This window comes from Calypte anna, chromosome 10 (assembly GCF_003957555.1).
Source record: "Calypte anna isolate BGI_N300 chromosome 10, bCalAnn1_v1.p, whole genome shotgun sequence".
Taxonomy (NCBI): Eukaryota; Metazoa; Chordata; class Aves; order Apodiformes; family Trochilidae; genus Calypte; species Calypte anna.
This window is the reverse complement of record NC_044256.1, coordinates 8,887,163-9,031,341: the sequence shown is the minus strand read 5'-3', so window position 1 is coordinate 9,031,341 and position 144,179 is coordinate 8,887,163. Positions and strand designations below refer to the sequence as shown.

Genomic DNA, 144,179 nt, shown 5'->3' with positions numbered 1-144,179 from the left:
AATAGGTTGTTCCCATGAGTGGGAATGGAAAAATTCATTTTGACAAGTGTCCATCTCAAGTCCTCCTTCAATTTTCAGCTTATTTTAGTTCAATAGAATCAAAATAGCTCATCACCAAAGGGCAAAGGGAGGTTTTCCTACTCTGTTCTGCCCTACTCAGGATGTAATGTATGTGACACTGAAATGGTGGCTGTGCACACAGGGTGTGTACAGGTGACCTGGCCATTGGCTTCATCTTGCAGTGCTTCACCTACAAAGCTAAGGACAACCTGCACACAGAATTTCCTGAATGAAATCTTTATCAAACAAGGCCACACATTTGGGCTTGGAAGTAGTAACAGCTGTAATGAAGTGAATGTTATTAAGAAAGGAAATAACGAATTGGGAAGTATTTGAAGTTCTGACCTTTCACCCCTAGCACTATGATTCAAACTAACCCTGAAGACCTGACTGTGATCTATCAATGATTTCTGGGTTAGATCTCCAATAGTTAATTTGTTTCACACTGGGTGAAGTTGCTTGATATGGTTTAGAAACTAAGCTATTAGTACTGGCACATTACCAATTTGTGCAAAATCAGGCACACAAGCTTGCCACTGAATAAAACAGTGATACATATTACAAGATTCTGAAAACAGCAAATTGAAAAACAGATTTAAATTTGGAAAATGAACTATTCCTTTTCTCTCAGTTGAAAAATCTGGAGAGAATAAGAAACAGTATTACTGGACATATGCTATTAAAATTAAAATAAGACCTGCTGAATTTACAGATGCTGGACACTTCCAGGGCCACTTTATTATGTCTTTTTAAAATATTGTTTTATTAGAGATTCATTTCATCAGTTAGAAGGGTGACATTACTCAGTATTAATAAAACATAGCAGACACCTGAGGATGTACATAAAATATTATTTCATTTTAAATTAGGTATGTTTTCATAGATAATAAAGAATATTCCCCCTGACTGGGGAAAAGCCCTAAGGATCTGGAGGTTATGAAAGGATCATTCAGTGATGTTATAAAATTGCAGCAGCATGGTTATATTAAAGGGACATGCACTAAGTAATACATTTTCCCTTCCTTCTTAGTAATTGTAAAAGAGTTATGCACCAGAGCTTTATTCATGCAGTTCACTTGATCTGAACATTTAAACCAACAGATTTTCTGTCTTGATTTTTCTCCAGTGTTAGTGTCAGGTAAATATTTAAAATTTTCTTTGGCTATACTCTACTAAATTCATAAAAGATCTAAATTCAGTAGCAATGATGATAGGATTATAAATGTCTTTTAACAGCAGTTTCTCCTTCTAGCCTGTTGTTTGCGAACACCCCTGAGTTTGGTTTTTTGTTTTGTTTTGTTTTTTTTTTTACACTTGGACAACCTTAATTCTTCAGGGAAAGATGCAGAGTTTAATAAGAGAAGCAAGCCAACTGCTGCTCCTGAGGTTTGCATGCAGATGGAACTGCCTTGCACCCTCTGTGCTGGCTCAGAGGCAGAAGATACTCTTTTTTTTTTTTTTTTTTTTTTTTTGAAGCCCTACCAGCAGGACATAATCCCTTCTCACCATTAGCACAGACACAAGAGGCAGTAGGACTCCAAGTGCCACTGCTGTGAACTCCTCGTGTAGCAGCATCCAGGATGCAATATCACATTTTAAAAGAGAATAAGTTGGGTTTTCTTTTAAATGTCACAGTTTTCAAGATAAAATATCAGGTTAAGGGATGTTATTGCACACTTACATTTAACAAATATCCACACAGCTGAGTGCACAGTGCACAACAGCTAGGAACAGAGTGTTAAAGTACACAAGTGTATCTGGCTTTCCTACTGTTTTAGGGGTTGCTACAAGGAAAGAGGGTGAGAGGCTGGAAGGCCAAAATTGCTACACAGGCACAGATTTTGGCCAAAGGCTCATGGATCTGCAAGTTAACACTGTGGAAATAAACACAAATATTAAGATTGTCCAACAAGGGGCCATTAAGGTGAACAAGGGAAAACTCAAAGGAAAGGGGAGAATACAAGTAATTTTGATTCTTAAGGTTTTTTACTAGCTAATATCAAAATAAAGATTATCATAACAATGCCAAATTTGGATCTAAATTGAGGTAGCACTAAGAATCTCTAATAATTGAACTTGCTTTCCTGAGGTCTACTTACAGGTGTTCTGTAGAGATGGTTTGGAACATGCTCCTGAATTCCCATTTGCTGTTTGAAATAAAAAGGCATGAGAGAACCTCCCCTTTTCAAGTATGGATGCAAACATGAAGCTTCTTATTGCAACAGAATAAAAGCCAATTGCTGCACACAGCTCCAGAAAGATTTATCTATGAAAATTGGGACAGAAATTGTGAGCCTAGCCACTTACAGAAGAGCAATCACAGGAGTCCAAGGAGTAAGAGAGGCTAGAGAAAATTTGCATTAAGTGCTTCCCTAAACCGATGACAAAGCACTGGAACAGCATCTTGCTGTAGATTCAGAAAAGGACTAAAAACCTCTCCATTTTGTGCTGCTGCTCTGCTCTAAAGTGCTGATGATTACCATTGCCTCCTGTAGGCTGAAGCAGCATGAACTTCATCTGACATTCTGAGCTAGTTTTCTAAGTCAATATTATCATTGAATGGGACCCATTGATCAACGCAGTGAAGCAGTAAAAAAAAATGGATTCCAGCTTGAGGAAAAATTCACTTGGGAAGCTGCAAGCCTGGCTTGGCAAAGCTGAATCCTTTGTGCTTTGACTGGGTTATACCTGCAGCCCACACAGCCAAATAAACTCCAGGCAATTGTAGCCTACATTTAGCAGCATGCTGCTGTTAAATTAGTTTCCATACCAAGATTTCACTTAGTAAGGACAGCAGATGAAGCCTGACCTGGCTTGAGAAGACTGAGCCAATGACATGTTTAGTACAGTTACGTGACCAAACAAAATCCTACTTAATTACAGCTTTGCCACAAGCTTGACTTTCTAATGAAAGGTTGGTTGTAGCATTACTGTTTCCCTAATCTCTCTTGCCTTTTGGTTTATCACACTTTAATGAAAAAGAATGACAGATGAGAGGAAAAGAGAGGAAAGGGTGTGAAGCAAAGGATGGGACTACATCCCAGCTGTTCCAGCAGACCTCTCAGTGGTAGAAGTACCTACCTTCTAAAACAAGAGCTGCTCTTTGTAACAACTGTCTAGATCTGCCTCCCAGACAACACTGTAAAGCTTTTTATCATACCTTTATGGTACACAGATGGCTTGTTCCTTCAAGCACCGGGGAAAAAGGTCTATAATAAATCATCACACAGGGCTCCTTTAAGGTGAGTGTGTGATAAGTAGTGAAATAATGCTGAATTCTGGATAATGTCAGCAAGCTGGGAAACAGAGACAAGCTACATAGCTCAAATTATTGTGTCTCCTTCTGTAACCAAAAGCTCACTATAATTTATTAGTAACATGGATATTTCTTTTTATTGTTTTCCTGCTGCAACTATCTTTGAGGATGACTACTAATGACCAAAAACTCTTGTAAGGTGCAGCTATTTTTTTATATCCCACTCAAAGTCACTATGGGCCATTTATTATCAGTTAATCAAAGGAACTTCTCCAAATCTCATGTAATTTTATCCCTAACTATAAAAACAATGTGTTATAGTTTCAACTTTCATTTGACTTTGCTACACAGCAGAGGGAGAGTTCAAGTATTATCAAGCAGTAGATCCCCAGCTATAACCCCAAAACTTAGTTTTTAAACAGCAGACACTAGACCAGGAGCTATACCTGTGTATTCAATATGATTATTTCTATCAAGTCTCTCCTTCAAGACCATAACAATTTTCTATTTCTATTCTAGCCCAGAAGTAGAAATATTCATAAAGAAGTTGTTTTTTTAAGATTATATCACATTAAAGTTATACCTTTGGAAACACACAAAATCCAACCAAAATTTCCAACAATTCCCACTGTTTTAAAGAAATTGCCCCCAGAATCAAGTGGCTACTCAGCTGAGTATGTTCTAGATTCCTCTTCAGATGTTTTTTAGTACTGCAATAACTGCAGTAACAATCTCCACAGAGGGAATAGTGGTATTCACATCCACAGGCTATTTAACCATTGCCAATATTAGATAAATGACAGGGTGTTGTTCTTGCTGCTGTGGAAGATCCCGAACCCTGTGTAAGGGGCCCAAGTCCCACCGCCCGGTTTGGCTTCAAGTCAAAGTGCTGCTGCACTGACTTCACCCAGAAAAATATTTAAAGCACACATTTCAATTTTGGGCACTTTATTCAAATCTGAAGTCAACTCATGACAGAAACACCCCAGAAGATTGATACGGTTTGAAGCATGTTATGTATGGCTTTGCTGTTCAACTTGCAAGTAATTTGTAAAGCAGGTCTGTCCTGACTATGAAACATTGTATCAGTGTGATTGGAATCAATAGTTCCTGCACTGTCATTTGTCACATATTTACAAGCCTGAAAAATAGTTCATTTTGTCCCGATCCTATAACTCAAAAGATTGAACCTGAACCCTGGAGGGATCTTCGAGTGCAACACATTCATTACTGGTCACCAGTCTTTGGTGATTCTATGATCATCACTGCACCAGGAAGGGAACACGGCTTCAAATTAAAACAGGGGTGCTCCCATATGTGTTCTCTGCTTAAATATATTTAAAACCTGGTGCTAAGTTGTATCTGTACTGATTTATTGTAGTTAATTTAAAAACAAAAAAAATCCTTACTTCTATGTAATTTACATTTCAGTTTTAATTGCCCTTTTTAGTGGAGCTTACAGAACTTATGTCTCAGCATTCTAACACATTCCAGCTGTCACAACCATGGGGGCAGACTGAGACACGGAAGAATAAAATTCATTTATATTTTCTCTTCTCTTCAAACCAACTTGTGAAAGAAAATTAGTTTAAAACCTTCTTTCTTGAAAGATTTTTACTAACTGTCCTCCTAATGCTTCACTCTGAAAGCCCAGCAGCTGAACTTCCAATTAACTCTCCAATACAAAAAAATCTTTTATAACCTGAAAACAGACCACAGGCCAAGTTAGCAATTCATTGCCAGGAGTTAACACTCCTCCACTGGAACAAACTTAGATACACTTTCACAGACCATCTCTACAGTCTGCGAGTGCCAGGATCTCTGCACTGGAACTCTGAACAGGAGGCAGAAGTCCTGCACCCATCTCAGGTTAAAAAGTGAAGCCCAATGCTCTCCAGAGCTGTCTCGTCCACTGCAGTTCTGCCTGGGAATCACTCAGCCCCTCTTTAGCCCTCAGAACAGAAGTAATCAGCAAATGATGCCCCTTGTAGCAGGGGGCACAGCTTCCCCCAAGCTCCCACATTTATCTAGCTAAATCAGCATCCAGCACAGAGGAAGCAGAACTCGTTTCCTCTCGTACTCTCACACAGCATATTTGGCAAAATATTTCTATTTGACAAAAAACAAAAATCAGCCAAAAAACTCTTAGCATGGTCAGTTACATGAATACCAAGGTTATCAAAGTATGAAAGGGAACACTGAGAATGTGTGCTCTGTCACTGGCTGTACATATGGTCTTCACATGCACATATGGCTTAGGGTGAAAACCCTCCACTGCTATGTAGTTTTCTGGTAAACCACATTTTCTGATAAAATGCTGACTACTTTTAAAGCATTAGATGAGATTTAGTAACTTGAGCATAATCCAGCAAGGTAAAGTGTCACCTATATCTAGACATAATGCAGAGTATTAGCTCTCATATCAGATCTAAAATACAAGTCCAGCTCTTTATATCCCAAAGAATGCAACCAAAGGAATATTTTCAGCCAAAAATTCTCTAAAAATTATTATTTTTGCAAATTAAAAAAGCAGTAGAGTCACTTCACAGGGTATGTAGCTTAAGACTTTGCAAGAACCTCAATTACAATAATTGTCTTTCTCAGCTAACATGTCACACAAACATACAAATAGATAATACCTGAAGAAGCTGGATTAACAGAACCAAAGATACAATTTTAGGAGAAAATTCTTTGTCACTTCCCTTCTAGCACATGACTGAGTCTACAAAAATGGAGCAACATTTCAAACAGTGTCTCAGGGGAAAATAACCTCAGATCAGCACTGTGAGTCAGGACTCAGTCACTGATGGAGCCCTGCTCACTTAGGTCACACCAGGGAAGAAATCAGCCCTCTGTTTTCCAGGTTGTAACTGTTAGAATACACTGATAACTGCAGTACTTTTTAAACATTGCCCTAAAAAGGTTTGTGAATTCAGTTGTAACAAGCACCCTGGTTTTCAATTTTTATTTGTTGTAATCAAGAGATATATAAGGCTGCATTGTGTTTCTGCAGTATGCTAGATCCCTGTAGTAGTATTTTGATTGGGGAAGAAAAAAAAAAAAAAAAACAAAAACACAAACAGAAGTTTCCACCTGAAAGCTAGGCTAGACAAACAAGAGGACAACAGCCTTGACTGCTCACACAATTTTCATCGTCTTTGCATTTTTAAAGTACAAAAAGACTCTTTAGGGATGAGGGTAGGGGAGCTGAGCAAAAGTAAAGGAGTCGGAAGAAATAAGCTTATGGCTAGAAAAAGAGTGGAAAGAAGCCAGCCTTGGGCCCTTAACTAGGGCAGACTATCCAGCCCTGGAAAGTAGGAGATGAAAAGAAAGCATTTGGATAACAGGGTTTGCCCTTTTATTCCCCTTTTCCTCCCATGAGGTATGGGGAGAACATATCCACCTCTTTCCTCCTACCTCAGCATTTCACCCTGAATCAACATTGTTTATTATCTCAGCAAAATACCTCTCTCCATCAGACCTCAATATTTTTCATACAATAACCCAAAATTTACTTCATCCCCAGCCCTGCAATGAGGTTTTCCCCTTTTCCACTTCTTGGCAACATTGCCAGACCAATGCCAGCACAACACTGGCACAAACTCCTTTCCACTTCCCTCACAGTATTTACCAGCTCACTACTTGCACTTACCTTTTCCTCTTGCCTTTACAGTCTTGGTGGGTATTGTATGAAATTCTTCTTGCCATACAACTTATACCTCTCTCCTTCAGGCTTTTTATTTCCAAGCACATCTGCTTTCCCACCCACCTCTCTCTAAACTTCAGAAAATTTTTCTCACTGCCTCTTCTATTTTTTTGGTCAAATTTCAAAGAAGCTTCTCTTAGCACATACACACAACCCTGGACATCTATGGTTTGAACCTTCTCCTTTTGCTTTCTTCAGAAGTTACAGATTAGGTCCCAGAAAAAACGTGGTATGACTGTGACCTAATATTATTTTCAACACCTCTCAGATGCATCTATGACATTCTATGTCAGTAGGTAAAAGGAAATCCTTATATTTCTTTTAATTCCTCAAAATTTCTGCCATACTTTTGTATTTAACACTGATTTTTTCAAAAACATTTTAATTCCTTTTTATTACAGCTGAAGTAAGAATGGCATGCCAGGACAGTACCTATTTGTTATTTAAAAAGCAGATGACCTAGGTTTATCTTTCAAATTTGATTTTATGAAGCCTTAGGTGACCAAGTAGTACCCTGCAGGCCACAGAGTGCTTCTCAATACTGTTGAACAAGTGGTAGATATATAATTAATATATTCAGAGCTTATAGGTCATGGGAAGAAAAGAGGTTAGATAAAGGGCATCTACAGAGCTAGGTATTTGTCAAAATTGATTTTACCCTTGCAATTATTTACAGGGCCCAAAATATAACCAAGCAGTCCTTACTGGGCCTGCTTCCATGCCCCTTGAAACCCCATGTGTGCATATGCTTTTTGTATTGCCTGTCATTTGTCAGAAACATTAATAGGGTTTAGAGCCTGTAAGCTTTTCTTAATCATCACTCGTGTTAATCTGCACACTTCCTAATTCTTCATCTGTTACTCTTAGACATCTGATGCAGTTTAAGTAAATCTCCACCATCTTCATTTGTAAAACCAGATGCAAAACAGTTAATATCTCTGGTGTTTAATATCTTCACCCTTAATCTGTACGATAGCATCAGCTCCTAAGAAGATAAGGGTTTTTTAATATTTGTCTACTGACTTTACAGCAAACGAGAATTCTAGAAACAGGTGAAATGCCTCACTTTAATTATACCCCACTGCTTCTGAACTTCCTAGCCTTTGCTTTCCATGAACATTCAAGAAAGCAAAACAAAGAAATCAAAGCACAAGAATGGTACTGAGGCTAGAAATGTGGTAACCAAGTCCCGTTCCTTATATCTTCACTACATTCCCTGAATTTTAAAATTGTGTGATCAGCTGCTTGCCGCTTTTTATCATGGAGTTGCACACTCCTTCAGTCCAGGGGGATTTGATTATATGAACCAAAAGAGAGCCAAGCACTCGCAGCACCCAAGAGGTCTCTTACCTGTCTCAACTGCTCTCTTCAGACAGCCCAGCAGGTACCACACCACTCCGAGTTTCAAGTGTCCTTACGCAGACTGCCATGGAAAGGCATAAGATGCCTTTTATCTGTCCTCTTTTGTCAGTGCAGCTCCTTGAAGTATTTCTTATTCTGTCCCACAGTCATTATGGCCACTATTACAAGCTCATAAGTTACATAGAAAGAGCTCTGTGTGCCTGGCAGAGGAGACAAGAGGCTGCTGCTCACTTCAGTCCTGATGGCCTCGCAGGGAGATGAATAGCCCAGGCCACCATGGGGCCCCACTGCCTGTCAGGAGCGAGCCAGAAAAGCTGAGCTTGCCCAGCTCCTCAGCTTCTTCACACAAGGGCACCCCTGCCCTCCTCCTGCTCCTGGAAAACCACAGAGGCAGGATCCACACAGCTACAGCAGCAGATCGGTAGCACAAGGCTGCACACACAAGTCACTCTTCCATGACACAAACCAGCTCCCCGAGGCCGCCATCAGCTACACTGTGACAACGCCTTCGCCTTCACACAGGACACAAAACCTCCCTCACACCTCTGCTGCAGCCCCCTGACAGGGCTCCTCCTTGTAGCTGCCTCCCAGGTGTTGTGGGGAGCCTGACGAGGCACCTCTGTTCGCACTTCTTAACAACTTCTGCAGAACCAGGTGCTTCTGCAAAGCCCCAGTGCCACCTGAGGGAAAGAAGAGGTTTCAGTCAGCGGTGATGTTGGGAGTTTCCCCTTGCAGTTCAGGCAGGATTTGATGCTGTCCTTACATAATCTTTCTCAAAACCAGGAGCCAGAGCAAGCCCACCTGGCCCTGCAGTTTGGATTTGGAGAAACTGTTCCTCCTCCACATCCTGAGGTGATTTGAGGCGCGGCAGGCACCAGGTCAACGTGATTGACTGCAGTAAATTTTGTCCCCCTCAGGCAAGGCTGTGGGAAGGAGGCAGCTGGAGACTGAGGGGCAAGGCAGGCAGGGATGGGCAGGCTGGGGCTGGGCGGGAACCCTGCGGAGCTGAGGCAGGGCCAGGGTGATGAGGAGACGCAGGGCTGGGCTGGTAAGGGCATGGAGAGGCCCCAGGTAGGGCTGGTTTGTGCCAGCCATGCCTGATTGTGACCTGCTGTGCCCAAACCCCCATTCCCAGGCAGCTTGCAGGGCTTCGTGGCGTGTTCTGGGGTGTCCATGGGCCTTGGTTGTGTTTATGCATGTTTGTGAAATGCACCAAGAAAACATGTCAGCTGTCTCTTAGATGTAGACATTTTATCAAGCTAACACAGATCACTCACCAGGGAAATCTTTTCGTATGTGTAATATTGACAATATAATCATCTAACTTTAAAAATAATCTTTAAAAAATCTTTCTTAAGAAAAACCAACAATGAAATGTAGAAGAGTGTTAATGGGGGAGCTCCAGCTGCACCTACAGGGGAGGCCACTCAGCATTCAGCAAGCTGATGTCTGCTGCCTTGTCTCAGTGAGGCATACTTTATCTTGTACATAGCTATCATGATATAAAATTTTATTTTCCACCTTTCTTGAATGTATGATTTCTTTAAAGCCACCACTTGTCATCATTATGGGACAATATCAGTAACTTTGCAAAACTTTTATAAAAGACACTGAAGATGGCTGCAAATGTTCTCTTTGCACATTCAGAAACAATTTCCTTTTTCATAGTCTTGTTTGGCATCACTCAATAGTAAACTAAGCAAGTAGAAAAGAACATTAGATTTGTCTGAAATTGCCAAGAAACATGGAGGATCTTAACATGAGAAGTAGTCTAATGAGAGATTTACACATACAAACACATGCCCCCTTATAAAAGTATGTCATCAAGTCTTGACACAGGAAAGGAAATATTAATGCTGTTGGTTACAAATATCTCCCCAATCTTATTACAGACATAGAACTCACCAACTAATTATTTTCTTCATTGTCTTTTCACTAATTTTCATGAAATGCCTTTTCACTAATGTATGGTCTGGTGTTTTGTACAGGAGATGCTTGCACTGGAGGAACAGCTCAGCAATGATCTCTCATGGCACAGTTGTACCTGCATGGAACTTCATTTAATGGAGAAGTAGAGCTATCACATAATTAATCAAATCACAAACAGCTGACAGGTCTTAACAATGGCAATCATATAGCCAGACATCCAGAGAGTCAACACCCCCAAGCAAGCTAACACCAACCTGTGAGTAAGATGTATTACTTACATTAGTGCTTTTTCTCAGTGTGAACCATTTTATTTTAGTAGCTCTAACCACGATTTCCCATTCTTCATATCTGTGGAAGATTATACAGAATATTAAATTATAGCAGAAGCAGTGCACTGCTGTCCCCTTCCCCCATTCAGTCTCAGAGGAAAAGGAGGTTTTTACTAAGCTAGGAGGATGGAAGGAGGTTGTGACCACTCCTTCATCAGTCCACAGCTGTCCTTCCTGACTTTAGATTCTGGTCACAAGCAGCCCCTCAAGGGTGCCAGCAAGGGGTATTTTTTTTTTTTTACTTACTGAACCTCCATTATTTTCTTGTGACCACAGTGATAAAGCAGTGATCACTGTCATCATGGTGTAATTACAAATGGCATGATACCTGCTATGGTATGTCTACTATTTCCAGAGGCAGAGAAAGGGATTTCTTGAGATGACTAGATAGTCTAAAACTGGTCAGGTATTTTTTCTTTCCCTGCAACATCAATAAAGCCAAAACCAATAGGACCCAAAAGCTAAATGTTGCAATGTGTTTCAATTGAATATCATGTTTTAATGAGTAAAGGTCATTTGCAGTAACAAAGACCAATGTGCTTGAGATTGCATACTTGCATAGATATGGAGCTGTGGTCAAGGGACTTTGTCACAGTGCCAAATGTTAAGCTTAAGGTTTGAGAAAATGCAAGGACAGCTTCAAGGCTCCATCCACCCAAGGGCAGAATATGCTATGAAGCTCTCAGTTCAGCCAGCCTGCAGAGGAGTGGTATCTGCTGAACTATGAGGAGCTTTTCTACATTTTTCTGCCTTCCAGACAAGACCAAGTATCATGGCAAAGCCTCACACTATCTATTGCATGAGCACTTAACAAATTCCTAATCGCTGCTTGTAAAATGTGGATTTAGAGAATACAGGAAGTCCTATGGAGGGATCATTCTCGGGTTTTTTTGGTAGCAGAAGAGGACATGACTTGTTGTATGAACCTCAGGATTCAGAAACCAATTTTTTTTTTCAAATGTAGTAAACCAGAGGGAAAAAAACAACAACAGAGAACACAGCAAACAGCAGTGTACTCCACGGCAAGAACACATTATATGGAGGAGACCATAACACCTTGCAAAGCAAAACAGGTATGCCACCTCCTGATCATCAGTTAGCCACACAAACAAAATGTGTAAGACAGGTGATAAACTTGAACCAACACAGTGCTGATCACTGACAGAAAAGTGGAAAGATGAGCTTGCCACAGAGAGGGCACAGGAAAGAATTTCACAGGTTGTTTTTGAGACTGGCACATATAAAATCTCATTCAACTTATATTTCCTTTTAGTAAAACTGAGTTTTCCAGAGCTTAAACAGCTAGTTCTCGGGAAGATTTTTGATAACAAAAGCCCTCCAAAGGAAGTAAGCATTAAACAGAAGAAGATATAAAGAAAAAGAGGTTCATGCTAAGTTCCATTACAGGAGCTGAATGAAAGCTGAGCAAAGTTTTGTCAGCTATAAGAATGACTCCTAATATTTTGGCCATCATTCTTGTATTAATGTTATTTAAACATTATTAAGTTGCAACTTGAAGCAGGAAAAAAAATAACTCCCTGTGTTATGTAGGTTTATTAATTCCAAGACCACAGGACTAAGTTGTGACAGAGCCAGCATTTGCATTAAAGCTTGCTTAGCTCTCAGGCAATGGCTTTTTCTCAAGATTGTGTTTCTAATGCCAGTGAAGGAAGCAAACTTGATACTTACCTTCCTGCTTCCCTCTGCTTTGCAGCCTTCTTTGGGAGTCTGCATTTCCCATGTACTCAGATCACTTGCACAGTAGCTTGCATTTTGTACAGTGGGGAGAGATTCAAACTCTTTTTACAGTGCTGGCAGTCTGTTAGTCAAATTGCCTGTTTGAGTCAGAACATTTGGAAATGGTCTGTCTGCTGCTGATGGGACACTCTTTTCCTCATACCTAGGTCAATGATGAAGGTGAGACAGATCTTTGGTTTGTAAAGTTAGTAATGTGAAAGAAGCCTTAGATACAGTTTGTGGATCTGCACTACTGGGGTGCTCATTAATAACACATTATTAGGTTTCTCCTTAGGAAACAACATAGGGGAGAGGTGAGGTATGTCTTTCCCTCCATGATGTCTATCTTCCCCTTAAACTGCATTTAACATTCTCTAAACACATTCAAAGGGTTCTAGCACTCCTGTTTATACACGGTTCCCCACTTTAATATTTGTCACTTGACTATTCACAGTGGGGATTTTGGTACAAATAGTGATGCTAAACAACACACGTGTTTTAATAGAAACACCCGGTCCCAACAGAGTTGCAGCTAGGAAACTGCAGAGGGCATGTTAACTGAATTTTTATAAGCACATATCTCAGCTGAACAAAAAATACAAGGTCAGTTATCTACTGTTTCTGAATGTCCTCAGACTTCAAGTTAACCACTTAATGTGCGAATCACAAATAAAGTTTCAACATCTGTATGCACCATGGATATGTGTGTCAGACTTCAGCACAATGATACACAGCCAGCTACATCTTTCCACATAAAAGCAGACTAAATGTTCTAACGAAAATATTCTTTTCACCCAAAATGTGTGAAGCATGTAATGAATTTATAACAATTTCAGCAAAGTAATTGGAAAGGATTTTTATTATTAAATAAAATGTTAAAAAATCTGAAAACCAAATACTTCAGTTTAGATCAAAAAAGTGGCAAAAGCCTGCAAATCTCCTGAATAAAAAAATGCCTCCACATTTTCACTGAAAAAATATCCAAACTAGTACATCTTTTTTATCCCAATTCTGGTTTTGTTGTCTCCAATCTGCAGTGATGTAACGCTTCAGTGTACTAGCTCAGTCCTGAGCCTCTCCTAATGGGAACTGCCAAATATGCCAAATAGTGGCAATTACATGATGGCTTTGTGATGTGGACCATTGCCCATTAGAGACTCATCTTTGACAACCAACTGATTTACCTTAGGACCTGAGGATGGATTATACAGAGCTTCCAAATACAAAGGTCTCTGCTGTTAACACAGTTTAACTGCTACTATAAACATAAATACAGGCTTAAAATTGGTTATATCTTCTTAGGGTTGAAATACAGGATATAAAATATCTTGGATAGCGTGACCACTGTCTTATATTTGCAAAAAATCCCAAACGACCTTTAATGTAAAAATTTTTGTTTTAATTAGTATTCAATAGAAAATTAATAAATATTAAATGGGCAAGATATTTACTACTTGCCCTCCTTATTCACCTTGTTATTAAAATTATAGACTTACATTTTCTTCCCAATTGCAAAACTCCTGAATGTCCCAGAACTCAGCCATGGGCTGATAGACCTCAGAGAATACACCCTGGTTTTCCTAGTTGTCGCATATATTTAATTTAATTACAATTAATGAGTTACAATTTGCCCTAAGGGAAAACTAGCTTTTGTTGACAAAGAGGTGTTTAGTGAATGGCATTCAAATTCATGACCTAGACCTCAAATTAACAGGCTGTCCATTAAGAATGCATGAGTAGCTTTAAAGACTGCATTTATCTGTCATGGTCCTTTAAGTTCTTTGTGATGTCTTAAAAAAAGACAATCAAAACTGAACTATACCATAAAAAAAAATTCAAATATTGCTTTTGATGTTATATTTTAACTGCAAAATATTGCTGAATTTTACTGGGTTATAGTCCATAAAGAGACCACAATGAATTAAGGCCCTCCAGTTAAACACCATTCTGCCTCTAATGCAGCACACCTACATACCAATGACACTTTCCTTCATGCAAGACAGAAGATACCAGGACTCCAATGCAGTATATTACCTGATAGACTCTTCTCTGTTAGCTAGACAGCAGTGAATAATGTATTTGGAAGAGGAAGCACAGGCTTGACTGTGATAAAGGTAAGTTGAATTTCACAGCTAAGTTAAGAAAACAAACTAACATATCTTTTGAAAAGTTAATTCTAAATATTGGACCAAAAACTATTTCCAGATCTATTTTTAAAGATGTTAACAGAGTATAAAAGTTAAGAATATCAGTTCCAAAAGAAATGGGAATAGTTTTTTTATGACATTTCAGAAATCTCTATGATCAAGTAACAGTGTCCAAGAGTCATTTTATGTTGCAGTGAAAGATACAACCTAGTTGTGAGAATTCAGCTTTCATTTAGCTAACCAGAGACTGTGTTATCCACATATTATTTTCTTATTTCACTACATAATCTGCAGGATCATATTCAGCCTACAGAAAGAGAGGACAGCTGCAAGTACCCCAGGCCTTTATAAATGACTGTGCAAAACATTTTGGATTAAAATGTTATAACCACTAAATTAAGGTTATTAAAATGTAGATTTATATGGCTTAGCAGTAAAGGCAAAATCAGTGCAAAATAGCCAGTTTGTGCCATTGTTTTTATCCTTCTAACCAATGTCTAGGGCTGGTGTATAAACTGTCAAATTTCTCATAAACACATATGTGTTTCCAAGTCTTTTTAGAAGTATCAGCTAATTAACTTGGCCTATTCATTGGTTTCTCATGGCAACAATTTCTGACAGGTTTCTGCTTCATTCTGCGTCTTATGCCTCAGTCAAATATATTATTAATATATAAAAATAAGAATCATCCTTAACACAATACAAACAACTATGTAGATTCAAGCTGCTAATTTACTATGACAAATTAAAATTTCAAAGACTTGCTGAATTCTTCTGGTTTTATCTGAATTTCCCTAATTTTCCCAGGCCCTATGAGTGAGGTTCTCTATTCTTTGATTGTTTGAAAACTAGAATGTTAAATGCTGCCAGCATCAAAGGCCTGCAGGGAGCAACCATGGAGCATTATTACCACAGGTAGGGAGCACCCCTTTCCTGCAGCACACTACAAAATTGCCACAAGAACAGAACATACCTGGTTGAACTAAAGATAGCGTTGCTTTTTGTCACTTCTCTTTCAAAGGATTCCAAATAAGGAAATATTCAAGTGTTCAACATAAGGTATTTTTGCCCTGATATTTATCCATAAAATCCATAATTTTCCTTTACTCTAAATTTACTGTAAGCTATCAGCATTAACTATAAATTAGTTATTGGTCTTAAGATCAGGCTAATTGTGGATGACAGTGAGAATCCAAAAACTTAGACACCATAAAAAATATGACAAAATCTAAACCCTTAATAGCAGAATAGAGATCTTCTATCAATATGTAGATCCACAAGTACTTTGTAAAGCCTCTGTGAATGGTAAGCAATGATGTTGCAGAAAAATTTAATTATTATCAACCTGGGCTAACTGGTGAGAGCCAGGCAAGAAAACAGAGCAAATTGGGATGCACAACATCCAGGAATTTATGTTCAGCAAACTCTGATACCACAGACATGTCAAATCTTTCCCACTTTTGTTAATTAAAGATTACATCAGTTTTTACTAGCTTGCTAAAATATATTTCTTGATTTAAATTCTTTGGAGTATTTGGTAAAGAAGGTCTAAGGAACAAATATCCACCAGCTGTCTCATATTTCCTACATAATCTTACTTGAGTACTGCGAATGCAGAAGGCAGTTCAGAAATTTTTCAGTGGGAATTTAAAAATCTGTAAAAGTGCATTTTGGTCTAAGCTCACACACATACAACACCAGATTCTATACTGGAGAACCATTCCAAGAAAGCTCAGGTTAACTGTTCTCTCAAGATATCCAGTAAGAATCTCTGAGTGTCTGAATGGGAGCCCTCTGCTATTTAGATAGCAAGAGATAAGATTTCTTCTTTAAATATTAGCTGTCAAACTGTGTTATGTCTTATTATGTTTCGTCAGATTGGCATTCTGCATGATGAGGCTTAACAGCACATGCTGATAATGCACAAATAGTGTAACATAATTTAGGAATAAAATTAAAGGGCAGTAGACTATTTTCAGCTCGGATACACACCAATATTTTGAGAGAGAACACAATTCAACCACAACAGGAAATGTAATTCATGTTCACAAAACTGGCAAGTTCTTCTTTTCACCAGGTAGCTAGATTAGAACAGCAGCTGTGCAGACTGCAATGGGGTTTGTGAGTATTCTCAGTCATCATAATATTTGCACAATGCTTTCATGGAATGTATGTTTTGTAGTTCCCAGAAGAAAAAACTGCCATTTGAGAAGTATTCTTTAGGTTACATGTTTTGGATGAGTATATAAGGGACATGTGTTCTGTGTCTGGTACAAATAGCATCAGCTTGAAAAGAGGCAAAGGGTAGTTTCTGAACTCTTCAGACAGCCTTCAAACAAGAATAAAGGTTAGCAACCTACTGAGAAATTTCTACCTTTTGAAAAAAAAAAAAAAGACTGCTGATTTTTAGAGGTTACTCAGGTTTGCAGTCAAATTCTCTCACATAAACTTGGGTTCCAGAGTTTGAAGAATTCAGTTGGATTCAATTTTCAGTACACTGCTTCCATGCAAAGTTTTATTTTTACCTGATTTTGATTGCTAATGTATTAATGCCAGATAATTTTTTATCTCCCTCCCTTTCTCCTCTAAACCTCAATTACATGTTGAATTCCAAAAGATGAATATTTGTGCATGGCTGGGAATTAAAATGCTGACCTTCGGTAGAATAGGATTTTTTTCCCCTCAGTATTTTTCTGACTATCTGCTCTGTACCTGACAAATGAGGCTGTGAGGACCCTCCATATTCTGTTTGGGGTCTATTGGCTGAGGAACTCTTGGTCATCCTACCTGCCTGACATCTAGGATCATGATGAATTGTCTCCAACTCTAGCCTCAGATTGTTTTTTAACATTTAATTTAGTTTCTTCCTGTGCTTGGATGAACATGGCCATGTTATGGATTTCTGCTCTAATGTACACCAGCAGGTTGGAAGAACAAGCCTCAGCAAGCTGTGGAAATAAGAGAGGCTGGATCAATAGTCAAGGTCATGACCCTGGCTCTGATTTTGTACACTGTCCTGAGATTTTCCCCCCTTAAAAGCCTCTGACTGCTTCTAATGTGGATCCAAGTGCATATCGAGAAAGAAATTCTTAACAATAACCCCCCAAAAGGATAGATGTAGCTGGATCCTCTTACCCTCTGCATCTTACATACAGAGCTGACAAGGAATGTGTCTCTCTGCATTTGGTCTTTAAAAAGAACTTATTTTAATTGTTTCCGCAGGCAACCTTTTTGATAAAGACATAGGACATGGTATTTTTTGTCATCTGGTCTGTAAAAACATTAATTAATTCATTCAGAAAGTAATTCAGACACTACTAGAGACAATTTCAGATATATATAAACAGCAATATCTCATTTTAATGAAGATGTGTAATTGTTATATAAGCTAAAGAGTAAAAAAATATTCATTTGAAAAGCATACATTAATTGTAGCAAAACATGCTGCCATAAAGTGCTGTGATAAAGAAACTAAGATGCTAAGTCATTTGTTGAGACTGCTTTTGTGCTGCAGATAGAGCTTTGATTCTTCAAACATTCGACTGTAATGCAACAAGGCACATTTCTGAATGGGTAGTAATTTTCCACTGCAGGACACAGTCATGCTGAGATTTAGTGCTTAAAAAAAAAAAAAAAAAAAAAAAAACAAGAAAGAAGGAAAAAAAAAAGAAAAAAGATTGCAAAGGTATTTAATGTATCAAAACACCCCCTTCAATCATTGATACAGATAAATTGTCATATCTGTTAAAACCCAGCCCACAACAATGTGCAGTCAATACAATAAACAATCCAGTCTCCAGTAGAGATGAGCAAGAGTTTCTCACATAAAGAAGCATCCTTTGTGTTCTTTTTGCAAAAGAGTGAAAAAAAATAATCACTTTTCACTTAGCCCTTGTTTCTGACTTTCACTTAGAACAAAAAGCTGTATATTGCAACAGAAGGAGAGAGCTGAAGGTCAGTCAAGAAATTCAGTTTGTTGCATGCCACTTTCTCGATCTAAATCTGATCTGCATGCTCAGCAGTGGGAAGGCTGCAGAGAACTGAAGTATTAAAAGATAAAGAAAGCATTGCTTACAAAGGTTTCCCATAATAGCTGAAAATTGTTACATGTAAAATTGGCCTCCTAATCAAGGGAACAGGAATTTGTGGTGTTTAACATGGTAAAAATCAGGAGTTTGCACAATGTGAGAAGGAGGAAGATAAGTGAGCTTTATGAATTGACACAGTAAGGTTGTCCAGATGTATTTAGGTGTCTCCAGGGAACTTCAGTCAATGCAAATTAGATGTGTAGTGGTTTTGAAAAATCTCACTCTATGTCTATTGCATGCTGAGGTGCCAAATCACTCCTAATAATAGTCACTGAGCCCTGTCACACCATAAAAAGGAAAGGTAGAGGACCTGCTCTACCTTTGGAATTGTCCTTTTGGTTCCAACCTCCAGTGATGAATTCAGATATTTCTCTTCTATATGATGAGGACTAAGCAATCCATGTACCTACATACCTGATGGTAGGACCACTACTCATATTGCTTAAGCTGTATTTTGATGTTTTACTGGCCCAAAATAAACCATCTCTATCTGCAATCTGTAGGAAAAATATGCAATAATATTTCACCAGACCTGATTCTACAGAATCATGAGATATGGTTGGATGAAATGTCTGAGGAGAAAAAGAGAGGATCCAGTTAAAAAAATAATGAAAGAAATAAAGCCTTATTCTTACAAAAGGCACCAAAACAAATTCTGACAGATCAGCTTTTTTAATATAAAAAATCTTCATGTTATTAGATTTACATGATAAAAGTGTAAGTTTTATTAATATATCTATTTATTATTAATCTTCACATATAATGCAAATCTTCACTTAAGAATGCAGATACTTTGAGGAAAGCAACAAGCAAATGCTAAGGATGACAAGGGTAAATATTATAGAACAGATACTACACTTAATCTTAGCCAAAAGGCCAAGAAGCAGTTTTTATTTTCCTTTATGCAGTTAGCATAGGATGTGAACTGGAGCACTGGAAATCAGCAATTCCACAAATACTTTTTGCATTAGTATGCAGCAAATTGGTTTTTATGTTTCCAGAATGTCAGTTTCCAACACTTTCAATTCAATTTTCTGAGGGTGCATTTGTCCTGTTTTGGCTATGAATACCAGCTATTTATATCACAGTCATGTTCAGAGAAACAATACCTTTTGTAGAACATTTGCTAATTGAAATTTTGTTCCTGTAAAGGCTGTTGGAATTTCACCAGACAAATATGCCATCTAGATGACTTGAGGTGGTAAATTTGGGCTGAATTAGGAATAACCAATAATTTCCCTATTTAATAAGGTACATATTAATCAGATTCTTTTTTTAAAAAACCATCTGCCTGCTGAGTGAAATTGGGTAGTACCAGTGCTCCAAAAAACCCTGGAGAGCTGCAATTTGACAGCTACATTACCTGTCTGTGGAGAAAAAAACTTTTCAGAAGTTGTTTCATGTACAAACACTCTGTTAAAGAGCCTGAGTCCAGCTGGATCACAAACATGTTTATTGACTTCCAGACACAAGGTGGTACAGGTTGAATTCTCAGTCCTATGTGTGAGAGCTCACTCACTGAACAGAATTGCTCAGGTGCAAGTGATGGTAGAACCTGGTTTACTCAGCACTGAAAACCATTTCACAGTGCTTCATGCTGTCCCAAAATAGTTTTGCATGTACATGACAAGAAAAGATGCTGTGGGAGTCTCCCTGTAAAAATGTGGGGAATAAGAGAACTGGGAGCTTTGACCACGCATACCCATGGAGCCCTAAGATTTCCAAGCATCTCTAGCACTTGTCTACTCTTCCTCAGGTCGATTTCTGCATCCCAACAGTCCCTGTCTGCCCCCTTTTGCCATCTCATTTCCCATCATCCACCTCTAGCTGTAATGAATGATTGCTCCCAGTGTACCATAAACTCCAATTCATGTTTCCAAACACTTTATGAAGAGTGGCAAAATATTTCCCATGGAAAAAACATTTGTCAGTCTCCAAGATGAAATTAAGCTATTGGCTATCCAGGAACATTTCAGTGTGCTTGAGTACTTCTTTTCTCCAAGGGAGGACAGCAAAAGTATTGTCACTGCTGGCATCAATGTGATCTCAGAGTGGAACTTTCTCTTTCTTGTACTATTTTCTGAAGTAATAGTTAAGAGGAGAGTTCAAGAGTGTGTCTATTCTAGGAAGAAAAGGAAAAGCCTCCTTCTAGTGTCTGTTTCTGGCTCTTGAAGTGCCTTCTTTCTATGCTACAGAGCTTGCTTTATCTGATGAGACATATTAAGCTTGTCTACCTCTTTTGCTCACTCCACCAGAAAGTGCTCCTAGCTTTTGATTGCACATGCTCTTTCAGTTTTTATTGGTGACTCCCAACACTTCTAAACAGTGCAGAATTTCTTTTGTTCTTAAGATGTACTTCTCCTGACACTGTGCATTTTCCACTAGTTTGATGTGTGAAAATCAGGCACAGCAGAACCTGTGTGCTGTATCTCAATAAAAAGCAACAACAAGCAGCAATTCAGACAACTGGTCTCATCCTTCATATACTGTGCAGAGAACACAAAATGCAAAATTTCTCTCCTAATGAAGCCCTCTCAACACTGGCTATGTAAAAGACATGGCCTTTCTACTTCAGGGTTTGCTGCAATCTAATCCACTGATGTTAAAGAAAACTATGAGAACTATGATTTTATTAACATGATATTAAACAAAAAGTACCTTCCAAGTCACAAAGAAAGAAAAATAACTTTTCTTGTCTCTGTGAAAATTATTTTCTCAAAAAGCTCTTGTGACTTTTTTTTCAACATAACTCTTGTTTCATGACTTACTGCCTCCTGTGTATTTCCCTGGTGAAAAAAACACAACCTACCCATCTGAACTGACCTCCATGTCTTTCCCTTCTGAGGACAGATGAAATAATCAAAGAGATGACACAATTAACTCCTCTGTCAACAATGCATCTTCAGGATGTTGTGAACAATACATACATAGCATGCAAGGATGGGCCAGACTGTCAAACCAATATTCCTTTTAGATGTTAGCAGCAACTCAGCATCTTAATTAACCTTTGTGCTTCCTTGTTCCTTATATTCTGGATTCTTGGATATATTTGCCCTACCTATGAGCACAAGAAAGTCTGAAAAAAGTCTGATTTAAGTAATAATAACCATTTGACTTTCCACCAGTTTTTGAAAAGATTCACTATCAAAATGCAGCCAAGTAAAAACCATCAAGCCATCAAACCCAGTAAAACATGCAAGCAAGAAAAAACTTCATATTTACCTGATACTTTATTTCTGTCAAAATAATGGCTTTTTCTTTATATCTGGCTCTAGGTACTAGACTTAGATCACTTATAGGGAAAGCATCATTCATGCTTTGTCTCTTGTTCAAATACTCTGCTGTGAATTCTGGAAACACAACTTTGGGCACAGTTCCTTTGCCCCTCCGCAAACCAAACTGAGATGAAGCCAGTTACGGGTATCAAGTAGAAATTAGGTATCAAAAAGTAGTTTTACAGAGGTTAAAACTTCTAGCAAGACATTATCATGTGTTACACTCACACATGGGATCAGGAACATAAAAGATCTATGTTGAAGAGTACCTAAAAGTCAGTTTTAGGAATTTCCTGTATATTCAAGTGCTCAGCATATTTTTTATTCAGACTGTTGAACAAATCCAACTTAAATGAAAGAAGCCCTGCCTGTGGACTGTCTACTCAACTTGTCAGACCTTTGCTACTTGCCAATATAGAGTCAAAGAAACAAAATTTTAAAAAGTGTCTTATGTATTTAAATAATCTTTAACAGAAGAATTAGCCATAAGCAGTTTAACCTCATCAGCCAATAGCTCCTGAATTTTCCTAGAAATGGTAGTTTAATAAATATAGCTGCAGGATTGTTTAGGGTAGAAGAGATCCTCCTTCTGGAAAAAAAAGTTTATTTACTTTCCTTTTTTCTGGGTGTATGTGTACTGTGATGAGAGTGTCTTGAGAAATGTATTTTGTAAAAAAAATTATTTTTACAAAAGAACTTCCAAAACTATTGTTTGAAAAGATACCATAAGGTTAGGCAATCATCTCTAAAACCAGGCAACTGAGAGGTCTGGCTTTATCCAGAGTAATTTCATTTTTGGAAAGGAGAGGCTCGACTCTACCAAGGGGGTCCTAAATTTTCTCTGAGAAAACAAACATTTGCATCCAGGGAGAATTTGTAGATTTGCAGAACTTCTCAAAGCAATTTCAGTCCTTCTAGAAGCTGTTTTTTGCCTCCTCTCTCTCTCCTTTTCTCACCCCCCACAGACTCCCCAGAAATACAAATATACAGGGAACAGACAGAGGAGACGTTTGTGAAAACTGCAGTTTCCGCAATCAAAAGTACAACATTTACTACAGCTTTTATCAAAGATTTCAATTCCCTCATCTTAAGGAAAATGACCCTTTTATTTTGTTGTGGACATAAAATTATGGCCCAGGGAAAATTGGAAGCATTTCTGTTGAAGGAAATCAATTTTCTCACTGCCATATATGATCAACATGTCACAGCCATCACCTAGATAATAATAGTAAAGTACAAGTAAAATGGCTGGTAATACTGGCTTCAGGAAAAAAAAAAAAAAAAAAGAAAAAAAAAAAAGGAAAAAATAAAAAGAAGCAAGTTAACACCTTTATTTTTCACAAACATGTTTGCAATAAAAAAAAAGAATGCAAAGGTTTCTTCTGTGATCAGAGCCTTTCAGAAGAAGAGCATTTTATTTTGTATATCAGTAATCTGAAGTGATGATGAAGGTGATGAGAAATTTAGTCTTCCTGGAAATAGTGCTTTGTGTAAGCTGTGCTGGGTCCTTTTCAATCAACTTGTTAATGGGTGGCTAATAGTAAGGAGATGTGACCAGCCTGAGATTACCCAGGAGTATGTTTATGTAGAGGCAACACTCAGAGCACAGAAGCATCTTCTTAATTTGGATACTACAAACAAAGGAAATATCACATCTGACCTTGCTGGGGAAATGTTAATGGCTTCTACTCATCCTCCTGCCACTTAGCATCTCTTGTGCCCCACCTTGGGAAGCTTCCCGGCAGAAGTGTGCATTAGCAGAACTCTACTCCAACAAAACCCTTGCCCAGGCAAGGAGAAAACATTACAAGTGATTAAATGGCCTTTGATGTTCATTTCAACAGACATTATGTGTCACCACAGTCAAGCACATCTCCAGTGATGCCAGAGAAGTATACACCAGGTAAATCAGCACTCTGTTAAACAAAAGGAAATAGTTTCATTTTTCATAGTTAAAATTTAAATAGTGCCAAGTGAAAATCAAGAAACTATATATTGGAAACTATATACTGGAAACTATATTGGAAAGGCTAAGGACTGCAGCACTGGAGAGGAGGACAGATACCAATGCTAATTTTAATTCATTAAAGAAATCTGAATCTATTGAGAATTTCATAATAGTTGACTATGGCCTCAGTTTGGCAAAATGTTTAAGAATGAAACCAGTGTGGCTGCTGACATGCTTAGAAGTAAGCATCTGCTTTATTAGATGAGAAGCTTTGTGTAATAATTAATGAAGGTTAAACATTAAATTTCCCAAGCCTATCTGATCATTCTAAGAATATGCAGTGGCATTCCATGATTCAAATTTAAATACAATCTGGAATTGTGCTTCTAAGGAGTAAAAAGTATAACTGAAATGTGCTAAAAATACGGTGAAGACCTTTCAAATCCTTTTTTAGCCTTTAATCCATTATTTAGCACTTCATTCTTTAAAAGAAACCTACAGAGCTATATTCTCAGAAGCACAACCTTGAAACAAAGTGTTTTTAGACATGCACAGAAAGCATTAGCAGCTTTCATTGCAAAATGACACCTGTGCACCCATATGTCCTGATCCCTGAAGTCATACTTCACAATATAGACTTACTCATTCAAAAACACTTCATCTGATTTATATCAAAGGACCTGCTCCTGGCTACACAGACTAAGTAAATGTCCAGCTCAGACAGCAAACACTGTTGTCTTGAAATCTTTCATTCTGGTTTATTATCATGCATTTATCATTGTGCTGTTTCATACCCACATACCCATAAATATTTGGTTTTGGTTGTAGGCAGACCTGAATGTCATGGAAAGCTGACCTGCAAGTAAGTAAGAGGAAAATCTTATCTGTGGCCTTGGAGGAAAAGAGATAAAAATAAAGGGAAAGTTTGAGTAGTGTGAGGAAAACTTTTTAAAAACTAAATTAAGTAAATGTCCTGTAGTCAGTTATTAACTTTACATGGTTAATGTGGTTGTTTGGTCTAGAAAGGTTATCTGCTGTAGCATTTCTTAACATTTTCATAATGTTATCAAGAATTAAAAAGGTAACATTTATCAAACATTCCCAGTGTCTGTAAGTCTGAACAAAGAGCAGCCACACAGTTGTGATAAAGTCCAAGCTGTCAGTTAGAAGCAAGTCCAAATACCTTGGAGATATTTGCTATTGGATGATGCATTCCTTGTCATGTAAAAATGTAACTTTTCAAAGTACACATGTTACTGATTAAGTTAAAGGCAGAAAATCTTATTTCCTTCTAATTATTCCTAAAGCCCTATGCAAAAGATAGAGAAGGATAATCAACAGGATGATCCAGATAAAGAGAGCCTTAGCATAAAGAGAAATCAAAGGGCCCAATTCTCCAAATCCTTCTATGATTAGTCTTTAATCTGCAGTGAGATTGCTCATGTGAAACAGAATTTACAGGACCAGATCTTAAATCACCCAACTGCATTTTTTCCCAAAAAAAAAGGTGGATTTAAATCCAACCAGTCTCATTGTGTCTGGCAATGTCACAGAAACAATGGCAGCAGAGACTGAGTTTAAAAGACTCATCCCATGCCAGTAGGCTTCAATTTGATCAGCTAGGACTAATCCTCAATGCAGTGAGTGGAAAAATTTTGGGTATAGCCCTTTATGTTAGATTTCTTGCCCATGAAGCAAGTGAAATGATACAAGTGACCATGCTAAAGGCAGACAAGAAGCTAGAATTCCCAAACCTTTCCTCTGGACTGGACAGCATAACCTCAGATTGAAAAGTTTACTACCAGTTATTTCTAACATTGCCAGCAATGGCTGTGGTTACTGTCAGGGTGTTAGAAGTGGCTTGGGGCAAAGACATTGTGTTCTGATTCATGTCTGAACAATTATACTTGCATGGAGACAACTCCCAGAAACTATATTGTGCAAACTAGACAGTGGAAAGGCTTGGAAAATATGAAACTAAACAGCCTTAGCTACAACCCAGATCTGTTTTAGGATGGTTTCCAACCATTCATTCTCCATTCAGATCCAGGCAGTGTCCAACACTTCTGTATTAACAGCTCTCACCCAGACCTATTTCTGGTCAATAATAAATAACTTGGGAAGAGTGCATAGGTGAATAGAATTGCTGGTTACAATCTCTAACAAATTAAAAGGCATCAAATCAATATTATGATTCAGTGGGACTCCACATTTTCCAATTCACTCAATACTTCCTAAAATTATCATTTCACTAGTTAATCAGGGATTATTTAAATTATGTGTTAGCTATGGCTTTTCTGTCAGTGTGTCTTCCATTAAGTCCAGTAAATCCTGCATCAGGAAGTGGGACTGGAAGGGGGAGGCACCTGCTCACATTCCTCTGTTTTGTAGTTATATACAAAGACCACAGACTGGGTTCTGCAGCTCTCTCCTTGGTGTGCAGCCCCTCTTCTGGAAGAATTGAACAGCTAGGCTGGCTTTGCTTCTGCAGGGACAGAGGAATGGAAAAAAAGGAGAAGCATACTAGATCTCCTCTACTTCCAACTGTAGTGTTCCCTAGGACTCACAGATGCCCCCATTTCATAGGAAGGAGAATTTACTTCTGATCCATATCTTTTCTTCTTTCTCAGACTTGCTAATGTCTTAATGTAAGATAGATCAAAATGAAAGATGGCTCATTGTCTTTGTTCTGCTTAGGAGATCATATTACTTTGTTTTATGATGCCCTGATTCTTCTGTAGAATGTAACAGGTTTTAGAATCAACCTGTTAATCAGATCTGTACACTGATTCTGCTTCTCTTCCTGATAAGCACTACACAAATCCCTTCTCAAAATATGCAGTGGGGTTTGTAGCAAAATGCAAAAGCAGCAAAAAGGTATTGTTAACTCATTGGGGTTTTTACATTATGCACTTTAAAATATTCCCCATTTTAGGTAATTTGATATTCATTATAAACACTGATGTTCTCCTTACAGAGCTGTGATTGGAATTACCAAGATTAGTCCAGGATGAATAACCAATTCCAGGCCAAAGTCTGATCCATGTTATAACCAACAAATACAGAATGATGTTTTCATTTCAGATTTACCCTAGCTCTAGATTTACCCTAGTCTAACCAAGATCAGAATCAGCCTTTCTTCAAAGATGCTGTTCTCTCAGATGCCTTTCCAGATTAATTGGTACAATTACATCCTTCTTTCCCTCTTCTGCCTCAGGTCAATCTATATGTCAGAGGCTTACAAGCTCTGCTGATTCAGAGCTGAATGAGAGCTGTAGGGAAACAAGCTACAAAGGTGCAAACTCTTTTGGTTTTGACGTAGAAGTCACAAAAATACACTTCACTTTCATTCACTCAGACTTCTTCTTCTTCATTTGAAGGATAAGAAAAACGTCCAGAATGCAAGGGCTGTCTCCCTTCACCTGTGAAGCACTTGATGAAACCCTTACGTGCACTCCCCACTCTTCAGCTCCCAGAGAAAAAAGACTATTGGCATTCAAAGTCAGAAAATAATCTTTCAACTAGAGAACTGCTAAGCCAGAAGGGATAGCTTAGTGATCTAAACATCCAGGACCAAATTAAGCCTTGGTGAAAGAGAAAGCAACTCGGCTGACTTCAATGAAACTGATCATTTGCATCAGAGGTGAATTTGTCTCTCAAAACTGCATGAATTCAGATCCCAGCAGCCAGGGAAAAGTTGAGTGGTTTGTCAGGTTAGGAAGGGCTATTGTGAATAAAAGAAGAATCCTTATTTTCTTTAAAGGTACATCAAAGACGGAAATGAAGGCTTGGCCTAGCAATGTGTTTGCAAAAATATGGCATTTCATAAAGACAAAAACTGAAATGCCCCCTTTCCATAAAAAAAATTTCTCATTTCTTCGCTTATTTGCTCCAAACATTATTTGAAGACATAATTCAGTTTCAAAAATATTCATCAAAAGATCTTAACAAGTATGCTCAAAAAGTTGTTTTTCTCAAAATTAAAATACTTTTATCTACAAATAAATCAACAACTAAACAACATGAAATATAAAGAGTATATAAGTTTTCCTGTGTTTATCAAAGAAATAAATAGGAGCTTCTGTTAAGATTTTACAGAATCTGTTAGTGATCTGCTGGTGATAACAGTGTATGGTCCTGTTCTATTTTATCTTTCAAAATTATTTATTCAAGTTGCTGAAAAATTTTCATCAGAACAGCAAATGCTGCTAAACACATTTCAATTGGCTATTCCTAAGCTGTATGAATGATAACACTTAAAATCCCATTAAAGAAGAATTTGTGAATTTTCCCTACTTTTCTGCACTATTTCTCTGTTCTTGTTTCCATTATGCTAAAAAAAAAAATCCTTCTTCTTTTAGCCCATGGGGGAGCAATTAATACTGCAATTTTTTCCCCACTTCACTTTGACTATGTATTTTAATTATTTCATCAAAACTAATAATCAGTATTTTAATTTAAAAAATAAGGACAAAAATATTATTATGAACAATAATAATGTCATTTTCAGACCTGCTCTATTGCACTTTAAGAGAAAAAGTGAAACAGGAAATCAGCAACAGCTCCTATTCTCTTTTTCCCTGTTCAGATTTCCAGGGGAAGAAGCTGTGGGTCAGTGGCATGAAAAGACAATGTTCCAATAGCAGAAATCTCCCAACCAGAAAGTTGTATTTTGGGCTTGTGTTTCCCAGGCCTCAGCAATAGCAAAGTCCCTAAGTGCTGTTAGATGGCAATTACACCCTAAGCAAAAAGATATTGCAGATCATTGATTCCTGCAAATCTCCTCTCCTTTGAAGTAGCAGCACTTGCTCATGAATGAGGATACACATGCTTTCACCTTGAAATCACATGAACCTATTTTCTCTATTTAGTCCTGGAAGCACATGAATTAGGTGTTCCAAATTGGATATATCTTATCTTAAGGAAGAAGGTTTGATTCTGAGAGCCTGTCTTTAAGCAGGCAAGAGACTTATGTGAGCAGTGTCAGTAATATGACTGAGACAAAGTGAGATTTAAGAAAATGAGGTTTGCAGAATGCAGTTTAGGTTTGTCTTGCACCTGAACACTCATAGCACTGCTCAGGGGAGTCAGATCTAGGTCACACCACTGCATCCCAGCTGAATGGCTGTGTGTGCATGAGGATTCCTTCAGGGAGGAAGGCTCACAGGACTGTGCTGGGTGAAAGTACACAGTTGATTGGCAGTGAAAAAAATAGTAGAATTAAGCTCTTCTTTGATTTTATGGAACATTGACTTCTGCAAATGTGACCTTAAATTCAGATTGATTTGATCTTAAATGCAGGAGATTTCATCTACCTTCCAGGCAAATATGCTCCATATGTTAAATACCAGTAAATATAGTTAAGTTCTCCGTTGTTTATGAATGGAATACAGAATAGCTTTTCTGTAAAGACCAGATTCTCCCTTAGCAGCAGAGGATTTAAAAGGTCAAAACTAGTAATGATCAGCTGAAAACAAGGGCTTGCCTGAAAGCTGTTAGAGTGTTTGTATTTCCTGTAGGTCCTAAAGCCCATTGCTTCACAGTCATTACAGAAAAATTCAGGTGAAACTGCACCTCGTGGGTTTTCTTTCTGATGGTGCTGCTTTCTTTACCATTTGATGATAAGCAGTAAAACTGGAATGTTATTTTTAGGAAATATAAACAAAAGTCAGACAATTTCTTAGAGTTATCCTGGAAAAACTGCTCCAGGTTCAGGATTTAAACTGGCAGCTACTGGGTGGGGTAAGGAAATTACATTTTCTTATTATTATCTCATAACGGCTCACGATAAGGTTTTATATTTTTTTCTTAAACATACTGTATTTCTCACAACCTGAAGACAATTTCTTGTGGATAACCTTTATTTTTAGTTCTTGGATTGTACATGCTAGGGCAGAAGAGCAATGCTATTCTCTCTCCTAAAGATAGATTGCCCCTGAGTGCCAAAAGCTGGCAAAGGAAAAAAAACAAATGAAAAAAAACTATAGCAAAGTGCTGATGGCAGAAGACTTGATGGAAGCTTTAGGGGACTAATTCTGATATGTTTACTTTATTTTCTTTTTAATGGGTTGTCAGCTGAGGAGAACAAACAGCTCTTCCTGCATCCAGAAGCATAAACATTTATTGGTCCAGATAAAGCACAGAGAAGAAATATTGTTCAGGGTGTACTATAAGTCATCACTATGTCTCTTCAGGTAAAATGCCCAAGTGTTTCTGTTGTACAGTTTTCACCGTGCTGCTCTGTACAACACAGATGAGTAGTGGGGTGTACTCATGGACATTTTAGCAGTTCAGTGCTTAATACTGAACATATCCTCTTAATCTTACCCTGTAACAGCCTCTTTGGTAAAAGTATTTCTGATTCATTTAGAGAAAAAACAGTTCCCTTGGGAATGATACATATTTACTTTCAGTAGAAGGGTGCATACTCACATGCATGTTCTGAACCTCTCAGAAGATAGGAGGCATTTGGGAAGGTTTTCTCCTTCCTGGTCAAAAGGAGCTTGCTATCTTTTCCTCTTCTCAATCCATATCACAAGAAAAATTTTTTTTCCATAGGCATTAGATTTAGCAAATGGTACCTGTGCCCCAGCTTTTCAGGTTATGGACATGAGCACAAACACGAGATTTTCAGTGTCTGGGAAAGGAAAACACCTTGATACTGTTTAGATATGTTTCAGAATGCTGTCAGCATAAAGTACAAAAATACATGTCCCCATGCTCACACTGAAGTTGCCTGGTAAATGTACTCCTGAGCTGACATTCCGTGTCCTTGTAGGGAACCAAGCCTATGCCTGCACAGAAAAGGGTTTACAGAGGTGTGTTCTGGGCTTAGAGCAGAGAGTAGTTGTACAGATCCATGTTTCCTTTATGTATTTCAAATTGCTTTAAACCATAAGCCTTTCTTTGCAAAGAATTATTTGGAAAGTAAACCTCCTAATCACCTTGTATGTTCTAGATCAGCTTCTCAGCTCTCACACTAGGTTTCACTATGACCAAGTCTGTGTTGCTGTGTAAAACTGACCCTAAGGAGACAAGAATGGCCAATAAATCTTCCCAAAATGAATATTCTTCTGGACAGCTTTGGTGTGACTCAGTTGACTTGGTCAGTGAGAAAACTTGTGGGCACTGGTTCTTTTCATGACCTCCAGTATCTATCTACTTGGCATGTCAATGAGTCAAACACTGAGCAGCCTTTTGCTATCTGATGTGCCATGGTGGTGATGGTGATGTAACCCTGAAAGGCAATTCAAGGGCATTCCTAGATTGTCACTTGTTGAGCAAACAGGTCTTGGTGGTGGCCTAAAAACAGTTAGTGCCAGGCTCTCAGGAGGAAAAACAGAGATGCCAGGTTTAAGCTCTTAGAGGTGGCTCTGGAGCCGGAGCCCTGTTAGACACAGTGGAAATAAAGGCAACAGGGATCAGCAAAACAAAAAACCAGCTGGATAACTCTTTCATTCCACTGTTTATGAACACAAGAAATCCAAGGTTGCCATTTTATCAACAGCATTTCATCTATAAACTGGCAACGTACTCTCTTTAAACCACTTATTAATGGCACTATTTACACTTTTGAAGACTCTGTGCCACTACTGTACAAATAATTCCAGTCTCAGATTCTGCTCAGGCATAATCATTCATATATATCAGTAACTGACAGTTTAATTGCATATCCTTATCATCATAAATGCTGAAGTATCTGTATATAATATGTGCTAAAGAACACACTGAATTTCAGTTTGTGATTAATTTCAGATTGCTATTTATATACAGCATATGGATTTCAGCTCTTCCCTTGACACTGGCATTGTTAAACCACCACTTGAGCTATTACATTTTTTTAGTGGGTCTTTAAATTATAAATAGTGCCCAGTTGTTTATTTCAAGTGCTTTCAGTGTTCCAAATGTGGTTTAATTGTATTTGAAAACTGCCAAATATCAATAGAGATCAATCCTGTCCCATTGATCTGTTTATGCAGTTAAACATGTAGAATATCAGATTCAGGCTCTAACATATTTAAATACTCCTCTATTGATCAGCTGCTGCCATGATCCAGCACAGATGATGGCGTAGATGATTAGAGGAAACTGCCTTTTCTGGTTTGCTAAACTGATACCTCTCTCTTTCAAAAAGCACCATGGAAAAACTGGACCACAGCTCAAAACCATGAGTCAGACAGGCATGCAAGTTTGCCATAGAAAATCCATAAAGAAAATCCACAGAAAACAGAAAAATTTTAGCATCTGGCATGGGGGAATACAAAAGCACAGACTGAAAAGTGTGGGAAAGTAAATTAAAATCCTGAATCTTCCTGCCTGAGTATGAGAAGAGAAAGCTCAGAAAGCTCAGGCACTCTTTGCTTCTTCAAAAACGCAGCCAACTACTCTCCACCACTCTTTGTCCAGATAAACGATAAAGGTCTAAACTTACGACACAGAACTGTCTTCTGCAGAAGATTACGGGACAAAAAGGCATAAATACCAGATCTTGTAATGATGTTACTTCAGTGGTTTAGATTAGTATGTGATCCTGGTTAGAGAGATTTACTAGCAAATAAAAAATACTTTGCTGCAACCCAGATCACCTATGATCAGATTTTCTAAAGTGAAAGAAATATCCCTTTTTGAAAGATCTTGAATATCTGTGAAAAAGCTGACCAGAAAGCATTGATCACTTGTATTTGTAGTACAGAACTAATTGGGCACAGAGAGAATGTGTAGGGAAGGACAAAGTGTTTGCTCCTAATGCCAAATACAGATCAGAGCTGGACATTTGCCCTGTCTTGCAAGGGATGAGATTTCAAGGCAGCAGTTCTGTGGAGGTGCCTCTCAGAGGGGAAAGAACCCCCCACAGCCCTCACATATCCACAGCTAAGTGAACGCAGCAAAAAGCAGAAAAGATGAGGGTTTAGATCTTGAGAAAAGAGGATGAGAGGGGTGGATTAAAGAGCAAAACTACTGCAGAGGATTGGGTGAGCCTTCCTCAGTAAGGAGATAAAGGAAATCCATGTATTGTTCCAGAAAGTGCCTGATGTATGTGACAGTACTGCAGAGAGAGGACTGATTAAAGGGAAGTGCTAGGAGTGTGGTCTTCCCACTCCTACACACAGGGTCTCAGAAAACCTCAGTATTGCTGTGGAAGAATAAGCATAGCTTTATGTAGTTCAGTAACTCTTTCTGAGAGCTGAGTGCTTTATTTCTTGGATTTCTTTGGAAATCACACCTAGCTTTGTAATAGTATGGTGGGAGCAAAGAACAAATACAGATAAATTGTTCTGTGGTGTTTCAGGTGAGTGAAAGCTTGAAATGCAACTACCCATCATTATTATTATTGTATTTTGTCAGCTAGTAAAGGTAAATAAGAAATTGTCCTTGTCAAGTTTTCTTCAAAACTGAACCTTCAGGCCTTAAGTAAACAGCCTTCCCTGGGAACAGGTGCATGTGGCACTGTCACTGTTATCAGACAGGGACATTTTTCTGAACTGTACACAAGATAATGCTTGAACAAAGTCTAAATGTTTTTAAACTTTTTTTCATATGCTAAACTAAGAAAAAATATACAGTTGGAGATTACACATGTTATGTGGTAATATTAGCTGCTCATGAAATTGGTTAATATGATACCAGATTAAAAAAAAAGACTTTTCCAATATCAGTGATTATAGTAACTATTTAAAATAATTTTTCAGGAGAATACCACATCTGCTTTAGACTCAGAACTCTGTGTTAGGTGATTGTCTTTTGGAAGATTTGAAATTTCAGCAGCTAATGAAAATTAATTTTGGCAGAGATATAGTAACAACAGTGCTTTGCACGTTAAGAAATATGAATTAAGAAAAAGATCGTGCTCAGTGTAGAAAAATTCCTTCTTAGCAGGAGCCAAGCACTGCAGGGTACTCTGTTGGTAACATCAACTTGAGCTAGCACTCATCAATGTTTCTAAATTATTAAGAAGTATCTAGCTAATCATTAGTTTCTTCATACCTTCTGGCAACCTTGTAAAGATTGCTATGAGTTAATATAAATCCCATAAAGTTCACAGAATGTCCTATGACTACTGGAACTTTGTGGGAAACACTAATTTAATAACCAAGAGGTTACAATACAAAATGTTTGTTGAAGGTACCTTGGTATCTGCATGTGAGTGACAGTGTGATGAATGATGATTGCTGGGCTAGCTTTGAACAAGAGTTCCTGCTCCAGTAAAGTCAAACAGACCTGACAGAGAAAGTTATGGAATTCACTTCTTGTTAAGGCAAAGGATCAAAATCTAAAACACCAAATCTTAAAAACTTTGAATCCAACCTCAAGTGAAGGATTCTTCTCAAAAGAATCTCTCTGGAGCTCTCATGTGATTGCTGTATATTGGCTAAAGACTCTGATACCCCCGTGCTCACAACAGCAGAGAAATTGCCAGCAAAGCCCAGTTCAGCATTCAGAGGACTGCAAAATATCTGTCCAGGACTGAATAGGAAAGAATATTTCCTTGTGTGTTTCAGAGCTTTCAGAGAGAGCAGTAAGTTTTCTTTATAAGGATGAATTTGAAAGCCTCTGTTAAACTTCACCATCTATGTTGTCTGAACATTCACATGATCCTTCTTATCACAGACAATACACACCAGAGCATTCATTCACAAATGCAAACCAACCTCTTGTATAAAGTGGAAAAAATAAGGATAGAAAGGGGTAAAATATGCAGGAAGCTACTCTATTCCCATATGGCCTGAAATTTGCTCAGGGTATTATACATGTGATTAGCAACTGTCTGTCAACTAATGGGAAAAAAACTTGGAAAATTTAAGGAGGTTATGGCTTTTACTGAAGAGTAAAAAGAGGAGAATTATAAAATTCTTCCTCAAAGAAGTCTTTGAAAAAAAAATCAGTGGTAAGATTGTCCTATTTTTGTTTGTTGGCATGTTTGCTAAGACCTGCCTCATAATGCATGAATATTTCAAATGTGGAGCCAAATCTATCAATTGCATTGTTCCAATCTGATTGTCAGGACCAAAATTAGACCCATTTATCTTTAAAGTAAGTTTAATACTGCTAAACGTATGTGTACATAAAAGTACAGAAAATTTTGATGAGGCAGAACTATTGATTAAGGACATGGGCTAATAAACATAAAGATTGGTGTGTAACACATGCATGTGGTGGGAAGAATTAAGCTTTTCCACATCCATTCTTTCTGCAACCCAAGAGCTGACATTTCATAATGTAACTGCAATCTTCACATTCACTTTTAAAATAAGACTCAATATGGAATATACAATAGTGAATATAAATAAATACACACATATATTTACACACGTATACAAGATGACCCCAAATGCTTCAGAATCAGTGGTCCTGTTTTAGTATGCTCACAAGAAATAAGTGCAATTTTTTTAATATAAATTTACAGCCTTCAACTGTAATGCATTTTAAAACCTATTAAGCATTTTAATTCAACATCTCCAACAGATATTTGAAGTCTGAACATATGTTTCAGAAACCAAAGATTCATCATAAGCAGATATTTTTTCTCTCTGGCAGCAGAGTTTTTTGGATTTATGTGCAAGATAAACTCTGATAGTTTTGTTCATAGTGTGTTTTCTTAAATGCCACTCAGAATATATCATGGTGGCTTCAGTTATTGTTGTCACTTTAGAATCATAGAATTAGCCGGGTTGGAAGGGACCTCAGAGATCATCTAGTCCAACCCTTGACCCACCGGAGCAGTTGCTAGACCATGGCACTGAGTGCCACATCCAGTCTTTTTTTAAATGTCTCCAGGGACGGAGAATCTACCACCTCACCGGGCAGTCCATTCCATAGCCTGATCACCCTCTCCGTGAAGAAATTCTTTCTAATATCTAACCTAAACCTCCCCTGGCACAACTTAAGACTGTGTCCTCTTGTCTTGTTGAAGGTCGTCTGTGAAAAGAGTCCAGTTCCCACCTCGCTACAGCCTCCTTTCAGGTAGTTGTAGACAGCAATGAGGTCTCCCCTGAGCCTCCTCTTCTTCAGGCTGAACAGCCCCAGCTCTCTCAGCCTCTCCTCATAGGGCCTGTGCTCGAGTCCCTTCACCAGCCTGGTTGCCCTCCTTTGGACCTGTTCCAGGACCTCTACATCCTTCTTAAACTGAGGGGCCCAGAACTGGACACAGTACTCAAGGTGTGGCCTAACCAGCGCTGAGTACAGGGGAAGAATCACCTCCCTGGACCTGCTGGTGATGCTGTTTTTGATACAGGCCAGGATGCCATTGGCCTTCTTGGCCACCTGGGCACACTGCTGGCTCATGTTCAGTTTCTTGTCGATGCAGACTCCCAGGTCCCTTTCTGCCTGGCTGCTCTCCAGCCACTCTGTCCCCAGCCTGTAGCGCTGCATGGGGTTGTTGTGGCCAAAGTGCAGGACCCGGCACTTGGCCTTGTTGAACCTCATCCCGTTGGAATCGGCCCAGCTCTCTAGTCTGTCCAGGTCCCTCTGCAGAGCCCTTGTCTCTATTTTAAAAGTATGATGAATCTTGTTGAGAGAAGAAAAATTACATTTAAGCGCTTAATATACTGCTTCTCTTAGTTTTAGGAGAATGAATCTGATATTTTATTTTTCTACATACTTACATAGCTCACCCTCACTATAGTATCTAGCTGATCTTAATGCATTTACACATGAAGCTGAAATTATTCCCCAGTTTATGTGCAAACAGAGACTTTAAGAGATTCAGACACACTCTGTAGCTCAGTAGTGACATATGTCCAGTGTTTCCCCAGGCTTAAAAGAAAAGAAACTCACATTCTGACAAAGAACAGCCAAATCCATAGAGGAGATGAAATATAAGATAAAGTAGTAACACTGCATTGGAATGAATCCATATGGGACCTTGATTTCTTAAAGTGGCACATGACAGGCATAAACCTGCAAGAGCTAAGCTCTCAAATATTCAGCAGGGTTCAGATCTCCTGCCTGGGCCTGCTCCCATCCTTCTGTGAGATGGAACTCTAACAAGAAGCTCTAGCAAGAACATGCATTTTCAGCTCCATGATTTGATTAACATTGGTAGAGCACTTTCAAGATGACTCATATTGCTTACCATATGTTTCCCTTAAAGAGGATTCATTCCACTTTTATATTAAGTTTATCACATCCAGGAATGCAGAAGCCCGACACTTAACACACTTACTGCTGTCATTTCGGCAGCAGAACTTCCTTCATCAGTAGTATTTCAACAGATAGTCATTGCTGGTAAAAGATAAGAATAAGCAAAGTCAGTTCTGAGCACTGCCCATGTATTTGTAGCTGCTTTTGTCACCATGGGCACAGAATGCTGGGAAAAATAGAAAGACAACAGGAGTGTGTTTGCTGGAAAGGAAGTGTCTGAGGGCAGAGGTGGATGAAGTATCTGTTTTTTCCTCCAGATGCCAAGCCAAAGCCCTAACCACTGCCTGTAACTGAGAATCCTATGGCTTTCACAAGAACAGTTCAATGCATTTCTCTTAGTTGTCACTTTTTTTCAAAACCACTGTTGTGCAATGGCATTGGTGTGGAATAGAAGCTGAATTTTGCCACAGAGATAGCTCCATTTCACTGCTGGGTGAAGTGATCCCAGCAGACTTTGTAATGCACTTTGGGATTCTTACAGATGAAAGGTGCTATATAAATGTCAGGTATTGTTATACACCTCTTAGGAGAAATGTTTCCATTTATTCCCCTGGATTTACTGTTGAACATTTAGAGGTAATCATCACTGCTGATAATAACAGTAAGAATAGCATCTTGAAACACTGCAGCCTGTGTAGATTGTTCTGTATTCTGCTTGTCTGTAACAGGAGGTCGCATACTGATAAGTAGGAGGAATTTTTTGACAATGTAATTATGGAGAACTAGTTATTTTTCATATTATGTGGTCAAAGTGCAACTGTCAGAGCTATTTACGTGGCTGCATCATTTACATCCCAGGATTATTGAAAAGATTCAGCAAAAAGGTAAGCTGCTTTCATGATAATCAGAACAGCATAGTACAACAGCTTCTTGTAGTAGGGCCATTTGTTTTACTGTATTACCTCTCTGTATTTGTGAAGTTCTACTCATTCACTTTATTAATAGGTTTCATTCAAATGCAGGATGGATGTTTCTAATGATGCTTACCCTAGCACTAGTTAGAATTTCTTAGAGAGATTCCACTGTTTATTCTAACAGGTATGCCTTTGGATTTTCATGTTTTGTTTGGGGTTTAGGGATGGGGAACAAGAGGGGGCACTTTTTTAGCATAACAGAGCTCTGGATATAGTCCAGTATTGATTTAAGTAGCAGTGCACAGGGCTCCTATTTTTGCCAGGTAGATGAGTAATTTTACCTATGCTCAAACAAATCAAGTGATTTTTATAATACTGGAACACTCCTGCCCCAGTAATTCTGTCTGAGTAACACCTGAATATAAAAACTCTCACATTCCCTCTTCCTCTTCTGCTTCCCAGTTCTCTCCACTAAGATTTGTGCTGTCCAGTTGGGGTATCTCATTAACCTGCAGGCTCTATCCTACCTCATTATCTTTTCCTGGACATTTGAGAGAGGCAGAAGCCAGGCTGTATTAACCCACTGATTGCTGCCATCAGAGTGATGCCCCTGAGCCCTTTCAGAAGCAGCTTTGGCTGAATAAAAGCTCCTGGAGAATGTGGTCCAGGACTGAATACTGGATAAGAAAACAGGAGTAATCTACTGTGGGGATTCATTTTGTCAAAAGCTTGGCAAAACCTTTGTGTGCAAGGGAGCTGATCTATCTCTAAGGAAGCCATGCAAGCTTCCCCTCTTATTACCAGTGCCTTTCAATACAGAAGCTACAAAAGCTTCAAAATATACAGAACTACACCCTCCCCTCTCTGCTAGCCAGCAAGGGCACTTTCCTGGCTAACCTAAAGATTACACCCAGGAAAATGGCTAAATGATTAATAAAACTTAATGTTGCTGAGATTCATTTTATATTCCTATCCCCTTTCAAAAATGTCAAATGTGAACTCAGTGCAGTGGGTACTGTACTCAACACCTGCATGACTGTGGTTATGGCTATACATATCCTATACAATTTCCCTGAAATTCACAGTCTTCCTATAGTATTGACATTTACATCTACCTTCAGCAGCTGTTCAGAATTACCATAAAAGATCAGAGTGCAGCTTGGAGGTCAGTGTGATCATAATTTGGCCATGCCAGGATATTTACTCTTACTAATAGAGTTTACTACTATTTATTTTTCCTTTTTGCTGCTTTTACCTTGTTCTTTCCCTGTAGAAGTTTAACCATTGCCTATCACAGGAGAGAGAAAAATTTATGGAAAGTAATAGATTCATCTCATGCATGAGGAAGAAAAACAGCCAAAGAGCAGAAAACAGATGAGCATCTATAGATTCAGGCATTGTAAAAAAGTGGAGTAACACAGCATGCTACATGTTTAATGGGCTAAGTAAAAAGCTAACATCACAAATATCTGCTTAAAGGACTTCAGTAACAAAAAGGCAATTTTTAATAAAAAAATCTGAAATCACTGATGTACTCATGCAGTTACTCAGAGATGTGACTTGAGACATGAGGAAAGACATTTCTGAAATCACCTACAAAAACTATTTTGAAGTTAAAGGTTCAGCCCAACAGGATCTAATTCTCCTCAAGCACAGGGTTAGCACAACAGAAACCAAAAGCTTGAAATGTCTTTCAAATATCAGCTCAAGTGCCATAATATTCTTTAGAATTTAGTTGAATACACAAGTAAACATAGCAAGACACATGGTTCAACATATGATAGATGGTGAATCCACCTAACTCTTCCCAGAGATTTCTTTATGAAACCACCAAAGAACCTCTGTAATTTAATCAGTAGCCACTGCAACTGGCTGAATGCCTGTTAATTGTTCAGACAATACCCAAACTGTCAGAACAAAAGACCACCCAGTCATTCATTGGGCTGTCACTCCAGATAACTAAAGCAACAAATACAGGAAATAGTGCCTGGAACAAGTCTTCACTTGTGATATCTTCTCTGATGTTTTTCTTGGTATCCAATCTGTTAAAATTGTTCATTAATTTCTTTAAAAGCTGGAAATCCTATTGCTGCAAATCTCAAGTTGCTAAGAAGCAGGTATACTCTAAAGTAATACTGCCAAAATATCTCTAAGGAAAACATGTTTGGAAGTTCTCAGAGCTCTGTATCATACTGTTTAGGTATTTTTGTTGATTCAGCCTAAGAAGTTTGGGTGGGAACAACAAAAATCTATCAAGCTTTTTACTAGATTATTTTGTTTGTGTATTTTCCTATTTTGGTTGTGTATTTTAATTACAAAATACCCTGACCACCAACCTACACAGTCCTCACTGTACCCTTACAAAGCTTCCCTGAGATAGGATCTTGCAAGCTTTTCCATTTCATTGACAAAATGCAAACACACAGAAAAAAGCATTTTAAGTTTCCAAGGTTTTTTTAAGTAGGTATTCTTCATAGGTCACAAAAGATCATCACTACGATGAACTCTGAATTTAAAAGCATTTTTGCTTGTTACAAGGTACATAATTCTCACATAACTACATTGAGTGTACAACAAGTCTGTCAGAGGAAAAGTGAAAAGATATTTTTGTTACTCAGGCAGTGGCATAATTTTAAAACTATAAAAACAAACCAAACCAAACACCGAAACAGCAAACAAACCAAAACCCAAAAAAACCCCCATGTGGATTTTGGAAACCTTTAAGCAGCTTTCTGACAAATATGTGCTCACTGGAATGGAATCTTATTGACTTAGTTGATGCTAAAAATTGGACAGTAAAAACCACCAAATCTCCAAAACATACCCTATAAGAAGTTAAAATATATTTGCTCTAAACATGTATTTATTTGGAAGAGATTTAAGGAGGGAGTGCTTTACCAATTAGCACCTCCAGTGTGGCAGCTGTAGCTCTGCACTCAGTGATGTGCAGAAGAACCCAAAGCCTGCTTTTTGATGAACATGTAGCCTGCGGCTTCTCTCTTCTCACCATCATTAATTCCACTTTTCATGTTGTCACAAATTTTATCAGCCACAAATTCATATTTCCCTTTCTTAGTCCTTTCCCTGACTCACTAGTTAAGCAGGAGGAACACTATCACTCCAGGACATGTATCCTGACATCTGTAGCAGCAGCTTTGCTCACAGCCCCATTAGGCATCAGGAGTCTGCTTGGTCACAGCTCATCCACTGAGTGCATCCTGAAGCTGTAATGGACTCTGCAGTGAGGAATTCTGTCCTCTGAAGATCTGCCTGACAACAAACAGCTGGGTGATATAATGGCCAGAGGGTTCTACTGCATAACAAGGGCACCAGAGGGTTCCTGCTTCTCAGCCACCTTCTGCAAAAGGCTAGAGCAGACCTGGCCACATCTGCAGCTGGGGCAGTGATGGTTAAATGTCACAGCCAGCTTGCTTTCCTAGTTACCTTAAATGATTTGCTGCTCAGTGTGGAAAACCTCCATCAAATGCATCCCTAGACAGCATCCTATGGAATGGGAAGTGCTGTCCATCAGACATTTAATCTCCTCTGTTAGTTCAGTTACTACTGGTTAAGAAGCACAGAGGGAGTTAGTGCTGATCTGCTTCGTATGACAACTTACTAAAACACTACAGTTTTCCTCCAGCATTTAATCAGTGTTTCCTAGTTCAAGGAACTACGTCACAATGCTGTTTTGTGTGAGTTTTTTCCTCTGTGCTGTCACATGTGTAACACTTGCTTTTATCTGCCAGGGCCTGGAGACAATTCCTCAAAGCTTGCCTGAGGTTTCAGCTGATGCTGCAGAGGCTGAGGCTGCCAGAGAACTTGGGTTCTGAGTCTCAAGTTTTTTGCTTCTTTTTCAAAAACTTTATTTCTTAGCCAAAGTAAACATCAGTGTGCAGACAATTTCATGTAATTCCAAGCTAAAGATATTTGATGCTTCAAAATGTGTTTTGTTTGTTTGTTTGTTTTCCAGGATAATTTATATACCATGATTCTGATTAGTAAAACCCACAAAACAAAATCCTGCACTATGCGTTCCTCTATCTTTCTCTGTCCTTCCTCTTTGTATCATTGATAAAGATGCCCACAGCCAACTACTTTCCTGTCCAAGCATCTGCTCTATTTTTCTCGTTCTGCAAGGAAATAAATGTGGAAAGTAACCCAGCAAATCTTAACATTTTTTAACTTTCAGAAGCACCCCATGTGTCCTGAATCCTAGTGAAGTAGAAGAAATACTAGCAATTTAATTTACAGAAATAAAACACAGGTGCAAAATAATGTTAAAAAAACAAAACAAAGCTGGCACCTACATTCATACAGACAGTAATGACACATTGCATTTTAAACACTGACATGAAGTTACAGGCTTCTTTCAAAGTATATGTAACTAAGCTGATATTCATCTTTAAAATAATCATGCTTTCAGTTCCCTTTTGACAATAATATTCTTAAACGTGGTGTTTCAGAATAAACTCAAGAAACAGCTGGGCTGAATTTCAAGGCTTGAGTGCTGCTGCCATCTACATGGCAGGAAGACTATAAACCAAAACAAACAACCAAAATACCTGGGTTGCATTTACTGGGCAGAGCTGTAAGTCTGCTTGGCAGAAGAAAACAAGGTTCTGAAACTATCTAGAATCTTTTACTACCCTGAGTTTCTGCATGGAAAATTCATGATGATTTAGAGCACAATTTCCTCAGGTCCTTATTATCAAGAAGATTGTACATTATTTAGATGATATTTGAGAATAAGGAAAATATTATTTTAGTAGTGCTGGATATTGTTAGTAATATTATACTGAGTATTAAGCTTGCAAATGCTAAAAAAAAAACAAACAATAAAAAAAATCTCCCAGCTCCTGTAAAAAGAGAGAGTAATGGGAGCAATGGACTTATTGAAACAACTTCAGTGATGCTATTTTTCACAGTTACCTCACTGAGCATACTTCAAGAGGAAGAAAAACAGCTTTTACCCCTATCACATTTGCAAGACACAATGTAAATTTGGGCTGCCCCACTCTGTCTTCCAAAGGCTGTCTCTAGAAATGCAGGAAACAAAAGTGTAAGTGCAATTAAATTTGTACAGCCCAATAATTTTATCAAATGCACAATCTACCTTAAAAAACTCTACAGATTTTTGTTACGTTTCATATTGTTGAATTTGCTTAGCAAGTTGTGCTGCTTCACCTTTACTGCTGTATTTGTACTTACCCATCACACCATAACCAGGACATTTAGATTCATCAGAGGAGCAGGAAAGGAGTCTTCATGTGAGGTGTCCCTGCCCTGCAGCACAGCTCTTGGACACACTTTAGACTTTCCAGCAGGTGTCATTCAAGAAACGAATTTCTTATGGTTTCCAATAAGACAATTCTGGATTATTGTGTGAATTTTATGTTGCATGCAAGTTCAGTATTACTTCTTCAAACACGGGATTGATGAATTTTTCACTTTAGGGATCTATAAATTTAAATTGAAACCCAACTCAAACTTAGATAATTTCAGAGCTTTGCCTAGCAGTTGAGACTACATATCCTATCAGGAAGGGAGAAGGGGAAGACCTGTCCTTGTAATCCCTCTGCATCCTCTTCTCACACAAAATTCTGCAGAAATACTACTGCAAGAAGCAGGACTTTGTCTTCACAGATCCCCCATCAGGAATGTGTATGCAATGCTCTTCAGCACTGGCACAGTGACTTTCAGGTTTGTGCTGTACCTCATTGCCCTAATCTGCCTCACAGAACACGATGTTTTCAAAAGGAGTAAAAACCTGGAGAGACGTAATGCTGCTTATGGCACCTGTCCCCTTCTTTTCTCAATTTTCTACACTTCAGCTCCATCTGACTTGCAGTAACATTTCCCTGGTTAGATATCTGATGTCTGGAAACTGTAGCCCAGCTACACAGTGCCTGTGTTAAAGTATCTTTTTTTTTAAGAATCTCATATATAAATTTCAATTTCCACGACAATACCCTTTTAGAACACCTTCCTTTGGGTCGGGGAAGAGCCCCGCTCAACAAAATACAACCCCAAACTGCAAGCAGTTCCTTTGAATGATTAATTTTAAAATAAGTAAACCACACAAGAGATTTCAAAATATGATGATTGTATCTGGAGCCATAAATTAACAGTTGTTCAAAGTTTGAGGATGTTTCAAGGAAGAAATCTAGGTCAGAGACCATTTAGCAAGTATGAATCATTTGGAAAGCAGAAAATCTCCCAACTCAAGGAGACATCACAAGTTTTGATCTGGGCTTATATTGAAGAACTTCCTTGTAACTGCAAATGACTTCCTTGTTTAAATTTTTCAATAGTATAATGAATTATTCACCTAACATTAAAAATGCCTATAGGACTCAAAAGCTGAAAATTTATGCTCAAGAAAGCCTCCAATTCCATGCTGAGATAATGCTGATGTGTGGGGGTTGTCTCACACCTACCTGCTGCTTCCTCCTCTGCTCCTTGTCCTGAGGTCAGTGTTTTTCTTGGCCATCAGAGAGGCACCAGTGCAAACCTAAGTGAGGGGGCACAGAACCATTTGGCTGGGGTGGGGAGAAATTGTCCTGAAAATGAAACCCCAACTTGAGCCACACATTTTATTGGACTTTGTGTCTTCTGGATGAGAAAAATAAACAATAATACCAAACAGAATAATTATTCCTTAAGAAGTTTAACTGTGTTTTACCTCATATCTAAAATTCAGACATCTACTCTAAAATATTAGCACATTACTTCTGCTGGGATGCCTTTAGTGTAACAGAATAAAAAAAGTATGGTTTATAATTACCCTGCAACTTTGTTGTAAAATCAGTCTCCAGAAGCATTAATTTGATGTACATTAGACTGAATCAGCACAGAAATGCTTCTTCAGTTATGGCTTGCAAGAACCAACTGCAGGAGATTAATATGTATTTAAGTATATAGCTTTAAAACTGTCATATTCATGCAAAAAGATCGTTCTAAGCAAGAGTTCACCTTAAGCCTACACTGCAATGTTTGTTGTTTGAAAGACATCCAGATCATATGGGAAATATATTTGCTTTACTGGGAAATAAATATACCTATTAAAAAAAGTTTCTTCCTTACCTTACTGATATTGTAATTAGCACAAAGCACACAAAAGCATGTGCCAAACAGGAATCAGCACTGCACAAACCCTTCCAAAGGGCTGTCTATATTGGCAGGCTGCTGATGTGCACTGCTTTGCAGAATTAAAGACAAGCAATCAAATATTGTGTTGCACAAATGTAATTGCTCCTGCCCAGCAGTACTGGGTGTTACAGACAGTGCCAGTTCTGTGAGCTATGAGACCTCTTTGAACACACTGGTTTTTAAAGTACCTGTAGGAATAGTTTACAGAGATTTGTTACCACTGAGAATAGAGCTGGCCCCTGTGAGCAGATGCTGATGCCCAGCAGCAATGTTTGCTGGGAAGGGAAATGGACTTTTCTACACCAGTGGAAAACTCCTGCAGCAATCCAGAGGTGACTCTTGACAAGGCTGTGGAGCAAAGGAGATAGCAAGGTCCATCCTTCATTTGCTGTTTGGTTTACTTCCTACATGGCTCCTGTAATATTACTCAGTTTCTCTAATTACCTTAGCAACTTCACATCTATCTTCTTGATGTCTGCAACTTTGATGTAACCACAAAAATGAAGCGGATAAAAGTCAGCTAAAAAGGTGTTCTGCTGTGCTGTCTAAGTCAATGAAATGGTTCCAGATCTGGGCACAGCAAGTGAAAGAATGAAGCCATAGGAGTTGACATTCAGGTTATTCAGTCACCATAATTCAAACACAAGCTTAGATAAACAACAGAGACACTTTACATAGGAAAATGCCTTTCAAGACTAAGGAAAGTTGTTTCTGAAAAATACTAAATGTATAAAATCAGTGACTTTTCTGTTGGAGGATGTAATTTTGATACACAGTATTTACAGTTACAGAAAAATAGCATTAGATGTCTTTATCTTCTCTGGATTGCAGCCTATCTTAATGACACACTCTTTAGCTGGACAAAACTGAAATACCACTTCTCCCAAGGCCCTTCCACTTGATGTTTCTAAAGCCCTTGCTGCCACACACTGCAGGCAGGGACTCATGTGAGTGTGGAAGTATTTAGAGAGAAGGAAAATTTACATTCTAGACAAGACCAGATTTATAATCAATTTCCCATGCTTCCCTGTGCACACAACATTCTTCATACTTTAGTTGTTTCTAAATATCTCGTTTATTTTAAAATTTATCTTTTCCTTTATGATTTTTAAAATTATTTCAAAAGCATTTACTTTTCCTCACTGTTAAAAAGCTGCAGATAATAGAAATCAGAAGCAAGGAGCAAGTAAAATTAAAATTTGATGTACGTAATACAAGATAAAAAGAGATGCAAATGTTGTATGTACAAAGTTGTTAGGTTTGGAATCATTGCATATAGTAGTGAAAAGCATCTAAAAATAAAAAGTTTATATTTTCTCTGTTAGAACTATCTAAATTTGAATAAACTTAAACTGAATCAGTGGAAATCAATTAGAAATGGAAGTGTCAATTGAAGTCAATAAATCAGAACTGCTGATATTATGAAAGGTATTTCTTCTAAAAATGAATAGTTAAAGGTACACGAAAATAAATACAAAAATCCATTTCATGTCCATGCCACATATAGGCCATTTCTTGGCTGTTCTTGTGCATCTTCTAGTTCATTCAGCTAAGCAGGATTTTCTAACACAACTTACAGGAGCACACCTTAGATATCCAGGGATGTGGTTTCATGTCATCTGGAAAAGAAATGTATTTATCTGGTTTAATGATTTTACAGTTTTGAAGTACTAGGCAAAAGCTTCTTTTTAAAAATTAAGTTATTCACAGTCATTTTATAGAGTAATAAAGTCTGAAAAATATTACAAATCTACCCACAGAAGACTATTTATGTTATAACTGCTGTACTACAAGAGGCATTATGAAACCCAAAACTTCTCAAGTGAATGTCTGATGTTCCCCAAAACTTTTCTCCTGAACAGACTTCCTTCTCCTTCCTTTTTTGTTTTAAAGGAAATCATTCCAGTGGATAAGCAGAAAGATAATTCCTGTTTTAAACTAGCAGATTTTTTGTTTCCTTTGGCAATATGATTTTGATATTATACATATTCCCTTTCAGCAGAACTACACCTAAAACAGCTGTAAACATAAGTAATAGCAAGTTTTATTAATAAGGGATGCTGTCCTGGCTTATTAGAATTCCACAGAAAAGCACACTCAAGCATTAGTTTTTAGCTTCATGATATCTTATTTGATGTATGATAAGATTTACAACCTGAATTTTAAATATTACTTGCAATAGAAACATAAACAGATACAACACCTTCCATGAGTACATGAAAACCAAGGAAGAAGCCCACACTATTTCCTTCCCACTCCATCTTGTATATTTATCATATTTTCTATCATCTTTCTGTCTGTCTGCATCACAGACAGAGATTCACATTTTCTTGATGTCAAATAATTAGTCTTCTGGCTTTACAGTTTGATTTACTATTAAAAAAACCCCAACAAAACCAAAACAAACTCATGTGAGTGATGATACTAGAAACCCAGAGTGCTAATGCCATGTGACACTACATCAGCTGCAGTGGAATTCTTATGGATCAATCTTTGCCAGCACTGGAAATTCCAGACAGAATTCCTGGGCTTCATACACGGTGGTTGAACAGTGTGGGCTACCTCCTCATTTACTTCTATCTCCTTTTCATGGTGATGCAAATACAAAAAAACCCTAAAAACCAAAACCAACCAAACCAAACCAAACAAACAAAAAAGCCAACCAACCAACCAAACCAAACCAAACCAACAAACAAAAAAAATAAACAAACCCAACCCCCCCCAAACTCCCTCCCTTTTCCAGGGTGCTTGATTTGACCAATTTACCAAATATTTACATTTCCATTCTGCCTCTGTTCTGATCAACAGCCATACAGGTGACAGTGCTGATTTCCCTGACATACTCACCGGTGGATGGAACCTGGAGCTGGTAAGAGAATATTTGCTAGAACAATTATAACTTGCCTGATAAAAAATAGTTACAATTTTGGTGCTGTGTTCTTAAGCACACTGAAGCTTATAAGAATCTGTTGTTCTTGATACATTTCCTCATTCTCATTTTTATTTGCTGCAGTTCTGTCCCTCACAGACTCTATTTCAGGGACAAAGATCTTTCTCATCTCTGGGCCAAGGTCTATCTAGGACAAGGAACTAAGAAAGTTTATGAAAACTGCTCAGGTTTTACTATTATCTGTTGTGCACCCAGAAGTACATTCTGCCCTGAAAATTCAAAAATGAAGAGGAGAAAATTTAACATGGGCAATGTTTTTGGAATGAAGGGCTGGGAGAGATCATGAGCTGCAGAAGGGAGAGGTAACTCAGGCAGAGACTGTCTGGATATTGAAGGCCATAAGCACACACACATTTCTTTACATGGTTTTCATCCAAAAGATAGAAAGCACTCTGTATTTTCTGTCTAAAATTTCCAACCCAGTCTTCCCCTAGGGATGCTCAATTTCCCTCTATTACCAAGTGAAGGAAGAGTTTAGTGCTCAGTCCACTGTTTGGGGAAGCAAGAGGCAAGAGGCATTTGTGCCTACATTGTTTCTTATGGCTTCAGCCAAATCCATTCTTTGTCTCATAAGCACTGTGTTTGCAGAACCCTCCTGTGTGGGATTGCACCAAATAAGAAAAAGAAACAAAACACCTTAAGCTGGGTGAAGTCCTGCTACATTGCTCTTATATTTTGACTGACAAAATTCAGTGTTTTCAATCCCCTTTAACCATACCTCAAACAACTCCCCTTGGACAAAAGGATGTGCCTGCTGGAGGGGAAAATTATCCAACATTGTGCAAGAAAACTTGGATGAATAGCACAGGCCTAAAGTCTGACTTATCCATCCAGTTTCACTCAGTTTCAGCATTTTTCTCAGTCTCCCTAAATACGGCAAATTTGTCTGATACAATGGAAAACACTGCTGGGATTATTTATATTAAAATGCCATTCTAAGGGGCAGTAAATTCTTTCCTGGGGGTTGATATCACTAGAAGTCAAGTTCTATAAAAAGCTGCTGTAATTCTTATCTGATTATTATGTTCAAGGCCAGAGCAGAGAGAAGTTTGAAAGCCCTGGCTTTGCATGCTGAACAGAAGTGGTCCTCAGCATGTGGGGAAAATGGCAGTGATAAACCTACTATTAGGCATCTGGGAGAGAAGCCCAGCATCTCCTCGGTGTGACGGCTAAAATGGACAGGAGCCACTATCACAGATAATGGCAGCTTGTAGGCACATGAAGGGAGCAACTAAAATCCATTTCACTTAGACAAGGAACTGCAGTCTGATATTTACCTGCGTCCATCACACGTGAAAAGTGTTTACTGTGAATTATCCAAGAGAAAAGTGCAGGTTGAGGGGTTTCATCACCCATCTGAGAGTAGTTCAGATCACACACAAGGAATCACAGGTGAATCTGAGACTGGTGTCTTGGGTAGTCAAATGGATCCCTGCTATTCATCTGAGTATATACCTTTTTCTGCAATTGCTGAAGTCCCACATCCAGAGCAGCGAGAACATGTGCAGACACACAGGAAATGCAAAAGTAAGTTTTTAGAAGATTAAGATAACTTTGAAAATAACTCCCAGTCAAACGTCTAAGTTAGAGACTGCACCTTTCACCATTAGAAAACCCAGTACACCACTATGTCTGTTGACAGCTGCTCTGTGGCCATTCTTGTTCAAATTGTAACACAGAAACCTTTTTAGGAACAACTGGAATATTGTGCAGGCAATCTTGCCATATTTTCCCCTTTTCCTCAACAGAAGAGATAATACAATCAATGTATTTCTTAAATCACTTTTGTACCTATGACAAAAAATCATAAGTGAAGTGCAAGGGACTCTGCAAAACACTGATATAGACTTTTAAATAAAACCTTACAAATGAAGTTTGTAAGTTTGCAAAGACTTTGAATAAGTGTGAGAGAGATTCTAAAGTCTCTGGTTTCACCAAACGAAATGCTGACCTCCCAGGCACTTTCAAATTCCAAGATATGATTCGAAGTTCAGGCACCTGAGAAATACTAGGACAAATCATAGCCAATTGAATGTCACATTATTGTTTCAATGTTTGGTCCTAAAAGCAAGTAGTAAGTTTTAAGTAAACGTATTGTGTTACCAAATCTTTCCTTTCAAACAAGCACTTCTCTCAGAAGTGTCTTAATTTCTTATCACAGAATTTCATCCGCACAAGGAGCAATAAATAATTCATGTTCGTAGCTCTTTGTTGTGTGTCCCTGAACTGCACAGAGCTGGAAGGCTGACAGCTGTGTCAGGACAAGCACCAAAGATCTGACATGACAAGTGACTAACAAGTTTCTTTCAGTCTATAGTGAAAGAAGACAATGGCATAAAGTGCAAAAACGAAATCCTGAAACAAATTGAAACTGTTTCTTTCTCTTTACCTAAGTGTTTGCTATGAGCTTATTTCCGACCCATAACCTCTGGTCATTTTATAGTACTGCCCAACCCCCTTTACTCCTCACATTCGCCTGGCCATTTACGCCTGTCCACGGATCAATATGAGCAATTCTTGGAGAAATACGATGTCTCCATGACAACCAAGCCACAAATTCTCAGTGGAAAGCAGTGAGACCAGTAGTGAAATCTCCTGAGGTTTTCAGACCTATAAGAGAAGATGTCTTAAAATGCAGGAATGGACAGAAACGAAAGCCAGAGTAATTCATTGTTTATTACTAGTTTAATGATGTCAGATGGACTGAATGGAACTCAGTTTTTAAGTTTAGATGCTTTATCAACATGTATTTTTGCCAGTCAATTTTAACCTCCTGACAGGCTTTCATTCTTTCCATTACTTGATATAGGTATGCAGAGTGCAGAATTGGGTATTCAAGTTCCCATCTAATCACGTACACTTTGCCACACAGACTGAATTTAAGGTTTAAATTAATGTTACTTTGAGGTACATCAATTCTCACCTCAGCACTTCAGTGTCACCTTTTTTTAATTCTTTCTGACTTCAGAACTTGGACACTCCACATTTTTGCCCATAATCATTGCTGAAGGAACTATAGGCAGTTTCTCAAGGAGATGCCATGTACCACACATTGTAGGTTCTGTAAGGAATTAAACTTATGTCCTTCCCAAATAGATTATCTATTTCTTTCTAAATCTCACGCTGGCTTCTGCTGTATAGCATTGAGTCCAAACCTACGTGGCTTTAAAATGATTTACAATTCATTGGTTTCAATTATTCTAACAGATACTGGTGTTCATTTCTGTGGAAAAGATGAAAAGGGAATGTGGTTCAAATCAGGTATATGACAGCAGCTGAACTCCCAAGGAATCTTGGAGGAGTACACTGTGCTGAAATATAATCCCCCAGACAAGGGTCCTATCTGAGTTCTGAGATGACTTTGGGGACCTGACATGGATTTCAGACTGCACCCTTTGACTGAAAATTAAATCTCAGCAGCGTTCCTTGGGGAAGGATCAGGGGACTGTTGGCAGCTGCCCCCTGTCAGCACAGGCTGCAAGATTTGGAAATCTCTTAACCAAGCTGACAGGCTACAGAGACGATGAATCAAAAATATGATACACGGATCAGCACACAAAGATGCAAGAGGGTACACAGAAACCAGATAAAGCAGGGAAGGAAAATATCAAGTGAAGAAAGATGTTTAGCTCTTTCTCTAATGAGGACTACATGCAGGTTACGGGTATGGTGTATGTGGGTCAAGCTCACAGTCTTCTTAGAAGATCTTAGTATGTAGTCACACGGAATAGTTTTAATCAGCTCTGACTGAATACACTTTATATTTAATTGTTTCCCTTTGAGATTCATTTAATAAATTTCATAGATGTTCCATAACAAGAAAGATAATGAAACTACATGAAGATAAATCTTTTAGTCACCAAAAAGAATGCGCTTTATGGATGTTCCTGCATTTAGCTGAATCAATGTTAAGAGCCATTAAAATGAAATAATGGTTGTGAACAGATTTAAAGAAAAGAATCAAGCTATTTAACACTACCAATTTGCTTTCCTCCAGAGATACAGCATTTGAATGTTCACCACTACATTCAACAGCAATATATACACAATCCTTCTAATTTTTCATAATCTTCAAAGGGTCAGACATTGTACATATATTAAGTAAGCAGTGTAGTCCAAAACTAATTATAATGAACTAGTAGTGTCAGCTTTCTTTTTGGTCATAAAGCCTTTATCCTTTCTAAGACCTGAGTTCTTGATGAAAGAGGAAAGGATAACAGCTCCACACTGTGACCCCTGGAGGTGACCATTAATTTGACATTGCAGCTGCTAAAAAGGAAACAGCATTACAATGTGCTTTTTTTTTACAGACCCAAAAGCTGCGTCAGATTTATCACTTGATTCTTGGTCACTGTCTTCAAATGCCTCTCACCTGGGCTCTCAGACTCTTCCAAGACATATCTGTCAGGTGCACCCTCCACATCCTGGAAGTTTGCAGAGTCTGAGCTCTTGTCATGCTTCAGAGCACTGACTGGAGTAATAAAGAATGAAAACAAGGGGAGGGAGAAATGTAGTCAGGAACAAACACTTCCTGATTTTCAGAGCTTTCAATGCTGAGGACATAATTTGCAAACACAAAGAGGAGAGTGAAATAAACCAAACTCAAACTACTTACATGCAACCATAACACAGTTCAAAAATATAGAGACAAGAATTCACTGATGGAGAAGTTTGAGGCATTGGCTTAAATGATCCCTGAAGTAAAAATACAGTTTTTAGTTAGGGAATCCTAAAATAATAAAATAATTGGGAAGCCATAAAAACTGCTTGTCTGTTTCACCAGAGAAGCCAGTAAACAATGTAAAAGATCAGTGAGGTGGTTTTGTAATTACTGAAGTCATTCACCAGGGAGAGAAATGGTGTTTTAAGATGAAAATATTCTGTATATAACAAATTAGAATGTATAATAAAATTAGTGATAATTTCAAAGTGCAGGAAAACCTAGACTGAGTTGCAGCTAAGAGATTACCAAGTTTGATTTCTTCTTTTACATAATTGCTAAAAACATTTTTCTTTCAGGGCAGGGAAATATTTTCATGGAAACAATTATTTATCTGTGTATGATTTTTTAATTCACTTTGCTGTTGAACAAATCCCATGTAAGTTTTTCCTGAACAGAAAAGAGGCTTTACCCTTGTCACTGTCTGTTTCCTTCTCGTTTGCTTCATGTCTCTATGTGGAGCCACAAATATTTTTTTCTAATACCTAGAAAACTAAGCAAAGTTCTAAACTTCCTAGTGGATGGGGATACCAATGGCAATGCAGAACCTCACTATAGCTTTGCCCTGTTTTCAAATCAAGAAGTTTGCTCCTTTATAACTTTTGATTGATGACTTATTATTTGTAATTTATTTTGGTTTTTTGTTTTTAACAAATCAATTTTTGCTGGAGGATTACTTAATTTAAACCCATAGCTAAATTTTCAAAAATTTGAGTGAATCAACATGGCCTCAGGGCATTCAGACAGGAAATGCTCCAGAGGCTGATTCCACTTCAGTGCTCTGTGCTTTCCATCACTCTGCAGCTACTGATCCCAGGTGGCCAAAAGGTTCCATCGTTCTCCACTCCTGCCCTGACACAGAGTCCTTTTGAAGCAATCAAAAATTCAATACAATTGTGGAATTAGACCCTTAAAATTGCAATATTAAAACATAACAAATAATGAAATGTATTATAGTGACATCATGTATTTCACCTGAAAAAAAAGCCCATAAATTTTCCTTTGAAAGGTGCCTTGGAGGGAACTAAGCAGTATCTATTACATTGCTGAGGCAGAGGGGAACCACAGAGCTAAATTTCTGAACTTTGAAAAAGCTCAATACACTTGTATCAACAGACAACTTATCCACATGGATAGGAGCTTTAGTTCTTGTCTCTGCCATAGAGATTGGGATATTGATGGGATAAGCTGCATGAGGTGAGTTGACACTGAAGAATAACTTCCAGTAATGATAAATGTTCTTGTTCACACATATAAATACTGTGATAAGTGCAGGAAGAAAGGTCTTCAAAGACACCTTTTTTCTTTTTGGTCATATTATTAGAACATTTAAGTAATTTTCAAATACACTAATTGAAGGCCAGGATTCTCCCTTCAGAAAGAAAGAAAAATTGAAAACCTATGCATATTTTCAAAGAAATTATTTTGTGCCAATTTTATTAGAACATTCTTTTTGAAACAGTTCTTCTCATTAAACATTCAGCTCCACTGTGCCAGTGATAGATAGAGTCATTACAGCTCCATGAATTTAAAGTCAGACCTACTCTGAAGTAGAGCAATAGGACAATTTCCAACAGGATACACTGAGATAAAAAGGAAAAAACAAAAAGTACAACTATGCCTTCTCAGGGAAAGAGAAAAATCACAAGAGCAGTCCTCTCTAAGAGGCATCAAAGTGACTAAAAATTCAGAATCAGCCTTTCAAAAAAATGGTGTATTTTCACCCAGTAAAGAATTCTTAAAGTGATCTACAGTGGGGAGATGCTTTCACAGCACCAAGCTCCAGTCCCATGTAGGAAAAGGCAGATATTTCCCCTGCTGGAAGTCTTTGCTGTAATTGCTCTTGAATGGGACAAGGACCAGCCTGTCCAAAGGGCAGTATAATTCATACAATTCATATCATTCATACAATTTAAAATAGCCTGCTTGATTTTACAAGAAAGCAGAGCTGGGCTTTTTTTTTCAGCAAATGCACCAGTTTCAGTTGGGAAGCAACTGAGAACATGATGAGTAAAGGGCAGCTAGAAGCAGGTCCAAGCACAGATGAGAGACATCAGAAGGAAGGTGTGAGCTGAGCAAGGAAGAAACCAAGGTAGGCAAGCAAGACCCTTGGACAAAGCAGGACGATGTCCTGTTGATATACTTGAGTAGAGATTGTTGAGATTCAGGGAGATTTGGGAGAGGATGGAGACCCTGAAAGCCAGGAAAGCCCAAAATGGCAGAGTTGATATGGCTGAAAAAATGACAGAACCAATGATGAATCACTCATTGATGGCAAGGAGTAATTAGGAGCTATTTAAAGAGAATAGAAAGCAGGGATGGAAAGGGTTCTCACAGGGGCAGATAAGCAAACCTCTAGACAACTTGTGTGAAAGGAACTATCAGAGAACGAGTTTCAGCAGAAAAAAGTGAAGGGAGAAAAATGCAGATTTCAGAAAAACAGGAGACAGGCTGGGACAGGGTTACTGGTGTGAGTGAGAGATGGGTACCATAGGCTTGTTCCTTCCTCAGAAGTGCACATACCTCCCTGGACAGCATCTCAGCAAATAAAATTCACTAGACCCTGGTTTATGAAGTTACATAATGAGCTTATGCAGTGAGCAAGAGAGGGACCCAGGCAGAGACCTTCAGATCCTTTTTTAAAACCTTCATGTTATATGCTCAATTTGAAGAGGAACATTCCTTAAAAATACCATGAAAGAACAAAGGGAACTGAAAAATTAAAAATAAGGAAAGAACAGTCTGGCCCAAATAAAGACTGAAAGCAAACAATGGCATTATGTAATCATTAAAAAAGTACCAAAGAAACCTTAACACTTGCACCTTCTTTACTGTGTTTTTCCCTTAGAGGAATAAGATTTTATGTTCAAATGTCAAAAGCAGAAATACTATTCCCAATTGCTTATATCTAGGATGCTGAATGGAATTTAAGTTATTTAAACATAAATAGGGTGATCTTTATTCATTCTGAGGATACTCTGTCCTACTTTGGGTTCAAATGGACCTTAAAATTACTTTTGCTTCCCTCCGAAAGCTAATTTGTGTAGCCAAAGTGATGTAAATGACTGGAGAATAAATGAGACTCAAATCTACAAGTCAGAGAAGAAGTTAATAATAATTTTTGATACAGTAACTCCAATGATATTTTTCTTTCTATTCAGTGCAATGTAATTTCAATTATTACATGGACAGTAAAAAATACCTTTGTTGGCATGGAAGCAAGGTAAAAGGACAGATTTCATTGAGGCAAATGACCTTGAACTTCACATATGAAAATGACATAAATCTTCATTGTACAGGATTAATCTTGAGAACTCTGGTATTTTTTTCTGATACATCTTAATAGGCTCTCAAGAGTTGTTTACTGAACTTGATATCCATTCTCTTACATTATTGAAACAGAAACAGACATTAAAAACTAGGTATAAAATTTAGAATAGTAAAAAACCATGGTTTCATGGCATTCAGTGAAACATTTATGCAAACAGTTTTAATTACTTCAAATTACACAAAATAAAAGTAAACTATTTCTGAAAAGTGATCCCAAGCTAATGGGTCGTTGGTCTTAGAAGAAAGCCTTTTCAAAACCCAACTCTTCACAACATGATAAGCTCTTCTCTACAAATATACAGCAATCACTTATCATACCACCAACTCATCATCGTCATTTATTCCTGTTTGCTCTGCTTAAGCTCTGAAAGGCCTTGTTCCCTTCTGGAAATATCACACATGGAAGTCTACGTGGCCTGCCCTGCACACCAGCTTTCAGCATGCAGACACTGGAGAAAGAAGTTCGCATAACACAGGTGAATAAACCTGTTAGGTGTTTTCTGATAAGGTGCCTTTGTTACTGATAAAGTGGTTTGGTAACCTAAAGACAGTCTGCAGAGAAAACAAGAATTTATTTGTCATTCAAAACAAATGGGTGGGGAAATGAAAATATTTTCAATTTAAAAATTAGGCAAGAGAAATACATTTAAGGTTGAATACAGAACACAAATCAATCAGAATCTAAATAAAACTGCATGAAAAAAGCTGTAAAGAAAATAAAATGCTGGTATATTTTTATTTTTGTAAATGGATAAAACAATCATGCTGCAATGCCACTCTGGGGTATATGGGATCTTACAGGCACTTACTGCATTATACCCAAGAAGCTTGATGGACATCTGGACAATAAATGCTTTGAGTACTATTTTTAAAAGCATATTTTGTAGATATGTAAAAAAAAAAAAAAAAAAAGCATAAGCTGTGTCTGCTGAGACCAGATACCATCAGTGTAAGAGTACAACCACTATAAAGCAATCCTGCACCAGAAATTTCTCCTAAACTTCAGCCTGAAATCCCAGTAGATTTCTCATCTACAAACTTCTCCAGTTTCCCCGTAAACCACTTAGAAACTTTGCATCCTTCACATCCTACACCCTAACTTACAAGGGAAGCTCTGTTGGTTTTCCAAGTGGGTGGGCATGTCCTTTTCTCTTTGTACACATTCCTATCAGCTTCATGTGGAACTTGTATGAGAAAAAGCAGGAGTGTGAGCCCTGCATGCTCTCCCCATGATGCTTGTGATTGAACGATGCTGAGTTTTATCCTCTTTCGACCACCTCTCTCCAGGTTGGGGATTACTGCCCCACTGACCTTTCTGCATGTGATTTGATGCCAACCTAAAAGGATTCAGTCATGTCACTTATATACTGAAAAATTATTATACTAGAAGAATTGCTGAAAACATTAATGAAATGGCAAGTAAAGTATTAGCAGTGCTTGCCAGAGATGTCTGGCAACAGAAAAAGCAACTAAAGAAATTCCAGCAGGAATTCCCTGCCGTGGCAGGGCCTATGTGTGGGACAGTGTGCCAGCAGGATGGGGACATGGCCTTGGTGGCACCAGTGCTGAGCATGGCACCAGGATTACTTCACAGGTTTTCCAGGTGATGCTCCCAACTGCAGAGCCTAGCACGGTGTTTGCTGCCACAGCAGGAAGATTGTTGACTTGTGCTCAGCTTGTGATTCTCTTCTGAGAAACTGTTACCTTCCTATTTCTACCTCATTGCAGGAGATTAATCCTACCTCAGTCTAGATTCTTGCTCTCATCTTTATTGAATTGGACCCTATTTTTTTCCAGACCATTTCTCAGGCCATACAAACCACTAATTCATCTCGCTAACAGAAGGCTTCAGTTGTTGGTCATGTCATAATTTTTAGTGTCATTTAAAAAAATCTGTACTGATATATGCAGTTGTCATTCAACTGAGAATGGGTGGTTGTTATATTCTTATGATTAAATGTCATGCTGGCCCAGTTTTCATTACATTTTAATTTTAAGAAAAGAGATTAATTAACCTGGAGAAACATTATTACTTTAAAGTGAATGCTGCAGAATATGGAAATTGGAATTCTCCTTGAAATAAGCCAGTATGGAACAAGTCAAACTGGAAAGTAGGGTAATGTAAATCCATCACAGTGAACACAGAAGTTGGACTTAATATTACATTGCAGAGCTCAACCAGCAGAAATATCAACCCAGGCACATGGGAAAGCCTGAGTTTGGGCTTGCACTCATGCAAACAAAGCTCATTCCACTCCCCAAATCAACTGCAACTAAAGGTTTTTCCTTCTGTGTGAAATTTCTTGTAAGATTTTTATATATTTTGAATTTAAAAACTCCTGAAATCCCATTTTCCTCTCACCCCTCAATGAGGACAGAATTAATCCAGACAGGAAAACTGAAATTTCCAGTGATTTTTTTCCCAACCTCCCTTGAAGTTTTATTCATCCAGAGGGACTTTCCCACTTCTCTCAACTAAAATATAGTGGCATGTAACAAATTATGCTCTCAAAGGACATCCCATTTTTGTTTCATTAGTGCAATGAAACATTCACTCAATTTTAAAGCAGTTGTCTTGATCCTAGTTGTGATTTATATCAGAAGCTGTCCATGTATTCTGGGTAGTATATATAATAAAACATGTAACTAGTTAAATTTGTCTCAGTAGGTTCTGCTGCAAGAAATAAAATACTTTCCCATAAAATCCTGCACAACCTTTACTGCACAGCTCTGAAGCATGTGCTTCTGTAAAACTTACAAGGATTAAAAAGGAAAATGTAACCCCAAACTGGTTTTATCTAATTCTTCTATCATTATACACTGCTGTTTCTTCTTGATATCCTCTCTGGCTAGAAACGCACATTTCTTTTTTTTTTTTCCCAGTTTCCCTAAGTACATGGTAGTGCACATTTTAATCACACATGGTGTAAGACTGAATTATTTAATCACATTCAGTCAATATTTACCCCTCTCATAATTTTTTTCAACCAGGAACTGCGAGGCAATAGAAAAACAATGTTTACAGGAATTAGTAACAGGCCAAATTGCCGTTTAAGTAGATACTATATAACTAGCTTCTTTTTTTTAAAGTATACAGCATCTCCTCACCTGTCCAGTTTTCTAAAAGTATAGTCCGACATTACCCCTGGTTCTTGCACGTTAGATCAATGGTGTGAGAGAGTCCATATTGCAGCTATGACTGCCTATCAGTGTACCAGTCCCTTCTATAGAAACAAGCAAATAAGAAGTACTGTATACTGTTAAAATCACATTATTGACACTATTGATATTATTTTTAGGATAGTATGACTTGGTACTCAAGTATAAAACCATCAGTCAGGGAATTTTCAAAGGATTCTGATTCAGTTCATTTTGACAAGGAATTCCAGCTGCAGATAGCTTCATTTTTGCTTTTAAAAACAAAACAAAAACAAGAAACAAAAGTGTGCAGCACAGTCATGACACTGAAATATCCTTGTGCATAGTGTGTTAGAGCTTGCATACTCTTCCCTTCTCTCGATCAAAGCTGCCCAAATAGCTTAATCCATAGAAAAAAATACACACAGAGCCTCTTTATTAACCTCTTCTGACCAGATTATTGTTATTATTTTGCATTATGGCCTTGAAGATGTATTACTGACAGGGAGGTAAAGCCAACTGCAGCACAGCATGACTTTGCTGAATGGCTGCTGTATGAAAGTGGAAGTACTTATTTCCAAGATATTTCTGTGATGCTCCCTACTGCTAAAATGTTATCTGACTTTAAAAGATTTTCAGTTCAATTGTAAGCAATAAGTAAACTCAGGCAGTACAGTTCTGTATACCGAGGTGTTTCCCTAGCTGCTCAAACAGGCATTATTCCAAGAAACTAATGTTGTACAGGACTGCTTCCTGGTGGCTGAGACCTCTGATTGGCAAAAGATAGTGGACTTCTCAGTCAGCAAGCTAGTTACCCATGGATGTGGCTCAAGGCTGACACACAGATTGACTGGTTCACACTAATTTACTTCACACAGATTCCATTTATCTCCTAGAGGATCCCCTGGCAGCAGCTTATAATGGCATATCCTAGGATGCCTGCCTGCATGAGTTTTTAAAGCGGCAGAGCTTGATGAATCTAAGTCCAGAAAACAGTTCACAGATTGAGGACTAGATGCAATCAAAAAACATCAAGTAGCACAGCTGGGACTTGCTAGCTTGCTTGACTGGTTTGAGCAGCTGAGCATTAACTACGCTTGCTTTCCTGCTGGCAGCCCTGTGTCACTAGGACAAATCGGAGCAGTACCCGACAGAGGAAAAGAAAAGAAAAAGGGAAAGAGAAAATAAAAGGAAAGAAAAGAGGAAAAAAAAAAAAGATGAAAAGAGGACAAAAGAGAAAAGAGAGGAGAAGAGAGAAAGCTGAGGAGAGGAGATTGTTTTATTGCATGGATATTATTAACAGATGCAGGATAAACTCATTAGGACATTTATTCTTTATGCAACTGCAGGATTATCAAACTAAATAATGTTCTGTTTAGCAAGTTCTGAGGATTGGAAACCAGAAACTTTCTTTTGGTTAAGCTAACAGTTTCTAGGAAAAAGACTCGAATGCATCTCAAGTTATTGCCATTTCTTTCCCACTGAAAATAAAACTATATACATTCAATCTGGTAATACATATATGATGGAAAATAGTCACGAATATACTGGGGTTCACAGTCTAACAAGGTGAGGTACAGGTCAATGCAATTCCCCACCTTCATAGAGAGCAACACACTTCAATAGGTGCAAGTTTATAAATTGTATTTTTTAAAGCAGTGAAAATATAGGCTTACACTATAGCTCTCCAAATTCAGACAGACAGAGATCATTTTTTAAAGTCCTTCTCAGAAAGGAAGCAAAAATGAATATTATAAGACAATAACATTTGACAGGAAATGTATTGTGAGAGATCCAAAGCACATTTAGTACTTAGGAGGTTAAAGACTCAGCTGTAGTGCTAGTTGATGAAAAAGTAGGATTAAGGCTTTAGTATGAGTCTTGACATGATCATGTTGTCTGCCTGCTGTCTTAAGCTTCGAAAAACAGCTGGGATCATCTTCTTATAAGCTCTAACTCAAAGATGTTTAAGCAGTTCCCAATCCAATTAAACAGAGGTAAATATAAGGAAGAGTCCTACTGAGCCAAATCATCTTATTTTTTTAATGAAAAGCAGCATAATTGCAGGTTACACAACTCCTTAATCTCACTTTAAACCTAACAGACTGCTGCCTTATAATGCACATGGCAGGCCCAGTTAACCCAAGCCTTCTGTATTGGTGTGCTTAATTTTTGATCATTATCTTTTATTATGTTACTTGTAATCCTAAAAGCCTATGATTGTGTCCAGATATTTGGCAAGGATTGTACCTGGCTATTCAGGGATTCTTCTAAGAGTAATGGATTAATTGGATAGCAGTGTACAACTAGTAGCTGGGTTGCAGTGAAACTGCTGTGCAGTTTTTAATTTGTGAACTTCACTTCCTTCTTCCTCTGTCCCTGTCCTTAAAGCCTTTGGGAACACTAACAGTGCTAACATATTAACCTGGGCTGCTTTCTAAAATCATCTTTGTAAAAATTAACAGAATTATGTAAATCCTGGTTTTTAGATGAAATTGCATGTTCAATTTAAAAGTGGCTATCTCATGCACATAGCCCAGTTACAGTATTAATACTTAAAGGCTTAGAGCATAAGGCCACTTATTTTCTAGATGGTCAAAAGATTTTTGAAGTGTCCATGTGATCATGTTGTGCCAAAGTACATATTTTTAAATTATTACAGTTAATACCATAAAAGCAAAAATCCGTGCATGTAATCCTTCTACTTTGTCCTATATAAATATGCACAAGGACATTCTCCAAGGATGTAAAAGCAAAATCTCATCAGGGACTACTTCCTATCCAGGCTCCTCATGTCTGTAAGAGCAAGGACTGAACTGTTTGCAGTAGCTGTGTTACATTATGCATGCTTCTTGACTGCTCAGGATTTAATTAATGAGTTCCAGTTACATGGTTAATTTTTGTAGTGAATTGATGTTGAGGGCAGCAAACTAACATCTGAAGAATTTATATAATTTTGTGGGTTTTTTCCAAACACTAGCTGCTAGGAGTTGCTGTCCCTTTTTTCTGTAGCTGGAAATCTATGGACAATGATTGTGTCCTGTGTTACAGAAACATAAATCTAGGTTATTTTTAAGGAAGCTACTCTCCTGATTCACTTGAGAACAAAATCTGGACTTTGCTAATCTGTGAATTTATAAGCAATATTTGCTGATACATGGAAGTATGAATGTGGAAAATCTGGTTCATTTACCACAAAACAGACACAGGTTTGGGAAACAGACTCTCCCCTTTAAGCAGCAAAGGAAATGCCTCCAGAAAATCGAGCCAGCACTCCATTAATTGAGTAGATAAGCAAGAAGCTCTGAAGTACTCAATAGGTAAAAGATGGCCACTGGCTAATACTGAACCTTCACTCCATTCACCTACACCCAACTTCAGTCTTCAAGCCACCAGCAAGATTTATCTGTAAGTGGTAAAAAGAGCCTAGACCCCCCGCTTTGAGCGGGGTAATATAGAGATAAGAAAGGCACTGCAGGGACTTCCAAGAAGATGGGCATCAAGGTGGTAACTGACAAATATCTCCATGATTCAGAGGCTGTGTGAAACCACATGTGTGAGATTTTTAAAGCTTGGTTCCAAAAAATGCAGAAAATCTGCACTGATAGGTGAAACACAGTACAAGACCATGTTCTGACTGCAGTTAAATACTGGGAGATGATGAAGAGCCAAGGAGTAACTTAAGTGTCAGTTCTTCCATGCTCTCGTTGGGGCATTCAACTGCTATAAGAGTGTGAGGCAGAGGCAACCCAGATATTGAAGTTGCAAGACTTTTTAAAATGTCAAATTCTTTTAAATAATGTTGGTCCAATGTAAAAGAAACATTCTGCTCAATACAGCCAAAGTCAAAAATTTTGCAACCACTTTTGGTATTGTCCACTTCCAGCATGACTCAATCTCTGGAGCTTTAAGCTTGTTTTTTTTAAAACAGACAAACAAACAAACAGCTTTATTTTGGTTCTTTTTAAAGGCTCTTTTTGACTTAAGTGTTAGCTTTTTTGGGTATTGAGCCTTTATTCCTAAGGAAGATGTAATTTTCTCTGGTTTTTTTGGTGTTTTTCTTTAGTAAAAGTAAAATGTACTATTTCCTTATTATCATTTTGCTATAAGAACTGGAACTTTCAAAAAGGAAAGAAAGTACCATAAGATTTGATATAAAACTGTGAAAGCTGGTGAAACAATACTACATTCACTAGCTTTATTATCTTAGCAGCCAAGTCACTGGTTAGAATTTCATTCTTTGTTGGTGTCTGATTAGTAGTTTCTTATTGTTTCTGAAATCAGAGATTTCTGTTGCTTTTTGCAATATACCTAGTCAAAAGTTCCTGGAATATCTTGATTTAGGTATTCTGAAACACACCTCTTCCAAGCAGTTTTTATTTCCATACATCTATATTCCAGATCATACACAGAAAAAGCAATCTTATACTACTTGGAGATGATCCAGTCCTCAACAAGAAATTCCATATGGAAGTGTCCTACCTGTCTCTTGCAAATTGCATTGCTGCTATTCTTTAAATGTTTATTTTGTTTCTGTTCCCATATGTTCTCAACTACCAGCCTGTCTGCACAGCCAGAGGTGAATCTAGGAAGAGTCAGATATCTTTCTATACATATAGAAGGATAAAAACAGATTTAGAGTTTCAGGAAACAGAACTGCCAGCTCAGGAGAGCACTAAGGGTTGCTCTCCAGCTTGTAAGATGAGTGAAATGCAAAAGCCAAAAGGGCTCCTGGACAAATAAGGTACAGAGGTGCACCAAAACCTTGGGTGTAGTTTCAAAAGCACAACACAATGGTTATAGCAGAATTAACAGAGAACAGAGTATTCCTGTAAAATAAATCACAGAATGTTCATTCCCTGGTCAGGGTGCCCAGTTCATCTCTGGGTTAACTATGTGCACTTTTACAAAGAGCAATGGAGCTGCTCTTGATTTACCACAATCTGAGTTAGGCCAAAGAGGCTGAGATGAAGCAAGTATTTTAGAAATTCTAATGTATATGTAGAAGAGATAGGAACAGGCATTGTAGAAGTAAAATGACTTTCTATAACTGTGTTCAGAAGAGCAGCAGACAAGTTCACTTTAACCAAAGCATAAATAGCACTCTGGAATCTACCTAATCTTCTCCAAAATAATCCAAATAAACTTTCAACTCCAAAATAAAGCCTCAGACTTCTTAGTTCAGTAATGTGAGACCTATATAGCTGTAGCCCAGCAGCATACCTGATTTCAATGGTTAATTAAATGCACAAAGCTGACTGAAGCTCAGAGACAATCCCTGTCTTGTCACATCCTCTATGGCAGCCAGATGACAAATGCATGTGAGCTTTTAGCTATAGACTGCTCCCATACCCTGATGTATTTTCCAGGGTGAACAGCCTACCTCTGTCCAGAGAGCTCCATTTTACATTTTCAGATTGCTATAGAATTGCAAAATTTCTTGTGGAAGTAAATGAAAGGATATCTACAGTGCACAGAGCTTATGGCACTTCAAGAGCCTGCAAACAGACTGACTGCTTGTGTAAGGCATTTAGCACCTGCATTTGCTAATTCACTTAGAGACACTTTGTTTCCTAGGGAAAATGAAAGGTGAAAATACTGAGAAAAGAAAAAAATACAGAGAAATCTCAACATACCAGAAATAGATTACTTGTTTGGGAGCATGGTGTGCAGTTGAAAGCAAAAAAAAATATGTATAAAATTACAGATCTTACTTATGAACAAGAGAAATTCAATACTTCAAACTGCACAGAGCTAAGTACTATCCTGCAATCTTAACCTGCATTTCATTAATATCCAATAATCTTGTTTAATTTTCAGTTAAAAACATCTACAAAAGACAGCCAGAAAAAAAAAGCAAACCACAAAAACCCCACAAAAACCCCCACAAAACCCAACAATAAATAGTACATGACTGTTCTTAATGCTAAGAAATCTGTGACTACTTCACAATGTTGTAACTCTCCCCACAACTGAACTCTCAGATTCCCACACTTAGAAGAAAACACCTAATTCCAACCAAATGTTACTTAGACCTTGACATCTTACCAATACCCAATTATTTTCTCTGCTACTGGAAATATCAAAAGAGAAAAGCTGATAACCTTACTGTATACTGATCTATGACAGAGCTCCTCTTGCAAAGACAATTGACTACAGGCACTTGAAGTGCTAAAAATAAACTGCTCATAACAATTTGAGTATCTCTACAAATTCACAACTTCACCTGGTTTGCACAATTCATTGCATGATTGTTTAAAGTACTTCTTTTAGTTTGCATACACAGGGTTGGACATATTTCAGATATGTATATATTTTGCTGTTTAAAAATATTACTGGTATTTAACCATAAATTTACCTAGTATTAGTAGAGGAAAATTTCTTTGAAAACTATTTTTCATAAAATATTGAGAAAGCATATATTGCATTAGTACTTCACTGTGCTTATAAATGTTAATATAGGTTATTTGTTTATTACTATGTCAAGGTTATTCATCATATGCAGTGTCAGAAAGCACAAGCTGACATCTTATATTGTCTGCTTCAAGGGCAAGACCAATGTGACCTTTGGCTCCTTCTTTTAAAAAGGATGAAACAATTCCAGAGGAATAATGCTGGACTGCAGAGCTCCGTTTTAGAATCAATCTACCATTTATGGTTTCCAATTTTCCATACTGCTTCTTTAGATGGCCTGCTAATTTTCCCCTCAAAGTTTAGTGTCGTAAAATCCCAAAAATATTTCTCTTGTTGTAATGTCCTTCATGCTTCCTAATTTTTTAGCATTGAATGACGATTTCAAACAACCAGGTCCTTATGAATTTTGGCAGGATCCTTATGGAATTTGTTTAGGACTGAAATGCTGGCCAATGATTTCCTAGCTCACATCTGTAATCTGAAAATATCTTCAAAATATTCTGGACTATGACTGCTTTTTCTTTCTAGAATCTGTTATAATCTCAATGAAAACTATCTTTGTATTTATCGACTTTTCTTGGCTTACAGTTCTTCAAAGTTCTCCTACATTCAGCTGATATGTGTGTGCAGCTGAAAGGCGAGATGTAGTTACTGCTGAAAATATGTAATTTGCATATTGAATATATGAATAAGTAAGAAGAATCTATTCATTGGAATGGGACTGGTAAGAACAACAGATTATTTGTTAACCATGGAGCTCTGCTTCTAGCTGTCTCACTACCACAAGAGTGCAAAGCAGAGGCATAATTTGAAGTATGAATCAGATGTGAAGCTACATGTGATGCTTCACATGGATGACAAGGCACACACATGGTCACACAAGGTCACACATGGTCACACACAAGGCACACATGTATTTGTACAGGCAACTCTTCAAACTTCATCAACCTCAACGTGAGTACATTTTTGGAGAGAGAGGGATGGGATTCACAGGAATTGGTAATTATATTATCTGTGCATGATACTGATTTCACTATAAAATCCAACCAAGGAGAATGCAGCATTCTTTGACCTAGCTGATAAAAGGTCAGAAAGCAATTTTGAATAATAAATGAGACCTTCTGACCTCATGACCCAAGTCTGGCAGGGTCAGCAGCAGCCCTCTCACCAGATGCTGATGGCAGATATACACACGAAGACAGCTCAACTAATGAGCTTCCTAGATAAGGGATTTAGACCCAGTGAGGCTTAAATGCTACGCAGTATATAACATAAACTTACAAATAATCTGTACCATAAAAGAAATCAGTGATATGTACAGCGAGGTTGTAATCCTCACTGCAGAGATTATTTTACTGCTTCTCCTAACTGGCCTTTACCCACAAAAGGTAATACCTGACTAACATATCTCTTAAGGTTTTTTCATATTTTAATGGTTCTCACTCACTGGAAGTATTTTGGAGAGAAATATTTTGATAGTGAATTTTTTTGGCACTTCATTCAATATAAGTCAACAGAAATTACTTTTAATTTTAAATTAATTTAAATTCAACCTAACACATTCCTTCCTCAGTGAGTAAAAGACAAGTCTAGAGCTTACAAGGCCAAGAACAATTTTCTCCTGATCACTTCATCAACAGCTCCTCTCAGAAAGTTACAAAGCAGATGGTTCATGAGGAAAAGAGGGCAGTAGAATAGAACTCAGTTGCTCACCCACCATTTGATTTCACTGTGCAAATGACAGAGTCACTACTCTATCCCAGACCTTGGAAACCCTGAATTTTGTCTTCGCTCTGAGTGCTGAGTCTCTCATTCCTCAGATATGCTACAGCTGCTTGTATGAAATTGCAGGAAAATACCTAAATATTTGCTTATTTTCTGCACTAGTTAGCAATGTAAGGCCAAATTTCTAAATACCATTACTGGAGGTTTTCTGGGATCTGATTTGTAAGGAAAGGTAACTGCCTCACTGATTACAACTAGCTACAGAAACTGCAAAAATGATAGCAGCTTTTCTATGTCATCTTAAAGCCACCATCACTACTTTTATAAAGGACATCTTTGAGACACTGAAGTCTAGAGGCTATATTAAACCTCCACAAAAGTTATTGCACTCTATTAAATTCTGCATTACTTTGCACAAGCTAATTTTAATTTACATAGCAACTGGTGTTTAAGAACTCACACTTTAAACTTCTGATGAAGATGGAAAAAAATGCTGTCCCATTTCATTGAGGGAGAATCTGAGCCTTTAGGTATCATGAAGAAAAATTGTCTTTTAAGCTTTTTAAAGCTTCGACCCAGTTTAATTGTCCTTGAATTATGAGAAAGGATGAAGAAAGAGAAGTTTGTTTACTTTTGTCAAACAATTTGTAATTCTGTGTACTTCGACAACATTCTTTCCTGTTTCTGTACACTTTAAACTAATCAGCTTTTAAAATTACACTTGTACAGAAGCCTGTTAATTTTTCTTACCACTCTCCAAGCTCATCTCTATTTACGCCATATCTTTTCAGAGACAGTCAACAGAAAAGAACATGACCTCCCCAAAAGGCCCCCCAATCAATGTACATAATAACTCTGCAATATTTGCAGTGTTATTTACATTCGTCTTACAACTTCCCAGTGTATCAGCCCTGAGTGCCACTGTACAACTTTCCACTGAAATGTTACCCCTGACATTTATAGATGGAATTTACCTCCAGAGTGGTGACTGGCATACCACTGGGGAGAGAGATCTTTATTCTTCTGATCCAGGGGCTGCCAGGAGCCATTTAGATCTTTTTAATCAGTGCTGATTAAGGCAAGTCAGATGACTACCCTCAAATTTATCACTGCCTCCAAAGACCTTGTAGCAGCCAATAGGTAGAACAGCCAGCACAAGGGATTGTCCTGGCCACACATCCTCCCTCTGCACTTGGGGGGACTTGGCAAGGGGAATTACACACTGCCTCTACAGTATCTATCCCAATTTTTCACCAAGTCAAGCGTGTGCCTGGAATACAATTTTGGGACTACAGGACTGTGTGTAGATACCAATTAAACTTATTTTTAGAGAATCCAGCTTCTAAATCTTAATGCAATCATTTAGGGAACCAGTAACAGTAACCAGCTCCTCTGCTCCCAGCATGCAACTGAAATGAAATTTGATTATAAGTAATTAGATTATAAAAGTTGCTCAAAATTCTGCCTGTAGCTTGTATTAAAGATAGTGGTAGCTTCTACAAGGGAAGTGCAAAAATAAAATGTACTTAGTCTTGCTTTGATTTCCTTCCTGCCACCGGGTAATATGCACATTTTTTTGAGTCTGGTAGATTTCCTTATAAACCCTGCATTCATTCTGCTGTAGAATCGACATGAGCTCTGTAGTTGGCAATTAGTGTCCAATATGCAGTTGTGCTTATTTAACCCTTTCTCTCTTCTCTCTTCCTGAACAGTGTCTCAGCATTCCAAAGTCAAAAAGAATATATCTGAGGTCTTTGGAAAAAAAAATCATAAAAGGAAAAAAAAAAAACCAAACCAACAAAACCCCTCAGATTTTACAGCTGCTCTATTTTATATCTATGACAGTACAGGTAATTTTGGAAGGCAGCAAAGAACTGTTCACAATATCTTCATGCCCATTTTCCCCAGACAAGTCCCTAAGAAGGCTGTGCACAAGCAGAAGCCTCTGCCTAGCAGAGTAAATCTCCCATTCCATAAATCAGCTGAACTTACATTAATTGTTTACTGATAAAACAATGTGAAGCAGAAGAGGGAAGTCTGACATTAGATCCACAGCTTTGAGATACATCCCTTAACCTACATCTGAAAATGCTTTAATCAAAGAGAGAGAGGAAGAACTCAAGAGACTTGCCTAGTGGGATCACCCATAAGCAGAAATTCTATCTGGCTTTGCTCAGCAGGAGCAAAAAGTGCAGACTACAGAGTGGGTCTCAGTGTGGGCTTGCAAGGGTATAAGTGTGGAAAGGCAGAGTCAGCAAGGTTACTGTACCCAACTGGCACAGTAATAACAGGAAGTAATTAACTTACAGTAAATGGTCCCAAATAGGTCCCACACACTGAATTTGCTAAACAAATCTCCTAGCAGTGCTCTCCTGTACCCTCTGCCCCTTATGGGCTGCTGGTTTCCTCTGTTTGTCCTACTTTTCATGCAGCACACCACCACCATTTCATTTTATTTTTTATTCTGCACATTTATGCAGTGACATGAACAATGAGAATTGTCCCAGTATATATATTTTTCTTTCTAAACCCACCAAAGGATCCATTTTTAGTATTGCCTATGTGCTTTAAATGAGGAATGTGTAAATTAGTACCATCCACTAAAAATCAACACACTTTCTGGGGTGTACAATATTTATTCTTCTAAATCTGGAAAAGAGTATTCCCCAAAGCAATTAACATGCCTTATCCTCTTTCTTCTACTAAAACCACTACAGAGAAAAGCAGAAAACTAGTTTTTCATTTTGGTATGTTTTAGCTAACTTCAGGTCAAATTTCTACAGTCCTAGTTTTTAGCACAATTATGCCTGATAGGAGCCAGATTCATATATCCCATGCATCCTATCATCTGACTATTTTTCTCTATTAATAAGTCATTTCATATGCCATCTTCCTCCTGAAAACCTTGTTTTGCTTTGATGCTGAATGCATACTACAGCTTTGCAAGCTTCATGAGCTAATCAGATGAGAACTAAGTAGATTTTGCACTGTATCATAGTGATAAACATACTGCAATAATTTTTTTGTATTTCAAAGAAACAAAGAATGTTGTTAAAAGGACAAAGGTACCTCACAACCAAAAACATAAGGCTTGTATTTGCATCCCTTATTAGGAACCTTAGTGTACTCCAGACATCATGTTATTTACTTCTGTCAAAAATCATCATAGTTTCTCAATCATTTAAATTGCACTTTGGGTCTTCACTGCTGGATTTTGTACAATCATCTCAAAAGTCTTATAAATACAACTTATACAACTGCTGTGGAGTTTCTGTACAACTATGAAAACTCTACTGTCTCCCCATATTTTACATATTTGTCCCCACATCCAATTTTTAACCTTTACCAGCCTTGAAGTCCTTTTTATAAAGTATCAGGAGCAATGCTCATTTGCAGACAGCTGCAATCTGAGTTTCCTCACCCTGCCCTGCCATTGACCTACAACCTGATCTGAACCACCTTCTTTCTGAGTGAGAAGTTATTCATTTGCAGTAATGGCTCTATTTTGGGCCTCCTCAGCAAAAACAGACAATTGTGCCCAAAGAGTATGATATCAGCCCTGTTTTATATGTATTGAAAAATACACAAGAATGTTTATCTTAAGAACAACTCACAAATCAGAGGCAAGAAAAATAAGATTAAAAGTGGGCTTAATATATTCTTTGCTGTAAAAGTATATTAAAAATTCAAATTTCTTGTTTTTATAGGTTCACTTTTATTTTTTATACTTTGCAGCACTGAATAAAATCTATCTTACTAGCAGTCCACTGCATGCAAGATAGCCTTCAAATGTAAGCAATGCCAGAGAATAAATGAAAAAGAGATAATCAGGGACTGCAGAATAATAATTGCAAATAAATAAAATGTTTGTTATTAAAACAATTAGTCACAAGCACTACAAGCTGAAATTCAGTTCAGTGTTAAAGAGACAGCTTAGAAGCACATGGTACATTTATCACAGCTCCACAGACAAGTTATTGAGCTGTCTGTGAAAAACAGAGCCAAACAGGAAAGCTTTCAGCAGAAAGCAGTGGTTGAGGTCCTTGATTGATAGAGTTAGATGATGCAAAGCTGTCTGATGGCCTTTCTGCAAAATAAAGTGAAGGAACTCAAGGTCTTTCATGACGATCTCTGACCACAGATGAACAGCTACTTTATTACAGCACAGATTGAGGTTGCACCTTAGTCCATATTCTGCCACTTTTGGATGCACACGGTTAGCTTTATCAACAGTCCACTGTGTTTAACATAACTATCTGCCATCTTTACAGGATTTTAAAAGGGGCAGCAGATTGCAGTAGTTAAAGGCTTTACCTGCTTTGTTTGCTTGTGGTGACTGAAAAAAGTAGAAAGTTTTATCACATGCTTCATATTGCAATGATAGGGCTGATTGTTCAGAGAGAAGTGCCTCAGATACAGAAAAAACTCTGTTGCGCCTAACAGTGAAAAACTACCTGCTGTGCTGCTTCCCTCAGAAATGAAGTTATTTACTTTTCCCAAAATGTAAACTTTATTTTCCTAATGACTTTGGAATGTTTCCACTCTTCATTGACATGATGCTACTGATTTTATACAATACTTATTTGAAAACCCTCAGAATTGTTATATTGCATTGCTTTTAGCAGAAATTGAACACTTATCTCCATGCCTGTGATATGTAGGAAACCTTCCTTTTAAGCAAAAGAGCTAACACTGCCTGACCAACATAAAGTGTTCACAGTCACCCAAGCAATCCTCACTCATGGGACACTATTAAATGTAAGTGAGAGCAGTGTCTCCTGTTTGTGTTGGGAATTTAGGATGACATGCTCAGATTTTAGAATGAGATTCACACTGATACTGTACTGCCCTTTTAGTTAAAGAAACTCAGAGCAAAATGCTGTGACACAGTCACTTCCAGATTTTGTACAGGCAGGGCATGGCTTCTTCCACTCCAGTCCATCCTCGTCCCTAATCTCACATAATAATCATAATCTGAACCAAACAGAGACCGCAACTTTTAAGATCAAAGCACAGGTTTGAACCCCATGTTACTCTCTAATATTAACACAATATTACTCTCTAATATATAGGAGGCTAATGAGATTTAGCCTTTGCTGCTTAAATACACAAAACCAAGAAAACCAGAAATGTAGAGTTCCTCTTCCTTAATTATAGCCATGTCTCACTGACAAGGTGAAAAAGTGGCCTAGATTAGACAATCATTGTAGGTCCCTCCGAACTAAATTATTCTAGTCTAGTGCTTTTTGTATCTGATATACTTTCATTTATCCTTGCATTTTTTTATATATACCTATAGTTCAATTTGTTACACTCAGCTGTACTGGTCCAGCTGGAGAGCAAGGGTTTAAGTGAGAGCATCCTTGTGTAAGAACAAGTTCCAGTAAAGCCCAATAAACTTATCTCTCCCTAGAAGCTGCCTCAATAAGAAACCAGAGTGCCAGCAACTGCAAAAAGCACACTTCTAGCATGGACAGGTTCATGTTTTCAGGTAATGTCTGAAAGAATTATTGTTATTCAGCATTCCAACAATTCCTGCTCTGCAGTTAAGTGATGAGCCTTACCAATATCAACACCAAAATCAACATTTCCTGCCTGCCTCTTTGACAGCCTCAGTTTTAAAGTCTGTGTTAATCACTGCTCCCCAAACTCTCTTCCTCAGAATAGCTTTTTCTTTCCATTACCTTAGTTTAATATTTACTTTAGAGACTGCTGCCTAAATTGTCTCTGGTTATGGAATCCAGTTTCTCAGCTATCAATGGAGTGACAAAAAGAAACCTGCACTGAAATTATGACATTAGAGTGGCCAGTTCTCAAATACTTTTAAACTATTTTTTCTAGCACTTCTCAATAACTGCATGCTTAAAATATGAAAAAGGTAAAATATATATTTATTTTGGCATTTAGCCACTCACCTGACTAGGTCAACATAACTGAAACCAGTAACTGATCAAGTATGGCAAAGAAATTAAGACCAAAATAAAAAACATCAGCAGGACAGCTGTGAGAATTTGGTGTTAAAAATAAACAGTATCTGTTACCTCAGGAAAAAAAAATCTGTAGTTCTATTGGCAATTTAAGCAAAGTGCACACAGTAGTAATGCTTTTCAACTTGAAAAGGCACACATAAAAATATGCTCATTTATGACAGGCTATACAAGCATTTTAGAGTTTGAATTCACAGAACTGCCTAGCTCCTTTTTCTCAATGTTGTATATAGGTATTTTGACATATATACTCAGCTTTCAGCACAGTTATTTTACAATAAAAAATACCTAGTTCTGTAATAACATAGACCAGCAGCAGTTTTAAATCCCAGTATTTTAAACACCTAACTTGATATTATTTTGTTGAATTTATTCTGCCTGATGGCATACATGCTGCAAATCTTGCAGACTTTTTATGCAAAAGGAGATTTAGGCTATCATCTAGGATTTTCCTCCTGTATCTTATAAAAAGCTCCATCCCACAGGATAACCTGACAAAAAGGAAGATGCTTTCTTTTAATTGCCTGGGTTAGCTACTAGTCCAGTAGAATTGGGAAAAAAAAAAATAACATAAACGTCTATCAGTTAAGACAGACATTGGGAAATAAAGATTTCTGCCTTAAAATTTAAACTGATGAGTGTTTCCAGAACAAAATTTTATACTTCCCAAACATTTCAAACTCTTTCAAAGTAGTATTTCTTTCTGATTAATATTGGGAAAACTATATTTTGACTTCCTAAAGGTTGAACTACAAGAAGAATTGTATTATTACATTTCTGTTGCATAAGTTCAATCTTAGAATAAAAACCCTTTATAAACAAAACACCATATCTGGTTCATATTAATAAAGGTGTTTTAAAAACCTGTATTGACTTTTCCATATTATTAAGCTTTTTAGATGAATCCAGTTGTTAAATGGTTGTTCTAGTTACTGGCCTGTCATCTGGAAATGTTTAGATTGTTTTTTTGACACAATGTCCCTGCAGAAAGTTGGGCAGTGTGACATAAAGAGCACAGGTTTGCCTATCACACTGATTACTTGATGTAATAGTAAGCAAGCTTAAGTGAACTGTGTGTCTTCAATCTTTCCAATCACTTAAGGATGGGCACCAGAGGATACCATCCATCATCCATGGCCTGAAACATATGGTGCATCAGCAATCTTAGCCTGACCTAAATGATAGTAAAAGCTGCTACGCTGTTCACAATAAGAAATTGTTGTCCACTGAATTACAGGTTTGTGATTAGATTGCTAACATGGCCAACTTGATGTATAAGTGAAGTGTCCAGGAAAGATATTCCCCAGGATCCTTTGAAGATTAATTTATACCCTTGAAATGTGCACCAATCACAAAATGAAAAAATATGTCAAGATATTTTTCTTGTGAACAAGTAAAGCACTGCAGCGGTAGCAGCTATTAATTTATTTTTGGCAGTTTCAGCCAATAGAATTCAATAAACAAGGTTCTTAAAGGTTTCTGCTTTGTCGGAAGGCTTTTTACTGCTTAACTCCTAAAAGCACAGAGCACAATGTCTCCTAATAGAGGGACAGCTCCCCCTCACATTCTACTCTAAAATACCACATATAGTTGCAAATATCATACTGAAAAATCTTCATTTTTAATGTTTTTATGTTATATTATGTTCCTAATGTATTAGTATAATACAATATTAAGTATCTGGTTTTAAGACAAACATTTGTAGTATATCTGACCACTGATCCCAAAATTATCAATCTTACTCTCCATAAAGTAGGCTATCATGGTGTTCATTCATCAGATTATGAAAAATGCACCCACATCACACAGTTAAAGTTCAAACTTCAGTATCAACTTTTGTGAGACATGGGGGTGTGGGTAAATGAGGGAAAGAGGAGGCTATTTTTCCAGAGTAGCTTTACCTTTTAAATCCTCTTTAAGTAGCAGAACACAAATGGCAAAAGGCACATTTTAAAAGGCACAGTCAGAGTGAGAAAGAAAACTTCCTTATAGTATCTGTGAACTACATTAAACCATAGCTAAAAACCAGCATAAATTCTTGCCAACCATTCAAGACGGTTCAAAAAAATAAGTTTACCCCAGGTCGAGGGAAATGACTCCTTTTAATGCCATGGAACATTAATGAAATTGTTTTGCAAAGATGGCTCCTACATGCAACTATCACGAGAAGACTGAAAAAGGTTGCTCATTCTAGCTGTCCATCAGTCTGTTATTTATATAATATACCATATATCAAACCTTGACACGGATAACAACCTTCACTAGTGAAAGGGGCTCCTTTTGAACCTTCCAAGAGGCACTAACTAATTAAATAATGAATTTTTTCCTGTGGGTTGAAGATGACCTTGGTATGTTAGCATTATCTGGGGAACACATATCCGAAAAATCTTCCTAATTTATATAACAACACTACTCTTTACTGAAAAAACTAAAACCAGTGCCTACTTAACTTACTTAATAAAAAAAACAGATCTTCCTTTCAGTGGAGGAGATTTACATTCATTTGTAAGCATTAAACTCCAGTATCATGAGGTGTGTTACCTCATGCATTACATTACCAAATAAACAGAAAATTTAGCATCAGAACATGATGAGTACACATAAAAATGAGCAGGTATGCTTCACCTTATATCAGATATATTTTGTTCCTTTTAAAATTTATTTCTGGAGCTTAAGGAAAAAAGAAATCCAAAACCTCCCCTGATATGTCTGGTAAAGTAGAAAAGAATATACTGACCAGCTATTAATTATTCTACTGAAAATACCTCCTGGATTCAGGTTTCTACTTCACCCTCTTCACGAGGCTATCTGTGTATCTTCCAGCAGTGCAGCAGGTGATGTGACCAACATCCATCATATGAGAACAATACAGGCACCTTGTCTTTAGGGAATTAGTGATAGGTATCTTAACTGTGATACAAGTTGAATTTTTCCAGGAGCAGAGGGTAAAAAATATCTTTTGCTGATACACTTTGAATTTGAGAAAAAATTTCCTCAGATGTACTGGAAAGGTTTCTGTAGGCATTAACACATGAATTGCCATCTTTCTTACTAAGAACAACTGAAGGCCTAAAATGCAATACTGAAGGCAAGATAGGATACTTGGTGCACCTAACTTTGAGCCTTAAAATAAAGACAGGCTGAAACACTAAATATGAACCAGGCAGGATAGAAGAAAATTTGATCAATATCTATGGAATTTCAAAGTTATCGTGTGCTGGTTAATTCTATGTACCATTCAGATATGACTTGGTATCTCTAAATAATAATGTTTATCTGCTTTGAAACAACAGTGAGCTCGTTGTTATATAAAATCACAATAGACTCTGGATTATATGAGACATGAAATACAAATGAATGTAATTAGACTTCCAAAAATGTATAAAGGTGCAGAGGTGCACACAGATTAACACCTTCTGCATCATGAAATTTAACAGTTTTGTTGATAAACATGTCTATCCATCACTATGTAGAATGTACCTCCAATTGATTCAATCTTTTCTTTATAACTTTGACAGGCCAGAAAGGCTTCTGGAGTTAATTCAGATTTTTTGTTTACTGAGGCAAATGTCTTGCTCTCTTATTATTTAGAGACCAGCACTCTTCAGTTGTGCTGCTCTGTGGGGGAGTGTTAGCTGGACTCTTAACTTTAGCACTAATAATGAAGACTCATAAAGGAGTCCTATCTTCCAGTCTGTTTTTCACAAAATGTATAACAAAGTTTCATCTTACTGCAACTGCTAGGAGTAGCTGGAAGTAATATCTCTCTTCCTGCACAGTATTTTTCTAACAAGCAGTACAATTAAAGCATGTAACTTGTCTTACTACCAGATAGTAGTTGTAAGACTGTTTAGTTCAATATTTGAGTTGACTTAATTTTATAGGTTTCTTTCATGTAAGTTAACAAAGTCAGATACTCTGAAATTCAAGGGCAGGAATATTTAAATAGTTATGGACTAGGTTCAGGAATCAATTCTGTATCTTCTAAAAGATTCAGAAGTACAAGACTAAAAATTGGGAGGTATGTAGTTGCTTCACATGTCCTAAAAAAAAATAGTTTAAATCAAAGCTGTTCCAGCCAGGTAAGACAAAACTAACCAAAGCCCAGGGACAATGTTAACTGCACACTGCACAATGATCTGGCTTCCCAGTAGCCCAGGACAATCCCAGGCACAGCTAACTGCAGTCAAACCGCTTTGTGAGGTTTCATTCTTCAAAATAAGCAAAAGCCAGGAAACAGCACAAAGAGAAAAAAAATACTGCTGAACTCTCACAAAGCTTTGTCAAGTCAGGCAGCAGTACAATCACATAGTATAGAGAAAACAACCTAAAAAACTTCTGTCTGGGAATCATCTCCTTCATGCATCCTTTTCTGAATCGCTTCTTTCTCAGAAAAGCAACCAGCTCTCCAATCCTTCTAGGCCAGAACCTATTTATATTTTTCCTTTGTGGACCCATAACACTGTACATGAATATCAAACGACACCGTAAAGAAATTAATTCAGAAAAATAGTATCAGGAAGATGGACATTACAGAACATCAATACAACCAAGACACATCGTAGATGGAGTGTTGTAACTATACACCAGGAGTACTGATACTGGGTTGTTCTGCTCTAGGGCTATGAGCACAGGGCTAAGTTTCAGTACTAAGAATGGACTACACATAGGAGTCCTTCCCCCACCTCCTTCTCATCATAGACCCTTAATAGAAAGTCTCCAGCTTTACAGGAATTATTAGCACAAAGTCTTGATGAAGTGTTACACTTAGATTTTTTCAGAAACTTAGAGAAGCTGGGCAGAAGAGAGAATCTGAGTTAAATGAGTGTTGCTAGTAGGACATACTTCAAAACCTAACCTAAACAATGTGAAATATAAGGAATTTATTCTACCTTTTGGGACGAAATTACAACTCATGCTATGCAGACACAGTTTGATGAAAAGAAAGTAGACACACAAGAAATTAAAACATTACATGGTAAAACCTATTTTCCATGGTTTGTATGCATCTCTCCAGCTCTAAGGGGAGGTTTATTTGATTCATGGCTCTGTGTACTATTTTATTCATAAAAAGCAAAGTTCCAACTAAATTATTAGGAAATACATGCAATAAGCAAGTCTGAACACTGACTATGAACAACAATATACTCAAGGAGAATTCAGAATAAGGAATCAAGAAGTGACAAGTAGTGGCTCTCCAAAAAAACACAAGACAGAGGAGAAGAAGGCTTGCTCCAAAAAGCTGCTGTAAACATGGAGTAGTTGCAGTTCCTTCACTTTTTATTTTGATGCCCCAACTCAGAACCAGCTTTCAAATCTTTGGAAGACTTATGTTGTACCTTGCCTGTACCAAATGAACTTCTAATCTGACAGTAGAGACTAAAAATGAACCACTGATAATTTTCTGTGTCTGTATTAAGTACCTGAAAAAAACCAAACACCTTTACTTTTAAACATCTAAACATTAGGTATATTAGGGGTTCTTCCCATTCCATGCAGTAAGCAGTGAAAAAAAGCCATCATTGAAACTATATTGTGCATTTGAATTTAGAATACACATCATCCACACTGCCTCCTTACCAGTGAATCCTATCCTTCCTAATGTTTTGGAGGAGTCTGAGATGGCGCCTGTACAATTTGATTTTGTGTAAAAATACACACCAAATCTGATTTCTGCTACATTAAGGAGTTATCTGCTAAAATATATGACGCATGGAATGAAATAAGCTGTAGTTCTAGAACGAGTCTTTAAGCTTACTTCCTTTAGTACTTGACCACTAATATTAAAGACTACTGGATCAAAATACAGTTTTAATTTGATATATAGGATATGATACAGTGGTATAGTTAAACCACAGGTTAGATGCTAAAATATATCATTGATTTGTATTCTTTTACTGGAAATATTTGTAATACAAAACTAGGATATAATATACTCATTTTTAATGTATATTCACTACAGAGGAAACTCACTGCTGTCACCAGCTTATACTCAAAGTCCATTCATCAAATAAATGCTAGATTAATTGGTTTGCTGTTTCACAGACTAAAATGATTTTATAGATTAATCTACTTCTCATTAATAGTGATGAAATGTTGATTTTACAACCATTTCTTACATTCCTTATTGCTGATGCACACACATAAAATTGGCCTGCTAGAGAGTTTTTAAAAACAGCCTGAATTGATTCTAATATGAATTTTATTATGTGCATGGACTTGTCCAAGAGCACAAAGCTTCAGGCCCATGTAAAAAAAATTCTGTTGTTTTTGGCTGCAATTTTTGCATTAGTAAGATGACCAGAGTGGATATAAAAAGGAAATTTCATTGTGCAGTCAATTTTTAACATTTCTCTTCCACAGGAAAAGGAGGAAGTAGAAGAAGTGAATGCAAAGTAATAAAGAGCCTGAAAGAATTCAGGTGGAAGATGTAACATGCAATAGAGGGAGTTAAACTGAAAGAAACATAAGAGATCCTAGGCAGGAAGGTATCTGAAGCCAAAAGTCAAACCAGTTGGAAAGTAGCAGCTGCAAGAAAATATTCCAGTAGTGTTTCATTCAAATGGTTCTGTAAACCTACAGTATGGAAATAATTTCAAGCACAGAGAGACTATATAGGAGTTTTGATCCATTTCATTTGAAGTACTACAGGTTTTAATCACAGGTACTGTGAGGCTCAGAAGGACATCCCAGTTTATCCATCTGGGGGGATCCATGTATTGGAAGATTTCCCAAAGAGTAAAGATTTCTTCATGTCAACATTCTCACCCTTTTTTACCAAAAACTATGGCTTACCTCATATCAACAGTGGTTTCATTCAGATTTCAACTTCTACAAGCAGGACTATTTTAACCTCACCACATCAGTTCTCACTGTATTTTGTAGACAGAATTTTGATAAAATGTAGCAGTGTTCTTGAAAAAAATTCAGAGTTGGTCCATGCAAACAATTTCACCAGTACAAAGTGCAATCTAGTAGTCATGTTGGAGTTACTTTTTGGGCAGTTGAAACAAACTCTGATGGTGTTCTCTGCATCTTGATTTGGCAAAATTAAGACATTTAATATCAATACCCTTGAAAAAATTGAACTATTCTGAGAAAGCAGCAGGAAGTACTATTGGTTTCTCTAAATCAGGAAATCTTTAAACAGCCTGCACATGCTAAATCACTTTAGATGCCTTTAAATATCTGCATATAATAAAAGTCTCAAACAATAAAATTTCTGAGTCTAACAAATAGACTATAAAAACTCACACAAACTCTTCACTTGACCTCCTTTAGAATATCTGTCATTATGAAAGATGGTTCTGATTCTCTTTGTTTACTGATTCTCAGTTTTCTTCCAGACAACTGAACTGCCTTTTCCTTTCATGTGACTTGAATGAGCTAAAAAAGGAGTATTTTCTCTTATGGTCCTCAAAACCCATGCTTTTGGGATACAGGGTTCTTAACTGTGCATCTAGTGATCTGCTTTCTCATTTGTTTTCAATCTACAACCATGCACACTCTGAAAATATTTTTCCCCTCATTCTAAATAATCTCAACAAACTTTATCATAACAGAAATGGGAACAAATTTTACTCTTGGATTTTTTTAAGTAGCAACCAGTTTCCTGGTTGTAACTTACATTTGAAAACCTGTAGCCTTGTGTACATGTTCACATTACCATGGTTCTATTATAATTTTCTTCTTCATCTTCCTAGAGTTTTTAATTTTTACTTCCAGTTTCTTTGTATCCCATTCTCCTCTTCTCTTTAGACTTTTCTTTTTCTTTATTAGAAATCCACCCATGAGGTTCTCACCTCCCAACCCTGCCCCCTCCCTTGACTTAATCCCTGACAGTACAAGAAGTTAATGCACAAGAGAAGAGAAATTTCCCAAGAGCTGTACCATAGCTTTCATTTTCTGGTTACATATTTTCTAGGACTCCAGTATATTCTGTCTGGACACATTTTACCAGACGTGGCTTGGTCACTTCATTTTTGTTGGATGTGGAATCCAGGCACAGCAAGGTTTCAAGGACTTTCAAAGACTGACTACATTATAGAGGACAACTGGGCTGGTGAAGGCACTCGAGCACAGATCCTATGAGGAGAGGCTGAGGGAGCTGGGGGTGTTCAGCCTGGAGAAGAGGAGGCTCAGAGGAGACCTCATCACTCTCTACAACTCCCTGAAAGGAGGGTATAGCCGGGGGGGGGGGGGGTCAGTGTCTTTTCCCAGGCAACTCTCAGCAAGACAAGAGGGCACGGTCTCAAGTTCTGCCAGGGGAGGTTTAGGTTGGACATTAGAAAGAATTTCTTTACCGAGGGGGTGATCAGGCATTGAAATGGGCTGCCCTGGGAAGTAGTGGATTCTCCATCCCTGGAGATATTTAAAAAGAGACTGGATGTGGCACTCAGTGCCATGGGCTGGTAACTGCAGCAGTAGCGGACCAAGGGTTGGACTTGATGATCTCTGAGGTCCCTTCCAACCCATCCGATTCTATGATTCTATGAGCCACAAGCCCAAATCCAAACTAAAACACTAAGGGAAAGGTAAGGTTATGACAACAGATGAACATTTCTCTGAATGCAAAATATTAAGCCAGAAACTGATTCTTCAGATGTTAAGTTCTCTGGGTAGGTAGTATTTCAGCAGAAGACAAAAAAAATACGAATTATATCAATGTGGTTGCAGTAAATAAGAGAATGAATGTATTTTACCCCCATAAAAGTTATCTTCCCAGCAATCAGGCAACCAAGGACAAGTTTTTATTGAAATCTTGTGTAAACTCTGTGGTATCAATGGTCCAAATAAACTCATGTTCAGAGTAAGGGCTGGTTTTTAGATGGTTTTTTTTGTTGTTTAAACACCGAGTCAAAACGTACATTTGGACTAATATGAAAAGGCTGTCATTTATAACAAGATGACAATATAGAAGAAAATATAAGAGACAGAACAACCCTTCTCCTTATCTCTGCACTTCCTTGACGTTTCTGCACAACTTTAAGAAAGAAAAAAAGTAGTTTGAAACTGGACAGATTTCTAAAACCCAGACAATAGAAGAGTTGGAAATCCTCTGCTGCAGGTCACTAAACTCTTCTAGGGAACAGAAGCTGTTATACCCGTCCTTTCATTAATTTACCATTACTGAATGGATTCCTCATTTTAACAAAACATATTGTTATATTCGAGATAAGTCTTTGACAATTCTTTACACTGACCTATGGAATTCAACTGCCACCATTAATTTCACTCTGGTATTTATCAGCAGAAGCTTTTTTCCTGCAAGAACCAATTTATCTAATTGAATAGTTTAAAGAGCTCCAAAACCACATACAAAAGATGAGGTTATAGCTAATAGCTTTCAAATATACTTAAAAGCTTGAATCATTAGCAGTTTCTTAAACTAGGAATTTTTAAATGCAAACCAGAATTTATTGCAAGCTAGTCTTAGTGGTGTGATTTTTCACACTTAAACTTTTCAGAAATCTAAGAGGCAGTTGAAATAATATTTTGTATTTTGAAATAATGCCTGGGCTTTATGCTCTCCTTTAACTTCTCTAATTTGCAGCATTCCTGGAACAGCACATTTCAGTTCCTTAATATCTGAGCATAAACATTTTAAATGTATTTGTCCTCAGTATTTTCTTAAAAACAAATAAATCCTGTTCTTCACATGTTACAAAAAACTGAGGCACATTATTCAGAAAAACTTGCATGCTATCTTGCAGTTTCACATCTGGAATTAGCAGATATCTTCATTTGCAACTTTCAGGTAGCTGCATTTTGCAGAACACTACATTGAAATACACCCTGAAAATTCAGGAAAGTTTACATAAAATCAACAGATGAACATTACAGCTGGGGACATTTCACTTACTTATGCATCTTGTCCTAAACCACAAGAAAATAAAACTATTCAAAGCAATCTTCAGCATAAGCAAAGTAGAAACTCCTATCTGACAATTATTCAAAGTCTTTGAGTATCACTGTATTCCAACAGCCCAAATTACAGACACACTGCTTTGTTTTGTACCCTGAAGCAAATATCACTGATCATTTTAATAGTCTGGAAAAAGCAGAACAGTAACAAATTTTAATGACAGATACACATTCAATGAGATTATAAATTAGTTTCCTGAGAGAAGGCTCACTAATAAGATTGGATCTAAAATTTAGGTCACTTAATTTTAAGACTCAGCTAATGGGCTGAAAATAATAAATAATAATAATAATAATAATAATAATAATAATAATAATAATAATAAAAGAGTATAACTTCATAACAGGAATTCAGGTTCAATCTTTTTTGCCATAAAGATTAGCACCACTGTAAAGTTGCAAAATGTAAGCTTTTTGTAAAATGTGATGAACTAATTGTAAAATGCATTTGATAACTCTTTGCAAAGAGGGTAGTTCTAAGGGAAAAAAACCTATTCTGTATTATGAGATCATTAAATTCAAGCAATTAATTTTTAGTGCTGTGTAGTTCTGATGTCATTGAAGAGATAAATTTGTAAAACTTCCTTTCTATATGATTTGCTGATTGTATTTCAAACACGTTTCCTATAATTTACAAATGTATTTACAATAACAGAACTATCATACAAACTCGTATCTATTTTTTTTAATATTCACAGATGATGAGAAACTGTGAAATTCCTTTCACTTCTGATGAGTAAAACCAGAGCCTGATAAGGTCAGAAATAGGCCATTTGGCTTGTCTTACACAGAAATAATGTATTATGAACTCATACTCCTAACTTGTTCTGACTACTAGAGAAAGTTCTTCTATAAGAATATACCAATAAATTTTAAAGCTACATGTCAATGAAACATTTTTCATGTATTGTAAATCCCTCTCCTTAGTCTTTGGCAGTGTCTGCAACTTACCATTTTCATCCTCTACTGTGGCCAGTGGCTCTCTGCAGATTTCAGTCTGTCTCAAGCTATTCAGAGTCCTCTGAACTTCTGCCAGCAGCACCGCTTGCATTGCCTCAGCAATCTGTCATAAATACAAATTAGCATTGGATGATACCAGCACTTGAATTATTTATCTAAGCATTTCACAATTTTAAATAACTTCTACAAAATTTTAACACTGTTGCAGTCATTCTGAAGTACAAGAAATTTCCTGCATTTCAGAGAACCTGAAATTTCCAGGACAGTGTACTCCACTTCAACTTAAATATGAATTTAAACTGAGTATGAACACCCCCTTATATTTTTTATTAGAAGCATTTCATGTTTATAGGATAATTATAAACAATTACAAGTGTTTAATTTTAATATGAATTGAAGGCGATATGCAGGCTCCCTTAAACTACCTGGGAGATGGGAGACAGTTCCATCTCACTAATCAAGGATACCGAATTCAGGGGCTGTCCTCAATCACCTTACTAGCTGCCCCTGTAAATTCAAGTCATTTAGCAGAACAAAGGCTGTAGGTGTCCTTTGTGACAAAATCCTTTATTGCAGACAAGTATACCATAGTCAGGTCCACAGTAGGAAAGTTCACAGCAAGTGAACCCAGCCCTATGTGTTTTGACATAGCTCAAACCTTTATCTTGTTATAATAGGTCTTTATTTTACAGAAGAAACCAAAGGCAGTTTCCAATTCCTCACATCCATGCTACCCTGAGCTTTGGGAATCACAGATCCTGACTTTACAGCAGACTGTTACAATATTCCTACAATAATTAAAAGAAGGAAACACAGATATGTTTTCATTGTCCTGGGAAAAAATTGTGACAAAAAAAATATTCCTACAGAGGTGCACAAAAGAACTGCACACATATATATGTGCTTTTCATGGTATTCTGATGTGCTAAAATCTTGCCACTAATCTGGATCAGATATTTGTTACCTGTAACCATCACTGTGTATGCCAGGCAGCATTTGTAACATGTAATTTCTTCCAACATCTTAAAACAAAAAAATCTGTAGCAAATGCCACACCATGATACTGTAGAGGCACCTGTACACCTCTGCACACTACTTGTCTAATGCTGTCGAATCTGCATTTTCACAGTGCCCAATGTGGTTTCACATGTTTAGTTTTGTCCTCTGCATCCTCACCAAGGATTCACAGACCTCATGTAATGTCACCAAGGTTCCAAATGAAGGTAAGGATATGAAGGTAACTATTTGACTGCAGCAAACTTAAGAATTCAAAAAGACAAGCAAAAAAATGTTGAGGCAAGCTGTGCTGCTACATCTATACTAAGTTATACTGTCTTTCCTTCCTATACTTCAATTACTTCCAAGCTAGTATTCTTTTCAGGAAGAGCAGCTCTGAGAAGTCAACTGGTAACTGGCCTGGTTATTGCTCAGGCCACTGGGCTGAGCCCTGCAGAATCTGCCTCCCAGGAATCTCCATAACAGTCACATTGGGGCACAAAAAAAAAGTACAGATCCAAACATCCATACTGTATTATCCCATTTGCTGGTCTCTAATTCTGGATAGCAGCTGTCAGCAGAGTTGTCTGGACACTTCACTGAAGTCAGCTGGCCTCAGGCAGAGTCAAACACTATTAAAACAAATGCATCCTGAGCTTGTTAGAGAAATTACTGCAAACTCAAGGATCAGTAAAGAAGGTACTAGCTCGTCAGTATTACTCTCTGCAATCACCTTAACATGAAATGGCTTATTGTCCTTTGTAATGGCTTATCGTCCTATGAGTTTCATCCAACCTTATTTCAGATATCTGGAAATTAAGTAACTGAAATAAAATTAAAAAAATACAGGTGCACAGTTATCAATGGACAGAGATGAAGTCCTGAGGTGATTAATTCCTCCTCAAATTTCAGCAGTCCCTCCACAGTGTCTGTTTCTACCAGAGAAAGAGGCAGCAGCTATATTCCTCATGTAGATGGTTATGTCTGAGATATAAATATGGTATTAAGAGCTTTCCTGAGGGGACACTGTGCAGAACTGATAATAGAAGGTGCAAGTTTTCTTGTACAGAATAGGAATATTGCAACAACATGATGGCAGTAGAAGACTTCCAAACCAGGACCTAAATGTTGTACACTGAAGCTACAGATACTGTATTTCTGGCAATGCTCCTGAATTAATCTAACCAGTTCTTATTACTGGTTCTTCAAGTTCTAACCAGGTGTTATTAGTTGGGCCAATGCAGCAGGACCTCTTCAAGGTTAGAGCTGGCTTACATCCAGGTAACTCAGAATTTGGAGGAACAGATACTTGTCTCCTACTGATCAAGAAGGCATTAGTCATGGATCTGGCAAAGTTGAGTTATTTCTATATGGCTGTATCACAACACAGAGCCCTCAGACTGCTGTACATAATAGGCAATCTGCTGGACTGATGGGTACTCTGTGGGTATGGCAGCCTGCTCCTCTGCTGCCACCTCAATCAATTCCTTCACTATAGAGGCAGAGACTGGACATAATTTTTTTTAGTGAAACTATTGAGCTATCAAAGTTTCATGCAAAACTGACTGCCATATTTACTATTGAAAATCTTTGCTGAGATTAGCACTGAAAATGGGAAGTTAGCTATGTGGACAAAGTTGTTTATTCCATTTTACTTACTGTAAAGGAAGCCTACCTGGTCTATAATAATTTTATGAAGTGACAACAGACTTCAGTCTTTAGCAAAGTCAGCCTAAGAAGCACTAACTGCTAACTTAAATCAATAAGACTTTAAAAGATCTTAGAGCAGTAAGAAAAAAGAAGCAAATTATTTCCTATTGTAGTCTTCCTTTTGAAATGGCTGAATAAAGGTGCAGAGAGAGGGCATTTCAGCATCTATAATTTGAAGACTAAGGAGCTAGAAAGGACAAGGAAATAATTACCAAAGAAATCCTGGTGGAAAAAACAACCTCATACCTGCTTCAGTCAATATGCAAAATGTTTTGATGGCACTGCAGTTGGGATATTCTGATAACTTTTAAAGTTTTATTTTTATCTTAACCCTTTCAGCCAAAATGGTTTAAAAAACCTGCAATAATATAGTATTATTCTTTTTAAAAATAACCAAACCTAGAAAATACTTGTCACAGATATAACTGAGGAACAGGCTATTTTAAATACAGAATTAGGACAATCAAGGTCAGAAATGCAACCAGTTTCCTCATATTAAACGTTTCAGGGGAAGCTTATGTATGTATATCTGTCTGAAAAGACAAATACACCAGTAATTTCCAGGTGAAATGGGAGTATGGCAACAAGCTGCTATGTTTTATCTCAAAGAATAGCAAAATGCATGAATATGACCTTTCCTTGAAAATCATCTGGAGAAAATAAAACCTAGAAAAATAGTTTTAGCACACACACTTTCAAAAATTAAGACAGAAAAAAATCTCCCTCGGCTCTTCAAAACTTCAACAAGTCAGTAGACCCGTGATCAATCATTTCAGCAGGTTTTTCCAGTTTCCTTGTTTGCACGGAATCTGTTACACAACTGTAAGGAGATGAGGAATCAATAAATGGCAAGTCCTTTGAGCCATGTCTGGTAGTCGCTCCACTGAAGATAAAAATAGAAAATGTTTTTAAAAGCAGGGCAACTAATAGTGTTTTGGGTAAATGTATATGAGTGCCTAATCACACGGCTCAGGACTAGTAAATTGTGCATAAATCTCTGTTTGTATAAAGGTTTAACAATGACACTCAACTATCAACAAAAAAAAAAAATAATTTTGTATAAGTCATTGGTTGCTGAATACTCACACCTATTTGAAAATATCACAAATTATTTTGAATGTTAAATTACATACAACATGTTGGCTAAAAACAATTCAAAATCTGCACTTTAAAGCTTATTGCAACTACAACACACCTCATCTTCCTGCACACTAACTTTCTATGGTAGATAAGACAATTGTCATTGCATAAATGGATCACCCACTAAATTAATTGGAAAACAAACACATAGATATGACTATCAACTATGCTGTAAATTCAAGCTTAATGGCTATGCCACTCTACTCTGTAAACTGTTTGGCCTGGCTGACCAGCCCAACAAGATTTTATATGTATTTCACATGGCAATTGCAGCTATTGAAACTGAGGTCTTGTATTTGAGTTTTTATTAGAATGATTCAAAAAAGGAAAATAAAAAATCTTATCTCAAGAGAAAAAGGGGCAGTTTGTGAGGAAAGAAAAATGCTGAAATAGTAAGGATGATGGGAAGAAAGTGGGGATAGAATAACTGATAAGCTCAAGATAAAAAGCTGAATTCAATTGAATATGAATATTTGCTGAAGCCATTATTGTCTGACTAACCAACCAGGGAACTATCAGTGCTGTACCTCTGCAAACCTCAGCTCTGGAAAGTGTTCTTCACACTTGAAATGCAGCACAGAGTTGATTTTGAAAGGACCATCCAAAAATAAACTTGTAACAACTATTTTATTTCCCTTTTTCTGGAGTAAAATCCCTTGTGACCACAGTGTACTGTCTTGAGTTTTGTGTTTCTGAGCATTACCTCACTCAAGCAACTGCACGACTTTACTTAAATGCATATTTCCAAAATGAAAAATGATCCCTAGATTTCACTGTTGAGACTATTTCAGTTACCTGCCAATTCTCAAGAAGCAATAATTTATCTCTGAAGACATCAGATTCTTCACTAATAAGCATGAGCTTCATCTGACCTGGGAACACTTACTTTTCTAAGTCATTCTCAAGGTGTTCTAATAAGTAAGAACTCAAGATTATTCATTTATCCCTATAAAAAAGGCATTTTCTGTTTCTTCTATAGCATTACATTGGCATATGACAATGCTCTTATTTTGGCTTTTATTTTCCTGGAGCATAAAATGGCATTTGTTATTTAAGTTACATCTGATTGTTACAGAACAGGTAAATTTTTCTTTTTTTTTTTAAAAAAAACAACACAGGCTATCAAATAGATAACCTAGGTTAAAGACCAGTAGGACAGTACCTTCCCAAATCGAAACATGTGCTTTGGCAAAGAAGCTTCGTTAACAGTATATATAGGATTGAAATAATAATATGCTTTCTATAGATCTGAATAGCATTCTTTATGTAATAATTTCATCATAAACCCATAATTACAATGTCACATGGTTTTCAAATAATTACAGCAAATGTTACAGAAAGATTACATTGCAACAACTGACACAGGCTATTTCCTACCTTTATAGACTGGTCACTCCAGCAACAAATGAGTTTCCTCAATGAAACATTCCCAAAGTCTGGGGGATGATACCTGCTTTTACCTGAAAAACACATATAATTAGCAAATTGATAATGTGCATAGAAGTATGCAAATAGAAGGATATTTAAGTTTTTACTTCAGCAACATAACTGAAGCGATCTGAAAAAAAAATTTTTGAAAATATCATCCAGTGAAATTAAAAGCACGAAGTGCTCAGACCATGTTTAAATCAAACATTTATTCTTATGATAAATCAGATTAGGGTTTGTGTTTTGGGTGTTTTCAAAAAAGAGGCCCAATATCTCACAGGGTATGATTTCATGTTAATTTTCTAAAGATATTGAGAATAATTTCTGATTTGGACTACTGAACTATGGATTTTACTATGCAACCTTTAAAACTACTGGAATATGTATTTCTTTACCTTTAAAACTGTAGTGCAGTCAATGCTAAAATATATTCATAGCCTCTAAATGCTAAAACTGGTATGGTAACACTTCTGCCCAATTTACTTTTCTTTTCACAATGCTGGTGTGTGGTCAAGTAGCCACCCAGACAGTGGCTCACCAGTTATGCTTGCAGTAAAGAAAGATGTTACTTTTATGAAGTTGCATGGTATTTTCCTTACTACCCATTCTGATTTTTCAGATTATTTTCAAAGAAAGTCAGTTTCTTTGAAAAGGAAAGCTGGGCTGGTTTATTCTACCTCATCTTCACTTAGACTTCAAGAAACAAATGTGACATCTCAGGAGTTTACTGCAATATTTGTCACCAGATATCTGAATTGGATAAATTTCTTGTACAAGGTGAGGAAAGGCTCAAGCACTGCTGATTTGAATAAATAGCTTTTATAGTTCTCACTGATTCAAGAGCTAAGCTAAGGTTACTCGGGTCTAAACACACCTTCAGCAAGTGTCCCCTTTAATCAAGGCTAGTACAGCCAATAGGATACCTGTCAACTAGTCCTGTCCTCTGTCGTGGCACTTCAGCTCCACATCCATGTATGCAAAAAAGCACTTAACACTCCTGGTTTAATTTGGTTTTGTACCAATTTCTTTGCACATGTGTAAATGTATAGGTAAGTCCAGAAACATCAAGATGCAGCCCTGCCCTTTCTGCTGTCTAGTGTGGCCTTGCTGCTGAAGAACTGGTCCTTCCCAAAACATCTGTGAAATCTACAAGTTTCAGGTAAGGTTTCAATTTACAAATCCAAATAATTATGTGAACTAGGACGTATGGGATATGACTTAGATCACTTCAAAATGTTTAGATACATTCATAGAACTATTTTCACATTCACAATAATTTAGTAATCTCTACACCATTTCCATAACGTTAATTTTCTTTCTTTTTTTTTTTTTTTTTGTAACTTGATTTTACAGTCTATTTTTTTCTTCCAACAAACTTTTCTGCTATCATCACAAGTTCTCCATTTATGGTCCATGTAAGAGTCAGAGAAGGAAAGATATACAAAAATTTATTTTAGATGGGGATATTAGGGGTTATTTACTTAATAGAGTCTAGATTTGACTTGAAAGTATTTGTGTTATCAGTCTAGAGAGCACTTAAGTCTGTGACAGATGCACTATGTGTGTCAGGTAATGTACACTGAAAAATATCTATATTCTGTTTAAATTTTTATTTAGTTATTCATGATTGTATCAATTGCTGCATATTGTAAAAATAACCTTAAACTTGCTTGGCAAAGCCAAGACCGGTGAACTGCCTGTGAGACATTAATGTGAAAAGATGACTTTATTCTGCCCCAAAACAAAAGTCTAAGGGCATTATTGAACAGTCGAGATGACTCTGCTATTACTAAGGCAACACTTTGCTTGAAGGGCTGTATATATCATTGGGTGGTTGTGTAATGGAGATCAGGGACATGGGGGATGGAGGAGTCAACAGGGTTTGTCTTATTACATTTCTGGTTTTCAGATTGCTGGAAAATGTCTAGAAACTCAGTTGCATGTTTTGCCATCACATTACCTAACAGCCCTCATTTAGTTTCCCTGATTTTGTGATTTTTTTCCCAATTTCTTTATTTGCAAACTGGACTTTATTTGGAAACTGGTCCTTGAAGCTAAGGAATATACTTTTTCTTTCATTACTGAAGTTAGAGGAGATATTTTAGCAACAAAAAACACATCATAAATCACACTTCAAAGCTAATATGGCCACTCCTCCATGTACTTACTGCTTGGTAACTCTCCATGAAAACTGGGGAATGCTTCTAGATTTCTCCATTTGTCTTGTATAGATTCTGATTTCTGTGAACTAAAAGAATATGAAACTCTTAAATAAAACCTGAAGTCAAAGAATATGAAACTTTTAAACAAAACTCGAACACACCTACAAAAATCTTGTCTTAAAGTAGGCTTTTTAAATGTAAATAACTGTACTATCAGTTACTGCCAACCACAATTTAGTTTCTCCTAAAAAGTCCCTTGCATTCTTTTTCCTACAACTTAGTATTGAAACATTCACATGTACACAAATAATGAAAAGTATCATCAGTATACAGGAACTTCACATGTGTCTCAAGACTTATTATGGTTAAACTTCATGTTCCTTTACTGAAGCAAAGCCATATATGAAGAATTGAATTAAAATATCATTAAAATATCACTTTCACAAAGGAGTTGTGCTGTCTTTTCTATTATATAGGAAAAATATTCATTTTCAATTTCTAGGTTTCCGTTTTTTCACAGACCATTATTGCAATGCTTGGGATTTCAGTCTATGGCTACAATTTAGGAGACTTCTGTATCTACCTACTGGTATTCAGTACTTCATCACTAAGTCATCAACCTGACCCTTGAAGACAAAGGATATGGATGAATGGGAAAGTGATGAAAAATTTCTCCAAACCCTTGCACTATTTAAAATTATTTCATTTAACTACATTGCTACAGTGACCCTGCACAAACTCTTTTACCTTTCAAATTCACTACAATCTCATAAAGTCATAAAGCAGTGCAATATTATACTCTGAAAGCTTTCATCTTCAGAGCTTTTAGAGATGCAAATCTCAAAAGGCAGAAGAAAAAGTCTTTGAAGATCATTTCTTACTAGCTTTTTCCTGTCTCTGACCCACTTTTATACTCTGACACATTTTACTGCAGGTTCTTCTATTTTCCCAGGCCAGGTCAAGTTGCAAAAAATCAACAGATACACAAACACATTTGTGAGAAACAGCCTATAGATTCAGGCCCAAATTTTTCCAAATCCATGCTTTTCAAATTTTTTAGTTTATTGGATTTTTTTTTCTGAAATAATCAAATTATGTTAAGAAATATTGGGCGTTTTACTGCCTTTAAAAAAAAAAACAGACAACCAAACAAAAAAACCCAACAGATCAGTACTGATCTGATGAGGTGTATGTTGTCTCTGTATAGAGAAAAAAGCTGAATTAATGCAACTGAGATACTCTTATTCCAGTGAGGCCACCGGGGGGCAACAGTCAATGTCAGAGTATCAGAAATGACACCAGCTAACAAGCTGCAAGACAACCATAAATAGGTATATTACTCAGCTGCAGAAAAAGGGGTAATAAAAGCCAAACGATGTAAAAAATCCAAACGAACCATTTTCCAGTCTTTCCATAAAACTCGTCATATTTTTGTAACCAAAACCTTATCAACTTTTTTTCCTTCTGTTTTATACAAAATGTCACCTATTTCTACAAGAGATGCTAACTTCTATGGCTTTATGTTTTCTGGAGAAAAATTTTATAGGACTGTTTAAAAGAAACCCAAAAACAAAAAAACCCAAAACAACCCAAAAGATTTCTCTTGCAACAACTTCAATATTTACTATTTTATGGAAGATATGTTCCAAATACAGGATGAATATGTCAGATCCTGGTCAAGTTCTGGTTCAGATCAATAAAGACACAAGTCCTCCCTTACACAGAAAGGAATCAATGTTCAAGCTGGAGTTCTGGAAGCAACCTTTCATAAGAGATCTTGTCTTGAATATGGACCAGCAGGCAATGTGATTAGCAGTATAAGTAACAGAAATGTGTCCTGCAGGATGCTGCTTATCTCTTGAGATATGCTGACTGCCTGGAGCTTTGTAGAAGATGCATGGATATTTGCAAGATCAGGATCAATATTTTTTGACCCCCTTTTTGCCTCTGGGCAATCTCATCACCAACACTGAAGTTAATTTTCCCTAAAATGCTAAATACAGACCAACCTAGGTTTGTTGAACAACAAGACTGTGGACAATATCCACTGCCTGATCAGTATGCTCTATTTGGCTAAGTCAAGTAACGTCAAACGTTATTTTTCCTTTAGTGCTCAAAAAACATTTAGTCAATAAATTTGCTTTGAGTAACAAAAATGTTATTTGGGATGGTTCTCACAGAATAAGGGCTGAGGAAGCATTCCTTCCTGTAGCTGCCACTATTACTGAGGGGCTGGCACTTTCATCAGTGTAACTAGGGCAGACTGTTCTTGTCTCTGGTGTTTTATTTATCTGTGGAGGCAAAAGCTTTGTGGTAAAAGTATATTTCTTACAGCAAGTGGGTGTCAAAACAGCTCAACTGTGCATGTCACAAAATGTGCCTAAAGAGTTCTCATTATTCTACTTAAATTGCAAGGAAAAGAGTGATCACTAGAAAAAACAGCACATGAAGCCTGATACATCAAGATCTTGTTCTGTTGAAAAAAAAGCCTGGGATCAGTTTTCTCATCTGCTAAACAGGAAAATAAAGGTATTTAACTTTATATAAATCTCCTTTAGTTCCTATAAAGAGCTAAAGAACCTCCTATAAAAAAGCTCTAATGAATGTAAAGTCTATTGTAAAAGTCCATATTTAAGAAAAAAGTTTGTTTCATCATTCACTTTTTAATCACTCTAAAGGAAGAAAAAACTACTAATAAAAGGGTTTTTTCCTTACCTTTCAATGTCATCTGTAACTGCTGAAGGCCTGTTAATTATCCTGTTGACTAAAGCTATTCTGCTTAATAAGAAGACTACTGTTTCCAATCCTTCTTTCTTTCCACTTGTTGCTTCAGTTGCAGCAAGGTACTTGTTTGACAAATCAAGCAATCTTTTTGAAAACAAGTTGACCACTGGATGTTCTTCTAGCACATCACAATCAGTACAATTCCACCCTGGCAACATTAGTAATAGGCAGTTTTCATTTGACACAAGTCCAGAAGAAACAGGACACTGAAGCCTCAAGATATCCAAATGCCTAACACAAAAATTATCTATTTCTTCATCTACACCCCATGGTAAGAGACATGACAGAAGCAGTTTAGCTGTGTCAATGGTGACATTCACATCGATGTTTCCTGGTGGCTTCATTCGTGTCTTTCTTGAACTCTTCATTTTTTCCTGTCTTTCCATGTCACCACTTTCTTCCCAAGGCCTAGCTGCACTGTTAGCATCCTCGCAGACCTGGTTTGAACAAACAGCATCTACTTGCCCATCCACTGGAGATATGGAGCCAGCAGTTTTCTCTCTTTTTAATGTCAGTGCCCTTTTCTCAGTACTGTTTTTGGCTCCTTCTAGAGTATGGTAGTTGTGGGATGAATTTGATGACTTTAATCCATCGAGTTGAGATGACAGCAGAAGTTCTTCAAGTTTTTCCAGATCAAATAAGAGAATATGAAAGACTGCATTGTTCCATTTTGATTTAACTGGTAAAATAGAAGAGGGCTGTAGGATGCAGCTTGTATCGGTTAACTGAAAGAAAAATATTAAGTGTCCAAACAAATCCATAGTATTTGGTTATTTTCAAGATATCAGCATAGAATTGCAGTAATACAGCAAGTAACACAAATTACCTCAGATCCCATATGGCAATAAAGATCCACTTATGAGAGTGGGTTTCCTACCTTTACACATCTGCAAGTTCAGGAGAAAAACATCTCACTTTCCTGCTGTACTTTTCCCTATACCATCTTGTTTGTCTGTGAATTCCAAACATGATGGAATTCTTACAAGAGTTTCTGTAGGACTCAGGAAGGAGTAAAAAATTTTCTAATGAGGATAACAATAGATTATTAGCATCTTTTGCTGCTTGTTTACTCCTCTTTTGATTATAAAAGGATTGGATCTACCCATCTCCCAAATTTTAAAAGGATGATATTCATGTTTCAATAAACCTGTATTCCTCAATTTTACTTTTTCACTTGCATTTAAAAAAATCTGAAATGGTAATTCCTTTAAAGCAAAAAAGTATTTTTCAAATACAGACTGAGCATTACAAGTACTTGATTTTTTTTCTGCCTATGAAATGCAATATTACTTAGAATCATAAACTGACAGAAATGTTTACCAGGAGGAATGTCTGTATGACATCTCAAACCTCCTGCTCTATAGACTTCCATGTCACTGATACTTTTGTGAAACTGATAGTATTTGTAAAATCATTTTCTGAGGATAGAAACCATGACAAGCACCCAACTGTAATTTGGAGGAAAAATCCTATTATTTCTGCATGTGAACAAAAAATAAATCAGAAAAGGACCTAATGAAACAGAGCTGAATCTTTAAGAATATTCCAACAGATTTCCATTCTAGAGACAAAAGTTCATATTTTTTCTGAGAAACTCCAGATATGTTTATGGAAGAACAAACACATTCTCTGAGAGGAATCATCACATTGCACAAACAGAGTGGCATTCCATGAAGGTAGTGGGAGGATATTCCAATGGTAAATTTAAACTAAGAGATTTTGACACAACATCTTAGATTCCTGCTGTATCTGTTAAAGAGGAATCTTTTTACATTCGAGGCAACAGAAGACACAGGGGAGTATAAATTCCTCATTGAAGCTTTTGCCCTTTTCTTTAAGTGCTTATTACTTGAATGATTTTATTGTCTTGCACAAGTCCATGCTCCCAGCACTGTGTTCATCTGGCTACTTCAACTTTACGAGGCAGGTATGAGCAGGAAGATTGCACCAAAAAGCAATTTATCAGCCCAGTGATAGCGTTCATATCACAGGCAATACAGACTGTCCTAGATCACTACATTAGTTTTAATATTCTTGTGATGAGAAGTATTCCACTAATGCAAAGAACAACTTCAGTTAAAAAGCTGAATCTTAAAAGAAACCATGTGTCAGTAAGCAAGGCAACAGCTGTATGTCATTTAAATGTAATGCTGATTAACATCTTTCTCAAGACCACTCCTTTCCTAACTCCTTTACCATTGCAACTATGACTTTATAGGATTAGCAAGTTTTAAACTGTTAAGATTACAGTTATGAATAATATAAGGCAAAAAATCAGCTTTCTATAGCCTACAAGTTATTTGACCATTCAGTTTTGAATAATAATATAATTCATCCTTGTTATTGAGAGACTGACGCTTGCACCAGATGAGGATGCACTCTAATACATAATCTTATTTAAAGATCTCCATAGGGAGTCATAAATAAGAGATTATAACTGCTTGTTCAGGCTCTTTTTATCCTTTCCTTTTTCCTTTTTAAAAAATAATACATTGTAGTTAAGCACTAGGATTATTTTAATCTTTAATTATGCTGTTTCCTAACACAAAGGGGACCCCATGGAATGCAAATACTGGAATTCACAAGCTAGCTCTGACATTAAGAGAAGCTATTCTTATTTGGCCTATCATTTTCACTTTCTGTTCTATACATTTATATTTGGTTGATTAACATTTAAAAACCTTTAAGAGCATCACCATCCAAACACAGGAAAACACTGTGACAATGTCAATCTGTTGAGGCATCTGGTGATGCTGCTGTGTGTGAAGTCACAATAAATGTTTATTGGCAATATGAAAGCTTATTGACATTGATCCTAAAAGCATCTACCAAGTTATCTTAGCTCTCTGCTATAGGCATTTCATTCCAATGAAAGAAGGTGGACATCTAAAGCTCTAGACATAAAACACTATCTAGGAAATACAGACAAGTTACTCTCTTTAACAGAAGATGACAGAAAACAGAGGGCAATCCATAAAACTAACTACAAACTAGAGAGCTGGTAATAACATTGGCTGATGGATATTAAAAAGCAGATTACCACATATTTACATTCCATACTGTGCCTTTCCTAAAGTTGCAGAAGTACTTAACAAAACTAAATCTTAGACAAATATTGCCATAGTCTTTAGTTTTTTTCCAAATATAAACATTAAGAGCTTAGTAACTCAATTTCAAAAAAACAGGTTAATAACAAGGGCAATAATAGCAGGACTTGTCTCTGAATGACACAGCCCAAATTTGAGGCCTCCTGGTTGCCAACACACAGGCTTCAATAAGAAAAAGATCCCTTTTTTCTTTTTTTCTGACAATTTTTACTCAACTCTCAGTTATTACAGCATTGGTTTTCAAACCCAAACTGCTTAAGCAGATAGTACTGTGTATACCCAAATATCAAGCCATCCACAAGCCTTCCTATTCTTGTAGTGAATTTCAAATTACAGTGTCAAAAAAATAATTTGGTAATACGGAGGCTTCCTTCAATTCTACAACTTAAATAACCACCACACTGAAAAGAATAATACTGAAGCTACCTACAGATTTTGGTAATGATCTTTTTGAAAGACTGTACAGTCTATCTTTTCTGGCAAACTTTGATAACCTATTTATGGGTCTCCCCTGACCACCAGTGTTCCATTACTTTTATTATCTAGCTGAAAAATTGGAAAGATTTAAAAAAAATATTTTATAAATTTCTGGAAGCTATTGCAGAGAGGGCAAACTGCATGGCTTATCACAGCTTCATTAATTTTATCTAGTTTTGAAAGCTGACATTTGCCTTCTTTGTCCTGGTCCAAGTGTATGAAGCTAAAAAGATTCAAGTGTTAAGGTTTCTTGCTCAGGTTGTGATAATTAGCAGAACGTGTTACCTCTGTTTTGCACAGTAAAAATTTACTAGCAGTAAATCTCACAAGGAGTTATTCCAAAGGAGGTGTATGTTACTCAAGAATGAAAATTTTAAATGTATTTTTATCTTTTATTAAAAGTACTTTTTAGAATTAACAAATCAGTGTATGAAGCTAAATAGTTTAGTAAATCAGACCTTCACCTGCAAGCTTTAAAGCAGCAAGACATCTGACTACAGACCAAAATTATATCTTGAGACTAATGAACTATTTGTGTATCATCTCTGAGTGACCCACAGCAGAATGGAATTTCTACATCCAGGGTTCAGGGAGGCTTTCAAATGGCAAACTGTATCTACTTCATGCACGGCAACTTCCACCTCTCTCACAGCTCCCTGCTTTGCCACTGGACAAGTGCTGGGGCAACAAACTTTGCAGGCTCACTTTAATGGATTTCTTCTGGCACAGTATCCATATTCCTGCTCCACAACTTACACAAGCCTGTACTTCCATCTTTACACATCTAAACCATAACACCTTAGCACCCAAGCAAAAATCCATGTGTGTTTATGGAAAAGGGGAGGCATGAGGCTATCCTTACTGCTCCCCCAAATACATCAATACATGCCACTGTCTTTAAAGGGTTTAAGACACACATACCACAAAAATTTCATTAGAAGTACAATTCAAGTGTTATTTTACCTAGCTGCCTTCTTGTATCTAAAGGCCTTTTCCCACAGGGATTCAACTTGTTCTACAAACACTATTCCTCTTAAAATACACACTTCCATTAGCTGGCAAGGATTCCCATACTGTTGCAGCTCATCTGTGTGTGTACATATATATATATATATGTACACACAAACACACACACACACAGTCTTCTCCACACACCACCTTTCTTTACCAGATGCATTCTATCATGGGTTTTGTGCTAAAAACAGATTTGGCAAAAAGTTTTTGACATTCATTTTACACATAGGAAATGAAGTGGCAAAATCACACAGTAGATTTTTAGGAGGATAACCAGACTCAAAAGTGACCAGAGGTCACTTTGATACCACCAAAAAGAAATTGCTCAGCTCTTGCAGCATACATAGATGGTATCAACTTCTACATAAAACATGCCCTGAAGTATTAAATACAACTTCTTCTTAGAGACTTTTAGCCTTCTTATTCATTGTGCTCTTATTTTATTCCAAGCAACAGGACAAAAGTAACAGAAAATTAGCCCCAAAGTTTCCAGTACCTGTAGAATGAATTAAGCAGCATAAAGCACAAATGAGAGCTATTCTGCTGACTCTAGGCAGTTTTTAATTATGTAATATTCAAGGTATTTGAGTCCCTTTGAGCTTTCTCTTGTGAGAGTATATTTTGATCCATTAACATTAAACAAGTCAGAAAGAAGATCAGTCCCCTCCTTTATCCAGTCAAAATAAAAATATTAGAATATATTAGAAAATATTAGAACATATATTTAGGTGAAATTTCAGTTAGACTGAGGTGGGGAGGAGGTGAGCTTTACTGAAGTATTGTCAAAGGAGACTTGAAAGTTTTTTTCATTACTGGAAACTGCACTGCTTCTGAATTTTTTGGGGTGGGGGATTTTCTATCTTGTATTTGTCTTTTTTGGCAGATCTTTACTTTTCTAGTTTGGAAGTCATTAGAATATCAGCTTTAATACCAGCCCAAAACAACAACCCAATACTTAAGTACATGAGATCAGCAAGACTTCAAGTTCTTTAATAAATGTATTTACTGTAAAGAAAAATAAAATATAAATAAAAAAATAAAATAAAATAAAACCATCCTACTGTCTGCTTATGTATTCAGTGAAGACAGCCTGTGAACAAACTATGTGGATTTTATCCTTTCAAACAAGTGTTTTTAAGCACAACCCCATATGGAGTCATTAAAAGAACTTTATCCTAGAGCCTTTAAGGAATTTCTTGATATGATAATTTCTGAAATACCACAATAGAAGTCTGAGATTGCAATCTCAATGCTTATTTCAATAAAATTAACACACTTGTCATCTGTCTTTGCTGCAATGATCCTGAATTATACCACAAAGAAGATGGAAACTTTAAAGAGCATTTACATGTTAGAATCACTTATTCTTAGTTACATCTGTAGCATTAATATTGACAATAACTAAGACCAAAATTCACTAAATCTGAAGAACATGATTTACAGAAATGAGAGAGGAGGGTGGGGCAGTACAATTTGCCAACCAGAAGGTACCAAGGGCTAAGAATTTTCTGTCTTTAACATGCCAGTCACTGGAATATCAACAGGAGCTCAGAGAACCTAAGTTTTCTCAGAATTGTCTCAACATTCATCTGACTCTATGCTCCCCAAAAAATAAGGGTGCCACACAGCTGCTCATAGAAATTTTGCTACTCCTGCCCTGTCCTGTTAATATGTACTTCATGGAGCTTCTTTAACTGAAGCATAACTACTGTACTAATCTGTCTTAAACATTAACTTTGTTACTAAATAAAACCTCTCTCCTGTTTTCCATGATGCTTTATCCTTAATGGTAGGAAACAATAACTGTGGTTTTGCTTGTTCAAGCTTTGAGATTTTTTTTCATTATACTTTTAAAATACAGAATAGCTTAGTAAGTTTCTTTACTTGTTTAGAAATTTTTATCTTTCACAAATAAAATAGTAGCACTACATATAATATAAGAGAAAGAGTTATGTTTTGGAGACATCCGTGTTTGCAGGTGCCATCTCATGCATAGTTTTGCAAAATAGGAAAATTGTAATTATCTCATGGAATTGTCTCAGAAAACAAATACATAAAGAATGTACAAAATGGCTGGCACAGTGTAAATTAAAGCATTAAATTAATTTCTAAATCCTCTGAGCCCTCTGTTGCTAGAGATGGCAGTCGATAGTAGTAAAAAAAAAATTGCCTCCTTGAAATGTGCTTGGTGGACAGCAGCTTGATGATTGGCAGCACAAATAGAAGACAAACGAGAAAGCCTTCAATCTGCAGCTGATGCACAGGAAGAACATGGGGAGCTGAGTTTACAATAGAGAAAACATTACCAAGCTAATGGCACAGGCAATCATTTGACCACCATGCATCTCTGATAGCAGCAGGGCATCCATTTTCAGTTAAGTGTTAGAGTACCTTTTTGCTTTCTCTGACCACTGCAGGGGTAAAACAACCTAGTGTGTGAAACCCACTGACTGGTAATAAATTACTATATTGGATACTTTTTGTTTTCTTTCAGCAATGACTTTACTGTGTATTCCTGCTATCATTACCAATTAAAGTGGAGATCGCCTTAGCAAGCTCTATCTAAGTGTGTATCAGTCCCCACGCTCCAATTGCTTTGCCAAGTATCACAGGGTCAAGAGGCTCCTCTGACCTTTATCAGCTAAGTCTCTCTGACCACTCACTATTTGAAGCAATCTCAGCTGAACAGATGGACACTTTTGCAGACTCTATAAAGCTTAGAATATAAAGATAAATGAAATCGTGTTTGGGGCTCCGAACTGGTTTATGAGCATAAAATATTATTAGCAAGTTCCACAAAAACTCTCAGATTTCAAATAGCACATCTTAAACCTATAGCATGAACACAACACCTCTTTATCTACTGGGAAATTGGGTTTTTTTGTTGTTGTAGCTTCTACAGATAAAACTGAAAATCTGATATAACGTACAGTCTAGTAATCACAAAGCCACTTCCAAATTTACAAAGGCTAATTTAATTCCTTATATCATTAAACTACAATGAGGAAAAGATTTAATATTTGCCTTTTACCATGACAGCCAGTTAGAAAAGCATACAGCTCAACATCAAACAGATCATTCCATGTAGCTGGATACATAGAGAAGGCTTGGACCCTCTTTTCAAATTTCTGTATCATTAGTTTCTAAAAAGTCCTTACTCTTCAAATCACTGCACCAAAATTTTAATCATACAACACATAAGAGAAATATTCAAATTCCCTGGATAATGCTGGAAAAATTGGTACTAATATCAATGTGGTCTTGCAGTCATATTAGTGTATTTGTATAATTATCTATTTTTCAAAAACAATGTTGAACAGTTTTTAGTTTGAGCTAAATAATATCAGCAAACCTGCCTTAAGTTCATAACCTTAAATATTGTTACACAGGCTTAACTGGATTTAGCATTGAGACTTTCTTAAACTGGATAAAAACCATGGGATACTGTGTTGTTTCTTTTTTCTTTCTTAAGCTTGCCTTAGTTTTCAGAAGAATAAATTCCAAAATTCCAATCTGCATTCTTCTGCAGGATGTTATAGATGTTTCATAGGAAAATTACCCCAAAACATTTTTCAGTCTTTCACTGTGGTATCATTGCAATTCAGCCCACAATTCAAAACTGTTTTACTAACAATGAACCCACTGTCATTTGCAAGTGCACAACTGCCTTATTGCTCAGCCAAAAGGATGAAAAATCCAGAAAAGGTGCAACAATCCATTTAGTGAAAAAACTTACAACCATCAAGCATATAATTGAAATAACTCAAACATATGCCAGCTCTAAAATAACCTGTGTAGGAAGAAAGGATGCAAATTATCAGCTATATTTTAATCTCTACATAAAGACCATCCCCACCTTCTAATCCAATGCAGCTCCTATGAGCAACCCACACATGCACACTCCCATGTCTAAGTCTGTTTTCTGAATTTAGGGATCATGTGAAGAGTTTCTGGCCCTAAAAAGGACCCACAGCCTCCCAAATGGGGCAGATAGGTCAGCCTTATGCACACGGTAAGGATCATACAGAACAAAGGAATACTGCACCAAGGTCATTCATATTCTTTACCTTCACTTAGTCACAGTAGGCAGTATCCTCTTGAGAGGGGTATTCAGAACTTTTCTTTTTCTTACTCATTTACCCTTTTTAAATCTCAGTACTCCTATATAAAAAACTAAGTGTAAAAATCCCATGTTCAGACCAGAGGGGCAATTTATGATTAATTATCCCATATGACTTAATCTAAAAAAACTTCTTTGAATTTAACATTGCTTTTCCTATTCTGTGCATTATAACAACTTTGGTCATATTACTGAGGACACACAGAGACTCCCAAGAGTCCTCCTCCTCCCACACTACTACAAAAGCTTGAGCTTTGAGCTTACATCACCAATGTTTGTCTATCCATTTAACTACAACAGAAGTACAGTTAACATCTTTCCTTCCAGCTCCACAATCTTCCTCCTTTTTCTGTCTTTGCAGAGCTTTGAACAGCATTTCTGGCATCAGCGTTCACAAGTCTGTGACACAATGCAAGTAATTAAGCCAAGGAGCCTTAAAGCTCAAGCTGCATGATTAATAAACTAAAGAAATGGATAAACCCCCCTTTTTTTCACATATGGCAGACTACTGTTGGGCACTTTGTTGGCCAGATGGATCTACTGGGCCCTACAAATACAGAATTCTCCTATTTTGTTTTCATGTCCACACTGTGTCTCTCTCACTCCATCACAAATACCAAAGTTAAAGATTTCACTGAATTTAATGAAAGCCTACACATAAAAGAGCAACTGGAGAAAAATCAATGTGATATCCAAGAATAACTGCTAAGTAAAGCTAATATTCTTTAAAGAATATTCTTCACATGACTTTTCAACAGGAGAAAGCAAGTCTACGTTTTGTTTCTCAGGCAAATATTTGAAGAATTATCTATGACAGAGAGACAACTTTATACAGAGAACTTTTGCTTTGCTCTAGAATACAGATCACTACCCGTCTGATATTCTATCAGAAAGGAAATTGTAAACAGTACCTTCAAAGTGTCTTTTAACATTTTTATTACAGAAAGAATATAAAAATGAACTGGAGATGCTCTCATCCTGAAATAAGATCTTTGACATAGATAATCTCTGTGCTATGAAAGGTTTAGATGCAAAGGGAGGACAAGGTGGTTTTAAATGAAGTTTTATTAATTTATATACTCAGTATTCAAACACTGTCTAGTTCTTTTTATATTAGTTTATCTTGAATGTAGAAGTAAACTCACTAATCATATCTTTAGAAATATATGGAAGTCAGGGATAGGTGGTAGCCAAAACCTTGCTCAGCACTTAGGAAGAAAAGCCATAAGATGTAACATCCCCCATGTTTCCCAGACAAATAATTCTACACAGCAATCCACAAAACACAGACTGACACATGGATCTAGGAATTATAATACTGAACAATTTCCTGGATGAATGAACATCCAAATATCTGTGAGAACAATGCTGAATACAAAGATATTGCAAACACAACCTTAGGAGGGTAAAACATGAGACTATTGCTCTGTGCTAAGAAGGATTGATGTATATAAAAATTAAGTTACCAACCCATGACTGGCTGCTGACTCCAGCTGAAATAACATATTTCCTCTGGGCAGGTCTGACATTTCCCATGCTGGATTATGACAGTTCCACCCATAACATTTATCTATGTAAAAAGGACTAGATCAAGTCATAAGCAAATTAGGTTCTACTAAAGAAAAACAACAAAAATTGTGGTATTAATTTCTTAAATATTAAAAATTCTTTCTATTCTAGAGAATGTCATTATTGAAGACCCAGAAAAAGGTGAGCAGGACTTTTTTGGAGATCCTGTATCATTCTAGGGTGTATCAGGACAGGATCTAAGTCTCTGCAGAACTGTTCAGACTTTCTAAGGGAAGCAGAACTGCATGGGCTTCCAAAAAGATAATATGTGAAACTATTCCAAAACATAGCTGATTGGTCAATTTGTCTTTACTTCAAGTATTCCAAGAATCAAATCTGGCCACCAGAACAAATTAAATTTAAGTATTAGTATGTAGAAAAAATATTTCAAGAGAACATAAATGTAACCACTGCTGTTGCTTTATTTTAAATTGAACCACAGGTTAGCTTACTATTTTAGTTCTGCTCATTAACTGAGAAAAGACATTCCATATCAGAAGGAAGCTCACAGATACAAGTCTTTCCTTTGAAGGAAAAGGTTTGATGTTGCAAGTTATAGCTCTATAATTGCATTTCAGGTGCCAATGTATTTCTGAAAAAGGCACCATTTGGTTCTTTTAATAGGTTATTCCAGCCAGAAAACTAGAAAAATTCTCACAGACCTGAATACTTGCTGATACTTTTCTTCACCAAAATAACACTAATTAAACTATAAAAGGGGACAAAAGTTAGTGTTTAGAAAAGATGATTATCACAAGTGTAAAGACTCCATCATCCTGATGTCATTAATGGTGAAGAATTCTCAAGAACATCATTGGACAATATGAAAATACAAAGGTTAGAACAAGGATGGTTACTTTATTTTAAAATTAATTAGGCAGAACCCTTAAAAGGAAAATCCATTAGGCTGATCAACAAAAGAAATCACATCTCTGGGAACACAAAGTAGTAAAGGTGAAATGTAAGATAGGAAAATTCAAATTGTATATGATGGCACACTCAGAACTTAAAGAATTGTAAGTGGAGAACAAGGTATCATGTATAGCACTTCAGCAGGATAGACACTGTATGCCTCTATCCATAAAAATATGCCTCTAAAATCCAAAATAGTTTCCAAGCAAGGGATAGAGAAAGGAATTGCAGCATAACAGCTGAAGTACAGGGGAATATAGAAGGAAAGGAAGACAGCAACAGCAAGGTTTAGCTTCAGTAAATGGTCCTTCAATGTGAAGTACTTCACAAGGCCTATTGATATTGGCCTTAAAATTCCTTCTACTAGGATACTGTAGAACCTTCCCTATCTTTAGCACAGGGTCCATTTAGTTGTCTAGACAGGGAAAAAAAAGAATTTTAAGTCAGTCACTTTCAGTAAAATAGCAGAGAAGAAAGTTTGTATAAGTATATGGAAAGAGTATCCAAAGAACTGAAATAAATAGTTGAGGCTTATTCTCATATTTCTGTCATGCTGTGTTACTCACTATCCATATCTGCAAGAGTAAAATGTGCTACAGAATGACAATGGCAGATTTTTGCTTTCAGGTAATCAAAGGAGAAAACACCAAGATAAGAAATTCTTGACTTGGCTGACCAATTCAGAAAACTGGAGTAACTTCCAACAAAGCTGACCTCTGGTCCAAGCTATCAATATCTCTCAGGATCATGATGTCTTTGAACTGGCATCAATTTAATCTCGTAACTCTAAAGTTACTACTTCACTGTAATTATGTTGCTATCTCAGTCCCTTGATAAAATACTTAATTGTGAAAGTTCACAGGAAATGCAGTACTGCAATCCTTTGAATTTGAGTTACAGGCAAAAAAACTCGTATTCCTATTACACTTAATATGGTATCACTCCTTATTTTGTATTTGATAAGTATTTGGGTTTTGTGCTTGAAACTTATTTCCATTTTTCTATCAACCTTTCCATCAATTTTCAAATTTTTTTAATTTTCAAATTGCATCCTTTACTGTAGTAAAACAATTGCTATTGTCCTATAGTCTTCATTTGTCTTTTACTAATTCTTTGCAGCAATATAACAAAGTAGATATTTTAAAATTTTTTCTTGTTTTAAGCGACTATAAAATATAAACTTTAGCTTTCCTACTAAGAAAATGCCTTTCTTTCATAAGCATGTTCTGTTTAAAGCAGGAGATGTGTGCTGTTAGATATATGTACAAGGTTTTTAGGACAATGAATACAACATATGTCAATTTTTTGGAATGCATTTGCATGTGTTATAGTAATTGGTACTTTACTCTGGTCATAATTATTTCTAACAGCTGCACAAAAAAAATTTTTACAGATCTCATGCAGTCCTTATTTACCCATTTTGACTCCACTTTCAGCACCATATATTAATGAGCAAACAATGGTATTTTAAGGATTTGTTTAGTGAAGATATCAAGCAATAAATACATCTAGAACTCCTGTAAAGAAAACATTTTCCCCCCTCATCTTTGCCTTGTTTGTCCTATATATATATATATATATATATATATGGTAAAAATGCTCCTTTTCTGGACTAGCTCTTCAGCAGTCTGAGTCAGCAGTCCAAGGCTTAGCAATAATTGCACAGCTTTTAGAGGCTGCTCTTCATCCAACATTTTTATCCAGCAGTTCTGTTTACATTATTGAAATCAGTAGAAACATCACTGCATGATAAACACAGATTCATATCCAAATTATTTAAAAGAAAAACTAGACAACTTTCCATTAGGTAAGCTTTTTGAAACATCAGGAAAACAATTCTCAGACATATACAGCTTTTTAAGTGTATCAATGAAATCTTCATATGATGCACTGAAGCATTTTCTGTGGTTTATTTTTAAACCAGCTTTCACACAGGTCTGATTTTCAAATATATCTATGACTTAAAGGTATAATGAGAGCTAGTTCCATATAAACACCATGAGCACAGGATCTAGATGGTAGCCTATTGTAATTAAGACCAGTGATTCAATACCTATTGCTGCTGGCCAGGTATCATAGCAACCTTGTGTCACTGAATACTGCTGGAAAACTGTTCAGCACCAGCAAGACTGTGCTTCAGGAAAATCTACAATGGCACTACAGATTGTCAACATCTGTGGGGGTTGTTAAAGGGAGAACAACAAAGAAATCTCCTTTAAAAAACCCCATGCTTAGAAAATTGACTACAGTAGCACTACAAAAGGGAAATAAAATAAAGAGAGGAAAGAGCAGTTTTTGCCATTAGTTACATAACTTATGCACCCACGTCCTAATATCCATCTAAGCTGAGAGTCGAAATCATGCTGCATGACCACATTGTTTACACACACAAAGTACTGTCTTTTTTGATATTTTTTTTTAACAAACACAAGAATCATTCATCAACAACATGATGAAAATAAAAGAGAGCCACTTTAAAAATTATATTTAAACTTCCAGAAATGAACTCTAGATAGTCTTGCATAAATCTGCAAAAAAGAAAAAACAGGTTACTATGAACAAGAACCCAATATTGATTTTTCTGCGGTGCAGTAAAGCATCTCCATTCTATTTGGCTGCTGTCAAAGCCACTCTTTAACAGCTGGAGTCAAATTGCACTATTTACAGCAAGAGCCCTTGTCAAGTGGACCATAAGTATTCTAACAATACACTATTCAAATGGCACTTTGCCACACAAATTGCTGACTTGATGAATACCCTATGTCAATGACTAAGGCCAATATAAAAGTTTCATTTTTAGAGAGGTTTTTACATTCACATATTGAGTTAAGCTTTCTTGGAAGAACTATTAACTATATATTTTGGGTCTTTTGACATTGAAAATAATTAAAATCCATTTAAATATATCAAGGGGATTTGACAACATTAATATGGAACTTACGTTAACCGCATTTGTCACACTCATCTGTTAGTGGTACTCCCATTGGCACGTGCAGCACAATAAAAGAATTAAAATGGTCCAAACACCATGAAATCAAAGCATTCTGCTTTTGTATCTGTGATTTACATGATGGCAAACATTTTCAAAGAAAGCCTTTGAAGCTGGACTTCTATGTGAGAATATTATTTTTCTTTCCTCCGAGGATGGAATAAAGAAAGACAACTGTTTTCCGAGTGTTATTTTGTGTTATTTTATCTTAAATATAATATTAATGCTAAAAAAATTTACCAAAAAAATGTTAAGAAAAAATGCTTAATCTTACTTGCAGTCTTCACGTGGATCATTTCATTGTACAAAATAACAATCAGTCACAAGCTTAATATCAACAGGTGCAGTTACTCCTTGTTTTTACTAATACATTGAATTTTTAAGAGGCTAAAATGGAGTATGTTGGGCGTTTTAATTATAAAGCTTATTAATAATGTAGCATGTTATTACCTTCTAATACAAAATTTGCCAAAAGAATCTGGAAGTTTCACAATTCATCATTATACACTTATTAATACGCTATGAAATATTGAACTCTGATTTCCACAGAACTATTACTAATTTCATGGAATCTGTATTTTAGGAGACAATACTAAGATATAATGACCTAAGACAGTTGATACAACAGTTTTCAAAACAACAGCAGACTTCATATCAAGCCTTGATTTCAGCAATAACAAAAGTGCTACAAAAAGCTGCAGTGCTCCACCCTCCTTTTGTGTAGCCTGCACTGGGCTCCTGGAATAGCATTAAGGGGACCTCCACTGTTATCTTCTTCCCAGGTTCAGCTACACCTCATCCCTTAAGCCTCCAGCACCTCCCACACCAATGCACAGAACCTGCTTTAATGGGGAGATGCAGCACTAGATGTGAGACACAACAGATTTTTGATTAATGGAAAGTGGTTTCCCAAGTATACGACTCAGTTTCTTAGGAAACTAGACTAAAATAATATTACTATAATGAAAAAAAAAAAAGATGAAATTAAAAGAAATAAGATATGTGTAGTTAGACATTCATAGGGAAGGCTAAAAGACATAAAAAATATTCTCACAATTACAAGTTTTCAATAGGGAATATTTTAATGAAAACAAGGTGTATGCCTGATCAAGAAAAGTGCTAGAAATTGTTCTTTCAACTCCACTGATGCCTATTGTGATATTACTTCCAATTTAAAATGATAACAACCAAAGCATGTTAGACCCCACGCTTAAAATATATAGAAAACTGTTTTTTCCATATTGTGCAAGCAGCACATTTTCTTTCTAGACACTTTGTTAAATCCATGCAGTTTTCAACTTAAAAAGCTACACTCTAGATTTTTAAAAATTACTCTCTAATTGCAGCTATAGAAACATTTTCTGTTGGTCCACTTTAAAAAGTTAAGTAGAAACTATTCCTTTTAATAAACTAACAGTAAGATCAGAGTCTGTGTCAATGGCCAACTAGCACACCATCTGCCCCACAACATGCTCAGCAGGATTACCCTCTAAGACATCTTTTCAGAAAATGGGATCAAAAAGAACTTGAGAAATCAAACTGAGGTCAATAAAAGGTCAAAGAGAAACATTGAGAGTTAAATAACAATCATTATAAACTTAGTTATATGTAAATTTATCGGTACAATAGAAGAAAAAGAGAAAAGAAAATTCAGAGCTGTACTTTATCAGAGAGACCTTTGGAATAACCAGCATTTGTTTAACCATAATTATTAAAGACAGAAAAAAGGCCAGAGACCATTCTGAAGGCTGTTTCCACATCTAAGTTGAAGGAAAGCATTTTGCATCTTTGCATACTTGTGGGGAGACACATTTTTTAACTACATTCAGGGCTGAGGAATAGTCGACATGACTTCCCCTGTTTATTTCAGAGAATGGAATTCCCCAAACCCTTTCAATTAAAAAGAGGTAAACAAGAACAAACAACATTGAGACCCTAATTCCTAAGATACTCTATTATCAAGGGGCTTAGTGAATACATTCACTCCTGATACACAATCAGGGTTTTCAGAAAAATATATGTACAATTATCATCCAACCTGAATAAAACAATACCTACCTCATTGACTTTGAAACTGTATTAAATCTGAGATGGTTTTTTGCTTAGTAATTTTTTTAAATACCAACAAATAACTTAACAATATAGATATATCTACACCACAAGCAAATAGAATGAATACTGCCTTTTAAACCTCACTTCTCATTATATCAGGTGTCTTCACTCATTTTGACAGCTTTAACAGCACATTAACACTAGTTTCAGTATGGTAATTCCTTCTTAGATTTTCAAAACAAAAAGAGCACATCTTTCCCATCAATTAGGACTATTTGATTGAACAAAATTTGTAAAAAAATTTATAAAGCTAAAGGCAGTGCCTCACCTGCCTTTCAAACCTATTTTCACCCCAGTTTCTCACATGAAACAACACCAAGCCCTTTTTAGCCCAAAAGGTGCCAAAATTAGTGGCACTAACACCAATATTAATCACTTGCACTCCATTTTATGATGTTAGCAGAAAACAAATACTCAAAAACTAGCATCAAACGTCAACAGGAAGCTGCAGTTTCCTAGAAAAGCAATAATGGAAAGGATGGTAGCTTTGTGCCATGATGTGCTTTTAACACATGTGCATCCAAACTGCTGGGTTCAAGTGTTCTGAGATCACTGTTAGGAGGTGCAGTCATAAGCCAGAGGCATAAGGAAAGAGGGCCTAAGGATGGGTGCTAACTCTTTGAGGAACTGTGATGATCTGCTGGTAACCTTGCATAAAGCACTTCCACCATCTTCCCCATTTGTTCTATGAAATGGTGTAAAAGATAAAACTAAGCCAGCTGAAACAAGAGTTTATAAACTGAAGACTGAGCCTCTACTGCACTTATACTGGGCTACACATCATTGAAGGTAAAAGAGCAAAGAATTTGGATTACAACTCATTGCTCAAGAAACACTCTTCAATCTTACCTTCTCTGAAGATTTTTCTTTGTGAGTTAGACTGTAAAAGCTCATGCCATGCTTATAAGAGCTAGATGGTTTGTATCCAGCATTTTTATTTCTTTCTGATTCTTGGAATACAGGAAGTAGAGCATCTGGCACGAAGAATTCTGAATCTTCAGTGCAAGCAAGAATTGCTTTTGCAGTTTTACCTGTGACGTAACAGTCCAGAACGCCTAGAGAAACACAACAGAAACTATGAATATTTGAAGGAACTACATGATTTCATATTTCAGTATCACTGATTAAAATAGTACATTTCATGTGAGCAAATATATCATGAAGCATTTACAGATAAGACAAAATTACACTATATACGTCCATAAAGGAGGAATTAATTAAGTAATAGTCTATTCTACAACACTGCTATGTAAAAAAATAAAGCATAATTTCTACAGGAATCCTGTAGAAAATACCTTAAATTCAGAACACAAGAAACTTAAAATATTTTTTATAACCTGAAGACAGTTTTCAAAAGGAGTAAGGAAAACTCAGGATACCACCACTTGCCCTATCTTAGTTCAAAACAATATCATTTGTTTAATTTTCACAAAGCCCTCACAGAGCTTCTGTATCATTAACAGTGTAAACAATCACACATTTATGTAATATTTTAGTGCTGTCCTCTAGTGTTCCAGATTACAAATAGCAACAGAAAGCTCAATTTTTTTCCTTCCATTCCTAAAACCCATCTTTACCTCTGACAGTTTTTACACATTTGAATATACTAGGCATAGCTTAGTAGTCAAGAATATGAATAGAATAATTTTGTCACTTGTGTGGCTCTAGGCAATTCAACTCTTGTTCTTGTTATACCCAGTTATATTCTTTTAGTAATAACTTTAGTAATAGTACTTAATGTATAATTAACATTAGCTATCTAAACCAACTAAAATGTATTTGAAATGAGCTCCTTTTATATGCTACACATTTCCTATAGGAATTAAACTCATAAGAAATTGCTGGAATGCTATGTTTCCTATAAACATCAGAGATAAAAAACATGTGAAGGGTTTAAAAAATATTAAATATCTGCTACAATGTGAAATGTTTTTTCCCTTAAGTTTGAATTCTTTGTAGCCTCAAGTAATACAACATGAATTTTCCTTTCATTGCTACCAGAAAAAAAAAATATGTAACATTGAAGTTCTGCCAGTAACACCTGCTAAAAATATTGGACTGGGATTGAGGGATCTCATACGATGTGTTTGTGTGTGTGTATAAAATCTCTTTATCTGAAATTATTTCTTCGAAACTCATCCTTTTTTTGTTCACTGTAGTATCACCTGTTACTTATATGGCCAACAGCTTTTGAATTCAGAATCTAATTCATTAATGCAACTGAGTCTTCGTCACCTACGGCATCAATTGAATGCAGTAGAATACTATTGCATAACATTGGACTGAAAAAGTAAGGATCAGCCCCAGTTGTTCATGTTATTTTCTTCATTCCTGCCCAGGATTTGTAGCCAGTCTGATGGATCATTATAAAACTAAAGTATCTACTGCAAGGAAACCAAATTGCCCAAAGATCTTTACAGCTGGGACTGTCTACAAACACTTCAAAACCACACTGGCTACAAAGCTCCCAACACTGCAACATTTCACAAACAGAAATACATTAATAGCATCCTACAATTAAGGATTATACAATTTATACTGCACATCTTACACACATATTCCTAAAAGAATTACAGTACTTCCAAAGTTAAGAATTCATTCAGCTAATATTATTTTTGTCCTCTTCACATATACAGTGCAGTCTATCAGGCTTTAAAGCATGTGGTATTTCCCCACAGAACTGCCTGCATCACTCAGAGCAAAAAAAAAAAAAAGAACAAAAGTCACCATGGAAATAGTTGTTCTCCCTTATCATTAAGCATGAAGGACTAAGCTTTCTCTAGTGTCTTCTGCAGCAAGTCCACTGTACAGGGAATGTTTATATGTATACACATACACATCCATCACTGTTTTCTGTATCACTTACCTGGGCAATACATTACTACAGTACTCAAGTGCTTCAGAAAGACTCATAATATCCCTCTGAAATGACCAGGTAGCATATTATTTTTATGGGCAAAGAACTAAGGCAAGGATTACAATAAATTTTTGTTAAACCAAAGAATTTGGGGGCCATGGTATTATATTTCAAAGGCATTATTATACATACTATTCAGCATCAGCCAGACCTTCAAAGTTGAAGAAAGAGTCTTTTTAGCTCCAGATGCATCTATGAGTGCATCACCACCAGTCACCCCTCAGAGCCAGACTGTTCTGTGGAATAATTTTGTGGATATATAATAGAATAGAATAGAATACAATCATTCAATTAAAGCTATCATGGCAAAAGAAAATAAAACCATGTTTCCAACAAAAAAATTAAAAAAATAAAATCAAGGTCTGAGTTGCTTGACTTTTCATCCTCTTATGTGCATGTATTTATGTGCATATACTCAGGAGTAAAAATGCATTTCACTTCTGAAGACTGTGGCCAGAATGGAAGAACAGGCAATCTTGATGCACACAAAAGCAATCCGATATTTTACATACACATACATAAATACATATATCTTATTTTCAACTGTTAGATGTGCTTCTACATATGATAGATTTGTGGATGCAAACTGAGGAACAGCAAGCTGCTGAGTTACTGAACACTTCTGCTACCTACCATATATTTTTTCAGCATCAGGTTCATGCTATAGCAAATGTACAATTTTGTATGGGTAGTCTTCTTAATTTATCAATCAAAGAAATAATTTCTGGGTTCATAATAGGTGAGAAACAGCGACTCAACCTGGCACATAGAGGAGTTGAAGTTTTGGGTTTGTGTGGTGGGTTTTTTTGTTTTTAAATAAAGCACATTTGTAGACAGGAGCTTTGAATAAAAAAATATGCCCTGGACAACCAGCTTAATGTCTGCCTGACAGAAGGCTATAAGTTTCTTAAACTTATTGCTGTATCTTGAAACATTTACACACCATTAATTACAGCTATCTCAAATCCCTTCTAAGTAGCAACTTTTAGATCATTCCTGTCTTAAAAACAAGCTTGTTTTTATATACTTCATTATGGTTCACTGTACCTGTAGATATATACATATGTACATACTTGTGTGTACATCTGAAGCTGCAATAGAGGGGTACAAAGGAAAGTAAGTGTGACATATGGGAGTAGGTGATCATGAAAGCCTTACAAAATATTTTATCCAGTATACATTGCAGTTCTGAAGAGCCCAAAACATTCTTTTTCAGAGTGAGTTGGTGGCAGAGACAAAGGAAGTGATCTGCATTCTGTGATTCCTGAAAACACCGTTAAGAGACAGAGACAGCCCTTTAAAAAGGGAGCTGTTTGTGTGAGATGGAGAAAGCTATGTCTGATAGAGACACCCTGACCACAGCAGTCCAAAAAATCAACCAGGGCAGGTTGGTTATTGTTCCACAAACAGTTCTTTGTTAGAAATATGTTTGTGATTTTAAAATAAAAATAAAAAGTAAGAATGGGGAATACATGGAATACATGAGAGACAAGAAAAACAGACAGTTCTCAAACCTGAAGTATTTTAAACACAAATGAGACCAAAAGCTTTTGAATGGAGAGAATAAAATAAAAAGGGATGAAAGGGAAAAGACCAGGTTTCTATGTAGGAGCAACACCACAGCAGTGTCCCCCTACTATACCTATAAAACACAGGAAAAGTAAGTCTTTATCTCTCTAAAGCTGTGACCATGGCAACCAAGTCTCAGGAACAGACAAGAGGAGTATTTCACTCTCCCAGGCAGCTTTGGACCACCAGATGTGACTGGCCGGAGACTGTTACATCTCACTCTTCTTATGGACCAAGTGCTACAACGTGTCTCTTGGTGCTGGTGCTGCCACACAGTCCTCCAGATCCTGCTTCCAGTGAATTATGCATTTTTACTGGGGAATTCACACATTATCCTGCCTCAAGATGAGACATTCCCTGACATCACATCACCTGTCATATCATCAGGCTCCAGTGCTATTTGCTATCAAAGCTATAGTATTGAAAATCCCCTATATAGTATTGAAAATCCCAGTATAATATTGAAAATCCCCAATAAAGCAGAGCTACTCTGACCCAGTAACTCAGCTGAAGCTTACAGCATAACAGTATCTGTGAATGAAAAATTCACAATTTCAGATTTGATTTAAAAAAAAAGAATAAATAAAAACCTCATCCTTCAGAATATCACTCATAATAGCACCTAGTTTTTGCTGGGCTTGTTTGTTTGTTTGTTTTTGGGTTTATTTATTTATTTTTGTCAAAGATCTGGGTTGTTTTCTGTTGGGATCTTCCTTTCCATAAATACCTATTTAATCTTTCACCCACCTCCTGCTCTGCTTGTAGAGTCAGATAAACAGAAATTTTATGTTCCTCGGTCTGAGGTGATTCAAGTTACCATCCTGTTCTAAGAAAGTGGTCAAGCACTTTGCTTGAAAAATCTCTTAACTCCTATTGCTGCCACTCCAATATCAAAATGGCCCAAAATGGATGGAACAAACCTTGCATTAAGTTAGCATGTATGTTCTCAACCCATATAAAAAGTAAGTGCCATCCAATAAATAGAAATTAGAGATGAAACAAAACCCAGTCTACTAAAACCTAATCTTCAAAATTATATTTGACACACAGGACTAGATTAGCAATAGAGATGCCACGTGCCTACAGCACTGTATACAGGAACTTCTGCAAGATGCTTCACAAGTTACATAATTATTTTTGCATTTGGAGGATCAATCATGTAGTCCAACTGCTGTACATTACTGACATTCTTCAGAATACACATTTTCAGAATAGGATTAGCAAACTACTGCCAGATTACCCTTCAGCTAAAGAAAGGAATGAAGAACAATATAAAGAAAACTACTTGAGTATCATATATAATGCTGGTTTACATAAGGAGGTAAAAAGAACAGTTCTCCAGTGCAGCCAGTCCCCAATTTAGGATTTCTGCTACAGACACAACACCCTGAAAAGACATAAAAAACTCTCTTGTTCTCTTCCTGACTTTATCTAAACTATTCTAAACAGCCAAGGAAAATAATCCTGTAACAGAAATTTCTGAGATACAGTAAATTTCCTAAATTGGGCTGAAAAGAGGAAGTGGCCAGCTCTGAACTTGGAAGAGATGTGATCAGTTTCCATTTCTTTATTACCATGTGAAACAGAGTGAGGATGAGAATCTGCCCTCTGTCTGGAATGAAAACCACCCAATTATGTTAACTCTTCTGACCACACTGACCATGTGAATCATTTCTCATTTCCCCCGTTATCTTCACAAAGAAAAATTATCTTACTAAATATATATAACCTTAATTCATTATTAATAATAGTAATAAAGATCAAATATAATCTGTAAGAAATGCCTCCTTCCACACAGAGATATAAATCTACTTTTCATGTATGTTCCACCTAGCATATACAAAGTACATAGAAGTTTGCATATGTACATATGCATACGAATAAGAATATAAAGATGTTTGGTTATCCTAGGTATAAAAGAGCATCTGCTTAGCTTCTACAGTTGAGTAAAAGATGGCATTGGTTGGGTTTTGTTTTTTTTTTTCCTGAGACTAACTTTTCAAAGCTCCACTACCTTTTATTACTCTACATCAATAAGGTAGTTACTGAACAATAACTCAAATTTAGATAACTATGAAAGGGCAAGCAATAGACTGATCTGAACTTACAGGTATATGAGATGCCGTAAAAAAGCAAGATTTAAACTTAAAGCTGACAAATTAAAACAAATGAAGTCCCGAAACACTGAACACTTCCACAAAGCATATGTAGTCATGCTTGTGACTTACTTGAATCATATTTTAAAAATATGTTAATCAGTATCTTTCTCATCTTTTAGAAAGGGATTTACATGAAAGCCTAAAACATGTAGAGGAACTACAGTAAAATTACAACCTTCCATCTTATTGCATGTTAGCAACATTTGAATCATGTTGCCTTTATGCCTTGCATTTCTTCATAGAACTTCTTCCTCAGAGAAATGCTGTCTACACCAGAAGTTGTTTAAAGCTGCATTGTTAATTGTTTAATGTTACAGCATTTTACTCAGCTCAAGAAGTTGTTTCAGCTCAATAGTGCACAGCTGGGTGAACTCCCTTCCTGCAGCTTCCTCCTTTTTTTGGGGATGCCTCTTGAGCATGAAAGTAGAGGGGAGAGAGAAATCTAGATCTTAACCCACATGGTATCTGCCCTGATTATTAATGTTGAAGGTCAGTCCATGACCTAAGAACAAAAGAGCTAAATCACTAGAGAGAGCCTTCTTCCAAGTAAGAAGAGCTCCCTTCAGGGGAGATACAAGTCTTTCATAATCTTCAATTAATTCTTTGAAGTAATGAAATGGGATATTCAATATTTGAGCCTTAGTTTTGTAAGGTCTAGTTTTTCCAGTTTCACAGGGATGATGAAGTTAGGTACAATATAACTGTTTGAGTGTTAGCAATATAATAGGAGACCTATTTGTCCTAATATCAAAGAGCATGTTTTTTGAGTAACAAAGGAGATGCTGGGGCCAACATTCTGGATGCGTTCAGACATACCTGACTTAAGATAAATTTGTTGTATTAACAAATTGTTTGCCAGTGTTATATTGTGTAATTCTAAAATTAAGGAAAGCAGAGATACTGTGTGTGGGTGTGAACTGAGTTTGTGTGGAAAGCCAGGAGAAAGTGAATGCATAAGTAGACTTCACAGAAACTTCACATCAAGAGGCCTTTTTTTGTCCCAAGCATGTAAAATATGTACATGTAGTATGCATGTAGTGTGTTTTTAAAAAGTCTTAATAGACCTAGTTACCAAGGACTTTAAAGCTGCATTTTTCATCAGCCCAGATCTTTAGGCTTTGAAGAGTTTACTAAGAAAATAAAAAAAGAATAAGGTAGCAGCCACTCTGACTTTGAGCCTAGCTACATCATAGACTACAGCATCTGAAATGCAACCACAGGATTTATCAGCCAGGCCACACTCACCCACTCAAGTCATCAACTGAATTTCTTACCGATTATAGTTTAAAAATATATGTTTAAAAAAAAACAATTGTCCCTTTGTCTAAAGAAAGCAAATCCCCCCAGCTGGGGGCTTTGAATATGACACTAAGTTTTTTTAACTTTCGGTTCAGACCTCACGAACCATTCTTAAAAAGCAGCTTCTGAGCAAGTAGGGAAAAAATTATCATGGCACTACTACAACAAGGTGTGAAAGCAACTTTACTGGTGCTCTGAAAACCACAGGAGGTTTTCTGCATTTGGACATATTTCCCTCACCACACAAACTACTGCTCATACTGATACCATGAGGTATATAAGTACCTGAATTTATTCTAATACAGCACATAGCAACAGCATAGTGACAGTGTCATAGACAATACAAAAAGACAACCCCAGTGTGTTCAGATAAGAAGCCTCCAAGATGCCTAAGACACCAAATCTTCTGAATCTGAAGTGCAGTAATGCCCCAACATAGAGATTCTTTTGCCTTAATCTCTTGCATGGTCTCTTTTCAAAGTCTCAAAATACACATTCCCTGAGTATAAAAATTCAATGTAGCCAGGCTAAAATGAACTGCATAGTAATGTGATAACAGAACAGAAAGTTTAATGAAGTGATGTAATTTTGTTTTTAAATTGACACTAAGCATATTGTAAAACAGAACAACACATACAAGGCAGGAGAAAATGATAGGAACTTAGTGTATTCATTCTGCAAGCATGATGAACTTCAAGGAATAAATTCAAGTTAAGCTAGCACTAATTGAAAGACTAAGTCTACCTCTGACAAATGAAGAATGCTCCCTCTGAGCAAGGAATGTTGGTCTTTAAAGTCTGCCCATTTTTTGTTCACTCTCAATACATATTAAACAGGTATGTGGCCCAGTAGAGGTGCTGCTGTACATAGCAAGAAAGAAACCTATGGATCTTTTTATTTCTACATCTTCTTGTACTGATATCTACCTTTAAAAAATAATTTTTAAAAAAAAATTTAAAAAAGAGAAAACACCAAGTGCTTAGGGACATGTAAGAACAATATAGATAACAGCCAATTTCCTTATGAAAGTGGATTTCAAGTGGTAGTTATTGGAAGAAATATTCTGCCTTTAATTAGAATAAAATTTGTTATTGATTTTCATATTTATCTTCTAGCACAGAAGTTTGGAATATATCTTCTACACATGCTTTGTTAATATTGCAAATGTATTATTAGATCAATATTAATTGTCATGGAAAGATACCCCCCTGTAATGGGAAGTTGCTGTGTCCATATATTAAAATCTAGACAAAATACATCTAACTACACAGGTGATAGTTCATGGCCTCTGTATTATTTCCTTTATCACTGCCCACATGCATGTGCAATAACAACATTTAAACTTAGAATAATTTTACTTCATGCTGTAAACCAAAGGACTAAAAGGATGGTATTCAATTTTTCTCATTCTAGGCCTGTGACAGCAGCAGGCAATTAGCTTTGTCCACCCTCCTCCAGCTTCTTTAGACTCCCCTTGAAGTCAATGGGGAAGATACAGACTTTTACTTATTCCTTCTTCCTCCTGGTCACTACAAAGACAAGATGAATAACTAGCTCACAGATAGAACTAGTAGTTATGTATAGATAGCAGGCTCAGATGATAAGGTAAATTCCACTTGAAGTCAGCTATACTCTTAGATTTTATGCCTATTTATTTGGAATATAGGCAGCCTATTGTACTCAGGCAACTTGCCGCTGATCACATAAAAAACCATCTCTTTGACAGCCTTGTGGAGAATGTATGCAATAAATCATACACCAAAAGTACTACCCACTTAGACTTTAACCTGTGTGACAATGGTTCTCCCACCTTATAAAGTGTTAGAAACTTATTATGAAAGCCTGTTAAAAGAAAACATTTCAGAATGTTTTTTTAAAAAGTGTGCCACTCCCTGTCAGTGACTGGGACTGTCCCTGGACAGTGAACTGCTACTCATGCTGAAGTCTTTCATCTGCTTATGGGGCCATACTCTTATTTACCTGGTGGAAGGACAGTTTTGAACTACACTGTTGTATCTGAAAGAGTCATAGGTACTAGATGCCTCTAAACTTCTATGAAGCCACTTGTCAAATTCAACAGAATTATTGCTGCATCTACAACAGCATAAATATTGAAACATTCATGGAATTTCCTTAATCCACAACCTGAAATTATAAACAGACTGGCTGTTTTCCCAGTTATCCATTAACTCTAGTACACTAATACTGTTGTCAGTTTTTGGTTTGTTTTTTTTTTAACTGCAAACAATGATATACAAGTCTGACACAAAATCAGGTCCCTCTACTCATTTTCTAAAGAGGCAAAGCCTCGGTCACAAAGCTAACTGCATAGCCAGAAGGAGGAAAAACTCTTAGTACAGAAAAAAAAATAAAATTCTTATGCTTGTTTCTCTAAAGGAATCCAAGTACAAGGCTGCCTCTAAGCATCCTGCTTAACCAAGTCAAGGAAGAGGCTCACAGGTAGCTGCACTGGCAAGCAAAGCACTACTGTGCATGCCTGACAGTTCATTTGCCAACAGATTAAAATCATTATGAAAGGCTGCTGTGTTTCTGCAGAGGTTTGTCTGTGATGCTATAAACATCTTTCACACATCTGAGCAATGCTTTGTCTGCCTGAGTGGCACTGAAGTACCTACAGAGCTCTTGATCTAGGTCAGGCCAATTTCAAGGATCAATGCCATGACCTCTTGTGTTCTCCTGCAATAAAGATATAATTCACATTAAACCAACTCCAGTTTATCCTAGTAAGCCTTCCCAGGTACTCACCCTGGATGGCATCTTTTAGTTACTGATGTGTAACAGGAAGGAAAAAAATAATTTCGTAATTGCTACTGTAGCAATTCACTGCAGTCTCTCTTGTGTTCCAGTTATTCTTAAGAGGTGCTGATTATAATTCTTATTCAAGTAACAAACTTGACACAGAAACAGCAGTGAAAAAACCACACTTTTAAGAATCTGCACCCCTTCCGAAGATGTAACATGAATCAAAATATACACTTACTTCACTTCTAGTTTTGAAATCTGACCCACCCTTTCAACTAAAGGATAGACAGTTAAAAGTACATTCCAATTTTTTGTCTCTATGGTATCATAAACATGCTATTTAATATGCTATTTAATATTTTACTTCTAAAGAATTCACTGTATTTTACTGTGAAGTTATTTAGCTGCATTCGAGATGCAATTCTTTCTCCAGACCCTTAACTTATCTGGGCTACTTTGGACATTTTACTGTGAAAGAAACCATCAGGTCCTGTATTTCTGAGTGCAGCAAGTTGCATTTTGGCCTGGCATCTCCATAGAATAAGTAAAAGTAATTTTTTGTTTTAAGATAACACAGAAGCATCACTAAATTCATTCCACAAGATTTACTGCCCAGAAATCTAGGAAATAAATTACTGTTTTGTGTTTGGTTTATTTGGTTTTAACTCAGGGAGAGCCTCATTATACCACATGGTGGAGATAAAAGTATCCTCACTATCAGGAGTTAATTCAGCAGCATTCTCTGCACAAGTACCATTTAATCCTGCACAGAAAACTTCAGAGCACTGCAGGCCTGGCCCTCTTTTAACACCACACATAGAGCTACCTTTTTTCAGGCCTACACAGATGACTTCTTTAAATCAACAGCCAAAATTTTCAATATAAAAATGACACGGTCCATTATTTAGCAATTATTTAGGAATTATATACTTAGCAGCAGAAGTTTGTAATACCTATGACCTGTCAGCACTATTTCTAGCTATTATTATGTTCCACGAAGTAATAAGAACACTGAAGGGTTGGACTAGATGATCTCTGAGGTCCCTTCCAACCCGGCTAATTCTATGATTCTATGATAGGCTGAAAGGCTAAAAAAGCAGGAACTTGCACCATTTTTTTTACATGTGGGATATAATTAAATTTTCAGAATTTTTTACCAGAATACACACTTACCTTGAAAAATCCAAAACAAGGGTGCTGTTTATCTTAAAAGTGTTAATGTTAAGCACAAAACATGCCCCCCCCTAAGTGCACAATACAAGAACAATTAATGCTATTCTCCTGCAGACACCAGTGTGCAAACCCAAGTCCCACTAAAAATATACATTTGTATAAACTGTTGTATTTCTTCTTTATGCCTCAGCAGCTCTAGAAATAAGATTTGTTAATAATTTGACTTTATAACTACCTTCTTGTGCTATGATGGGTTAAATTATACTCTCACATCTTAGCTTAAAGTTTGAGGGGCTTTCTTTGCTTGGGTTTTGGTTTTTTAGTTTGTTTCTTAAAGGACATAAGTGCTGGACCATGGGGTCTGAGGTCTCTTAGCATCCAATGGCTAGAGACACATTAACACTTGCTGCCCTGTGAGCTTTAACCTTAATTCACATCATAAGAGCATCTGAGGACCTGTTGCACTTTATCCTAAAATATAATGGCACAGATCCATAACAAATGCATCATAAAGGCTGCATGGTTAACTGATAAATCAGTAAAAACTATAGCTGTGAAAACACTTCATAAAGAGAAACATTCATCAGGAAATACACACAAAATATTTAAGGAAAACATATTTAGTGGTCCTTTGCTATATTTATTTCCTCTATTTTATTGCAGAGTTTCACATGTAAAGTAATCCTTTGGTTATAAAATGACACTGCAAAAAACTTAATAAATATTTAGGTAAAAATCACCTTCAAGGATACCTCTCTCTCAGACTGGTATATACACAGGAAACAGCCTACCTACTGATATGTGGTTTTAAAAAATGTTCTTTTTAGCTGTCAAATAAAAGAAAACATTCTATATCAAGATTTCTCCCACATGAATTTCTAAGATGTTTTCAACATTAATTTTAAATGAGCAATGAAGATATAGATAAAACAGCTGGAGACTGGTAGCATTTTTACAAACTTCTCCATAGAAACCTGTATATTTATTAGCTCTAGTTTCTATGAGATACAAAAGGGAACTAGGATGGTATCTTTCCATTTCACCTTTAACACTTTATCACTAGTAAAAGTGACTTTCTGGAAACTGCTACAAAACAAGAAGCTAGGCAATAATAAGAATAAAATTAATAGCTCACTTTTGCTGTTTTATTTACTTTGTGCTAAGTATGGGACAGATGCAGCTTACAGCTTTTACTGTGAGCAAAAATACTGTTTGCACAGACAAAATGCATGCTGCCATTACAGAGGGCAAAGAATCATGGAATCTAGTAATACCTTTAGGAAAAAAAAACCAAACATATTGGAGAGGAAACAGACCTCCTTTTTACAGGACGAAGAAAGTCAAAGGAAGTAATTTGCAATACTGCAGTTGCACTGACAGACTCTAGGAAAACAAAGGTATTAGAGGAATGATAAGACATAAAAGAAAGATCCCAATACAGTAGTGTTCCACAAACCCTCCAGAAAGAGGACTGAGCAGAAGAGTAGAATTCATACCTCCTCCTGACTGGGGAAAAAGCACTGAAAACATACCATGTATCTATATAGATAGCAGAACATACACTAAGTGGTATCTTAGATATTTACCAGAAGAGAGAATTTAAAGTTACTCTGGAAACAACAGCATATAGAAGATAGATAACAAGTTTAGAGTACCCTGAATCTAGTATTTACTTTTGGAAATATAACCTTGCACTTTTTTTCCCCAGCAGTGCAAATAAAGTAAAACCATCATATAGCACTTGGCAAGCACAGAAAAGTAACAACACTATTAAACTTATAACAGCCTAGATATTAATTCTATTCTTATTATTATTGATGATTTTGAACAAAAAGATTCAAAGGAATTTTTAACTCTCTAAATACAATGCAAAAATGAGAACTTCATAAGACAACTTCATATTTTTTGAGTTATTATAAGAAAAAAAACAGTCAGTGTAAAACCAGGGATTTTAACTGATTAATAGTTCAATTTCATTTTACTCTAGGCCTTTTTATTTAACCCAATTCAGTACATTTGGGAAAAGGAAAAGTACCAGAAGGCACTTCCTATGCCAGTAGCTTAATGATATTAAAGACCTTACAAGCACAACTGGCTTATAATTTATGCTGCACTCATTTTGCAAAATCCTTCATTAAACATGGATATTTTGTACTTTAAGACAAAGGACTTTTGCCCAAAGCAGACAGCCCCAGCAGTGTGTTTTAATAATGTGGCAAGTAAATTGTGATTTCAGTGTTACATTAGAAAACCAGTGTGCCTTTCAGTGGTTCTGGACTTATTATGGACTCCCTGCCTCCTCTCCACCTCCCAGGACACACAGCTCTGACTCTCATGGAAAGATTGTGTTGCAACATCTTGTACCCCTACAGCTTCTCATAGTTCTGTCTGTCAAAGTTCAAATAGCGGCATCTTTGCCATTGTGAATCAGCATTACACACATTCAAATCACCTGGGAATCTACACCTTAACCTGAAAGAAACATTCAGCTTCAGTTTTTCCAGCCAACACAATTGTGAGCTTCCCAGTTATCTCCCACTATTAACTGTTATCAATCAACTCAAAAGGTTTCTCTGATTATGATTTGTCTGAAAAAAGCACAACTTTGTGCTCTAATTTGAGACTGTTAGGATTAAAGATGTCATTGTTTTTAGTAACTAAACCAAAAAGTTCTATTTGTGGCTTCTATATTCTACTTAATTCACTGCAATGTCAGCCAATCACCTGATTGTCAGGATCTAGCTTAAGCTGACATTTCATTTGTGATACACTTCCAACCGTATGAAAATTCTGCTTCTTGATTGTTTATATAAATGTTTAAGCTCACTAATTCATTTATTTAATGTGTCAGTATTTCTGCTTTGGTCTTCTATAAATTGGTTTGTAAAACACCGCAACAGAGAAACAAAACTTACAGAAGGGGAACAAAACCACCCTCTGTGTTACTACCTGTTTCAATATCCCATACATAAACTGAATCATCTTCACATCCAACAATCAGCTGATTTGCAAGAGGTTTCAATTTTATCGTCTTCACAGGGAATAGATGTCTTCTGGCTTCTAAGAGACAAACTCTCTTTTGAAGGTCTAGAATTGCTACTGAGTGATCACTGCACACACAGCACACCAGGCTGTGATCTTTTAACTGCAAAACAGAAAGAATTTCCATTTCAATACTGTGACCACAGTCATAACCATATCATTTTAACAAGCCTGACCTGTTCAGTCAATTATTTGCCAGAAAATACTTATTGTAGAAAATAAAGTTTTGTTTCAGCCTAAATGTCTAGCTTGTTTTTAACAGGCTAGCTGTACAACTGACCTCCTGGAAGGAAAGCACTATCTTTTCTAGCTTTTCAATTAAAAAAACCCAAATTTATATACCATTTATTCACACTACTTAGCCTATCAGAAGAGTAATTATATAACCAAGTACACAATAGCTGTTATCCTAGAAGATAAAGTGTAAAAAGTTTAAATTTAACTAAACTGATGTTCAAGTGATATAAAATTTTATCAGGTCTTATGACACAAAAGCCAAAGGCAACTTATTTTTAGAGAAAATTGGGTATGTTACAATTTTATTTCACATGGTCTGAACCCAATTCTGCAAAGCCTTCCCTCCCTGCAAGTAATTTTTAGTGTCACACAAAGGAAGTCATCGTATGGAGAAATTCAGCCCTGTAATGACACCATCCAAGCAGGAATTAAATTCTACACAGTTTCCAGAAAAAGGGCTAAAAAGAGCCTTGCAAACATTAAAACTCATGCCATTGCAAAGCATCTTTTGGACTACTTGTCCAATGGCATGTAAGTGAACTCTGAGTCAACCTTAAGTATCAAATATGGTTTTTAAGAGAAAAAGATTAAATCCCAGTCCCAAGAAACACAACAGGGACAGATTTTGTTTAACAAAGTTTCATAGAATTTTCAAGTACAGTAGATCTAAATTTTTAATTCAAAGTTCACTTTAAGAAAGCCATATAAAATTATTCTAAAGCTCAAAGATCACAAAAGTATGCATGCAAAGGATAATAAGGATATGTTAGGAACCAAACAAAGGAATACAAAGTTAAATTAAAATACAATTGGTCTGAATTATTTCCTATTATGTTCAAATCCCTAGCCCTACTGATTACGCTTTTTAACTTCAGAGGTTAGGCTATAGTCAAATTAACATATAGATTGACACCATGATATTAAAGATAGTGAATAGAATGATAAGAGCTTCAATTTAATATGTCACTGGTTTAGCATAATTTTCCTGATTCATTGAAATTACAAAATAAGTTTTAAAATAACTCCCTGAAATTAAAAGCAACTTTCAAACAAGACAATAATAATGTAGATCAAGGATAAAGTGCTGTAGGATCAAGTATTGTCAAATATTTTTTTCTCTCATATTTATACTCACACATAGAGAATTTTATTTCTTTTGAGACATCATTCATTATGCTTTTACTTACTCTGAAGCTTTCTGGAGATCGCAAGAGCTCTATCACTGGACCAGAGTAGAAATTAAACTGGTATAAAATGCCTCCAGTAAATATATCCCAGCAGATCACAACTGAATCCTGACCCGCTGATAGCAGCCAGCTTGGATCATATCTTACTGATTTATCATGTGGATAAAGTAAACAAGTGACGCTGCTCCTGTGACCATTCAGAACCTTATAAGGTAGATTATCTGCAACAAGATGGTACATAAGTTATTTCAGTTAAGAAAGAAAGGTTCCATATTTTACAGTACATTTGCTAGAAGTCAGGAGATTAAAAAGATTAAATACAAAAATCTTCTATGTGGGATCAAAAGAATTCTGAAAATGTTCATAAAATGAAAGCAAAGGTCTGCACTCTGAATTGTATCTACTCAGATGCACCCACTTTACTCCTTCAGCAGAATGATCTTTTAGAGGGAAAGTGACAAAGATGACTACTGCCCCTATTGAAACATCCCTCTTATCTCCATTCCAGGTGACTCCATCCCCACAGCCATTGCAGGACTCCTAGCTGTGCAGAGCACCTTGGTAGTACACCAAGCTGTGATCTGACAGATCAGCTACAGATAGAGTAAGAAGATCAATCTTCCATTTTTCAGATTCAAACCCGGATCATCACCCCTATTTTTCGGTGAACTACAGGGATCATTGGAGGGGCTCTCAGAAGTGTGCAGCATCATGTGCTTTACTGAGAGGAATTTAGAAAAAATTGTTAAAATTTACCTTTCAGCAAAGCTGTGTTTTGTAAAAGTATTGCTTTTGTAGTTTTTAAACCTGGTGTTACAAAAATTTTCCCATTTTCACATCCACACACAAGCTTATCAAGACTGGGTATGTACACAGAAGAAGTAATGGCTGCATTTTCGATCCCATCATTAGATGCACAAAGATGATCAATAATGCCCTCCGACACTGAATGGTATTTATCAAAATTATCCTGAAGAGTCCATTTTGCTGTAATTGGGATTTCTAGAGAGTGGGGAAATAAGGAATTTTAATTTAATAATTTTATATTTGAAACAAATTTAAAATTCAAAGCATAATAATAATTTTCCATTCATACAGCCTAGAAATGGAAAGGCAGAAGCTGCTATTCCCACACTAGATGGTTTTTCAGTAAACCCTTTCTTTTATGCCACAACCATAAACAGGACCAATCTCATGACATTTAACATAGAAACATTTATGGGCAGATAGTAAGGAAATAAACATTTGTTAGTTCCATGAAGAATTTCTAGACACTCATCTTTTTTAGTGTCTTGATCCTTCTAATTACAGTCATCGCATAATGAATGACTGACCATCACTTTCTAGAGTGAAAATGTTTTATGGAGAATAATCATGAAAATCGATTTTAAAATATCATTAAAAAGATGATACCAAAAGCATAGAATTGCCAAACCTTTTGGTGAACCATCAAATGTTGAGACAGGGACATCAGGAACATGCCACAGGGTGATCCTTCCTGAACCTTCACCAGAAAAGAGAAGCTTATAGAAAGGCTCCTTTCTTTCATTCACGAAGCCCATGACAAAAGGAAAACTCTGCCAAAAATAACAGGAAATCAATATACTGATACAAAAAAAAGATTATAAAAATAATGTAATCATTACTAATTCAAAGGTTTTGTACATCAAAAGCTGTAGAAATATAAACCAAATGCTCATTGAATCCACCACTAAGTTCTGCTCAGGCCAAGTCTACTCTGTCTGGTGCAAGGCCCCTGAATCACCTCTGTTTTGCCACTGTCCTTGGCTTGGCCTACACACAAGATGGAAAACTGGAATGGGAGGGCTACCTATGCTTACTGTCACTAAATGAACAATCTATCCATAGCATCACCAACACATGAAAAAAATGGCAGTATAAGCACCAACACCAGGGTGAAAAAAATAATGCAGAGAAATACTGATAACCTTCACATCAAAACTGATTAATTAAAACTTCAATCAAAGCACTTAAATAACTACAAACAATCAAAGGCACAAATTATGCTTTTATATAGGTAGCTAATAGTCTACAACACCAGCATTCAGTCACCTAGAAAAAAGATACTACAGAGCTCTAATATTAATAAACAGGCTTACTGACATCTACCGAGTTTTGTTTAGGCAATACTAAAACTTATTCCAGTACATCTATCTCAGACAGATGTTTTTATTCTTCTAAGGATATCAGAAATCTGTAGATTGCTCATTGGTATAAAACACCATAGATAATTATATATTACCACATGAGTAATACACAAGCCATGTGATAATCTACTGGTGACTTGCAAGAATACCCTTTTAGTGTTATATAAGCTTCATTCTCAAGTACCAAACTACTAAAATTAAATGAGGTCTATGACTCTGAGTTGCTCAAAGCCCTTGCAAAAGTCAAGAAAATGAGGAAACTCCAGTTATGTCTGAACAACAGCCCGTTTGAGTTTTCAACAGGCATGAACACTGGAAGTGAATGCCCAGGTTTGTCTGTGGTGCTGTCTCAGATGATCCAAAGTTTTTTATTACATGAAAGTGAATGGAGAGATTTGTGCAGGAGCACACAGAAACACACCAAAAAAAACCCAAAATCACACCCTGTACCACATATTGTGTGGATAAAATGTCACCACCACAAACTGTTTTGTTTCACCCCATCACCTTTACATAACTTGTTTAGACACAACTTGACTGTTTGCTCTTTTAAGACATTTTAATATCATTATCTTACAATGGATACATTTTATTTACAGCATTGAAGTTTGGGAGTAAATTCCACAAGAAACTCTAACATAGTTCAGTTTATAATATAAGACTGGAGACCAAAAGGGATCATCACATAGGGAGTTTTGTTGTCTCAGTAAATATTAGAGCAGAAATTTTAGAAAAGAGCAGAGGACAATTTTAAAAATTTTTTTTTTTCATGAGGAAGGATGCGTGGTGGAGTAATACATGAGCTTCTTTTCACCACTCTATTAGTTGTTAAGCTGTGTGTTTTGGCTATTTCTTTTCCCTCATGATATATGACCTTTTGGCATCCTCCAGCAGTTACCCTATCTGGTTTTACATCACAGCATTTGGGGGAAAAGCTGAACGGGTTGTGCTATTGCCCTTCAATTGAAAATTAAATCTGTCAGGCCTTGAAAGAGCATGCAACAAAAATGCCTCCTAAGAGCCTACGGTTGTCAACAGAAAGAAAAAAGAGCACTAGAAAAACTCATGTATGTATGTATTAGACAGTGTTTCTAGCAAGGTACAAATAAAATACATGTCTCCTTTGCATATTGTCAGAAGCTGTTTAGAGATTGATCATAATCTCGAATTCTCATGCAAATACATATTAAAAAGTAACGCAGCTGAAAGTGGGAATTAAAACCACATCTTCCAACAATTATTATTTAATGAACAGTATTAGCAAGTAGACTTAGCAACAAAACTAGAACCAAAGCTACACAGAAAAGTGTTATATTTGCTTTGATTCAATTTCTGCCAAATAAGAACTCCAGCAATTAATGGTTTCTTTTCCCCATTTCAATCTATTTTCGACTTTTTCAGTCAACTGTTTCTCATTACCTATTTCTTTATGGTCAAACAAAGCACTATTCAAAAATATTCAGGTCTTCAAAGCAGATGAGTCTGCTTGAGGTACTATAAGCAAAAGATCACTGTTTTTTTTTTAGCTCCTCTTAAACATAGAGGCTTCTTCAAGCCGAGACCACGGTTCTGCAGAGTCACATGTGCCTAATTTTATGCACTGCAGGCACTGTCAGTCTGCCCACAGTGTAAGAGAATCAGGCATGTGATTATGCCTCTGAAGGCTCAAGGTAGCAATATGCTGGATAAAATGTCACAGATTCAAACCCCTTCAATTTCCAATGGTTATACATAGGAAACAAAATGTTTATGTAGTTTCACTGGGACTTGCACATATTTCACAGTAAAACAAGAACTAAGCAACTTATTTACTTTTTTCCATGTGAGAGTTATCTTGTTGTGTTTTAACGGTTGGGGTTTTCTGCAGATTTGAAAGTAAAAGCTCCTGAAACTATTTTAGACCATCTTAAACTTAAAAAATGTTGGGTTGTTGGTTTTTTTTTAAAGATTAGGAAAAATACCACTTCAATTAGCCTGACTATAGCTGAAAATACAGGATTTTTTTCCCTGAGAAAAAAGAAAATATTGCCAGAATTTATGACAGAAATATGTTATGAGCATCTCCAAGTTTGTAAGTAGAATAATTAAATCTATTGATGAATTCAATTTTTTAGAGATCATTCAGGCAACTGCAAAGAAATAATGAATGAACTTTTAAAGCTCATTGTAAACTTTTATGAATTTACCTCATATTCCTTCAGATCAGTAAAGCAGAGTAAATGAGGATAAACAGTTTCTTTCAGCACCTTCCCATCAGCTGGATATGAGCTTTTAGAAGGCCCGCTGCATAATTTGAAAAACAAATAAATTAAAAGCTTTACTTGGTCGTACATTTTTGAAAGCAGAACAACACTAACCTCCAATATACACAAGTTCAATTAAAAGTTACCAAGTAATTACAAGCGACTTTTTGAAACCACAGCACCAGCTGCCCAAGTTCTACATGGCTAATCTTATTCCTATGTCCCCTGCTGTGGCAAACAAAGAGTGAGGGCTGTCAAACTCAGGGTAAATCTTTGAGTGCCAAAGAGGTTTTGTTCTGGTTTTTGATCATTTGCAACATGCAGAGATTTTCCATAATAAACCTCCCAAAGTTCATCTTGTACCTGAACTTTTTGTGTGAATTTCCCATCTGAGCCCACCTGTTAAGCAGCTGGTAGATGTAGCTGTGGCCATCCACTGTCCAGATGATCAGTCTGTAAGCTGCCAGCACTTCCCCACCAGCAAAGTACTGCCCACTTTCACAGAACTCCATACAAAGCAAAGAGAAATCACAATAATCATAGACCTAAGCTCAGAAAAACAATAAAATAAAAACAGTGTTGGCACATCATTTTAGTTCAAGTTTGGTTTGAGCAATGGATCAAGAAGTAGAACATTAGCTTGACTCTGTAGTTCAACTACCACTTTTATAGTCAAAGCAGTTTTCATGCTAACAATCAAATTATGTATTTCAAAGATAAAAAATACCAAAAGAGCTTGAGCTCTCTGTTATATTAGGGCATTCTAAATGGAATTCACTTTGTTTTGCCTTGCATTCATTATTAATATTCACTGGACTATTCATTTTTCATAAAGAGGTAGGTAGTGAATTTAGCACATAAATATGACATTGAGGGTTGATAGAGCTTTAAAGAATAGACAGAAGTATTTATAATATATGCTGTGATTGCTCCAGCAGATAATATCCTAAGGCAGTTTTTTTCTTCTCTAGGAAGCAATAAAGAATTTTTCACAAATTAATTGAAAGCAAAGAACATGATGCCCTCTCCTTGCAAGAATTCTTCTCTCATTTCTAGAGCTGGTAAAAAGTTGCATGACTTGTTTGTTTCCTGTGGCTTTCCCATTTTAAGCTAAAACAGGATATGACGCGGGTAACCTAGGATATTGCCTGCTTGTTCACATTCCTGGTGTCCTCACGGAGACAGTATTCATAGTTATATTCTGATAATTTATTCCAGCAGTGTGAAAAATATTTCAGAATGAGAATTTCTACAAATTACTCACTGTTAATTTTTACTAATTAGTGAATCTGCTCTTTATTTTAATTACTATATAAGTGGGTTTAGCTGCCACTCTAAACATACAAATCTCTCCTATGTTACATACCCCATACCTTTATACCTTTCTAGTTAAGGCATAAGATTATTCTCTATCACGTATCATAAAGCTATGTATTCATTGAAACACAAGAGCTGAAAATCCAACATGGTATATCTATAGCAGTACTTCAAGCAGTAAAATGCAAGTATTCAAATGCATAATGGGAACTATTACAAGAAACTTGCACCTCTTATGGAAAAATATTATGACAGTAACAGAGAACAAAAGCCTGTCCATTCTATACATGGAATTTCCTTATTACTGCTTTTTTATAAAATTTTTTAAATAGCCCAAGAGAAATCTCAAGGATACCCTACAACTGTATTATTCAGAGTTGTCTCAGCTGTATGAAATTTCTGTTTCTCAGCCCCCCAACAGCAGTCGTGTTGGTATCAAGTACATATGTTGCACTGATAACTCAGGATTATTTTAAGAGGAATTTCTTAGCAGGGGAAAAAAAGAAATTCAGAACGTTAATGATAAAGCTCAGTTAAACCAAAATTAAAAAAAACTAGTGACTATTTCAGTATCTATATAGCACATTTATTTTCTTATAGGTACAAAACCAAGTTAGCCTGGTGTCTTTAGCTTTGCTGGCTTCTATTAGTGGAACCCAGGCTATTGGTCCAGATAGAACAAAAGCCCCTGATTACTGAAGACTTGCCAACTGTGATTACTTCTGTCATACTTAAACAGTTTTTACGCACCTTTGTCTCAGTTTTGAAACACACTGTCAGGAAGAATAGAACACATCCAATGCTGTAAAACCATCAAGACTTAATTCCCTTTCTACTCAATTTCTTGTTAAACTTCTAAAGTATAAATTCATTAACAAAAACAAAAAACCAAGCAAACAACAAAAAAACCCAAAACAAACAAACAAAAAGAAACGAAAAAAAACAACCAACCAAACAAACAAACAAAAAACAACCAAAAAACCCAGCAAACCCTAAACATTTCATCCCAGGGATAAAAGGCACTACTATATTAGACAACTAGTGAAGACTTTTTCTTCAGGCTGAGGAGAAAAACAAGTATCTGCATGTGAAAGTTACATGAGATCTTCAAAATTAAAGAGAGTATAATGCTCAATAATGTACCTGCCAGCATGTGGAAGACACAAGCAGAAGGAACCTTTCAGTGTAAGTACAAAACCGCACCACTCGGCAATTTACACAGTCCAGAGATTTTGATTCCTTCTCACACACACTTTGTCTCTCCTTTACAGCACAGAGGAAAAAAAGGCCATAAGATTTATTCCAAGTACCTGAGCTTTTACTTTTAGGATAAAATAAAGACACTGAAAATAATTTAACATACACTTTCAAAATGCAAAGCAACATATTATTCTCTGTTATGATCATGATAGATAAACAGCAGGGTCTGCAAGTACCATGTAAACAGAAGACATTGAGCATGGCTCAGACCTTGATCTAAACTGAGTGATAATGAATATGGAGAAGGACTAAAGACAGGTCATAGATAGCATCTGCTGTAATGAATAGCTGCTAAGTATTCTTCAGTCAAAAAAATAGCTACAACAACCTATAAACTGGCAGTATCAGATTCAGAATGGCTGATGAATATTCTGCTTTCCCATTCACTCCTGTGGCAGCCAGGGCAGTCTGAGACATATGGTGTTGTCATATGTCCTCTTTGAATTTAATATTTCTAAAATGTAATGGAAAAGTAATTAATTTTCTTAGCTTTGTATTGCTGAACATACAGATGTTTAGATTTCAGGATGTATGGATTTTAAAAACTATTCTCACCCTTTTTGTGTGAATACTGAATTTATTAAGGCATCACACTCACAAATATTATATTGGAATTATTATTACTTATTAATTAAACCACTGTTAACCGATGTTTTCTGTTTCCAAAGATAAAAAATCTGACCAGATTGTTACTAACTCAGCACTCCTCCCTTTACAAAAGAAGAGCTCAGGCAGTAAAGTGGTGGCACCACACCATAACAGCCTCTCTGATGTCTAGAATCAGTTGTAATTGTCCCCAGAATTTCTACAGCATTATGGAATTTTTTGCCCTTAGAATTTTGAAAAAATCTCTTTTCCGCTCCCAAAACACTGCAGATAAACAAAACATCACAAAAATACCAGTACAGTATCAAATTTGACAGACTCTGCTGAGGGGTCTGATTCCATCCATTAACAAGTAGTGCTGCATCATGCTCTGCAGCTTGTGGAGTAAAGCAGTAATGTATTACAGATGTTCAGAGAAGACTGTTGACATTTTGCCATTTCTGTTGATGATTCATAGTACTTAGCTGCAATACTGAAGTCCCCTTGTGGACCTAGCTCTTAATTTAATTCAAACACAAAACATCATATTCCAGTTTTAACACTTGTGCATGTCAAGTGACAGCTGCTGAGAATATTAACAGAGAAAAGTTGCCCAGAATAAGCAAGTTTTAAGATGCAGAAGCAGGGCACACAATACTGAAGGATCTTATCCAAGCATAGACAGCATTGTGGGAGGCAGACAGATGAAAAAACGTTTAAAGGAACATTTTGAGGAAAGTAACAAGGGTGAAGAGAGAGTAAAAAGGCTGATTTTGAGGAGCTGTGACTTTAAAGAAAAGAATTAAGGGATTCACAGAATAGTGACATTATCAGGGCAGGAGGAAAGCATTACAATTTCAGCACCATGGAATACGGAAAGACACAAAGCCTGGGCAATAGGTATTGCATTTGTCAAGGAAAGAGCAGACCACTGGCCCTAATTTTAAAAATAAATTAAAAAAAATATTAAATAAATATTTTTTTAAATGAATTAAGAAATAAAATTAATTTTAAATAGCTACATGAGGGTGTGTTTTCAGAGTTTATTGATAAGATTTATCTATTCCATTTAGTACATATCAAGAACAGTAATTTATTCATATTCTGCATCATGGCATCTTTACTTGATAATATTACTACATTCATGTTTTAATTCAAATTGCTGTTTCACAATTCATACAAACTGACCTGTATGCTGTTCAAAGCTGAAGACAAGCCCCATACTTTAAGAACTCCAGTTACAGACACTGCAACCAATGAGTCTTCTGTAAAAAGTCAACAGTGAGACAGTTGAAACCAAGATGAAACAGTGCCTAACACTGAATGAGAACCTTAGCACAGACTCCTTGCTCTATACAAATTCTGCACAAAATTGCTGAGAAATATTAATTTTCACAAAAAAATAATTGATATACAGAAACACAACATTCAGGTAAATATCAAATACGTATTTTATCCAATCAGATACATTTCAGTATAAGACACGGAATAGTAGCTTTGTGTCCTTAATTTCCCTGACAGTATGAAATTAATTTGTACTTATGTCCAGGAAATTAGTTGGTTACAACCAGAGTAGAGGCTGCTTGTTTTTCTCCAAGAAACCTATCAAATGAACCATGACCAACATTCATAGTATTAGAAACAACTTGGGTGTTAATGATATGCTAACACCTTCAACACAACAGGTCTGTAAAACATTATTAGATACTAAATCTAGTAGTAGGATTGCACTATCTGCACAGAAATTATTTAATTGGCCTATGTGAACAAATCTACCGTGCATACCTTGAATCCTTGCAGAGTGCACGATACACATACAACGTATCCAGTCAGAATACTCAGATGATGATAAAGTGTGAAGAACATCTAAAGTCTTAGCATCAACAATAAGGACATCTTGATACTCTCCACAACAAAGCAGCCAGCCTTCACCTGTCATTCGGAATGAGCAGTGGTAATACTGTACCAGTGGAAAGAAAAGAATCAGCAGAAAGCCACAGAAAGATGCACGTATATTTTTCCCATTAAGCAAGGCATACTTGAAATTGTAATCAGCACTTCTACCATTACTAAACTTTTACTGCACATGTGAGTCCATACACATTCTGCCTGGGGGCACAAGCATTTCACAGACATCTATAACAGTTTCACGTAGGCATACAGATTAGTAAGGGGTACTATGCACTGGAAAAAAAAAAAAAAAAAAGCAATATTTAGGAATAATAAATACTGGGATTTTCAGAAGCAATCAAGGTGTGATATTTTTATTAGGAATTGCTAAATCTTTTGGAACTTGTTCCACTGAGAGGCCTCATTTCTCTACGAACATTTGATAAGCTCCCAGTTCTGAAGAGGTATGTAAAGATGAAAAAAATGTGGAAGTGCAGAAGACTCAAATTGAATTTTCCATTATTTTCCAGGCATAATTTCAATTCCATGAGATATTCATTATGATACTAAATACCCTAGTGTTCAAAAGAATCACTTTTTCAAAAACCACTGAAAGAAAAAATAGACACAAAACAAAGTATTAAGAAGCAGATGTGTAGAGTGACTATGAAGATTTCTTTTATACTAGGTTTTATAAATTTGCAAGAACATTTGCATTTGGTGTAATATCTATTTGCAATTGTACACATAATTGCTAGAAATGCATAAGCAGCTACCTCAAATGCAATTTACAGGCAAATACTATCCACAAAGTAAAGGTAACAATAATGTCTTCAGAAGAAAATTTCAGCCTTACAAAGCTGTGCCTTATTTACTCCAAGTTCTCTGTACATTCAGTTTTGCTTAGATAATTACTCTTGGTCTATCAGTTGACTAAATGAAGTCTGTAAACAAAAGCAACATAAGTAGCTACAAATACAATATTACCACAGATAATACAAAAGATCAGAGGCAGAAAAGCTTAGCAGGAGGAACCAGTTGTAATTACTGTTACTCTTAAATTGGGCGTGAACTGGAAGATTTGTATAGCCAGTCCTCTGAGAAAATCCCACACCTGTTAAGATCCACAAATGGTTAAGAGTTGACCCTGGTGTTAAACTTCATTTCAAATGGCAAATATTCAGTTTGCACTGCTTGACATCTGCCATTTAGAGCTGAATCATCTATGCTGAACAAAAGGAACCTACTGGACCAGATAGGTTAGTAGTTTAATGAAAACCTACTAGAACATTAACTAAAAATAAAGCTGCAAATTTAAATGGTGATGCTATCAAAAGCAGTGTGCAGTAAGCCTCCCAGACAATAACATTCTGTAGAAAATTAGATTCTGCCAAGTCCTACTACACCATCAGCAATCATTCCCCATGGAACACCACCACCTACAACAACAAAAAAACCACCACAATAGAAAGGACCCAACCCACAAAAAAGAAAAAAACAAACAAAAAACCTATAAACTGAAGGTTTCCTTTTGAGAACAATTCCACCCTTAGCAACATCTTTTCCCTGTTTTCTTGTTAGATCTTGCCCAATTTACAGACCAAAAATAATTATCTAGTCAAAATCAGACATCTTACATCTCCTAATAAAGAAGGAACAATTTTCTAGAAGTATTTGTTTCTCTTGCTTGAATGATGAGAATGAAGATTCTGTCTCTGATCTCCACAATGCAGATCTACCTACTTCCCTGAAGAACTCCTCTCATCTAAACCTAATTAAGCAACATCACAAAGCAGATCATACTGCACTTCTATTATAAACAAGGCATTGTATTGTGTGCTCATATACATACATATGTGAAAACATATGCTTCAAACATATACACAAATAAAAATTATACAGTATATAACTTAATAATCCATGCTTCTCTCTGCACATATATATATATGTAGAAAAATATTAAGGAGACATTATTCTATTATTTTTATTTGGCAATATACCCAGGCTTTTTTCTCTTTTCTTTATCATTAACAAATGTGTGTGAATTCATCAGGTCAACTAAAACAGTGTCATGAAAAACAGCATTGCTTCTGAAAGCTCAGAAACAATGGATTTGGATTCAGAATTTGTCCAATCAGAACAGAACAGTATCAGAATAGTTTCAATCACATGAGGTCTCAGACTTCCATCATCTGGAGTGCTAGCTGTACTCTAGACTTCCTGACTGAGGAAAACCAGCATTTTAATTAACCTAGGAGCCCTGAGCTGCTCTACTAATACATGCAAAAAAGCTCTCTCTGAAGCATATCCATAAACATTGAGCTCCTCAACCATATACATGTATCTATTTCAAGCATGCCCTCACAGTCCAGAACCTAGATATGTGGCCTGCTTCAAACAGATACTTGAAATTACCTGAAGCAGTATTTAAAGCAATTTGGCCTTTGAAAATAAGCAATGTGTTCCGAGTTGTGTGGTGAATTAAAGTGTATTTTCAAAAGTGGGCAGAACAGTCTTTTGGAGATCAGCAGTGAGGCATCAGAACCTTTCAAACATTTAAAATTAAGATCTTCAGCAGGCTGTCTCAATGTTTGGCTAGATTCCTTGTAATTCTAAAATATGACATTAAAAAAAGCCAAGGTTAAACTTGATGTTTCCATGCAATTTTAGCACAGCATAAGAGCTAAGATTATGACAGCAAGCTGGTGCCCAAACTTTACAGTAAGATAATTGGTACTGCATTCCAGACATTTGCAGTTTAAAAATAACGAGTTTCATTTCATTAAGGTGTTCAGAGGAACAAAAAAGACTCAGTTCTTTTCTTAGAAGGAAGCCAAAGAAGAAAAGAATAAGATAAAACTACTTATGTTGCAACAGTTTGCTTTTTATTCTGAGGCATGTTATGAGCAAGACATGTAAAGTTGTACATTTCTGAAAAATATCACCTTAATAAAGCAAAATTCCTCTTTAATGAACAAAGATATTCCATGAAAAGTTGCTATACTTACACAGATTGCTGTATGGTTATAAGGAAGCTTTGCGTTCTCAATGCACTGTCCACTAATGACATTCCAAACACACATCTCCCTGCCAAAGATAACTTTATATTATTCTCTGTCATTGCCACTCAATTGGCTGGAATAACTTTGTGTCACCAAGCTTTTCTTTAGTGCTGTACTTAAGTGCAGTCTGGTCGTTTACGCGGCCTTTCGTTACAGATTACTAGGTACAAAAGTGTTGTGGTCATTAGCAGGGAGTGACACGGTATCTGTTTCTTTTTGTTTTGGTAATTACACCCTGCTGCCCGGCACCAAACCTGGCTTTAAGGCCAACTCTGGTCTCCAAGAAATTGTAGGTATAGTGCCATTACAGCTCGTCAACTCGTCACTGTAACTATCTGTCGCTGGAACTACATCCTCCTGAAAATGATTTATTTCACTGAACTTCAACCAAACGTTTTGAAAAACATAATGCATCTTCTGCCGGGCTCCAGTTCCAGAGACGAACAACCTCTGTTAAGACGAAACAGTGCCACCATGAGGCTGTTCCTGGAATCTGGGATTGATGCAACAGGGGCCTCTTGAAAACGTCAGTATCTGTGCAGTATTGTAGCTACACTTAATTGCAGTTATGGTTAATGTTTGAGAAACATCCGTCAGCCACTTTCCCTCATCTAAACATCATTCAGCATGCCTTAGGACCAGAACACAACAGAAGCACAATCAAATTAAATGCTGTAAACGAAGCTATATGAGGTATGTTACTACAGGTCAGCAACTGGATGTTAATTTTTGATGTTTTTAGCTTTTATTTGAACAGCAAGCGTGATTTCTGAAATTGAATACCTTTATGATTTCCAAAATTACATTCTAAGACATTTTCTGTATTAATACTGGAAAAAATATAATAATCAGATATACTACTTATGGTTTACATTGTAATCTATACTTTCACATTATGATAATCTAAAGAGATATTAATTCATTTATACTTTTAAGATGAGCAAGAGTAATGAAATCTCTGCATCCATAGTACAGCATCAGAGTTAGGAGACCAAATATCATTTTGAATGCTTGTGCTGTTTGTTAAAAATTTCAAGGCAATGAATTTTATGATCCTATGACTGCTCTGTGTTTATATCAGAGAGATAGCAGTAATATAGTTAAAGCAGTAGCATTGATACATACATGCAAACATACACAAATGAGATGAGAGTAACTCCAGCTTCTGCATGTTGCACTTAATTTACTGTGTGTACTAACACGAATCAAGTGCTACCACGTGTTGATAAACCTGTCCTACAGCATGTTCTACATTCATGCACAGGACAACAATGAGAATTTCTGAATCATTATGTATTCACACATAGATTTCCATATAAAAAGTACAAAAATACTGCTCAATACTCTTCCTCCTGGGGAAAGTCAGTTATACACACACTTAAGGGATTCTGAAGTGGGATGGGGAGAGAGCATCATCTGCCATACAGTTTCCACCACCCTCAGTACAAAGAGATGGAAGCTTGGAAATGGCAGAAGTGAACGATTCACAAGCCAGAAAATGCATTTCGACAAACCCTGCATCTCCTGAAGATGAAGCTTCCTATTTGCAATTATCTCAACTTCATGTTGTGGCCAGCCAAGGACCAGTGATGGATGCTTTGCCCTTATGTAATACAGATGAGAAGTCAGCAGTCATTTGACAAAAGTGAACATTTAAAGGGGCCAGGAGACTATTCAGGCCTACCTATACACATTCCAAGCAAACCCTCTAATCCCTTCAGAGGCAGAACCTTTAGGATGTGAACATCTCTCCTCATGGTGTATCTATAGCAAAAAATCTCATTTGTTTCTTAATGTTTTACATTCCAGCTTTTTGGAAATACAGCATCATTTCTACAGGTATGATTTGGGAACATATCTAGCAGAACTTCAGAATAAAGAAGAGAATTCTTTAAACTCTAAAACCTTGAGTAGAGCTGTAGGAGGTCAATACAAAACTAGTTCTGTAGACTTCTCATCCTCCTTTCTGCACATAACAACCAGAACTGTTTACATCCATCTCTCCAGTGGGACACTGTAACCTTTCAAGATTCAGAAGCCTGAACCAGTTTGTTCAAGTTATCCCCTTTTTTGTATAATCATGATTGAACAAGAGTATCAGACAGAGATCCTAATAGCTAGAAACTATAAACAAGTTCCTCCGTGAAGAAATAGTGTAGAAGTCTTAAGGCACTGGAAGGTGTGGTCTGAAGAAGGGCAACCTACAGGAACTCTTCATGGGAAGAAGTTTTAATACAGCTATCCTGTTAACTGGAAAAGATGAACCTATAACAGAGTATAATTGAGCAGCAAAACAAAATTGCTCAAAGAATGCCTTTGTATAAGAAGCTAGCCTAAAGCTACTTTCAGCAGCTGAAATCCTGACCAGATGTGCTTCAGACCCCAGCTGAAAAAATTATTAAATATTCAAAGAGAAAAATAATTCTTTAATGATGACCTAACAGAACTGCAGAAATTAGTTTGACTCAAGTGATGATCCAAGTCATAACAAACACATAGGAGAAAAACTGCAAGACCAGGAGATTCTAGGAGGATTTACTCAAATACCAAGTCAGAGTTAAATAAAAGGCACAGAACACACGTGCCTTTTACTCAAGGGCAGTCTTATCTATGCTTCCATCTGTATTCACTGAGCAACCATAACTTGGATCGGAGTACATTAGTCTCTTGTACCAATTCAGTTCTCAAGAATGAGCTCAAGAATAGATATAAAAAAACACCATGATATTAAAATGCTTCTGAATTTGGCAATTCCCTCCCATTATTCTCTCTTTGAATGGGAATAGCTGGCCCTCTGAACAATTCCTTATAACTGGATCTTTGAATCCACCAAACCCTTCCCTTGTCCAAGAGCTGAGCTCTTAGTTAGGTTATTGTATATAGGGAACAAAGTTGATCTTAAGTAGCTGAAATAATTTTCATATCATGGAAGTGGACTTAAAAATTTCTGTCAAATGCAGAATCTGACATACACCTGCTATTCATTTCATGGTTTCAGAAATAAATAATTGAACATGCAGTTACCTACCCATTATCAGCAGCACTTACTACATATGGCTGTTTCTCAAACTCTCTTGCTTTTGCCAAACAAGTTACAGAAGCACTATGGCCAAAGAGAATTTCTTTAGATGAAATCTAGGAGAGAAAAATACAGTGATTTAACTTAAACACATTATTTTTGTATAAAATAAGGAGATCTAAAGACTAGAGAAACAACTTGTAGATACTATTACTGAGCAATTGTCTATCTGCTTTATATTCTTATGTTCTTCAGTCATGCTGCTGGTATGCACAAAGATGTGTATGGATTCTGCAGTTTGTACAAAGTACAGTCTTTCTATTTAGTGGAGTCTAAAAATTCCATCTTCTGAAGAACTTATGGAGTGTAAAGTGCTATGAAACAGGCAACATGCTGAGTATCTCTGGCCTTAACCCTGCAGCACACAGCAAAAGTGGCAGAGTCAAGTAGGGAATTGCTAGAGCAAAGCCCTTAAGCATGTGTTTCATACAACACATTTAAGTAATTCTTTTGATTAGCTTCACTGAATGCAAGGATATTCATAGAAAAAGGTAGCCCCATAAAAGTACAAAGTAAAGTTTTAAGCTGTATTTGAGCACAAATTGTTCCAAGAAGAACAGAACCATATTTTAGGAATGCATAATAAAGAATTGGAACTGTTTTGACTCTGTTCTATTCTCAAAAATGTAAAAGCAAAATAATTCAAGTAATACCAGTAACATGCCAGGAGGTTTACAACTTAGGTATACCAAAAATATGTATTTCCTATTACTCCTCCCATCTTTCTGCATTTTTTCCATTGTTAACCTGGTGAAGAGCTCTTGTTTTATCAATAGGTAATTTTTCCTTAAATGACAAGCCACACTTACCAATTGATTTAATACAAACAAACAAGACATTCAGCATTTTAAAAGATAGGAATTATGATAACTGTGTATCTTAGTTGCTGTCATTATACACAGAATATAATCCACATTTCATGATAATCTACAAAAAAATTTCCACTATGCAAGTAACTGGTCATTCGTATGGGCATTTCAACATTGTTTTTCATGAGTTTTCTATAATAAATATACTACCTTTAAAACTTACTTAGATTAAGTGCAAATCTGGATAATCTCATTGGTAATAATAGAATATGAAGTTCCAATCTATCTATTTGGCAGTCTGTAGCAAAGTGGACACAAACCTTTAATTCTGATGAAAGCTCCCAGAGACATATTTGTCCTTCTTGACTTCCTGTAACTATAGTCTGCTGGTCATCTGCAATCATAATAGCAGTGATGCTGTGAGAGGGAGCTATTTTCCCCCACACTGCTACAGCCTCTACTGGTACCTTCATAGTCAGTACCTGAAAAATAGAAAAAAAGTCATAAAACAAACCATGGTAATTCTAATACAGAATATAAGAAAAAAACTTACTATAGGCTATTTAATCAACATCTGAAAAGGAGAGCTAAAAAATAATGCTAAAAGGAAGTTGATGAGGCATTGAAACTGTCAGAAACGCTGACTCTATGTTTAAAATTTTTTATTGAGAGAGATATAAGTAAAGCAGCATGCTGCAGCATGCTGGGCGGCCGGGGAGCCGTAGCCCCACCACTGGCTCGCAAGTTCGATAAAATGAAACCGGTTCTT

The 144,179-nt window shown here is 36.6% G+C and overlaps 1 protein-coding gene and 1 non-coding gene across 2 annotated transcripts; both read right to left on the bottom strand.

Moving 5' to 3' along the window:
• Nucleotides 1–19,391: 19,391 nt before the first annotated feature.
• LOC115598895 lies at nt 19,392–19,502 on the bottom strand. Its single transcript, XR_003988003.1, has one exon. It is a non-coding gene; the product is annotated as a U2 spliceosomal RNA (small nuclear RNA).
• Nucleotides 19,503–46,546: 27,044 nt separating this feature from the next.
• WDR72 (WD repeat domain 72) lies at nt 46,547–143,883 on the bottom strand. Its single transcript, XM_008492044.1, has 19 exons — nt 143,731–143,883; nt 142,551–142,657; nt 139,469–139,547; nt 136,356–136,530; nt 135,759–135,835; nt 133,869–133,988; nt 131,808–131,953; nt 131,352–131,448; nt 128,433–128,574; nt 127,754–127,999; nt 126,998–127,218; nt 125,481–125,676; nt 111,501–111,706; nt 94,283–95,076; nt 91,574–91,653; nt 89,355–89,437; nt 84,123–84,234; nt 52,306–52,404; nt 46,547–46,602 (listed from the first exon to the last, which is right to left on the bottom strand). Exons 1-19 carry the CDS (start codon nt 143,881–143,883, stop codon nt 46,547–46,549), a joined length of 3,189 nt encoding a protein of 1,062 aa, XP_008490266.1.
• Nucleotides 143,884–144,179: the final 296 nt, after the last annotated feature.

Bases quoted from the DNA above. Each gene is read 5' to 3' on its own strand.
- WDR72 (XM_008492044.1), bottom strand. From the start codon at position 143,883: ATGAAGGTACCAGTAGAGGCTGTAGCAGTGTGGGGGAAAATAGCTCCC. The intron at 111,707-125,480 runs GTAGTAACACAG...GTGTTTCTCTAG, and splicing joins TGTATGGGATATTGAAACAG to GCGTTCTGGACTGTTACGTC. The intron at 84,235-89,354 runs GTAGGAAATAGC...TATTTATGACAG, and splicing joins GGAGTGACCAGTCTATAAAG to ATTGCTGAGGCAATGCAAGC.